The sequence below is a fragment of the Lycium ferocissimum genome, chromosome 7 (assembly GCF_029784015.1).
Source record: "Lycium ferocissimum isolate CSIRO_LF1 chromosome 7, AGI_CSIRO_Lferr_CH_V1, whole genome shotgun sequence".
Lineage (NCBI taxonomy): Eukaryota > Viridiplantae > Streptophyta > Magnoliopsida > Solanales > Solanaceae > Lycium > Lycium ferocissimum.
This window is the reverse complement of record NC_081348.1, coordinates 31,060,053-31,173,658: the sequence shown is the minus strand read 5'-3', so window position 1 is coordinate 31,173,658 and position 113,606 is coordinate 31,060,053. Positions and strand designations below refer to the sequence as shown.

Genomic DNA, 113,606 nt, shown 5'->3' with positions numbered 1-113,606 from the left:
AATTCAGTTTTCCAAAAAAGTGATGTTTTTAAATGACTCAAAAATGACTCACTGACATAAAGAGTATCTTTCATAGAAAGACTCGGATTGCTTCGATATGTTCGTATGTGATTCCATAATATGTAAGGTCCGTAACTTTCGAGAAGGGCCCGAATTGAATCAATATATGACTATGATCCTCTCTGATATTTTAATATGCTCATGATATGTTTTCAGTAATATCAGAAAGTTATTTGCTATAATATTTGTGCCTGATTTTCAAGATGCCTTAATATGCTTACGTTATATGATATATATATATTAAGGAATATGATTAATCGGTTAATGTCTTCCTACATTGAGTCTGGAATGGTTTATGCATGGTTTCTCAGCTATGCTTTCCGCTGCGTGTAGCCGTAGCCACTTTCTCTGCATTGTTCACGCGTCCGGCCGGGGGCACGGCATGTATTCTCGTCGCACGTTATTTGATATGATGATATGGGGGAGGTGGCATTGTTCACCGCGTCCCCATGGAAGGCGGGGGCACGTATATTTACCGCGTCCCCTCGCTAGGGCCGGGAGCCTGATATGTGTATATGTTTATGTATACGATGATTTCACGTTATTTGATATGATGATTTTATGGAAATGACACGCATGTGTTTTTTTTTTTTTAAAAGCCGGGATGGTATAATCCAGCTTATATATTTCATGCTTTATATATACCACTCTTTGACCGCGTCCCTCCATGTGGGGATGTTACGCGGGATTGGCACGTTATATGTACATGCGTATTATGATATGATTTTACTACCGCGTCCCTCGGTACAGAGGGGTCATGTAAATGGCTATATGGCTATATGTGTGTATATGTTTATGTATACGATGATTTCATTTTTGTTGTTGTACCGCGTCCCTCGCGAAGAGGGCGGGGGCCGTTATATAAAGTCATGATGATTTTATGGAAATGACACGCATATATATGTTTTTTTTTAAGACAGCAAGTTTTTATGGTCTTTCGTACTCTTTATCTCGGTATAATCCCGCTTATTATATTTCATGCTTTACATACTAAATTGACACTATTAAAAAGGGAAGGTAAACAAGAAAGTGAATGCTTGAGTTGAGCCTTCGATATGTTTTATTATTTTATGCGTCTCGTTACGCCGCGTGATATGACCCCATTTTCGAATATAATTGATGAGAATGAGATATTAGTAGGGAGATGTTTTTCGCGGGATGGGGCGAGCTCCGGTTGCTCTTTTTGCTTATATTAAAGAATGGTCTTATAGCACGAGTGCTTGTCCAAGTATTATGATATCATGGACTCACGTTAAATTATGTTTGAGAGACTTTACGATAGTTCCATGATGGGGGTTTGGTAAAGGGGGGTTGGGGGAGGGGGGGGGGGGGGTGGGTATTAGATGTTGGTATGAACATATTATTGTAAATGGCTATGTAATTGATGTTCATTTTTATGTTTCCTTGATATTATTATGCGTTGCGTTATAAGTTTCCTATGTTGTAAGATTTTGTTTGATTTGAGAGAAAAGCTAACGCATACTATTCTTCGATAAATTTTTGTTGTTGTATATGTTCGCGTCATGATTTGAAAGTCGGCGAGGTTATGAGTATTTGATGGATCATAATCAAATGGTTTCAGCTTCGGCACATGCAAATTAGGGTCGGATTTATTACCCATCACACCTTTCTATAACGGTTGAAATTAAAATTGGTGTGACAAAATGTTTGATCAAAATCTCTAGACCTATTATTTAAAAAAAAGGTAATCTTTTAGATTATATATATATATATATATATATATATATATATATATATATATTCCAAAATAGAAGATAGAGGTTATAAAGGGTGATTTTTTTACAAAGGATGGTTAATTCTTTTATAAAAATAGAAGATAGAGGTTATAAAGGGTGATTTTACGAAATCGTATAGATAAAGAAACGGTTATAAAAAAAAAATATTACATCAAAAATCGGTCTAAAGAAATATTTGACTGTTATAGTGAAATTATATAAGAATGTTGTCACAGAGAGAGTATTAATTTTGCTCAATAAATAATATAGTGTTCTACTTCCTCTGTTTCATTCTACGTGAGAATAGTTTCTCTTAATCTGTGGAAATACGAGGATAAATTTTTAGTTTAAAAAATAATTTTGTACAAATTTCTGTATAAATTAGTGATATTATTTTTTTATAAGTATAAAATATCATACGGAGTATTATCTTTGTTATGTTCAAGATTTTCAAATTACAGTACCTTCATATCCAATTGTTTTTTCTTTTTCTTTCCTTCACACCCGCAGGCTGGAGCCCATTTTTAATTTCAACTGAAAAGTTTAGGGCAATATTTATTGGTAAATGTTAGGGGCGAAGGTCCAAATCCCTTTGATAAATTTCTTCGTTTCTTCTTGCAAAATCTTCCAACACCATCGATTCATTTCCATGGCAAGCCAAAGTTACTTTGATTCTCCCACAGCGTTAACCACAGATTACCCAATTCCATTATCTCCACCATTGCCCGACTTATCTAAGGACATAGAACCGAATAGAGCATTAACTGCTTCTTCTAAATCCTCTCTTTTTACTCTTTCCAGAACCCATGTTATCTTCGAAGATGAATGGCTCATTGCTGTTAATAAACCTCAAGGAATTTACTGTGAGAATGTTTTGTCTGCACTACCTGATTTACTCAATGACACTGGTGAGATTTCTTTCAACTTTTTTACACTGTGAGTGACAATAGTTGGAAGTAACTGACTTATAACTTGTGGATTTTAACAAAAAATTATACTTTAGTGATTCATATCTTTGTATATCTGCTGTGAGGCTTTGCAATTGATGTCCATACTCATCGCAGTGATTCAACCATACACTGACATTTTTTACACTATTAATGCTGTTTAATCGGTTGTAGCGAGTTATTTAGTTTTAGGTAACAAACTTATGCTACTATTGATAGTTTATGTAGTAAATATTTACATCTTGAATGCATAAAAGCTAAATAAAAATAAAATGTTAGATGCCTCCACCAAAAATCTTTCATCTTTTGTACGCTGTGAGTAATATTTGTAGTTGGAAGTGGAGAAAAATTACTCATAGATAACATTTGGTTGAACAAAAGAATTTGCAGTTTAGTGATTAATGTCTAGGCTTTTGTCATGGATATTCCTGCTCATCCCATAGATAAACTCTTTTCTTTGTTGCTTAAAGGTCATACAAACAACAACATACCCTGTGAAATCCCACAAAGTGGGGTTTGGGGATGGTAGAGTGTACACCGACCTTACCCCTACATTGGGAGGTACTTAAAGGTCATAGTATAAATTAATATATATTTGTGGATGGATTTACCCTTGCTTGATAGGTCCAACTCTTCTTTGTTTGTTAACAATGTATAATCTGGTAGAGGTTTTTACGTGCCTAATGATGGAGTTCGAGAAGAAGAGGAATGAAGCTCATGGTCCATCTAGGACTTAATGGATGTCTGGAAGTTGTTCTGTGAACACGCATTTTAATCATCTCATGTTTTTTCTATTGTTAAGACATTTTAATCATCTTATGTTTAAGCTGAGAAATACATTAAGACAAATAAAAAAAAAAAATATCACTTGGATACTTGTGAGGTTTCCTTATATGTTCACCTCCACTTGCAATATCTTCAGGGGCTAATGTTTCCGAGCTTCATTTAGCTAATAGACTTGATCGTGATACAAGTGGTGTGATGTTGATTACTAAGTTACACAAAGTAGCAGCTAAGTTTGTAAAAGCATTTACAGACCATAAGGTACGGAAAACATACCTGGCTTTCTGTGTTGGGCTTGCTCAAAATGGAAAAAATAACTGTAAAATCGGGTCATGGACGGTCAAAATGGAGCTTGGCGTGTTTATGCTGCATCAGATGCGGGCAGAAAACTGCCAGGTGGATCAGTCGTTAGAGACATGGAGACCTCTTTTGAAGTATTATCAGTGAATGGTCTTGGGTGTTCTAAGGTGGTTTCTGACTTGCAAAAAGATGAAGCTGTGGTCATAGTTCAAGAGAAATCAGTCATTGGTTGTGACTTGAAGAAAGATGAGATTTTGGTCAGGGCGAGCCCTCGGAGCGGAAGAACACACCAAATTCGCTTGCATTGCCAGTATCTTGGAATTCCTATACGAGGAGATGTAAGATATGAAGGTGTCTATGAGTGGAAGGGCAGCATATATGATGGTCATGAACTTCATGCGGAAAGTCTATCTTTTGAGCATCCTATTACTGGGGAACCAATACTACTTCAGGCACCTCTACCTTCCTGGGCTATTCAACCTTTAAGGTCTCAGATCGAGTAATGATTGAGCTTGCAGTTTGATAGCATTTTGAGCTCTCTCAAGCAAACAGTAAGATCCTGGCCTTTGTTAACTTTGAAAGTAGTTCTTTTGCCTCTTCATTTTTGCTTCTTAAATTGTTATTGACAATGCTTAAAGTTCGATAAGTTATTTGTTGTTTTATACACCTAGATAGAGTTGGAGCAAGAGAGAGGAGAAATTATCATTGGATGACTCCTTGTTAAAAGGGACTAGAGGAAAAAGAGTTAGCGATGAATAGAGAGAAGTCAATGCACAACCTCTTAAAGGAGAATTTGTTGTGGGAATTTTCCTTCAAGATAACCGTTCTTTTCCTTTGTCAACAGTGGGTCTGTGGCTGTTCCCGTTTGAGTGGCAGTGCTGCTTTGTTGTCAAATATAAATGCACTCTTGTTCCCTAATTTATTGCTTGCAAGTGTTATTTATGGATTCATTAGCTGCGGAGAAGGAGCTGCAGCACCGAAAAGGATTTCCTATCAGATGTTATTGGCATCTCAATCATTGCCCCCCTTTATGCTAATCGTCATGTAGGATGTTGCAGTCCACGTCAATAACAGTTGCATCCTGTGTTTTATGGTGCATTTCAAATGGGAGTTTCTTGTGATATGTACGATGTCTCAGCTACTGGGAAACGGGTCTATGTGCATAAGATGGTTATGGTCCGAAGCTTTCCTTGTTCTTCTCTCGATGGCCATTGTAGTTTGTGATGCAAAGAGATGAGAGTATTGTTATATGATGATTCCAGTGTTTTTTTTTTTTTTTTTTCTTCTGTTGTATAAGACACATTAAAGCAGTGTTACTTATCAAAGAAGAAGAAGAAACATTAAAAAAGAGTATTTCTCAATCTATTTGCTAGCAAAAGATCACGGTAAGTAACAAATGCATGAGAAAATTAGTTTCTTCCTTGTTTCTTTGAACATTTCATGCTGCCTTTGATTCTGATATTCTAGGATTACTTTATAAAACGACGACTAAAATTTACGCGGCTCTTTTTTCTCGAGGGGCAGGGGTGGTTGTTATCTTGTGTTGGTGTTTAAATGGCGAGGGAAATAATGATATTTGCACAGGTTGTTTGTATCAATTGAGCATTTAACCTTAAAATGAGGATATAAATCGTTTAATCACGGGTAAGTAAGTAAAAGTTTGTATAAATTAGGCATACGTTGCATTCATTGATTTTGTGCAACTGCGGACGTAAGTTTTTCAGGACGTTTAATGAAGGTATTTGACTTTTATTTTCTATCTTGTGATGTAACATACAGCTGCAATATTTTTTTTTTCTGTTCTGGTATCGGGCTTGGTAGAACAAAGAAAGACCACTTTGTGCGTATAGTACGTTATCCCTCACGGCTCATGCGATATTTTAAAATGTTCTTTTGTTTTTTTTAGCAAAAGGAGGTCGAAATTTCGAGAAACACACCATTAACGGCCCTCGAATTACAGAGAGAAAATCAGAGAGAAGAATCAAAGGAGTAGACAGAAAAGAATCAAGGGAATAGACAGAATTGTACTCACAATATTTATCAATAAAATCTCTGTTTCTTCATAAAAAAAACAAAAAAAACTAGTTAACTGAAGAAAAAAGGAAAAAAATGAAAGTAATTGATGCATCATGCATGGCGTTCGTCTAGGCTAAATAATTTTTTATTAATTTGTGAAAATTCCTAGGGGAAAGTCAGATCTTTGATTAGGAGAAGAATAGTTCAAAGAGATATTAGTTAGAACTTGATTATTCATACTTTTCCTCCCTTGAAATCTTAATTGCTAAGTAATTTCCTCGAAGACTATTCAAATACCTGTTCTGCTCATAGCTTCAAGTTGACGGCTGGTTTAGCCTTACTTATTTAACAAGAATGTCTCTGACTTCAATCAACTCGCAAGAAATTACAGGGACAAACTATACTTTTTGTTTTTTCCCCCCCTTTAATGGCTGGATTAAGGAAAATTCGAGTTTGAATCCTTCTAGAAATGTTAGTGGTCTCTATGTTTATATGAGTAATTTCGAAAGAAAGATAGAAATCGACCCTAAGACGTTAATCTTTTGTTTTTATTAAAAAAAAAAAAAACTCTTTAAAGGTTGATATAACAGAATTACTATAAGTTATTCACAACAGGATACGCCATATGATGTTAATAATATAGTTGTAACCAATTATGTTAATCACTTAGTTAAACTCTACAAGTACCTTATTAGTAAAGTAATTTGGGCTCAACAAATGAAATTTTTAAAGAATAATATTTGGGGTATTTGGTTGACTCCTGACTAGTTTAAACCATCTAATTCTCATTTCTCAAAAGTTAGGAAACGTGACATTTTTATGATTGAGCAATGGTTAGTCCAAATTTGTAACTTAAAAAATACAGAATTTGATGTGCACAAGTTCTCCTGTAGATCTTGATTTTGATTTACCTTTCAATTGCTCTTTAATTTACATGAGGTATTTCCTAGGCAGGTCTTTGGGAGTAAATTTTCTAATTCAAACAAAACGATACATTAAACCAACCAACTTAAAAGCCTAATTTTGCACCAGCTTCCTTGCATGCAAAGCTACCAAATAGTAGCAATTTCCCGTTCCATGTTACATTTTCTTTGTCAAGTTGTCAACACCAGTTGCAGATTTTGGCACGTATCATTGAACTCCAATTTTGGTTTTTGAACTCCAATTTTGGTTTTGACTCTATATACATTGACAGAGTAAAAAAATTTAATATATCAGTCTATTTTAACATGCTGTTGCAAATCACCTATCTTACTTTTTCAGGTTACTGATCTCATTTGTTATGAACTATTACCTATAACTACATACCAGGTGATATGATAGTGTAATTTTTTTTTTTTTACACCAATGGATAAAAGTTAAACTCCCTTTAGAAAGCCTGAAAACCTGAGCACTGTTATGGAATCAAAGAAAGAGGAGAGAATGAACAAAAATTCATTGTATTAATTCATTATTTCTTGTATTGAAAATAAAAGACTACGTCACTATTTATAGAGAACTAAAGGAAATAAAATAAAGTAAGTATGTTATTTTCTTTCTAGATAAAAATAGCAGCCGGTGCACTAAAAGAAAACTAAATATTCTGTAATGTAAAAGAAACTATATATTCTACAATATATCTAGACTAAAAAGAGTAAATATTATAAGTAAATTTTAATAGGCACACCCTTTTTGTTGTAGCCAGTGTGTGCTTACATATAGCCGCAGAAAGTGAAGAATTCAAGAAATTTAAGTTATCTGGATTTTGCATTAATTGTTGTTGAAAATTTTGGGATGGGGTTGATAAGTGAAGCTTTAACACAGATTGTGATACCTGTAGCTGCTCTTATTGGCATATGTTTTGCTCTGCTTCAGTGGTATTTGGTCTCAAAGGTCAGAGTCTCTAGTGGGTTAGAATTGGAAAATGACAAGTTGATTGGAGAAGATGAACAAGAAGAAGGTATTGAGTCTGATGCAGTTGTTGCCAAGTGTGCTGAGATTCAGAAAGCCATTTCTGAAGGTAGGCTCTTTTTATTCTCTCTCTGAATATGACTGTTTGCCATTTTTTGTTTAGAGACATGCATTTCTGTGCTTAAACATGGTTAACAAGAAAAAACATGAACCTTTTCCTTCCTTTTTAATGGTGGTGTCTTTGTCAGCTGGCGTGCACTTCAATTATTCGACCAATACATGCTACTTTCCGTCTATATAGTTATCAGATAACTATGCTCACCAAAGCTTAGGTAGATAAGAAGAAATCACTTAGCCTTTTTTTTTTTCTTCTCTTTATTCGGATTTGAACTTTGATCTCCTATGGTTTCGCCCACTTCATAGACCCATAAGCAACCCCTGAGTGCAAAGCATGAGCCTTTTCTCATTTCACCTTTTGCTGTAATTGTTTCAATTTACGTTTATAGTTATTTTAATATCGATGGACTTCTCCTTCTGTACAAGTGTCATTTAATGTGGATGTTCTCAAGGCTGACCTACTTCATCAAGAAGATTGTTTGAATTGTTGTGTCCGAATCCATACACTGCATGCATAACAGAACTGTGTTCCATATATCCTCCAATAGTTGTTGTCTTGTTTTTTTTTTTCCCCTTCAAATTTAATGCTTTTCATATTGATCGACAGCTGACAAACAAAACTATTATCCTAACGCCGAGGTATCTTCTTTGTGATTCAAGGATGCAAAGATATACTCGCAATCTTTAACATACTAACAGGTTTCCAGTTAACACTAGAAGTTTCTCATTACTTTGTTTCATGTCCAGAAAAACTCTGCTAAGTCATCAATATATACCAAGTGGGAACATATGTACTTTTTGAGGCATGGGAGTCATATATAATAGCCAGAGATTTACCCGCTTGTTTTTCTCTATTTAGCTGGTTAGTTAACACATGAGGGTGGAAAAAGTAAAGGGAAAAGAGAGATTTCTTGAAAGAAACATACTGATGAAGAATATGATACAAATAGAGCTTGCTTACAATAATTCAATCAGAATTCTAGTAGAAACTCTTACGCCTGCCAACTCCGTAGAGCTCCTAGTAACCTAAGTTAGGAATCTAGTTTGTCCTATATAGTCAACTAGAGAAACTAAATATGTAGAATGGCATAATTTAATCAACTTGTTGATTCCTTCTTACTGCATGATCAATGGTGACACAACGAAGGGATAGGATTGTCCTGTGACTTATATATTAACTATGTCGAACATTGTCAGGGGCAACATCCTTCCTGTTCACTGAATACAAATATCTAGGCATATTCATGGTGGTATTTGGAGCAATCATTTTTCTCTTCCTTGGATCAGTAAAGAGTTTCAGCACAGAAAGTGAACCTTGCACTTTCAACAAAGAAAATCTTTGCAAACCAGCTTTAGCCAATGCTATCTTCACCACCATTGCCTTCTTTCTGGGGGCTCTAACTTCAGCCCTCTCTGGTTTCCTTGCAATGAAAATTGCAACATATGCCAATGCAAGAACGACACTTGAAGCAAGGAAAAGCATTGGGAAGGTGTTCGTTATAGCTTTTCGCTCGGGTGCAGTTATGGGATTCCTTCTTGCTGCCAATGGCCTTTTAGTTCTATATGTCTCAATCAACTTATTTAAGCTGTACTATGGAGACGACTGGGAGGGTCTGTATGAATCAATTACTGGTTATGGTCTTGGAGGATCTTCAATGGCTCTATTTGGAAGAGTTGGTGGAGGTATATATAGAAAAGCAGCAGATGTTGGTGCTGATCTAGTCGGTAAAGTTGAACATAATATTCCTGAAGATGATCCTCGCAATCCAGCTGTAATCTCTCCTCTTTTAATGTCACTTTTGCTCTTGCTATATTCTTCTAATGTTAAAGCCTTATAAATTTTGCGTTACAGGTTATTGCAGACAATGTAGGTGATAATGTAGGGGATATTGCTGGAATGGGCTCGGATTTATTCGGTTCCTATGCTGAGTCATGTGCAGCACTGTTTGTTGCATCTATTTCATCATTTGGTAGCAGCCACGACTACTCTGCTATGTCTTACCCTTTGAATATCAGCTCAATGGGACTTGTTGTTTGCCTCATAACTACTCTTTTTGCAACCAATATGTCTTAGATAAAGAATGTGACTGAGATAGAACCATCTTTCAAAAGGCAACTTCTCACCTCAACTATTCTGATGACTATTGGAATTGCTTTTGTCAGCTTCTTCACTTTGCCATCAGAATTCACTATCTTCGATTTTGGATTGAAGAAAGTGGTGAAAAACTGGTATTATTCTTCTTGTTTCACATTTTCTGCATAGTTCTACCTCTTCCCTATGTCTCTAATTTTAGTATGATATGATATAGGCACCTATTTTTCTGTGTTTCAATTGGTTTATGGGCTGCATTGGTCATTGGTTATACTACTGAATATTACACTAGCAATGCTTACAGGTTGGTGATTTCAGTTGTTAAATTGTGCAAGGATAACTTTAATATTATGCTAGGTAGAGGCGGAGCTACAGTTCTGCCTACGAGTTCGACAGAACCCAATAGTTTTGAAGTAGACTCTATGTTTTTGTTTAAAAAATACACTTACTATATATATAAACATGATTTTTTCCAGAATTCAGCAAGCTGCCTTTTTTGGAATCTAGAACCCATAAACTCAAAATTGTAGCTCCGTCTCTGAATTGCTAGGTTTAACATCAGTATAATTAACTATGGTATATGTTCTTAAGGTCTTCTGTTTCAAAATTTTGCAGTCCAGTATGGGATGTGGCAGATGCTTGCAGGACTGGTGCTGCGACAAATGTTATATTTGGATTAGCTCTTGGATATAAATCTGTTATCATTCCCATATTTTCCATTGCAGCTTCTACATATGTGAGCTTCAGTTTGGCTGCTATGTATGGCGTTGCAGTCGCTGCTCTGGGAATGCTTAGCACTATAGCCACAAGGCTAGCAATAAATGCTTATGGCCCTATCAGCGACAATGCTGGTGGTATTGCAGAGATGGCTGGAATGAGCCATAGCATCCGTGAAAGGACTGACGCTCTCGATGCTGCTGGTAATAAAACAGCTGCCATTGGCAAGGTTAGATAAGTCTCTTTCTAATCCATAGAATAAACCTCTCAATATTTTTCCAATCAAACTACAATACGATCTAAAGTCACAAATGCTTATCAGTGGTAAATTGAGTGTTTCCTGAATGTCCATAGCAAATTTTTTCCACTTATATAAGTCATTTAAACTTCTAACTAGAAATTTCAGTAACTCTAATTAATCAGAGGTTAGGTCACTGGTGAGTTGTGTGAAGTAGATTGCTTCAAAGTGACTCAAAAATATGTTCTTGCTATTGCTGCCTTTGGTACTATGTTATGTGTAAATGAATAGCTACGGAACAATTCGGAGGCGGATCTAGGGTGGGGTCCTGCTGGTTCAACTGAATACACTGCTTTCAGTTTAAACGTATATATAAATATATAATAAGATGACACTCATTCTGAACCCATTGACTCTAGATCTTGGATTCGCATCTTCTGGACATCACAGTCGGTGGCGGATGCAACATGCTGGCACCGGGTTCATTTGAACCCAGTACTTTTAACGCATATCATAATTTTATGTATAAAATTTCACTAATTTGCAGCAAATAGTAGGTCTGAACCCATAGTTTTAACGATACAATGAGTTCAAAGTACGTTCCCACATTATCAGGGTTTTGCAATTGGATCAGCAGCAGTTGTTTCTCTTGCTTTGTTTGGTGCTTACGTGAGCAAAGCTGGTATCAAGACTGTCGATGTCTTGGCACCAAAGTTATTCATTGGATTGCTAGTAGGGGCTATGCTTCCGTATTGGTTCTCAGCCATGACAATGAAAAGTGTATGAAGTGCCGCTCTGAAAATGGTTGAAGAAGTTCGCAGGCAATTCAATACTATCCCGGGACTAATGGAAGGAACAGACCAGTGGCGGAGCCACTCATGGCCAAGGATGGTCACCTGCACACCCTTGGCCGGAGAATGGTACTAGTGTATGGATTAGATATTATAGTTAATTGGATATAAATTAAATTTTGAACACTCTTAAAATAATTGAGATAGATAGCCTAGAGGTAAAGGGTGTTCAATTTTATTTATAAGTCACGATTTAAAGCTTGCGTCAAACGCCGATCATCTTCTTTCTTTAAAGAAAACATACAAACAATGTCTGAAGCTACTTGGTTGATTTGTATTTGAACTTATTTTCTTCCATGTTCCGACTAAACTTATTTGTATTTGAGTTATGATTTGCATTTGGTTTATTCCTATGTTGGTTTGGACTTACGTTGGACTCATTTGTTGAAGCTCCTTTAGTCTTTCTTCTTTCCTTCCTATTTCCTAGAAAAGAAGAAGACGTATTGTTAAAAAGAAGACAACGATATCTAATAGCAAATTAGCAACCACTTATTTTGTTCTCTTTTCTTTTTTAATTGCTTCTGTGAACATTTTAATTATCTAACTTTGTTCTCTTTCTTTCTTTTTTTTTTCTTCAAAGAAAATCAATTAGTTGTTATCTCTCGCTTTGTAACATTCTCGGAATGCCCCTTGTTGTTCTCCACTTGTGGGATTACGTACACTGGGTATCTTGTTGTTTGTTGTTGCTGTCATTTGATATTGTAATCACCATAAGAGTTTTCTAGCAATGAAATTTATCAAGAATAACTTGCGAAATCAAATGGACCATAAATTTTTAGGCGGGTGTGCAGTGATGATGTTAAAAAAAATTTGTCGCACTCATTCATCGAAAAAAATTACATGCTCGTTGACATTTGAACAATCTTACCAAAATTTCTGGCTCCGCCACTAAACCAGACTATGCAACTTGTGTCAAAATCTCAACTGATGCTTCTCTCAAAGAGATTATCCCACCAGGTGCTTTGGTCATGTTAACACCTCTTATTGCTGGTACATTTTTTGGAGTGGAAACACTAGCTGGTGCGCTCGCTGGTTCTCTCGTTTCTGGTGTTCAAGTATGTAACTTTAGTGCCTCACCAATGACCTATCCATTCAATTTCTACTTCATATTCAATCTGCAACATCGCCGTCTCTTAAAATTCGCGATCTTATATAGTAACTTTTTCATTTTTTTGGATGACTCTAGGTTGCTATTTCAGCTTCAAACACAGGCGGGGCATGGGATAATGCCAAGAAATACATACAGGTAACTGACGAATAAGGCCTCAACGTCAACATGTATATTAAGCCGATGTGTTTGGTGTGACAGAAGACATTTTCCATAATGTTTTTTGCCTGAAATATGTTTTATTTTTGCAGGCTTGTGCAACAGAACATGCTAGAGCATTAGGACCAAAAGGATCAGATGCTCACAAGGCTGCAGTAATTGGAGATACAGTGGGTGATCCACTAAAGGACACTTCAGGTCCATCATTGAATATACTCATCAAGCTCATGGCTGTTGAATCTTTGGTGTTTGCTCCTTTCTTTGCTACTCATGGGGGACTCCTCTTCAAGTTCCTGTAGAATGAACCTCTTCTACAAGCATATTTCTCCAAATAATATTGAGTTCTGCCTTTAAATTTTTTTTACATGTCATTCTTTAGAAGTGCGTATTATTTCCACAGAAATTAGCTTCTACATATTAAGGTTCTGTTTTGTTTTTATATTAACATATATTTGAGTGGATCATCATGGCAAACCCAAGGTACAAACATAAGCACATGGGTACAACAACTAGAACACACATATTACTCCGTTAAGGACGAAAATCTACTCCACTTTGTAATTAAACAGAATGTCATTGAAGGTATAGTATTATTACCGAAAAGTCATCAAACTAATTTTTTTAATTATAATATCACTCAACTTTCACCAATTTTAAACCGGGTTTTCAAATTTAGCCCGTCAACATATAACCCTTATCGAGAGGCAATCGGATACCATTGTTGCAAAAGTTAGGCAGAAAAAGCTTCCCATTTGACTGTAATTTCAGTTTTCTAAAGCCTTAATGATCTGAAATTTACATCAGCAATTTACAATGTCAACAAATAGGGAAAATTTTCTTGTATAGGGAATTAGTTTACAAAACAAATTTTGGGGCTAAGCTCTTCAAAAGTTCTTGAACTGACGTACTTAATTTCAATAAAAATTCATTGAGTATTCACATGTTCGCATTGGCTTACCATAGATTTATTTTTCCGTCATTCCTCATTTTTACCACCTCATTCAAATATACAGTCTTTCTTGTTTTTTTTTTTAAAAAAAGTTCATTCTCAGGTTACCATTTAGAAATATAAAAAAATAAAAATAAAGGAGTAGGTGAGTAGGTTGAGCTCATTACGGTATATTCCTTTACCTATGCCATTATCACCCCCCCCCGGGTCTCGGGGGTGGGGGGCAATAAGGTAACAAAGAAATAAAACAAAAGGAAAAACTATTAAATGGATTAATGAAAATGTCAAAAGGAACAAAAAAGAGGAAAAACCAACGAGAATTGAATAATAATTTCCTGATCAAACGATTAAAGATGCAAAGTTTAACATTTTAAGATCATGTATTATTACTACTACGGTACTACCGATGGGTCTAATCTTCGTAATGAACAAAAATTAGGTGCATTATGTAACGTGTGCTTCATGTGCAAAAAAAAAAATCCCGATTTGAATTGGTAAACACTAAATTATTATTATTATTGTAATCATAACAAATCTAGCTAAAAGGTGTGGCTGAAATTGATGTCTTCCAAATCAAGCATCCATTCATTAAAAAATCTGCAACAACAAATAAGTGCCGGCCCACTTGTCCTTTCAAAATGTATTCATTTTGGATAATAAAAATAAATTCGACTATAAAGGGTGGGAAATTGGTAAGCTGGATCTCACTTGAACTAATTGCAAAAATAGATTAAATACTAAAACGAAGTTGTACGTTCACTCAACCCTTCTTTCTTTAAAAAATATATTGGACAAGAAATTGGATCTTGATTAAGGAAAACTTGTTTAATAATACGACTCACAAGTTGGTTGCTTTCAACAAAAGGTTACATATATTATAAGGTATACTATGAAAATTCAGCAGGCATGCTTTATTAATTATTATCCGTCAGAAACCAACCACATGGGTTGGTTTATGGTTTTAGCGTGAGAACTTTCTAGAGTTTTATTTGTGATTTTTATTTTTACTTCCACTAAAAAATTTGTGAATATCACTCATTTTCTTGTAATGATGGACTGCAAATATGTTGATTAGTTTCGAAGGTACCTTGCTAAATTTCACTAAATTTTGAAATCTCAATCAGAGTAAACAAGAAAAATAGATTATTTCTTCTCATTTAAATAGACTTTTGTTAAATAAGAAGTGCACAAATTTACTTGAATACTATTTTATTATAAAAAATACAGTCATAATGTTCTCGTTAGCATCTCGCATGTCACACTTGACACTTCGTTGCGTGGTTGGATGACTTGGACCCGATTTACATTAGGATTTTTTATAATATCTTCAATTGTGGAATCCTTTTCCATAATATTATCATACTAGTGGCATTTGGTCCGGGCCTAAACTACTTTAAAATTTATATTTGCAGCTTTTTTATGTGTTTTTTTTGCTACTCTAGTTTTTGTAACATTTTATCATTTGTAAAGGTAGTTCAATAATTTCTCGATGTTGCTAGAATATTAAATCATATAAAAAAATTGTAAGTTAAAAAACAACATTTTCCTTAGAGTATATTTAGACCTCCTTTTTATTTTTAAACAAATGCATGCACCAAACTCTTCTCCTTTTTATTTTGCTGAATTTGCTTTAGATTAAAGTCTTTAACGATTCAAATTGAGTTTTACCTTATGTCAGATTAACTTAATTTCTTATTTCTCAATTAAACTAATATTGGTTAACCCATTTTTGAAAGAAACAAATAATTACGGTATTCAAGTAATATAAAAAATACTTATTGTTACAAATTGTTGTATGATAACGTCAATGTTGTTAATTTATAAATAAAGATAGCATTTAAATTGAAACAACAAAATACTTTTTTAGATGTTCCTTCAAATTAAATCATACAAAAGAAATTGGAAAGTAAATGAAATTATTTGTTTTTCTTACTTTAGTCTTTCATCGTCCTTAAGAAATGATGTATTTTCTAATTGTTCTTAATTTAATTTAACTTTTTAAGAAATCTATATTGTGATTTCTTAAACGATGTAGTTTTAGTGTATGTTTAACTAACCATTTGTCCTAAATTATATAAAATGTTGATTATCTCCTTTTTTGTAAAACATTCCAATATCCAAAAATGCGGAAAAAATCACTCTCATTTGAAATTATTAGTATTATTATTATTATTATTATTATTATTATTATTATTATTATTATTATTATTATTATTATTATTATTATTATTCAGAGAGCCTAACTATATTTTGAAATTACTTTGTTGAAATATTTTTAGTTATATATGAAAATAATTTAATTAAATAATTAAGCATGTACTAACGTAGAAAGGGAATGTCACGATAGCTTTTTTACTTGTCTATAATAAATTTCATAGGAAAACATAATTTGAAACAAATTTAATAATTATCTCCACATAAAAGAAAGACAATAGTTTTTTGATCAATTTAAAATTTGGTTGAATAAATAGATCTTTGTGGAGTCAATATCACTTTTCCACATCATCACTTCTTGTAGCATAAGAACTCATATAGTTATTCAAATTTACCTAAATGGATAAGAACTTGCAAGGTAATTAAAACATCAACTAAGGGTAAAATGGACCAAAAAATTCATGTGAGGACTACAAAACTTTGAGATCCTCTCTTATATATAGTAGTATATCTCCACATAAAAGAAAGACAACAATTTTTTGATCAATTTTAAATTTGGTTGAATAAATAGATCTTTTGTGGAGTCAATATCACTTTACCATATCATCACTCCTTTTAGCATAAGAACCCATATAGTTATTCAAATTTACCTAAATGGATAAGAACTTGCAAGGTAATTAAAACATCAACTAAGGGTAAAATGGATCAAAAAATTCATGCGAGGACTACAAAACTTTGAGATCCTCTCTTACATATAGTAGTAATATTCATGATAATGTTCTACATGATTTACATTTTATGTACTACTTTCTCAAAATTCACCAACTAGCTCTAAGTAGGGCTGCTTATCAGGCAGATCGGATGGATGGTTATCCTTAACGATTCGGTTTATCGGGTATCGGCTTATAAATTTACTTATCAGCTAGCCAACCGATAAGATATCGGTTGGTTCGGTATCGGATTAGCAATTATCGGACGATTATCGGATGGTGTATCGGTTAAATCTAAGAGAAAATGAAAGTTAAAATCACGGTGATTTTGAGTTCAAATTCCGTTATGAAACCAAAAAAGGAGCCACTGAGAGCTGCTAATTTAAGGCATTGGGTCGTTATTAAGTACGACACCATATTTCAATATTCTCTTCTCCAAAACAAAGCAAAATAGTTGTAATCAAAAGTTTTACTTTGTAGTCATTGGGAAGAATCTTGCTTTTTCAAAATGAAATCACTCACTATCAGACTTGTCACTGGGTTATGTTTGCTATGAACTATCACCAGAGTTAAAATAAAGTGCAAACCAGATATAATTACCAATGAACAGTACTAAGGGAATGGGGCTGAGGCTTTAAAATTTTTAACGGGTTAACGGTTTACCTAATAAGAAAATTGAGTAATTCGCTCCCACACCGATAAGCCGTTAGCTATAAAATATTAATCCATTCACCAACCGTTAATTCGATAATCCAATACTAATCAGTGGCGGAGCTAAAAATTTTATTAAGGTTGTTCTAATTTATATAATAAATATAATCTCTACGCGAATAGATTAAGGGAGTTGAGGGCTAACTCACTTGGCGAGTCCCCAATTTTCTCAATTGAATTGGAGAATTCAAACTCTATCAGCAGCGTAACATTCCTTTCTCCCTCCTCATCCCCCGATATGTAATAAAGTATATTACAAAAAAAAAAAAAAAAGCAATTAGATTGACTTTAATGGTTGAATTATCTTCTTTTATATTATATGAGAAATATTTTCAGACGTAACGTTTTTATTTGTTGACCAACTTTTGCAGTTAATGTACAATAAGTTGCTGTTGACAAAGAGAACTTACTATCCGAAGTTCAGTTTTGGAACTTAGAAGTATAAAGATAAAACTTTTCTTTGATTTGCCACCTTAGCTCATCCACTTTCAAAGTTTTACAAATTCCAAAAGAAACAATGTGAAAAGTATTGAACTTTGGGGTTCTAATAAGCCTAATTGACTTTTAAAAAATTCACTTCTTTTTTACTTGGCCTCAAAAGGTCAATTAAAAAAAAAAAAGAATCATTATAAGAGTAGGTTTGGATAGAGATGTGTAATTGCTAAAATAGTACTCTAGTAGTAATTATCACTGTTATTTCAACGTCATTTTAATTGTATAAGTAGTAATCATACAATTAAGTATTTTAATTTTAACCCATATAAAAAATTACAAAAACAATAAATTCTAAGGTTAACATCATTAATACAATGTTATCTGCACGCCATTTTGTGTGAAATGGCTAAATTCGTTATTTTGAAAAAAACCCATCGTACAAGTGCCAAATTAATTGTGGTCATTCTCAACTCGTGTAGGTTCCCAATAAGCATCAGCCACGTCAACTTAATGACACTCTGATCACACATGTCACTTTTCTACTCGTCCACATCATTCCACTATTCCACGTCAGATCAAACCGAAACGCAGCCCTACGTATCTACCGAAAATAACTCTCGACAGTATAAAAGAGCACTGGTCAGAGATCTCAAAGTATTTGCATCTCACACACAATAGTGGCCATGGCTACTCAACGAAGAAAAAACCCTAGCTCTCTCTTTCTCGTTGCTGTATTCTCTCTATTTGTAGCTTCCGTTGTAGCTGAAGTTTTCTTCGAGGAAAGTTTCAATGGTAATTTTCTTCATTTCTCTGTATATTCGTCGGTTTAATTTTGAATTAGATTACGTTAATTGATTGCTGTCATTTGGATCCATTTTTTTTTTTTTGAATTTGGAGTGAATTTGTTGAACGTGATGAGGAATGTGAAAGATCCGGGTTTAATTGGTTATTTTCCTCGTTTTCACTCTCGTAATCAGTTCAATTTTGAATTAGTTTTTCGTTAATTGATTGTTGTCATTTGGATCAATTTCTGTTGAAGTGTGGTAATTTTCGTCATTTTCTATCTCTATTAGTCAGTTTAATTATGAATTAGTTTATGTTAATTGATTGATGTGATTTTGGATTAATGTTTGTGATCTGTTTGATTTTAGAGACAATTTGTGGAATGTGATGAGGAATGTGAAAGATCCGAGTTTAATTGGTGTTTTTTTGTGTGATCTGGTGGAATATTAAAGTTTTAGAGTAGATCTGTAAATTTAAAGATGATAGGAGTAGATCTGAATGTTGTTTTGACATTTTAATTTTTTGCATTCTATGTTTGGGATTATGACTTGTATTTAATTGAATGTTGATTCATGTACTTAGACTAATTGATTGTTAGATATTATCCGGTTTGATGTATTATTATAAAAATCATGTATTTAACAATTTGCCTATATAATATTGGATCTATATATCATCTGATATACAGAATAAAGTTTGGAAAGAACATGATTATTAGTATTACATGGCTAAAATTATTTCTTGCCATTTCCTAGTATAATTAGAGCATTGTTTTCTTGTATAATTAATTGTTTTCATTTGCCATGTTTGTTGACCAGTTTATCGCAAATGATGTTGACTGGAAATCAAAATAGTTAGCATCCATTAACTACGGAGTATATGTTTTGGCTGAATTAGCAATTAATACTTAGTGTTTGATCCCGAATACATTAATGTTACCTTAAGTTACTGAACTAGTGTGTTCTGGTGCATTGGAATTGTCAAAGTTTAAATGGGTCGAATCATTCTCCTTTATTGTGCACTGGATGGCTTATAAGTTTTGCTTCTTGTACTTTTAGATGGTTGGGAAAGCAGGTGGGTGAAATCTGAATGGAAGAAAGATGAAAACATGGCTGGAGAGTGGAATCACACCTCTGGCAAGTGGAATGGAGACGCTAATGACAAAGGTCTGCTATAAGCGTTTTGATGTCTTACTCTAGTTATCAGGAGCTGAATTATGTTATGTGTAATTAACTTTTATTTACTTGTGCTCTACTGCCAGGTATCCAGACCAGTGAAGACTACAGGTTCTATGCCATTTCGGCTGAGTTCCCTGAATTTAGTAACAAGGGAAAGAACTTAGTGTTCCAGTTCTCTGTCAAGCATGAGCAGAAGCTTGACTGTGGCGGTGGGTACATGAAGTTGCTTAGTGGAGATGTTGACCAAAAGAAATTCGGTGGTGACACTCCCTACAGGTCACACATTTTATCTTCTTGCTACTTTAAGTAACTTTTCTTTTGATAAATGTGTTGTCATTCATGAATGAAGTTTTTGATATATGTTTCTTTCCGTACAGTATCATGTTTGGACCAGACATCTGTGGCTACAGCACCAAGAAGGTCCATGCTATTCTCACTTATAATGACACAAACCACTTGATCAAGAAGGAAGTCCCATGTGAGACTGATCAACTGACCCATGTCTACACTTTCATCCTCCGTCCTGATGCCACATACAGCATCCTCATTGACAATGTGGAGAAGCAGTCTGGTAGCTTGTACTCTGACTGGGACCTTCTCCCACCAAAGAAGATCAAGGATCCAAGTGCCAAGAAAGTAATTCACAGTGCATTACATTTTCATGGTCAATTGATTTTATCTTTTTGGTGGTGTTAATGATCAAGTTACATGTTTATTGCAGCCTGAAGATTGGGATGACAAGGAATTCATTGATGATCCCGAGGATAAGAAGCCAGAGGTATCCTTCTTATTTTTTTTTACTAGTTTGTCTGTTCCATAAGTTGAAAATGCAGGAAGATGACATTAACAAACTCAATTTCTAATAACTGCAGGGTTATGATGACATTCCAGAAGAGATAACTGATCCTGAGGCCAAGAAGGTAACCAGTTGAGATTTGCTTATAGAAGTCTTATGTTTAATACCTGGAATATAGAGTAAATTTTTTGATGTCTGAGGGCTTTTTGTATTTGCAGCCAGAGGACTGGGATGATGAGGAAGATGGTGAATGGACAGCACCAACCATTCCCAATCCCGAGTACAAGGGCCCATGGACGGCAAAGGTTTGTGGGTCTGAATATTTAAGTTGAATGACTTGTTTCTGAGTATGACGCCTAATGCTTATTCTTTCATGTTTTCAGAAAATTAAGAACCCGAACTACAAGGGCAAGTGGAAGGCTCCTATGATTGACAACCCAGGTCCTTTTAGTTGTCAATGCCATTTGTATAATTTTGTCAGCTGACTTTTAATATCACAATTATTGATATATATGCTGTTTTTATCTTTAGACTTCAAGGATGACCCAGATCTCTATGTTTTCCCAAAATTGAAGTATGTGGGAGTTGAACTGTGGCAAGTAAGAAATTTTCCTTTTCCCGTGTGATTTGTCTATAATATCAGTAACAGTTTTGATTTACTACATATGCACTTAATTGACTAAAGCATAATGTATTTCGCAGGTGAAATCTGGAACCTTGTTTGACAATATTGTCATATGCGATGATCCAGAGTATGCCAAGTCAATTGCTGAGAATACATGGGGAAAGCAGAAGGATGTATGTGATTCCCTTCCTTACTTACAGGAATCAAAATAGAATAATTGAGTCATAGTAGTTAACATTAACTTGATTATGCAGGCGGAAAAGACTGCTTTTGAGGAAGCAGAAAAGAAGAAAGAGGAGGAGGTAAATCTTCTTCCTGATTTATTTTTTATTCCACAACAAGCTATCTCTCCTTTTTTCCCACTAAGGTATTCCATAATAAGTTCTCTTATGTGTCAATGTCAAACTGATATACAAATTAAGCAGTTCTTAGCTAACGGTTGGTGGAAGTATGCCCAACTTTTCCTTTTCCCCTCCTGTAATTCAGAAACCTCCGTTTATGCTAGTTTTGTATCTGCGATAACTTCGACTCTGTTATTTTTCCTATGTGTCTCTTGTCTTCTGACAACATTTAATTCTCTATTCAGGAATCAAAGGATGCTCCAGCTGATTCTGATGTAAGCTTCTAAATTTTCTTTGAATTTTCCTCTACCAGTTCTCCTACCCATCAGGAAGCTGCATTCCTCTTTGTCTTGCTCTTATGGTGCAAATATGTGTTTTTCCAGGCCGAGGAAGATGACGAGGCCGATGAGGCTGATTCGGATGATGCTGATGACAAGTCTGACTCCAAGGATGATGAATCTCATGTAAGAATTGCGTATTGTTTGTTTTAAGTTTCTAAACTAGTTGGCCATGTGCCCCTTTTTGTGGCAGCATACTTTCTTCTAGTTCTCAATCTGACAGCATGTACCCCTCTTTTTTTGCAGGATGAACTGTAAGCGCAGGCACTTTGATTCAAGCTGACAAAGAAGCTACTTGGCAGTTCCGGAAAGATTCCCTCCCCCCTGCCCCCTTCTTTTTTCCTATCTATTTAGTGAATTAGCCCCTTTCCATTTTTAGTGAAAAGACGCCAGATTGAGGGTGCATGAAGTCATATGACTGATTGCTTTGATGTCATTGGGACTCGGCCAATAGGAATACATGTTTGGTTTTGACTAGAATTTTACTAAACGGTGTTGAAATTACACTAGTGAATTTCTCCCTCATTTTCTATTCGACTGGCTTCTTGGCACTATTATTGACCTCTAAGCTGCTGTGTTTTATTGCCTGAAGCACCTAAGACGCTTAAATCTGTTAATCACGCGGAACATAATTTTGGTTGAAAACTTCATTGTGCTACTCCAATTTGACTAGTAATTTAATTGATTGCTTCCATTGCAATCTCGCCTGCTGTCGTTGCGATTTAATTAGTCTATGAGTACATCCTATCTAGAAATAATGACTCGGATTTATAGCATAGTAAACGTCACTTCATAAATAGTTTGTAGATTTGAGTTAAATTTTTTCTTGCAGACTCTCTCCCATGAAAAACCTTAAGCAATGAACTAAAGTCTCTTTATGTTCGGAAACTACTAATAAGTACAATTTTCACTATCATCTCAACATGTCACGAAAATAGAAGATAGCTGGCTTACATTTTTTTGGATCATATTAATTCATATGGTTATTGGATTAGTTGACATGCATTTATTGCTTGCTCGCTATTAGGTTGGACAAGGCAATGAAATCTTCCTTGTTCTCCTTTTCTTTTCCGTTCCTCTAAATCACGTATCAACATCATTTTGTCTTCAGTTAGAGTTGCATCCCGTTTGTCTCAATATTCGATACCATTTGATGGTTGAAAGTTGTTTAAATTAATAAAGAACTTTAATCTACATAAGACTGACTATATTATAAACAAAGGGATCTGCAACATTTGGAAAAAATATTGAGTTTACTCATTTATCGTCCTCTTCTACGCTAACATACAATGAATGGTTTATCTTACCTATTTTTTTTTTTTAAATAACAGATTAAAGGAAGAACAAAAAATAAGAAGCAATCTAATATTAGGAATCAGTCAATGTGCAAAATTCATCTCAATTAAATACTTGAAAATGGTTTATCTTACCTAATTTTTTTTTTTTAAATAACAGATTAAAGGAAGAACAAAAAATAAGAAACAATCTAATATTAGGAATCAGTCAATGTGCTAAATTCATCTCAATTAAATACTTGAAACTAACAAAAGAAAATCAAAAGGAAAAACGAGCACAAGAAGAGGAAACTGCAAATCTTGGATTTCTTTTGCGTATCCTGTTGTTATCACTTATCTAGATTTATATTTTTTCAGTAGACTTCATGTAACTGTTCAAATGGATGACAAATTAGACACAGGATGGCTATGAGTAAAAGTTGCAAGAATGTGTGTGCAAACTTGCTTAAAATCATCAAACTTGTTCTATGTACTACAATTGAAATTATCTAATAGTTGAAACAAATCTCAACCATCAAAATCAAAATTTGATACTTAGCAACCATCTATCATTAACCCAAGCAAGAGCGACGCCATTGTCCAAGTTTCCTTTTCTTTTTTTTTCTGAACTAAAGGCTATAGTAAATCAGATAACAAATTCATCAACACATCCTTGTTTAGAGGTTTAGTCAAGTGAAAATCCATTCCAGCTTCCTTAATATGCAAGCTCATCTCATCATCCAGAGTGTGGGCAGTCAGTGCAATTATGGGAATGGGAATACCATGCCTTTTCTCCTCTTCCATTCGTATTAGCCTTGTTGCTTCATACCCATTCATAACTGGCATCTGCTTTCATAAATATCACAAACTATTTATGTAGAAACAAATTTAAACAAGAACTAAAATTTACGACGTTTATGTCCAAAAATTAGTTATGTGGAAAAGAGGTAGGCTGCAGAAATGTTACCTCGCAATCCATCATTATAAAATCATAGCTTTTGTCAACTTCACCTTCCAGCGTGTCATTCAAAGATCTGCACACTTTATAAAAGGCCTCTTGTCCATTCTCGCAAACATCAACATCTGCTCCTTCTTTTTGAAGAACCCTGGAGGCGTACCTGCGCAAAATGGGCTGATCATCAACGACCAAAACCTTCTTTCCTTTTAAGTCCTTGCTAGTATTATTTTTGTTACCATCAGGTATCACAATCTCCTTGAGTTCTTGGCATTCGATTTCCTGACTCGTCTTATTCCTATCATGTTGGATTGGACTGTTTGGATTTTCAGATAGAAGTCTAAGCACTTCATGTAAACGTTTGCCATGTAATGGTTTCGGGAAAGCATAATCAAACGGAGGATGCCTGTTTTCTTGTGGCCTAACATGATCTTGCAACAACACAACCTTGCAAGTAACATTCTGCAAATCTTTCTTGAAGTTCACCACGGTTGAACTCAATTCTAAGAGATGTCCAGCCTGAGAATCAATGATTATAAGGATGACGTTTGATGAGCCATAGGATATAGACCTTTTCAAATGAGGGATGACATGATCATGTGTGTCTTTGGTGTCTGACGCCACAGCATTTGTATCATCGGTGGTTAGGTTCAGATTTAACGCATATTTCTCAAGGGAACAGGAGGAAAGGTCTAAATTTCTCTTTATTCTATCAAGCAACCGAGCAAGTTCGTTGATTCTCCTCACCTCTGAAACTTTTATATTCATGTTGCCAATCACCCTGCTTAAAACTTTTCTCCTTTTTTCTCCAGTTAGGAATAGGACAACATGATATCCCTCCGATCTAGGTGGAGACGACCGAAATTGCATTCCCAAGTGATGGGAAAGATAATTTCGAAGACCATGATTTTGCGCACTGTTTTCTTGTTCCTCAGCTTCAACACAGGTAGTCAGAAATATGTTGAATTGGAAGCGAGTGCCTCTTTCTCCATCGTCTTTGTCAACAATCTTGATCTCTCCCCCCATCAGATGTACCTGTCATATGACAAGCTCATATTATGCACACCAAAGAAATGCGTATTCAGACTTCTTTAAGAATCTCATTCAAGTTCTAAAAAATTCAATACTTGGCTATACATACTTTTAAGTATTAAAGTCTCTCAATCTAGTCAAGTTCAAAAAAAGTTTTAATTGATAACAACCAATTATCTACACCAAATTAACTGATAAACATAATCTTATCTAGACATTTACTTGGTCTCCTTTTGATGATGTGTTGTTCAATTACATACCCTGCAACATAGCTGCTTGGATCTATTTACTCAATGAATGTACTTTTCCAAGCATGGGTATTTCTTCCATATTAAAATTGTTGAATGAAACAAAAACAGAAATGCTAGTTAAGTTACTCACCATAGATTGAACAATGCCTAGTCCCAAGCCATAACCTTCTACTCCAGAAGTTGTTTCTTCTTTCACCTGAACAAAGTTCTCAAAGACATACTTTTGTTTATCTTTAGGAATCCCCACGCCCGTGTCATCCACCTCAAATGTGAATTGCATGCAATTGGGATTCTGTTGAATGGCTGGAAATTCGTTTGAAGTATTGCAGCAACAATTTTGCTTGGTGCACAACCATGTCCAGCAGTTAAATGGACTATGCCGATTGCAACCAATAAGGGCATTGTCTTTACTTGGTTTGCTTACAGAAGCTTTGACAGAGATGTGGCCTTCTGGGGTAAACTTGATAGCATTTGTAATCAAATTATTTAGTATCTGCATAATTTTCACTTTGTCACCCTTCACCAACCGAAACTTTGCAAGAGAGTCATCACCAGGGTCTAGTATCAAATCCACTCCCTTCTCTATGGCTCTATGATAATGCAAATCAATTGTATTCTCTACGAGTTCTGCTAGATCAAACTCTTCCACCTTGAGTGGCATTTTACCAGCTTCAATCTTGCTCGCGTCTAGAACAGAATGTAATATGTCTGCAACATTTTCAGCAAAACAGAATTCTATAAATATACTAGTTGCGACCATATATTAACTTAGGCCAAGTAAAAAGCTAACAGTACAATTGCTAATTACTACTTTGAGTGTCCACACATATTCACTGGATTTCACTTGCAATGAGGGTAACAAATGATAGTATTTACGAGTATTGTTACTTGTTTTTTCGTGAAATGTAGATTCGTTATAGAGAAATTACTGTTCACTGTTTTGAAGGTCAAATTATATATAATCCGTCACTCTCCCTCATTACCAGCCAATATTTGTGCCCGTAGATTGACAACTCTTACGAAAATTTGGTTTTGTCAATTATAGCACATTATACCTATTCTACAGTTCTTTTTGTGTATAAAATTTAATACTTAGTAGTACAAGTCTTCATTGATATAAACAGGCTCAACCGCATCTTGAAAATGACCATCATTAAGTTTGGTGAGGTATAAGTCATGGTTTTCATTTTTACCCATAAAAAAATATTCATGTGAGGGTAAAAAACAAAAAATATATAACTTTATCATATACTGTAAGACATACCTGAAAGGCCGTTGATTTCTTCATTGATGAGCTTCAGGTTTTTTGCAAGCTCTGGGGAGGCATCCTCAAGACAATTGTCTATCCTACAAGTTATATTTCCAAAACCATTACGAATGTCATGACTTGCAGCTGCAAATGCTAGACTCTTGGTTATACTTTTCTTCTCTGCTTGATTAGTTAATTCCATCTGCTTGATCAGAGCAGCACACAGAAACATCTTTCTCCTTGCATCTTTAAAGACTATGATAATGAAAGCACATAGCGAGACTACTAGTATAACAAACAAGAGCACAAGCCAAAAATATGCTTGTTTGTTATGTTTGTGGACATTACTTCCCATTCCTTGAGCATTGAATGCCACAGTGTACACCTAAAACCAAAATAAAAGCTAATTAGTCATTTGAAGGTTCATTTTTTCACTGTTGTAGGCTACTTCAATAGTAATTCATTCACTATCCAACCTATACTTTTTATTAATTTAGGCATTGTTTCATTTAATCTTCAGTCTCTCCAGTATTCTTCCGTTCTACAGTCAACGTTTCAGTAATGAATCAATGATAATACTTAACAACCTAGTTTTAAGGCCCGACCCTTATAGAGAAAATATGATAGTTTAGACAAATCTCAATACATACCTTGAACAAAACACATGGTTTAAAACCAAAACACAAGATGCAACATAGTAGCTGCGAATTTGTCAAGACATACCGATTCAAGTCCAGCTATTTCAATGATAGAGCAGTAGAACATGTGCGTCTGCTCCTTGATTTTCACTTCAAATTGTCCCCTTTCACCATTTCCCAGCTTGCAAGATTGGTTGCCACTCAAATCTTGATGAGTACCATTCAAGTTCTTGAATTGAACAGAAATGGTACCATTATAGGCATTTATGCGGGTATGAGGAATCTTTGTCTCCACTATGACTTGACCATTACTACTCGCCAGGTAAAAATCCGCGCCATAGAGATTTAAGGCGGAAAATCGGTCATCCACATATTGTACTGGAAATCCCACCGATACCTTGCCCCTTCCATCCATTGTGGCCGTATTGAAAAATAATTCCCTTTTGGCCTTGTTCAACCCAATACCAATAGAGGACTGAGATGCATAACCCATTGTTAGTTTTGAGGATTGTTTAGACCAGCCTAGAGACTCGAGGCCAACCATGTTTGCATCAACAACAACTGGTTGTCCATAAAGCATCCCAGTGTCGCGATTCACTGGCTGACTATAACACATTGCAGATGAAGAGTTTGTAAACACTGCGAAAGTTTGCGCATCATCATGGCCTTCTTCAGTGTAATAAGAATACATCAACCTATCTTGTCCCACATATGAGATTTGTGATACAAATGGGATTGTTGAAAGTGCCATAAACAAATGGGGTGCTACCTACATCACCAACAAGCCAACAATACATGAGTTTTCTTTTCAGGTTATACTTATTTGTACTAATAATTAGCATTCAAATGTTACGATATAGCTGTTAAACTATTTTTCTCATAGCCTGTTCTTTCTTTATTTGGACTTGGGACCGGTAATTTTATACGAACTCAGATAGGTGGAGCTGCTCTAACCAGAGGCAGATGAAGCCTGGGGTGGTAACTGAACCCATTATTTTCGACATGGAGATCATATATATATATATATATATATATATATATATATATATATATATATATGTGTGTGTGTGTGTGTGTGTGTGTGAAAATTACTAATATTTCAACAAATATTGAATTCGAATCCACAACTCCAAAAGCGCGATGAATTCAACGGCAAGAACTTAAAGGTTGAAACGATCATGTTTAAATTATGAATCTGCAACCCTAAAGTCTCTCGTAATACACGTAAAATTTGTGGCCACCAAATTTATTCAACAACATGTAGCCAGTGGCGGAGCCAGAATTTTCACTAAGGGAATTCAAAATATGAAAAAGTAAACACACGAATAAGCCAAAGAGGGTTCAACGTGTCCTATATACACATAAAAAATAATTTTAACCATGTATAAATAGTGTAATTTTCCACCCAAGGGGGTAGCTACCTGATATTCTCCCTACCTGACTAATGAAACCTACTTGAACTAAAGATTTTATACTTTACAAGGAATAAGTTCTTCTCGCTACCTGATCAAATAATCAAAGTCCAGATAATATAAAAAGCACAAAAAAGAAAAAAAAAATAGTGGAAATTTTGTAAATTTGTGTACCTTAGTTTGGATTGTGGCGAAGGGTAACTGTGTTCCATTGATAGATGAACTTAGACCTCTAGCCAAGCTTGATGCTGAGTAATTTAGGGGAAGAAACATATTGGCTGTGTGTTCAATCTGTGCAAATGTTTTATTTCTCAATTGCTCTGATAACATGCTAACATGATGCTCACTATGATTTCTCATCTCTGACAACTTCATAAAAATGTAAATTGCCAATCCCTGCAAAACAAAAATAATATTAATACACATTATATTGTATTGCCAAATTTTCAAAGATTTCAACAACATTATTGAGATTAAGGAACGTACAAGGAGAATGAGGAAGGCAACATGGCGTAGTATATTGAAGGAGCAAAGCTTCATCCGTTGCATAGTGTACTTTCGTTCTCTACAGTATGCATGAAAACAATGCATAACGTACTCCAAACATAAACAAATTTCTTGTTGAACTTATAAATTCTTATAGAAAAAGGCGAATTCAAGATTTAAAGTTCATACAACACATTCACGCTCAAATATTTTTAGATATTTAGTGAAGTTCTTAATATATATAGGGTGTGGGTAAAAACCTATTGAGTTCCTGTGAAGGCATATGTTGTACTCTAAATCTACCTCTGCTTATAGATATATATCCTTCCAGGAAAAGATTTAAAGTTCAATTTATGTTAGTTCTTTTTAAGAAAAAACTCTTGTTAATTAATAATGACGATGATGAATGATTATGAAGCACTTTTTTTTTTTTTTCTTTTCAAAAACTAATAAATAAACAGGTCATTACGAAAGACAGGGTTTACTAAGGAGATTTTGAAGAGATAAAGGAAAAACTACAACAAGAAGTTGAGCATTGGCTCCTTTTTCATTTTCTCTTTTATATTTTTATTTTTATTTTTTATATGAGTTGGGGAAGATGACACCAAATAGAATTCTAGTTGACTGAGATACCTTGCAAAGTACAACGTATAAACGTCTCACTGATAAACATTTGCTCTTGGGTTTATCCCAATTTGTGATAAAAAAAAGAAAAGTTTTGGTGAATAATGGACTTTTTAGACTTAGTCGTAACATTTTTGAAGGTCTGTTACGAAAATAGAATTATTATCATTACTATGTAATAAGTAATATTTTACCGTTAGCTCACAAGAAGCTGTTTATGTATGGAGTACATAATTTGCAAAGGCCAATTAGTATAGACATTGATATTACTCCTTAATATTCTAAAACCAATAATCCCACCAACAAAAGTGATGTTTTTAGCATTATTTTAACTATCATGAGGCACTAAACCCTAGCACCAACTTTACTCTATCATTAAAAAAAGTCAAAGTTTAATTTCTTTTCAACTTGAGTTCTTATTTGAGAAAAAAACTATTCAGCTTGTCGAGATAATGAATTGATTTTAATTTTTTTTAAAGAAGTTTGATAGGCTCACGTCCCTTTTTTGTCGACTCAAACTAATTTTAAGGAGTGCTTTGTAGTAACATTTTTTTGCACCTGATGTTTAAATTTTAATCTAAACTTAATAATTAGAAGTTAAAGTGAAAAAATAAATATTCGTATAAAAGACTCATATCATGCATTTATTGATTTGGTGTAAGCATTAAATGCGGATAAACTTTTACCATATTAGTGCTAGTGGTATTATTTTTTGCTTAGATGTTGGTCACTTTGAACTTAGTTGTAATTAAGTAAGCATCATGAACTCTTGCTACTATCCCATAACTGTAAATTTTGTAGTTGCACAAAAGCAGACACTTGACATAAATTTATGGTGGATCCATATATGTACTAGTTTAAACAAACGTGTTTTGTCTGTAAGTGTAAAGCAGATCATTACTAATCAGTTCTTTATATGTCAACAATGCTTCAAAGTAAAGAGTTCGTTTATTCACTTCTCTGTATAAATATTATATTTGACATGCAAAACGAGACTAAATAAGTTTCAGAAAACACGCAAAAAGTTAAAGCAGAAATAATTAAGCAAATGAAGATAAACTCTTTACGCATCGTAACCGTTAACATAGGCGGATTCAAGATTTGAAGTTTGCAGGTTTGTACATCGACTTCAAATTAATATATGCAATAATAACTGAGTTCATAGTCAATATTTATAGATATGTAAGAAATTTCCAAATATATATATACAGAGTTTGAACAAAAATTATTGAATTCACGTGAATCCATAATTGAAATTGTGTATCCGCCCTATCAATTTAACACGCTCTAAAATTAACAGAAAAGGAGAAGAAAGCAGAAAGACTTGCCTTTGTTAGGACGGAGACCGCTGTGAAGACATAACGGGGCTTCCCATATTTTTTGTTTCTGTTTTAAGATCAAATATACGTGTAACTCTTTAAAAGACATATTTGGGCTTTCTAACACTAAAACAGGGTGATTTGTACAAATAGAATCTTTTAATGTTGCTATTGTTTAAGTTTTGACCTTGTTTAAAAGATTTCTATAAAATATAATATAGCGTAAGTTTTATGTAAAATCATTCATCTCGTGCGACCAGAATTTTATAGATCCTAGTAATAATTAAGGAAGAGGCATAATAGTTGAGCCTAAAACAAATCCGAATGTAATAGCAAACTATTTGAAGAATTCAGTTTAAAGTATTCAACTTGTAAAATTTCCCAATTTTTAGCCATAAGAAGAAAAAGAAAGATAACTCGTTTGACCCCATTGTAGCGAAAATAAGGTTTAAAAAGCGGCATAAGTAAGACTAATTTAGTAACTACCTGATACCCAATTTGACGCATCCAACTAATTGGAACAAGTGGTCGTGCCAGGTCCTGAACTCTGTTTTTTAAATAAACGTGGTGTCGAGCCAGCTTGCATGCACCTCAATTAATTCAATTAATTCCATGAATACCTGACACCTCTCACCCACAACAAGTACCAGATAATTCTATCCCAACAAAAGGACATGGACTATGTTTTTACTGACCTGATCTTTCCATTGTTTACCATGGAATAAGAATTCTTTTGTTATCATTCATCACATAAAGTCATGAACTACTCATGGAATACAGAAACCGCAAACCAAGTATCTGAAGCAAACCGAAGTATTCACAGTTTTTCCTTGCCCAAATTAGTCGTGCAAATAGGTTGCTCTAACAAAGGCAAATAACTTTGAAAAGCAATCATACAAATATAACCATTCAGCAAGTTCAATTCAGAATTACATAAATAAAGGCAAACAAGAAAAATGAAAAAATACAACAAAATCACAGAACCCAGCGTATTTACATTACTCAAACAAATTTCCATAACGCACGAATCTAATTGCTGCTGCCATTAGTTTTTGGCTTTTTCACTATGAGAACTGGACACTTGACATTCTGCGCACAATGGTTGCTCACACTCCCAAGAAATGCCCTGTATTCAAATCAACAATATAATTAATAACCTAGACACCATTATATAAGCATTTAAAAAAGCATAATATATTACTCCTATGATATGAGACAACCTTCTTTCAACCCTTTCTTTGATTTACTTTGTGATAATTGGTTGTTAGTTTCTCTCCATGTGAGTATAAATAATTCAGATAGTATCATTGTTCACTTGGTAAATTCTAGTAACATTTTCAGCATGCCATACATATTTACCCATAGTAAATTGAGGAAAATTTGTCCATTTAGCCCCTCAAATATTGACAAATATGATATTAGGCCAAGTATATATAACCTTCAATTAATTAAAACATTCATGTTTAATCTTTATTTTAGTTGGTATACAACAATATTTCATTTATTGATTTGATATAAACAACCTGAAATAAAAGCCTACCTCTTGATGACACCATAGCCATGGCTTCCCACGACGAGCATGTCGACGTGTAACTTCTCCGCCACCTGACAAATCACGTCCCTTGCATCACCATGCTCTACTATCGTCTCCACCTTAACCTGTATACGACGCACCAACACACAAACATTACCCCTCTATGTCCAAATTATTACTACAATGACCAATTTAACCTTCATTCATCAGTAAATCTACTACAGTAAAAAAGAACTAACCCCATCCAAGTCCTTGCAAGCTCGTTTCGCCTTCGCCATAATACATTGTGCTACGTCATTGCTGTACCTCTCCATGGTCGCTACTATATCAGATGAAAACAAATACCCTGAAATTTCACCAAAATTACAAAACCCACCATTCAATTAATCAGACAATAGTACACATTCAATTACCTAATACTCCCTTAGCGTTAGAAAATACTATCACCGAGACAAAAATAAGTCTTTTTGACTAAACTAAACTTCGTTAAATACTAACTAATTAGTTTAGTTTCTTGATACATAAAACCACAGTGAATTTAAAAGAAAATAATTTATTCCTTCTTGATCAAGTTGTTACTTATTTTGAACCAAAATAAAAATGGTTAGTGGACATTTAGTACGAATTGGAGGGAGTAATCAAAGACTACTAGTTAAAGTTTACCTTGAGGGTGGTCTTTCTCACCTGATCCATCCATAGAAGTGTAAACAGTTCGAGGTGGTACTGAGTAGAGAAGGATAAGGGTATCATTGGAATTTCCAGGGATTATGTTCTCTATACACCATGAAAGAGCATAACTACTCTCCTCACTCTCATCTACTGCGACCAAGATCTTGCGCTCCTTTGCTGCCACGTCTGCCATCCTTTGTTTGATCGACGGTCTATAATAATCCAATTCGGGACCTCACAACAATGAATGATTTTTTCAAGATAAGAAATACAGTCTCTTTGGATTTTTATCTGATTCAGGAGAGGGAAAGAATTGATATTTATAATGTTGTCAGCTGAGGGCGGCAGCCGGTTGATTGAAAAAACTGTTGGCGGTTTGTGGGTTTTGCTCGCTGGGAATTTTTTGATTGATTTGGAGAGTGGTATGTTGGATGGGTCTTTGAATGAGCTGGACCAATTTGACCAATTGATTACGACTTTTGTCCTTCTGTCCTCATTTTCTTGCTTTTCTTTTCTTTTCCCATACTATTATGTTCATTGTTTGTGCACCGGATTAAGGCAAAAGGATCACAAAGTAAGGAGTGGGCGTGACATAGATAGACGTTACTCTGTCGTGTTCATAATAAGTGTCTAACCTTTTTATTTTAGTCATATAAAAGTATTCACTTACATAGTTAAGAATAAATTAATTTTATTTTTTCATAGTTGTCTTTAGTATAAGTGCTAAGTGATCAGATCTCAATATATCAAGTTTATATTAATATGTATGTTTTAATTAAGGGTTGTTTTGTAAACATACCTATTTCTTTTATAGAAGCTAGTAATTTCTTACGAGATGCTTAAAAACTAAGTGCACACTTATTTTAAATTGGAGGGAGTACTTAATTTATTTATTAAGTGGAATAGAGGAAAACTTGAAGCAAATTGTGTAGAAATCGAAAACAGGAGCTTATGATTACTACCGATCGCTAAGATTTTGAAGGTTTAAGGCTTGTTTTGGCATTGAAGTTGTAAGTTCAATATGATGTTTAATTGTCTATGTTTCTATTGAATTGACAACTTTTGGTTTTTACTTTTGTTTGATCTATTTGTACGTTTTTTCGTAGATGTAGGGTTTTGCATTTTGTGTTGGAAGCAGCAGTTTTCGAACTGCCACAAATTTTAATTGTTAGAATTTTTGAAAATTTTAAAGTTCACAGTTACATTTCTTTTGTACCTTACTGAACTTTAGTATTCTTTGTATCCATCAAAATATTCATATAAGGCAGACTATCACATATATCATGTCATAAAACATTTGATACATAATATGCTTCAATCAACATTATAGCAATTGGGATAATTCAGCCTATGTATTCCTAGTTTCCCTTAATTCCAGCTCTCCCGTAGAGCAGAGGAACTATTTAACCAATTCGGAGGATCAAGTTTAAATCAGTTACAGTTGTTCAGCTTTTGTATTTTACATTAGGAGACTGGTCTCCATTCTTTCCGTGCCGTTAAGTGTAGCTTAAGTACTGCTGTTTCTCTTTTATTGTGGAAGACTGACCCTTTGGGCAATCTGCAAACTGGTATAGCTGTTTCTGCAGAGCTCATCAAGCTTAGCACATTACATTGTCTGAACAATTCACACATGAGTAAACTTAGGTTCCATGTTTTTTCTTTTTCTTTTTTGTAAGTTTTTTCCTATGTGTCGCTGTCTTGTAAGAATATGATGATAACAGTGATTCTTTCTATCATTACTTCACTGTGTTAAACATGGAGAGCTGTCTTTACTATTCACATGAAAGTTCACTAATTTAAGGAAAATAAATAATGTTAAGATGAAGATCTGCTAACGGCATACCATGATAAAAGAAGCCTATCATAATGAACAACATCCCATTTCAAGATATCAGGTAAAACTGGCTTTCTTTCACAACCTACATATACTGATCCTACTACTTGATTTTAGCAAACAAGAGTGAACGCTCTCAAACTAAAAAGAGTAGACTAATGCGAACAATGATGACATCCAAGATGAGCTCCGAATCAAAGAGTTACCAACAACAGGAATGTGAAAGAGGCAAGTCTTTAAATGTAGCAAGATGCACTAATAAAGAACTGGGGCACAAAAAGAGTCTATTTGTCCACTTCTTTATTACTTGCTCATCTGTTTTGGAGAATATACCTTAATCGGCCAAGACAAAATTTCAGATATTCATCTTCTGTTATAAGCAATAAAGTTAAAAAGAAGACTTCCATAACTTGGTATCTCCTTAAAAACAAATTCTTTTAAAACCCAAGTCAGAAAGAAGACAGAAAAAAAAGAAGTCAACTTTCCAAAAATTTCAACCTCGGATCACTAAATTTATTACCTTAAACCCAAAAATGTGTTGTGCTTCAATGAGAGCGGATATGTTGGTTTGGAACAGGGATATGTGCTAAGTCCATTTCTTTCTAGTTCTTAGTGTAATTTAAAAGATTAGTATACAAAGACCCACCACGTCATAGCCATTTTATACAGATATATCAGGGCAAATCAAGAGTTTACGGAACATAGCTCAAAAATCACCACCAAGTACCCCAGCTCCAGCGACTACATCAAAAAAAAAAAAAAAAAAAAAAAAAAATCTTTATCAAAATTCTCCCAACTCCACCAATTACTAAAGAAGAGTTCCTCTATGAAGAACAATTAGCACATCTAAGTATTACTCACACTTTTTAGTTTTCAGTTGGAAATATCAGGGCAAGAAATGTCTCATTCGGAGTGGGGCTGGATTCTTTTGGATTGTTCACTGTAATAGACAACATATGAGTTTGTCTAAAGAAACCAGATGCAAACTGTGTTATATATCAAGATAAGTGAAATTTTCAGGAAAAGAATAAATGGCTACAAAATATACAAGCCCATAAAAGTGTGATTAAACAATCAGGAACTCTATAACACAATTCTGCTGTCCTGAATTCAGAGTAAATCCTCTTTTTCCTATTAAGAGCAAATCCGTCCAAGAAACATGATGTCTGATAGGTCCAATAGTAGGTAGTGAGACGATCAATCAACAGTTGTCTGACTATCCAATATTCTCTGATAACCTATGACTTTAGTCATGAAGCAGCAATTGGTCATGATCGTTATTAAGTCTTAGATTAAACAGCATAATACAACACAAAAGAAAATCTAATAAGAAGTATATGCCTTGACAGGAGACTTACAGTTTCCTTTGCCATTCAGTAATGTAAAATCTAATACTGTTCCATTAACTTGACTAATATGTCTAACAATATTCCACACCTGCATTCCAGTGGACCAAGTAAACAGAAATTTGTTTCCTTCGATCATCTGAAACTTTCCTCCGCATTAATGTTCTCATGCAACAAAAGCATCGAGCAACCAAGAATGAAATATTATACTGAATTCATTTAAAACTAAAACAAAATATTCTAAAACGTTTACTCTGGTTTCAAAGAATAATTCAACTAGAACTAGCATATGGTTGCACCTAGAGGTTTGTGGACACAACAAGAGAAAGTAAACTATGGTAGCATGCATAACAGATAAAAACAACTGAACATAAATATATAACCATGTGAAATAAAAGAAATTTACTTTCCTCTAAAGAGATTAATGTTAATATACAAATAAATTGCTAGATACCTGTACTATCACATCTTAGTTTCTCACAAGCAGAAAAACCAATCAACTGCATTCCCTGTAGCTCTAACTAACATAACATCTTCCCAGAAAGATCAGGTGCTTTACAACTACAGGATAATTGCTAGGAAACACAAAATTCATAAATTCGCCAGTGTCTATCAATATAACAATTTATAAATAATACTACTAATTGCTAGAAAGTATTAGATAAGAAGAAATTAGTTCAGATATTCACCTTAGCTTTCAGACAGCAACATATATTATACTAGCTTCCGCAATTGTATCAACCTACCACGACGACCAACTCTCTTTTTCCTAGAGTTAGAAACTGGGAGAAGCATTGGCTGCTTTGCAAGCGACTGCTCTATCTTTCTAAGGATCCGTTCCTTAAGACATGTTCCAAATTCTCCACTCGGATCACCTCTCGACAAGTCCACACGGGCAGCTAACACTGTTTTGACTGCTAGCAGTCTACATGCTTGCATCCTAAGAGAAGGAGGTGTACTCTGAGATATCTCTGTTTGATCAAATATAGCCTTTCTATAAATTCTCCTTTTCGGCACCAAGAAGCCGAACATTACAAGTATGCATTTTTGCCAATGATGAGAGACAACCAGCAGCATGGATAAGTTTTGCAGCAACTTCACTTCCAACAATAGCACAAAGATTGGGAGCAATATACTCTTCCTCTTCAACTTTCTGCAATTTTTGCAACTGGGAAACATGATCTAGCGTGTGTCCACCATCTTCCTGCATATGTTCATCAGCAGCATTCAAGGACAATTCAGCCAAATCTGCCACGAATGAATCAATATTAATTGCCATTGTCCACGCAAAAACTATGGTGCAGTCGATACTACACTTGCACTTAGATTATATTAGCCTTTCTAATGAGGAGTCGCCTTATATAGGTTTATAAATAGAGAAAAAAACCTAGTTCTAATGTAAACAAAAAGGAAAAATAATCGACTCCTAATCTAAATTGGAAAAGGTTTCCGGCTTGTGGTTGGCTTTGGTAATGTACACATTTGGTTATTTATTAGGTTGTGTACAATCGTTTTTGCTATGAATACATGTATGCTACTTCTATCAAGAAAATTGGAATTTAATTAATTTCCTAACACTATTTTATAGAGTAATATTACGCTACGGTTTGCTAAATATCCTGGGTTATGTCAATCGGTGATTCTAAAACCTACATAGCATATAAAAAAATAGAGATTATTTTTATCTTATTTACACAATATAGCCTTCAAAGAAGGAGATTTAATTGAACCTCTTCATTATGCATAGTTCCGCCACTGATTGTGATAAATGTTGATTACATAAAATTTGACCTCTAGTAACTTGATATATTTTCAAAACTCTCAATATTGGATTGACCAACTCTTTTAATATAAGTTGTTAGATGTTGAACAATAACATTTGTGTTTTAATACAAACATTTGAAGACAATATATTCTACTTGTATATCAATTTAGTAAATGTACGAAACTTGTTCAAACATAAATTCATCCTCTAATGTCAGTACATAAAATGTACAAATATCTTGCTAGAAACTACTAATACGACAATTCAATGTTGGGTCTAATTTAGTATAGTATACGGGCATATTTATGTTTTTTAATCTTTGTTTCCTTGGTCATCACTTGTAATTTTACTGGATGTTCTTTTAGAAGGTGTGTGAAGTTGTATGTGAGTTTCATTAATTTGGGTTCTGACATTATAATCTGTTTCCATAAAATATAAGTATCTTGTAGTTGTTTGATTTGTGATTAAGTCAAGTTAGAATATTGCTATTTTATAGCAAAAAAACGTATGAGTCCAAAAGTCAATACAAATTCAACGTTTTTAAAACCTTAACACTTTTCTGTTATGAAAATGTGGCTACTGTGTCCTTTTTCTTTCTATTTAACTTTTGGCCTGTCCAGCAAAAAGTTGCAAATGCAGCTACGTGATTCTTTACCTACAAATAGAATTTTTGCTGATCATATTTGCTTGTTTTTCATAGCCAGACAAAAAAAAAAATAGTACTACTACACTTTTCAGTGGCATGTGTCCCATTTTTGTCCAGACTAAAAAGAAAAATATTTGTAGTGTGAATCAATACAAAGAGAAAATTAGGTGCACAACTATCTTTTCTTATTTGGGTTATTTTCTCTACTACATTCTTGAAACCCTGATGTAAAAAGGGATAACCAAAGAAAGAAAGAAAGAAAAATTCAAAAACTTGATACTGATCAACAATGGTGGATACTTCAGAAAATGCAATCATGGAAGAAAGAGAGGAGCTTATGGTTTCACCTGTTGATGATGAAGAAGTAAAACCCATTGTTCGAGTTGCTCATTTTCTAAAACCAACTATATGTTCTGCTGAAAAACTCCCTTTTCTCCCTTCAAGACCCGAAATTTCTTGTTCTTCACTAAATGTTCGGTTTAGGGGTGGTTGTTCATACTTGAAGGGATGGTCTAAATGGGTCAATCAGTTAAAGCCTCTATACCAAGAAATATGGAAAAAAGTTGGAATCTTTGAAGCTATTATAGGTTCCACATTCAAGGTTTATAGGCACAATGATTTGATTCTTGCTCTAGCAGAGAAATGGTGTTTGGAGACTAATACATTCATTTTACCATGGGGAGAAGCAACTATTACTTTGGAGGATATGGTAGTTTTGGGTGGTTTCTCTGTATTAGGCCACTCTGTGTTGAAACCTGTTAAGACCAAAGATTATGTTAAAGTTGAAAAAACTCTTTGTGAGGCCCTCAAAGTTATTAGAGCGCGTAAAATGAATGTTACTCACCATGCCTGGATGGAATACTTTGCAGGAAAAGGTGACCATTTAGAGCATGTTGCATTTTTGAGCCTTTGGTTGTCAAGGTATGCGCTTCCTACTAGAAGTTATCAGACTGTGGACAGAGCTCTTTTTCCTATTGCAATACATCTTTCTCAAGGAATTCCAGTAGCACTTGCCCCTGCTGTTCTTGCTAGTATTTATAGAGATTTAAACTTGCTTAAACAGTTGATTATATCTTCAGCTGAACAGAGTAGTAATTCTAGATGTATGGAAGATGAGTCGGATCTTATGCTTCGCGCGCCGCTTCATTTTGTTCAGCTATGGGCATGGGAGAGATTTCCCTATTTGCAGCCCAAGCCTAGTGTTATTTACTGTGGGGAGCCAAGAGTGGCTAGATGGCATAAGGTGAAAAAACTAAATTGTGTGGATCCTAGGAGTGAAATAGATTCTGCAGCGGAATGTTTTCTGTGGCGTCCTTACTCTATTGATACTGTGAAGAATTGGGATGTCAGCAAATTTTACAAGGAAAGGGAGGAATATGTGGTGGTTGGACCAAAAATGGGAAGTGAAATCATGATTTTTGCTCGACTTGTCCGAGCTTCTAAACTAGTTGGGATGGATAGTGTAGAGTTGTATAACCCTCATAGAGTATCAATGCAATTTGGATTCGATCAAGATGTGCCCGGCTGTGTGAATCATGCTTGGAGCGATTATGACAGATCAATTAAAGATGCAAAGCTCTATATACCTTCTAGGCTCTTCGAGTCAGATGTCAGCAAACGATACTTGGAGTGGTGGAAGAACCAAAACGTTGCACCTGGACAGCAGTCCAAAACTAGTGAAAGGATGCCAAGAATGTGGTGGGGACACCACGAAAAGATGAATGCCTCTGTATGTTGTGAATTTTTGCAGAAATTTGATGAGGTTAGAAAAGATGGTAATTTTCAGGATTGTGAAATGAGAGCTGTAGAATCATCAGATGATGATGACAATAAACCAATTTCTCAATCTTTATGCTGGAGGAAGCTTATGAAGAAAGAAATTACTCTACCTGGTAATCAAGAACCCCTAATTAGCATCAAATGCCGATCTTCTCCAGCTTCAAATGATGGAACTGGTAGAGAAAAGGAGACCATACTGGAATCAAAACCGTTAAGCGAAAAGCTTGAGATTTCAAATGGAAAATCAGAGGAATTAGATGGACATGAGTCATACGTAGTTAAAGAAATGGTGCCACTAGAGAGCACGGACAACAATGACAAAGGTGGCTGTATGCTCAACTTGCCTGATAGTATCGAACTTGCAAGTGACCGTCCAAATGCAAACAGGGAAGATAGTAAACATGCAAAATTTTCGGGTACTAGTGTGGAAGCACCTAAGGTAACTGCAAAGGGTACAAACGTAACTGGAGGAAATATGGAGATAGGAAACATTAACAACCATGAGAAAGCGAGCAGTAGCTATGAAATGACTGATATTCTGAAACTTGAAATGAGGATTAAAAACATTGAAAACATCAATGCTGGAAAGGTTCCAAGATTCAGGAAAAGGTGAAAACAAGATAAAGATAAACTACAGTGCTGATTCTTTTTTTTACCAAGTCTTTTGTTTTGTTCATAAAAGTTACTATGCATTCTTCTCGATTGCCTAGTAATCGAAGATACTGAGATACTAGCTCATTCTTCTATTTAGGTCCTCCCGTAACTGTCTCAGCTTTATAAAAAATTTACACCTTTTTTCTCGCGGCAAGGGTTATTCCTGTTGATGCATTTACTCGGGGATTGGGTGCAGGGTGGATGATTTTAAAGCGGACTCCCCATTCATTAGATAGAGAAGACCACCAAGATTCCACGATCTGCTGCCGAATTTATTCCACTCCCAAGAGCTCGGATCGAATCGACTTCACTCGTTTGTAGTCCAGGTTGCTAACTGTTTTGTATATTAACAACCATGCAAAACCTTTTTTTTTCCCGGTGTTTGTGGCTGCTATGAATGCAAAGTCAATACTACAGATAACATCGTCTGCGCTAATTTTTTTGCCCTTAAGCTCATCTAGTTAGTTCCCCATTTGCATTACTGCTTCCAATTCTACAATCCTGAAGCTCAAATATTTTACTTGTTCGCTAGCAACTGTCCCATGAACAACTTAGTCGAATATGATTACGACTTGAGTGAAAATCTGCATCTTCTCTTATATTGAAATAACCAATGCTGCGATTCACTTATCGACTCTAATCCTTTCATTGTGTTAAACATGGTTTAAAGCAACATGATTGCTTTTGTTCCGGTATATCAAGTTACTGTGAACTCTGAGATCTCATTTAATTCCTTTTTGCTTCTCTTTGCAAAACAAAGCTAGTCGAGTTGATTAGAATCTCCTTGATGGTGTGGAGAGTAATTAAAAGGAAAATTCCCAGTGGATGAGATAATATTGAACTTTGGTCATATTCTTGTTTGAAAGTGTACCTATTGCAGACAGACTCAAGAACAAAAACTGCTGAAATTATTTCAAGGATCATTCATGAAATTATTTTCCTCTTGAACATATTCTTGAAGAGGAGATAAGGTGGTTTTGGAATAAAACATACAGATCTACTGCTTCCTATCTCATAGTTGTTCATGTTCCCCACATCTTCTCACAAGCTGAACAACCTTCCACAACTGCATAAATGAGAGTACTAAATTGCTTGAAAAGATTTAAGTAGTATACTGTATTTGATAAGAAGAAACAAAAGTAACAATTACTGCTAGTACTTACCTTATCCCGCCCAAGGTCAACCTATCAAACAATATCTAATTAATCTTAGAAATTGTTCCAGACTCAGAGAAATTAGGTGCTTTGGGTTTTTCAGGTACTCCAAAGATCATATTATTTACTAGCTTCATCAAATCATAGTAGTGTGTTTTTTTCCTCTTTCTCTGAGGAGGAACACGGCCAGGTCTCTTTCTCTTACAAGGCTCAGAATCATCAGTAGGAACCGGAACCGGACGAGGCTTTTGCCATATCTCTATCCTTGTAAGGATCTCTTCAATAAGAGATCTTCCGTATTCTCCAGTCGGGTCGCCTCTAGTCGAGTCCATATGCGCCGCTAATATACATTTGCCCGCTACCAATTGATAGGTTTGGATCCTAAAGTTAGGAGGTGCACTTTTGAATAATATAACCTGCTCCCAATGGACGAACATTATAAATATGGGAGGGGAAGCCTGGTAATTCCTTCCTTTCGGCGCCAAGAAGCTCAACATCAGAACGAGGCATATTTGCCAACGACAAAAGACCACCAGCAGCACCGATAAGTTTTCTAGCAATCGCGCTCCCAACAAGAACAGAAAGATTGGGAGCAATGTATCTCATTCGATTATCGACAAAATGGACAACCTTTTTCTTTTCAGAATCAAGAACAATGGCTCTATTACATGCTTACAGTGTCTTGTGTAAAACATCTTTTGGTAATGGCTTGCCAATTGTAGTTGATGCCGAAACAGAGACAGTGCTGATGATTTCTGAGGGTAACAGTCCTTCCAAGTCCACAAGAGTTAAATCCTTTTGGTTGCCAATTTTTCTAACAACACGGGCGTAATCAATAGGGTGAGGTACAAGTGATTCTAACTCAGGAAATTTCAATCGATACTTTTCGCGTATGAAATTATGGATTATAACGATTTCATTCTCAATGTCAACTGATAAAGTAGTACAGGCTACTATCAGTAGATATTCTGCATCATCATCAGCAACACCTTTACCTTTACTGGTTGTGACATTCTCTTCAACTTTCTGCATTATGTCGATGTAGTGAGGCGATTTTTGCAACTTGGAAACATTATCTAGATCATCATCATCATCATAATTAAGCACTTGTGCATCTTCCTCCATCTGTTCAGAAATATCCAGGTCAACGACATTATCGGACAAGTCCTCCACATCTGCCACGAATGGATCGGCAAGAATCGACATTGTCCTTTGCGGCGCTGGGGCTGGAAATTAACAAGGAACCGTAATCGTAACAAGTACAGTGCTTTATATACGAAACTTTTATCCTGATATGTATGGAAATCTAGAAAATCGCAATACGTGCTGTAAACGTTGTCTTTGGAAAAGGGAAAAGAAAAATTATTTACCTAAATAAAAATATAAAATTGTTTTTGAAGAAGGAATTGTTTGTAAATTATAAATACATTACTATTCCTAAGATTATAAAATAAAAAGGCAAACGTTTCCAGCACGCAATAGAACACTATATAACTTTGATTTTCAACTATCATAAAAGTAGTTTCATAAATTTATAAAAGAGGTCTTTGCAAAAATGGAATCCTTTGACAGTTTTAACTTTCTAAATAACGACTAGAACATAGCTCCTAGTTCAGAGTGCGCAAAACCGGTTTAACCGATAAAGCAAATGAAAAAAAATGCTATTGATTTATGGGTATGGAGTTATTGGATTAACGGTTTTGTAAAAAAAATTATTGGACTATTGGTTCGGTTTTAAGATTTTAATTAAGGGTTAAATCGGTAACCCAACAAGATAATTTTTATTTTATTTTTAATTATATAATAATGACTTTAAATTCTAAATACAAACCCTGTGGCTTGGTGCTACTGTTTTCTTTACGAAGCTGCTGACTTGTTTTTATTTTCCCTTTTGGAGCAAATTATTTCGGTAATAATGTACTTCATGATCTAAGAAATAACTGCCAAGCTAAATTGAAATGGTATGTGACGAGTGAGAGGTCCTCTGACGATAGTTTGAAATGTATTAACCAAAAACAAGAGAAAGGAAAAAGAATTTAGGGGAACATTTTCTTATCGGTTAAATTAAATCATTAAAGACCGCAAGCCAATTAACCTAAAATTGATAACAAATATCTTAGTGATTTGGTAATTGGTTTAGCATTTTTACAAATCAATAACCGATAAATTGAATTGGGAGTGTACAAAACCGAATTGACCGATAAGCACCCAAGTTCAGACATATATATATATATATATATATATATATATAGTAGTTTGTAAAAATGAATTCAATAGTGTATGATTTGGGTCCATCTTTTATGAAATAAAAAAATCCTAACACATAATAATAATTTCCAAATTAATATATAGGAGGAATGAGTAGTTGGTTCATCCAACCAACAAAAAGAACACACAACACAGAGTATACAAGAAAAACACACGCTACCCAAGAGAAGTCTCCTCACTTAGTTAACTCCGCCACCTCCAACGGAGCTCTCAAAGCTCAACACACACACACACACACACACACACTATATATCTCCCTCCTTCTTCCCCCTGCTCCCACATTTCTTCACAAAAACCCTAATAATCACACACAATGCATTCTTCAATTGCTCTCTCACTGTCTTCTCCATCCACGATCTGCAGATCGGATTCCTCCAATGCGAATGCGTCCAATTCGCTGACTCCACGATCACTTCGATTCTGTGGTCTTAGAAGAGAGGCTTTTGGATTCAAGTCGTCTCTTTCTACGCATCGTCTCGAGTCATCTAATTCTATGAGGCGTGGTTTTTCCAACAGAATCGAGGCTTCTTTGGCTGGGAATGGAGCTCCTTCTTCTAAGGCCTTTGATTATGATCTCGTTATTATTGGTGCTGGTGTTGGTGGCCATGGTGCTGCTCTTCATGCCGTTGACAAGGTACACTACTTTTGTGTTGGTACTACCATACTCATGTTAGCGTTATGCTCTGTTAAGATTTACGCTCAGCTGATTCTGATATTTATCATTTTGTATTTGAAGCCGCCTTGCTCTGTTTTTGATTGATGTTAGTTTGTTTAGCTGGCTTTCTTTAGTAGTACTACTAGATATGCTTTTCTTTTTATAGAACTAATAATATTTTCTACTTAGCAATAGAACGAATATTAGCTGGAATAGGTGCTTTATTTGTCTGTATCACTAAATGTAGTTCATGAATGAAGAACCGTGAGTCAAAAATTGGATCTTTAAGTGTGGCCTTTAGTGAAGAAAAGTGCCGAGGGAGAAAAAAAAAATAGAAATGTAATGCTGCGAGAAAATGCAAATATGACAACAAAGAATAATAATTTTGACAAAAAAATGGGAAAAGAACTATCATTAAGCTCTAACTGATGTTGTGCCTAAACCCCTCTGTGGAGGTACACATGTCTTAACAGATTGATGCCTACACTAAAGTGCCAACTAAGCGAGGAAAAGCCCACAAGCTGGACTTCACCGAGCTTCAGGGCTTAAGCGCATTTTAAGTGAGCCTTTAACAACACTGGAAATACTTATTGTAGAGTGAACTCCTATGAAACGTCAATTTCTTTTCTGTAATTCTATGAAATTTAATTGTGAGATCATTGAAGCCTGGATGGAATGATTACTTGGGTTGAACAAGATGGTTCTGTTTATTTCTCCAGCAAATAGTTTGCTTAATTACTTAAAATTCTTTTCAGGGCTTGAAAACGGCTATCATTGAAGGGGACGTAGTTGGAGGAACATGTGTAAATAGGGGTTGTGTTCCTTCCAAAGCCCTTCTAGCTGTCAGTGGTCGCATGCGGGAGCTTCAGGATGAACACCATATGAAGTCTTTTGGTCTACAGGTATTTCTTGTTCTTGCTCCTAGAAGCCTAATGAACGCCATTTTTTTTTTTTGATAGGTAACTGAAAGAATTTTATTGAAGTAAAGAGAGGGGGGGGGGGGGGGGGGGGGGGGGGGGCAACTTTAAGAAAAAGCTGGATAGAATTACATCTAAAAGATAAACTTTACAGTGTGTGTAAAGAACTAAGAAACTCAGCCAGCGCCTCCGGCTCTAAAACATTTGCCGAGGTTATGTTGCACCAAAAATAAACCTTTGTGTTTTAGATTAACTACATTGTCCTTTTTGTTATCAAAAACTCTAGCATTTCTCTCTTTCCATATGACCCACCAAACTACTGCTGGGATCGACTTCCAGATGTAACCCGACGCTTTATGCAAATCCTGTTTGTGCCATGAGAGGAGAAAATCAACCGTGCTCCTAGGCATGCACCATTTGATACAAACATGACACATAATAAAATGCCAAATCTGACTGGTGAAGCTGCAATGCAGAAATAATTGGTTCGCATCTTCCCAATCCCTTCCACATAGAGAGCAACAATTACAAAGTATTTTGCCTAATGAACGCCATATGAAGTCTTTTGATCTACAGGTGTTTCTTGTTCTGCTCCTAGAAACCTAATATGTTTAGGTTTACATGGGGTACTGATATAGCATATGTCGGTTAACATAATTGTGTGATCATTTGGGTATGTTGTTGCATAATCACAACACTTAGGATTTATGAGGTAATGCAACATGGAATAGTTTAGGAGCAAAACTGTGAAACACATTACTAACTTCCACACTTCATATTGGCACAGGGTACGATATGCCCCATATCTTATTGCTATTATTATTTCGGGAATATCTCTACTTTGGAGATGATACCCTGAAATTGTGTGCATTGGGATGGGGTCAACCTGGATATTTTCAGCCAAAAGGCAATTTTAAACAAAAATGTGGTTTTGTTGACTAAGTCCGGAGATGCACCTCTTGTTTCTAATGTGTTTGATGCTTCCATATAATATCTAATGATTTTTAATAAGGATGTTGGATGACTTCAATTCATAGCTTATACTATTTAAATTCATACAAATGATAGAATGTGTGTTCTTACTTTTCACTTCTGTTACCGACAGTTATTAGTTTTCTTGTAATATCTTTATTTTGAACATATAATGAAAAATGTGAAAAAGACTACTATATCTTAGTACGACAGTTCGTATCTGATCCCCGTATCTCAAAAACATTTTTGTAATTTCATGTCATAATCGTACTGGGTACTATACGCGTATCTAGCCTGTATTACGCAGAGCCAAGGCAAAATTGGGAAGTCTGATGTTTGTATTTACCCTAATATTTGAGAAATACCGAGCCTGAATAATGGTTGTTTTGTACCTCTCTTTTTTTGGGGGTGTATATAGGGCAACAATGATTACTGAACTCCCATAGCAGTGACATTCATAAATCATTTAAAATCAGGAAAATAGGATGAAATAATTCATGCATTAACTACAACAATCGACTTGTGTTTCTGGTACCTACTTATTGTGTTTAAATGAACTTAAGACTATACATTGTTTGTTAATTAAGTTGCATCTAGAAAGGAAGCTCAGCCCCCCCCCCCCCCCCAATGTAACTTTTAACTCAGGTCTTTCCCACTCGTTTTTTAAGTCTTTGCTTATCTTTCATGTAAGGTTGCCGCTGCTGGATATGACAGACAGGGTGTTGCTGATCATGCAAATAATTTGGCCTCCAAGATTCGTAGTAATTTGACCAATTCAATGAAAGCCCTAGGTGTGGATATATTGACAGGTTTTGGGACAATTTTGGTACGTTTATCTTTTACAGATTACTACTCTTTTGTCCATAACTAATTGGATTTTGATGATGAAAGCTTTTGTTGTGCTTTTTCAGGGTCCACAAAAAGTCAAATATGGAGATACTGTAATAACAGCAAAAGATATTATAATTGCTACTGGTTCTGTCCCCATGGTGCCCAAAGGCATCGAGGTTGATGGTAAGTGCTTTCCTCTTAATTATTATTGCCTGTTGACAACGCAGTAAAGAACTGAATTATCGAGCTGCAAGTATTTTTTATGTATGATATTTAAGTGGAGAAGGGTAGAGGGTCAGGCATCCACCGAGTTTCACACCGTGCACCTTTAGCCCTCGGGGATCTCTTGTTATAAAAAAAATTCTGTGTCTACATTTATGTTGAACTTGCATCATTTAATGATACCGATGCTTGCTTTTGCAGGTAAGACAGTGATAACAAGTGATCATGCACTCAAATTGGAATTTGTACCCCAATGGATTGCTATTGTCGGAAGTGGTTACATTGGACTAGAATTCAGTGATGTGTACACAGCACTTGGAAGTGAGGTGAAGGCTATTTTACTTTCTGCGAGACTGTATCCGTAGCAACAGAACAACAATCTGTCTTTCTATGCTGACCACTGGATAACTGCGCAGGTTACCTTTGTTGAGGCATTAGATCAACTCATGCCCGGCTTTGATCCTGAGATTGGGAAATTGGCACAACGAGTCCTCATAAATCCTCGAAAGATTGATTATCACACAGGTGTATTTGCAAGCAAGGTAATATATGCAAATATCAGCTTGAATTCCGATGTGCCAAACAGTTTTCTGAGTTTTGTTGCACCTTCTTCAGATAACTCCAGCAAAGGATGGAAAACCAGTGACTATTGAGCTTATTGATGCAAAGACTAAGGAACTGAAGGATACATTGGAAGTAAGTTGTAGCTTTTTGTTCAGAGGAGTTTAACATTGTTATTTTCTATTCATGCTTTTGGATGGAAGCTTTATCCTTTTGGTCTCAGATCATGGTTATTGGTTAAGATCATAAATCTTAAATCATAGCCAACAATAAACAAATTAATAAATCTTAAGTCTTTGGTTGTAAAAGTACCTTCATTGAGTATTTTTGCAACATCATAGGCCTCATTCATCATTTAAGTTTTATCATTGTTGGACATACCTATTTATTGGGAAAAAAACCACTGTTGTATTGATCTGTCGTATAGGTACTTCATTGCAGGACTATATACTTGATAAGCACATTGTGATTGTTGTATGAGTACATTAAGTTCACATCTTAAGTCGCTGGTATAAGATAATTAAATTACTGGATAAGCTTTATCAGTTTAAGCAACATTCTTGCAACATATTATTTTAAGACTATACAGAAAGACCTACCCGCATCGATTTTTTTTTTTAAAATAAGATAAAAAAGACTATGCAGAGGTCTTTCTGAGTAGTGGCAATGAACATCAAAAGAAGGAGAACCAACTTTGCTTTCACTGTTGCCTGCAATCAGATTTAAGATCTTGTTCTCCACTTCTTCTATACTCTGCAGTATACCTGTTTCCTGTCTAGCATCTTATATGTTCCCAAATTGTTCAATTCTGCTGCAGGTAGATGCTGCTCTAATTGCAACTGGAAGGGCTCCATTCACGAAGGGACTTGGCCTGGAAAATGTTGGTTGCATAAATGTTTATTGAGACTGACTTTATAAATATTATGACATCTCATAATATTGTTTTATAAACAGATAAATGTTCAAACACAACGTGGATTTGTTCCTGTTGATGGCCGCATGCGTGTCATTGATGCCAGCGGAGAGTTGGTAGGCATGATTAAATTTTTTTATTTTTTTTTTAAATTTCTCTATAACAATTTTCCTTCAACTCATTAGGTTTCATGGTTGCTAGGTTCCTCACTTGTATTGCATTGGTGACGCAAATGGAAAAATGATGCTTGCACATGCTGCAAGTGCACAAGGAATCTCTGGTAACGATCTCACGTGACACCAACTGCTATGTTTATCATCAAGCAAGTTTTCCTGTAATTGTTTAACGTTTGGCCTTTCTTCACATAGTTGTTGAGCAAGTTACTGGAAAGGACCATGTCCTGAATCATTTAAGTATTCCAGCTGCATGCTTTACCCATCCTGAAATCAGTATGGTGGGATTAACGGAGGTACAATAACTTTTTTGGATATCCTTTACTGGTTGCATCTGGACTATTTGCTCTTTAAATATCTTCTCATTTCATGAGTTAGCACTAGAAGGAAAATTTACTGTTTCACAATATTTTGAATTTGTAGGATGTTCAGCAGATATTAGAGAAATAGTTAGGTTACTCAGTCTGCTTGTACGTTTGTCTGATACTGACAGTTGGAACTTACACAAGCCTGCCTATTTTATTAACCTACATACACTTGATGTGTTTGCAAACTCGCTGAAGCATCTATTCTTGTTAAAATTCAGTCTGTCATACTGAGTTAATCTTTTTAGTTGCCAGTTGCATTTTTGTAAAGGTTTTATTTTTCTTGCAATCTTGCAGCCTCAAGCCAGAGAAAAAGCCGAAAAGGAGGGTTTTGAGATTGCTATAGCCAAGACTAGTTTCAAGGCTAACACAAAAGCCCTTGCTGAAAATGAAGGGGAGGGAATTGCAAAGGTGGTCATGATGAACTTTTCTAATTGATTTTTCATGGATTTTTTTATTATTGCCGGCTACTTCTTGCAGTTTGTATTTAGTTTCTGATGGCTTTAGTCTGTTTCTTCCCAAGATTAGTTGGATTGCTTTTGTTCATTGAATTGTTTGTCCAATGCAGTTGATATATAGACCCGACAATGGGGAGATCCTAGGAGTTCACATTTTTGGAATGCATGCTGCGGACCTCATTCATGAAGCATCCAATGCCATAGCTATGGGAACACGTATACAGGTAGACATTATCTTCCACTGCAGTTTCCCCCTCATAAGATAAACACGTATGTAGACATTGCAGTTGCATTTTCCCCTCATTAGATAAAACAGTTTTGTGGAAAGATTTTCAACTGAATTGGTTAGAGGATTTTTGGTATCGGATAAGATTTTTTATCCATTTTTTTTTTCTTTGAGGGAGGGATGATGGAGTAGACATGTTTTCTTTCAATAATGAAATTCTATTTCTTGGCTTGCAACCTTTGCGATCTTCGGCTGGATTCCAGAATCATGATTTTCATGTAAAAGATATAATGTACCAGTCGCATTTTTGGCAACATTATCCTATTTCGCTTTGTCATTTTAATCGCATCTTGCAGGACATAAAGTATGCTGTTCATGCACATCCAACCTTGTCTGAAGTGATTGATGAACTCTTTAAGGCAGCAAAGGTAATCTCTCGGTTCACTGTTATTGCGGGTAAATCTATAGTTTTCTAGAGGATAACATAATTCATTTCCTCGTGAATTAAATACCGTTAATTATCCACACACAATTAAAAAAAAAAAAAAAAAAAAAAAGGAATACAGTCATCTCCTTGTCAAGATGCTCCGGAGGGATATCCTGTTCTCCAAAATGCCATTGAAGCTTGGCTTATTCTTTAATCCCTAAATTTAGTGTATTTAGATCTTCTTGTCCTCTATTTTGAAGACATAAGGTGACTACCAGGAATTTGCAGAAGCGTCCCTCACACATGTGCATGTAAAAATTGCAGGTAGGGAGGAAATCCTCCTTAGGTTGTGAACTGAGATTCTCAATCATTTTTAACTGGTATATTAGATCATCTATTCTCACAAAATATCATGCACAAAGACATGCTGGATAGTTTATGCAACCCCTCTCCCCGTTGTCTTTTATGGGTCAGATACAATTGAAAAGGATTATTCAGCTTTTGCAATAATATGTACATTTGGATGGCAGGTTAAAGCTAACTATTCTAGCCCAGTTGCTGAGCCAGTTGCAGCTTAAGTTTGAAGGAGCTGCTGTGATGGCTTCATAATTTATAGGATTTTGCACAAGTTTCTGATTGGTGCTTGTTGGCTCGATTTTCTCATGTTGTGCAATAGTCTAGAAAGAAGTTTCTTGTTCAACCTTTCTACAAGCGTGAACATACGTTAGTTGCCTAAATGAGTTTGGCGGAGATTCAATTTTGTTTTCTAGTCTGTTAGCGTTTTAAGCTTGTGGTATATATAGGCTGCACTTGGAAAACAAGCAACAATATATGGAAAGTGATCTTTTGTCTGGACATTGACATTGTATAACCTATAAGTTTCAATTGTTCACTCATGCATTGAGCACAAAAATGGAAGGTGATATTTGTCTTGATATTGACATTGACCCTATAAGTTACTGTAATCTATTATGCGCTGCGCAAATATGCTTCATATAATGATGGCTATGTGAGAAGCTTTCAAGTGAGCCTTGCGCACTATCAAGTTCATTGTCTCAAATTTGGTAGGCATATATTCTTACCCCCTCAAGGCAAGCAAGGTATCATATAAGCAACGGACAGTGCGTACGTGTCCTTTGATACTGGTGATTACTACAAGGTGTGGTATTCAGAATTCAATAATTTTATATTGAAATTTCAGTGATAGACATGCATGGATATGTGTTCCATGTCTTATGTCTAAAAGACTAAAATTTCATGCTACATAAGCCTATGTGCCAAAACAAAACAAAATTTATCATACACTCGCTTGTTATCAAAGGGCGAGTTCCTTTATTTACATTGGAGAAAGACTCATGCCGCAAGGTTTTACATATAAACTATAGAGTCAGCTGCAGTTTGATTTTCCTGAAAAATGTATATAAAAATCTATAGTGAGAGCAGCTTAGAAAGATAAACGATCGCAAACATGGATTGTTTGAAAATAAACAAATAAGTTAACCAGTACTTATTTTCTGCTTACTTCGTCGTCGGACATATTATTGATGTGTCCAAAATAAAAAAATCTTTTACAGCGATTATATCAAATATTTAAAATTTTGTAAATAAATAATAATTCTAATAGACTACTACAAGCAGGGGCGGATCCACCCTTTAGGGTGGGGTGGCATGGCACCCCCTCAATTAATAAATTTTTTAATTTGCTTAAATTAGGTTAAATATTTGATCCCGCCACCCCCCGTAAATTGCACAAAGGTGTACTTGACACAAGTTTGAATCTATCTTGAACATTTTCCGACTCCCGCTTTTTTTTAACCAAATTCCCTTTTCGGCCCTCCCAATTTTCTATTTATCTTTTTATTATTTATATCGTTTTCCTCTTTTCTATTATTTTATCTCGCGATCTCTAAATAAACACACAAATAAACTAAAATTCCTTAAATTAAGATTTTAATCCCAAAACTCGATTATTTAAATCGAAAAACTTGTTTAATGGGAATTTTGGATTGAGATCAAAATTCATTTTTTTTTATTTATAATTTCTTGTGTTTATTTCTCCCTCTGTCCATGTTTCTTGTTCAACCTTTCTACAAGCGTGAACATACGTTAGTTGCCTAAATGAGTTTGGCGGAGATTCAATTTTGTTTTCTAGTGTGTTAGCGTTTTAAGCTTGTGGTATATATAGGCTGCACTTGGAAAACAAGCAACAATATATGAAAAGTGATCTTTTGTCTGGACATTGACATTGTATAACCTATAAGTTTCAATTGTTCACTCATGCATTGAGCACCGAAATGGAATGTGATATTTGTGACATTGACCCTACAAGTTACTGTAATCTATTATGCGCTGCGCAAATATGCTTCATATAATGATGGCTATGTGAGAAGCTTTCAAGTGAGCCTTGCGCGCTATCAAGTTCATAGTCTCAAATTCGGTAGGCATATATTCTTACCCCCTCAAGGCAAGCAAGGTATCATATAAGCAACGGACAGTGCGTACGTGTCCTTTGATACTGGTGATTACTACAAGGTGTGGTATTCAGAATTCAATAATTTTATTTTGAAATTTAAGTGATAGACATGCATGGATATGTGTTCCATGTCTTATGTCTAAAAGACTAAAACGTTTAGTTGAACCCAATGATTTCATGCTACATAAGCCTATGTGCCAAAACAAAACAAAATTTATCATACCCTCGCTTGTTATCAAAGGGCGAGTTCCTTTATTTACATTGGAGGAAGACTCATGCCGCAAGGTTTTACATATAGACTATAGAGTCAGCTGCAGTTTGATTTTCCTGAAAAATGTATATAAAACTCTATAGTGAGAGCAGCTTAGAAAGATAAACGATCGCAAACATGGATTGTTTGAAAATAAACAAATAAGTTAACCAGTACTTATTTTCTGCTTACTTCGTCGTTGGACATATTATTGTTGTGTCCAAAATAAAAAAATCTTTTACAGCGATTATATCAAATATTTAAAATTTTGTAAATAAATAATAATTCTAATAGACTACTACAAGCAGGGGCGGATCCACCCCTTAGGGTGGGGTGGCATGGCACCCCCTCAATTAATAAATTTTTTATATACTTATGTTGTAACTTGCTTAAATTAGATTAAATATTTGATCCTGCCACCCCCAAATAAATTTAAATTAGATAAAGGTACATCAAATTAGACTAGACACAAGTTTGAATCTATCTTGAACATTTTTCGACTCTGTTTTTCTTTTATGCTTTTACTTCCTTTGTAAGAATTCGCTTTTCGGCCCTCCCAATTTTCTATTTATCTTTTTATTATTTATATTGCCTTTCCTCTTTTCTATTATTTTATCTGTGATCTCTAGCAAGAACACACAAATAGAAACTTCAAAATTCCTTAAATTAAGCATTTCTCTTAATCTCAAAACTCTGAGTATTTAAATCTAAAAACTTGGGTCTTAATGGGAATTTTGGATTGAGATCAAAATTCATTTTTTTTTATTTATAATTTCTTGGGTTTATTTCTCCCTCCGTCCATGTTTACTTGTCTATATTTGATTTGGGACACTCTTAATAAGCAATAAATAAAATGAGAAATGAATTGGAGTACTTAATAATAAGGGTAAAATGGTAAATTATGTATTGGTTTTTCAAACTATATAACTTATAAGTAAAGAAAGACATATATTTTTAATATAATGAACAAATAAAAATGGACGGAGGGAGTGTATTATAAAAATTTATGCTATTTTATAATTGTTAAATTCAATTTAAATCACTTTACTACTTAAATTGTGATGGAAATTTCGTAAGCACTGCTTAGAAAAAACATGAAATTTATGATTTATTTTTGAGAACTTATAGTTTATCTAATTCTACATTTACTTATGGAGTGTATTTACCTATTAAAGAGTTTTTCTATTATTTTTCTTATTTTGATTGGTGTACTTCTCTTATCAAGATGTTATTTTACTTGTGCAAAAATTCATTTTTTAATATACATAAGAGATTCAAGTCATTTGGTGAAAATATTGATTTTATCATTGTTAATGGGTGTTAATGAGTGTGATTCCTTGTTTAAGATGCTAATTATGTTCGTTTCTTGATTTTTGAGATGTAATTTTCATATTTGCAAATAAAAAAAAAGCCTATTAAGTTGACCCGAATGAACTAAAAAGAAATAGATCTGACCCAAAATACACGTTCCTAATAAGATATATATTAAAGAAAATTATGACACCCGTCACCTTCAAATCCTAGATCCACCTCTAACTACAAGTCTATTAATTTTCTTAAATTTAAAAAAAATCAGTAATCCTATTTACGCCAAAAATTAGATATGTTGATTCTTAGTTGGTATCCTACCACTCTTTTATCACGGAAGAATTATTTCTTGGGGAAATCGCAAGGTAAAAACATAATCATCATTTATATTCGGGGGTATTTGTATTTTTTTATAAATAAGTACTCGAATACAGCACAGGTGAGGAGGCGTTTGGTTTGACTAGGGCTGGGCACCTATATATGAAGACAAAAAAAAGGAGCATACCATCAATCAGTATTTCTCTCTCTACGCCAGCCAGGTGTTAGCGTTTGGAGGAGGAGAAACACGTGAAAAGCAGGCTTCTCCTTGAAATACTGATTTGTTTCTTGTTAGATCAGAATTGATCGGATCGGAGGAAAAGTGAATTAGAAGGATGTTCTTGGTAGATTGGTTCTATGGAATTCTGGCAACCCTAGGGTTATGGCAGAAAGAGGCTAAGATCTTGTTTTTGGGCCTCGATAATGCCGGCAAAACCACCTTGCTCCATATGTTGAAAGATGAGGTCTCTCACTTTTTTCCTTTTTTCTTTAATTTCCCCTAATATATATGTTTGTTGTTTAGTTTCAATTTACATATCTACATGTAATCATATATGTCGGAATAGTTCTTCTTTAATATGTTTGACAACGTGTGTAATTAGTTAATTTTTTCCTGAATTGATCTTCATATGATTTTCATCTGAATTTGAATTCTCTGATGTGGCTTTTCCTGGGTCTTGTTTTTACAAGGAAAGAATTTACATTTCGATTAGTTTGAGAAGACTTGTTTTGGGTTATTGGTTATTTGTAATGTTGAATCTGAAATTGAGGATTATCAAATTGTGGCCGGGTTATTGCCCCTTTTTTGTTTCATTTCCACCATCAAATATGTTTACCATACAATTTTTGCGGTATTTATTTGAACTTGCATATTTATGATTATATGTATCAGAATCACTCTATGTTGGTGAACCGTAAAGAAATCAAGAACATATGTAGTTAGTTGATTTTTTTTTTTTCTTTCTGAATTGAGCTTGTTCTGATTTTCTGAAATTTCCTATTTGACTTGAAATTGAATTCCCTGATTGCTTTCTGGGTCTTATTCTTACAAGGAAAGAAATTATCATGTTGATTAGTTTGAGAAGACTTGTTTTTCGGTTATTGGTTATTTGTAATTTGAATCTGAAAATTTGGGGTTATGAATTTGTTGCAGAGATTGGTTCAACATCAGCCAACACAATACCCAACATCGGAGGAGCTGAGTATTGGAAAGATCAAGTTCAAAGCATTTGATTTGGGTGGTCATCAGATTGCTCGCCGTGTTTGGAAAGATTATTATGCTAAGGTATCTTGCTTTTTGTTTCTCTTCTTGTTTTAATTTAGATCTTTGGCTTGTAAATGGTGTATTTCTTGTTTCTTAGGGTTGTTGTTATTGGTTGATACTTGAGTGGGTTCTGTTAAGCAGTGGTGCTCTTTGGTTCTATACTTGCAAAGCTATCATTTTCACAGGAATATGCCATTAGTGTTTGCATGTTCAGATTTATGTAGTGATGCCATTTTAACATGGTCTTAAAAATTGACAAATCTATTGTGATTTCATCTTCTTGTCCCATTAATGTTGTAAGCTGGTTCAGTGTTAAACAAATGTTGATGACAGAATACTATCAAGTGCCTTGCAGGTTGCTATTGCTAATTTCATTTCTGCGCACCCATCAACTGCTCTTTATTTCCAGGGAGAGAGCGCTAGTCTCGCTGCCCCATCTTCATTCATGATTTCTTGTTTTTAGGGATTTTTAAACTTTTGAGATGCTTTTACAAGAAAAGTTCTGGTATCAGTATAGATATCCTCAACACGCTTTAAGAAATTCTGTAATATTCCTGTCCAAAAAAAATCTATGATATCAACTTTAAATTCAGGTTTCTGTATTATTACTAGTATAATGCGTAAGGCAACTTAACTTCTAGGCAACTTAACTTCTAGGCAACTTAACTTCCTAGTCTTTTCTCTAGACAGGAATTTCAGTGCCTTCATAATCCCAAGTAGACCTCTCTCTGTTTATTTGATTCATGGGAGGCATATATTGATATTTGGAGTTCTCTGATAGCACCTTTCTTTTTTCCGGGGGTGTTTCAATAGTACCCTCTCCATAGACATAAATTTATATTGGTTGATGCAGAACTTCATTTGGGAAATTCTTTTTGAATCTTCATACGGAAAACATAGTTATAATAGATCTCTTGGTTTTTAAGTTTTAGCTACCCAAGAAGCAGCTTTTGACTGGCTAAAGCCATTTCTCCCGCAATGAGGAGTGTGGACATCACTTGTGTAAAGAAGTTCTGGTGTCAAATAAGACGTGAATAATTACTCTCTTCCCGATTGCTTTCTCTTCTGCTTTCTTATAATTCTCGAGTATCCTTTGACTAACTTAAGATCTTTTATCCATGTCCAAGCAAAGTTAGCTCTATTTGTTGTTAAATTTCTTCTAATAAAATTTTCACCAGTTGTGTCCATTGTCATTGTTATTGGTACAATTCTCAGAATTGACATTTCCTGATGTCATATTAATATTGATTTTATGAAATTGAATTTTCTATAGATTACCTTTATATGGTGAATATTAATACAAAAGAGGTAATTGCGGATTAGCAGTCTGATATAGGACCAGTTTTTATGTGATATAGCCAAGTATTTACTATTTCACTTTTCTTGCAATCGTGTACATTTGAAGCTTGTCCAATGGGCATCTCTAATTATGATATTCAATTGAAACAGCAGAGAGGGGACACAGATGGGAAGTCCTTTGTAAATGAACACTGTTTATATTTTTTTTCCCGAAACTAGATTTTATCAGACCTGATCTAAGTTATTATTTCGACTTCTGAAACATGGCACATGTGACTCTTACCTAGTAATGTTTACTAGTCTGAAAACAATTGCCTGCAAAATCTAGATTTAGAAAATGGAATTTTGTTCATTTATCTTCTCTATGAAGTACCAAGTGCTATTTGACTAATTTCTGGTGTTGTGCTTATTATAAGATTTCCTTTTTTCTGAAGGTGGATGCTGTTGTATACTTGGTGGACTCCTATGACAAAGAAAGGTTTGCAGAGTCTAAGAAAGAGCTGGATGCTCTCCTCTCTGATGAGTCCTTGGCCACTGTTCCCTTTCTCATATTGGGTAACAAGATAGATATCCCTTATGCTGCCTCAGAAGATGAACTGCGTTATCATTTGGGGCTAACAGGCGTCACCACTGGCAAGGGGAAGGTAAACTTGGCAGACTCCAATGTCCGTCCACTTGAGGTGTTCATGTGCAGCATAGTCCGCAAAATGGGATATGGAGAAGGCTTCAGGTGGCTGTCTCAGTACATCAAGTAATCGGTCTAGGAAGTGACATTTGTTATTCTGTTATCAAGTGTTATTTTTGTACTGGATAAGTTCAAGATGTCTGTTTATCACTATGGGCTATATAGTTTCTGTTTTTTCCCAGGTTTTCAGTGAAACGGTATAAAACAGTGTTCTATTACATATATGTCTAGTCTACATTTTGCTACACTTTCCTTTTCATTCATAGTTCTTGTTTCCTCTTTTCCGTTTTTAGCTCCTTGAAGTGTTCTTATTCGTCCCAATTATTGGATGTTCCATAGAGAAAAAGTAAATTAGGGGTGGGTGGTTCACTAGCAAATACCAATAGCAATCAAAATACTCATCTCCTACTCATTTGCAGATCCAGATGAGCAGGAAAAAATCCAGCCGTTGATTTAACTTTGTTACGGCAAGACTGCTATGTATATTACCATCAGGAGCTTTCTGACTATATATACAAAAGTTTAACAAAGTTTATTGTCTATATAGGGTTTGGGGAATTATAATTAATTAAACCTATATCCTGTTCTCATCACAAGGTGTTCGTTGTGGATCTTCAACGTTCCAGTTAACGCCTTTACCCTGCGGAAAAGTCTGTCAGTCCATTGAGATAATGTTTACAAGCTAGATATGCATACCGGGTTTTTTCTCGACCAAAAAGCTGCGTATACCGCGTCTTCAAAGTACCTAAATATTCAGGTACACAAGAATTGTTTAAAAGCAGCGATTTTCAAAGTACCTAAGAATATTCAGGTACAAGAATTGTTTAAAAGAGGTCTCACTAATCTGCAAGACTGAGATTTGTGTTGACATGTGAACCGGTAACCTTAATATTGTTAAAAACAAGCCAACAATGCAAAACAAACAAACACATAATACACGGGCATGTAGCTCAGATGGTAGAGCGCTCGCTTAGCATGCGAGAGGTACGGGGATCGATACCCCGCATCTCCACTTTTTTTTCATGCTGCTTTTTTTTCCTCAAATTCGAACTGTGAAAATTCAACAAAAAGGAAAACGAGAGAAAATACCCATTGGCCATTTCTTCGCTTATAAAAAGAAGAAAAAAGACCCAATTTGATCTTTTAACTAGGAGTATCTTTTTTACTCTTTGTTAGTACATCAATTGAAGAGAAATACAACAAAACAGGAAACAGGAGATGGAGCCTAGAAGTGGTGACTTGCACATCTAGCAAGTTTCTTTCCATTCTCCTCTTCTACCCCATGTCTAAACTATAACATTACTGCCATAACTCACAAAATACTATCAGCAACTCAACCCCTCTTGCTTTCAATTTCCCAATCAAAAAAAAAAAGTGAGACAAAACAGTTAAATCATACGGGAATAAAAGCCAGGAAAAATGGCTCAACCAAATTCCAGTTTCAGAGCTAAGGCCATATGGAGCTCTCTTTTTTTACTTTAGACTTGCATCATACTGTCTAAACTGCAAAGCGGGGTTCTTCAAGTTCAATTCACTTTCATGCATTCAAAGTTCAAAGAAAGTCAAAATCCCTTCAATATGTTTCTCTCCTTGGGGATTATTGCCATTCATTGATTTAGTTGAGGAAAAGATCTGTTCATAGAAGCAAGGGGCCATATCTTGATGCAATGAGCAAACACCCAATAGTCTAGGGTGCAGCTAAAGACTAGCCACATGATGAATAAAGTCAACAAACGATCAAACAACTGTGCTCTGTCCTGGTGATTTCTTAATGCTATTTCCCCTCATCAACACTCTCACCTTTTCAACTTCTTCCCATTTTCCTCTATCAGCATAAATATTGGATAACAATACATAGTTACCGGAATTCCAAGGTTCAAGTTTAATAAGTTCCTTGAGTGCACATTCGGCGAGCTCCATTTCACCATGAGTACGACAAGCACTAACCAATGCACCCCATATAGCAGCATTCGGTTTCATTGCCATGGTTTTCACCAGTTTATGAGCCTCTTTTAGACAACCACCACGACCTAGAAGATCAACCATGCATCCATAGTGCTCAATTGTTGGCTCTATACCATGATTAGCAATCATAGAATCAAACAAATCTCCCCCTCTTTGAATCAAACCTGCATGGGCACAACATGCTAAAACACCCACAAGAGTCGAATCATTAGGTCTCACACCTTCATCTAACATCTCGTCAAACAATTGGACTCCCAATTCACCCTTCCCGTTAAAAGCACAGTTTGATAGCGCCGCATTCCAAGAAACTACATTTTTCCTAGGCATGTCCTTGAATATCGTAAAAGCAGTCTCCAAATCACCAGATTTTCCAAAGAAATCAACCAATGCATTGCCAACGGATACGAGTTTGGGATAAAGGCCTTTAGACTTAACATAAGAATGAATCCACATTCCCAAATCAAGCTCTCCTAATTGACCACAAACAGGTAACACAGTAACTACAGTAGCTTCATCAGGCTCAAACTCACTATTCCTCATTTCATGAAAAAGTTCCAAAGCGTCCTTTTCCCTCCCATTTTGTGCTAACGACGAAATCATCAAATTCCAAGAAACAACAGTCCTCTCACCCATTTCCCTAAACAACAAAAATCCCATATCCACATTTCCAGTTTGAGAATAACCCTTAATCATCAAATTCCAAAGAATCACATCTCTTTGAGGCATTTCATCGAACATCTTCTTCGCATCATTTATCCTCCCACATCCAGAGTACAACTCAACAACCCCAACCCTTATCGACCCAAATCTCTCAAACCCAAGTGAGAGCACATGCTTATGTACACCTTGACCCAATCTCAAATCCTCAAGATTAACACAAGCTTTAAGTAAAGGAGCAAGAGTGAACTCATCAGGCCAAATGCCACGTCGTTTCATAGAGGAAAAAATGACGGCAGAATTTTGATAAGGGCCATTTAAGGAGTAACCTTTGATGACGGAGTTGAAAAGGAAGATATTGGGATTTTGAAAGTGTTGAAATATGAGGGAAGCGTAAAGCATTCTGTTAAGAGAGGCGCATATGGAAATGAAGTGAGAGATGAGCTGATTAGAGTGGTGAAGGTTGTGGCGAAGGATGTGGCCATGGATTTGAGTGAGTTGAGTTCGAGATTTTTGGCCGTGGAGTAGATGGAGTATACTCCGCTCAACTTCTCGGCTACCTCTCTTCATATGAACAACAACAACAAGAAGCAAAGAGACAGATAATTGAGATAGTGCAGTAGGACTTAACCTTTGGCGGGAAGTGCTTCTATTTAGTTTGAAGAAAGACCATTTCATCGCAATTCATTTGCCTATGGAAATCGGGTTATTCAAAATTCATCTTCCAGGAAATTGCTCGTGCATCTTCCATTTTTTTCTCTTTGGGCACTTCGACTACAAAGACAGGCTACCTACTGAGCCGGATGGAGCTTTCAGGTATCTGGTTCATCTAAAATCCGTAACTTTAAGAAAATAATTTCTAGGCTAAAAATCTTAAAAGCTTCAATCCTGAATTCACCTCCACTTTGCAACAAGTATCATTAACTCTATTCTCAAAAGTTAAGCAGAAGAAAAGAAATCACTAGCCTTTTTTTTTTTTTGTCTGTCTATGCTAAGATGTTGAACACTAGTCATTCATGATTTCTGCCTACTTCATTGATTGTTAGGTTACCCCTCGTGTGCCTGTGATTTCTTATGTTCATATTCAACTTTTTTTCAATCCAAAACAATACAAAGAATTTGTTAACTTTCCATTTCAAAAGGCTTTGTTATCTGACAATCGACGCAAAATATTTATACAAGAGTATCTGGAATGTGCGGAACCTCGAAAATGAAATAGTTATGATTGTTTATCCTTTCAGAGTTTCAGTTCCCTCGTGTATACGCCTCGCCATTCATTGCTCCGTAAATATACATAATAAAGGTTACAGGAAAAAAATCACAGTTTACGTTCTTGTCGAGAATTTTTCATACATTCCTGCATACTCCTCATCAGCTGGATTTTGACCAAAAAGAAAATTACTCTTTAACCATGTGAGATAATCTACAATATGGATAACAATGATGCAGAAAGATTGGAAACTTCAATCCGCAATGAACAATTAGAGATGACATTTATACTCTGAAGTCCCAACCATGGGAACAATCACTAGTCGAGAAAATTCTGGAGGCTAGCTTAACAAACATGATATTGACAAAACTCTGCCTGGCAACTACCTATAATGGGATTCTCTATCTCACGTCTTAGACCATTTCAAAATAAAATGCCAGCCTCTGGCAGATTACTCCAGACTAAGCTATTCTTGCGAGAGATTGATGGCCAACGGCAATCACTTTTTTGAAGTTCCGAAACCTCCAAATCCCATCATAGCTGCAACATCAGGGTCCATTTCAGGTTCCTCCTCTAAAACCTTCTCTTTCTGGATAACAATACAAATCACCAAAGTTACCATAAAAGGAAGTTTGTTAGAGAAAGAACTGCCAGAGGGAGGGAGAGGGGAAGGGATAGACAGACAAGTATATGACCAAAATCTGCCTCATGGTATCATTACCATAGTCTACCAAATCTAATATCCAAAAGTAAGCTTCACAGAACTACAAACCTTCTTTTCTTTCTTCTTTTCTCGGCGCAGACGTTTCCTTTCTTCCTCTTCCTGCTGCTGTTTCAACATTCGCTCATCAAAATCTACAAATGAAATGAATGATGGTCAATAGCAGTTCAATATGTGCATCCTGGTCCTTTTACCCACTAAAAGAAAGCAGACATTTTTTTTATCAGTCACAGACTGAAAATCTTTGCTATTACTACATATAAGGTACTCAACCTATAAAAGAAGTAAGATCCCTACCTTGCACAGTAAAGCTTCCTGGATCTTTACGCTTCTTAAGCGATTCAAATCGTTGTTGGACCTGAGAATCATGAAATTTAAAATTATTGAAGCAAAATAATTGGAGTTGAAAATGAAATTCAGCCAGATATGTTTATCATCTAGAGTCTAAAACATTGAGCAAGGATAGTCTGAATCTTCCACCGTGCTCACTTATAGCGCACACAATATGCAACTATTTCTTGAAATTACTAGTAGGCTTTTCTTTTGGATTAAGTACTTCAGGAATTAGCTGGATTCAGTATAGAATTAACTTACCACATAAGATTCCTTAGTGTATTGACATCTTCCAAACAAATTTCAACTTTACTCGCATCCTTCATACTTTCCACACACTCTATTTATGCATTGAGATGTTCATACTTTACCCTCCATGGGCACTTACGCCTTGGATTGCGCCCCAATGCCCGCGTCATTTTATTTTAAAATTGTTACTTTATCATTAAGAATTTGGTGGCTAGATTATTATTATTATTATTGTAAACATATATTATGATACCTAAGTGTGTTAAATCAGTTTCTGAAGAAAGTTTCTTTTGGGTTCCATACAATTTTAAATTACTTTTACATTCTTTCACATTTTATCTATTTTTAGATGTTACTTTTGTTCTTAAAAATTTGAAAATTTGTAAGGTCTACAGCCCACTTCATATAGATAAGATGCTGCGCCTGCGTCTTTGCCTTTTAGAACATTGGTTGGCATGCCATTCTAGCCTTCTCTCTCATTTTTTCTGTCCAAGTTTATAATGTGATCTGAAGTTCAACCAAAATTTTAATTTATCAGATTATATTCCTAGTTTAAGTTGTTACTTGTCAATATAGAATAGAACCTATACTTCGTTGCCAACACATTATATTCAGCCCACCTGTTCCAGGGAGGACCTTTCTACCCTCATGGACATTCCCAAAGCTCGTTGATCTGAAAAAAACAAAACACATCAATTGAGTATAAAACCATTGAAGCAGCTTTTAGTAAGGGCCACAGGGGCGATATACAGCAACAAGTGAGAAGGTTATACGACGTACGCTTCTTCCCATTGATATGATCTAAGTAGTTCGCAGAATCCTTCACTACACATTCACATACTCGGCAATAGTATCCAGCCTGCAAATTTTATATGTAAGAAGAGATAGTATCATACCATACCAAAGAAACATAAATATAAGTGAACACTAAGCAGGCCACTGTAAGGTGTTTGAAGTCATGACATGCACAAGAAGTTGTAACACAATTTTCTTTTTCTTTTTTTTCCTTTTTTTCTTTTTTTCAAAACACAAGTTTCTTATCTATGAGAACATTATTTATCAAAAACCTCTAGGGACCAAATATGTCCCTACTCTTCAACTGATTGTTAACATATGATCTTTGAATGATCTAATGTTCACAAGATATCATAAAATTTCAATTATGCAGCAGGATCATGCAAACACAAGATTTTATCATGAGGCAATGAACAAACAAAAATATATCCTGATTACATTCTATGGCGAACAGCCACCCGTCATTCAGTTCTTAATTGAAAAAATTCTTCAACAAACAAAACCATATCAAGTATTGCCTTTCATTTAACTCTAAGAAAAAAGATCGCTAGAGTACTGCTTAAAAGGGTTGAGAAGTAGCCCGGAAACTGCATTCCATACAGGTCAGCAACTCCAAAGAAAGCAGTCTAGCACCCAAATAAGAAGTGGATTTTCCCAATTTACAAGATAATTTCAAGGAATTTGCACGTTTATTTGGTGCAATACTTGTTACTCCAATACATGGACCATGTCCTTGTTGTTTGCCAACAACAAAGTGAAATAACAAATACAGAAGAAAGAGAATTGCATCGGTGCAATTAGGTATTAGCATGTAAATAACAAAAGCATTGGAAAATACCTGCTGACTTAATGGTGCAATCGGAGTAACCACCTGCCAGAAATGGATAACAAACAAATGAGAAATCGATGAAAAATTGAAGTACATGAGCAACACGTGCTGACATTAAATTATTTCTACAAGTTGAATTTAGATACTACAACAAAAAGCATATCTGCAAGCAATGGCATTCAAGACCCAGAGGGAGAAAAGAAGCAACAGAGAGGAGCTCGAAAGCATGAAATGAATATATCCTCTTTTGCCCTTCTAATCTGGAGAATAGGGATGGATCTCACGAAGATTGTTTTGAGATGGATCTTCTACATATTTAGCCTTTAAATGTTTGGGCTTCTTGGCCTCACTTGTGGGATTACACTGGGTATGTTGTTTGTTAAATGTTCAGGCTTCTTAGAGATAATCATGTGCAGAGTTATGACGCACTTTGTTTTCTCTGATAATATGATTAGAACTTGACCTAGCGAAAGAGAACCTATAAAGGCAACCCAAGACTAAAGTAATTACGCAAAAACATACCCCGGTAGTAGATCCTAAGAAGGAAAGCCAATCCCCATACATCTCATTCTAGATTGATGCACAAGGATGCTCTATGTTATATTATCAACAAACCAAACTCTAACTTGTGTCTCACACCAGATATCCAAGTCCATATATTCAGCATCACGAAAAGGGATGCAGATGAAGGTACATACAAGACTTGATTAAGACATAAAGGCTGTGAATGCCAATCTCCAAAATTTCTAGAATCTTCAATTTGTATGACCCGCATGTTGAGATTATTTTGTGTGCCACTTCCAATGAGGTATGCATTGGGGGACAAGTATATGTTAGTTCCATAGATTAAGGCTTTCAAAGACTAATGAGTTGGTGACTTATCACCGTGGAAAACTCATCTTTCTGGAAAATTGTTCCCACTGGTTTGTGAAAGCAATGGGAGACTGCTCTGCATAACCCTAACCCCTACCCCTCATAAGATCCTTCTTTATTAAGGCTTACCTGCAATGCTAGTGAATGTGTTAAGGCTTACCTGCAATGCTAGTGAATGTGTTGCTACACTACTGACACAAAAATAAAAAAATAATTTTCCGTATAAATTAAGCGCAACTAGATTTACGCCCCAAAAGAAGCTTGATCATGGGCTCGGTACAAGATTACATTTCTCATTCCCAAGTTTTATTGGCTTTGTTCGACTTGTCCTCAGCCCCTAAATCAATCGACCATTCAATTAACTATGTCTCATTCTCAAACTAGGGCATGCTTATAGTTTTTCTTGACAAGGTAAGGTAATTTTATTAAAGCTAGTACCAAGAAGGAACTGCAAGAAGTACAAAGGAAGATATTACAATGACTGCTACATCCTTACCCTCGTAGGGTCCAAAAATTCAACTAACAGAAGAATAAGCCATCTACGCATCTATACAAAAGATGAGTGTTATTTCTTATCCTCACAACATCTCTTTCTAGCTAGAGCATGCTTATAGTGAGAAGCATTTGATCCTCAATTACCAAAGAAGTGTAGACTATCTTTCCGCAGCTACTATCAGAGCTACTATCAGACAGTAGGAAACAAACCTTTTTCTATGATGACTAAAGATATTCCACTCCTAGAAGGAGAATAAAGTACAAATAGTTATATAGAAAGCAACCACTTCAAAGAATGGAACATATTGATTTAGGACACTTCTTATTGTGAACTTTCAAGTAGGTGAGCTCTTCCATGGAGTCATGTATGTAAAGATTTGCTTTATGGTGCTACCTCAATAACAGTTCTATTAATAAAAGAGGAATCCTTTCAGGTTATCAGCCGTTTACCCCCTTCCTCTCCACATTTAATCAAATGGTCAATTCATTTAAACCAGCACCAAAAGAGTGCTGGATGTACTTCCCATTAAATTACAAAGGGAACTGACAGAATTCACCATCTCATATATATCATGTACAAAATTAATGTTGCACCAAAAGGACAAACGCCGCAACACATGTAACCTTTCGTTTAGCAAGGTCTTTATCATGAGACTAGACATTACAGCTTGTAGTCCACTACAAACATGAACGAATTGAGGTTTGGCTGATGGTTTGCAAATAAATAAAGACTTAACATCACACACTCAAGAGGCTAAAGATCTTCAAATGAAATTAAGATGACACAAAGCAACTAAAAAATCTCAATGTTTGAACAGAAAGTCACGGTCAATGCAAATAAACAGCTCAAAACTCACATAAGCTTCTCTTAATCTCGTAGATATTCCTCTCTCACACAATTCAGAAAAGAAAGAACCTTCAATTTGCACTGATATTAAAAACATCATAATAACAACAGAGAATAGTGACGACTTAATTAAAGAAAAGAATTAGTGGCAAACCTGAGTCTTTCCCAAACGAGATTCGAGGTCCACTTGATAATCTCTTGGTTTCAAGGGCTTCCTCTGCACTGGAGGTCCTTTTGCTGCACCAAAAAGGTTTCAACTTTCATGCTCTAATGATATAACAGTCAATCAATCAATCCCACCTACATCCCAAACTAGTTGGGTCGGCTGTATCAATCTTCTATATCCTACACTAATTACACTCCATCCTAAACTAGTTCGGATCAGCTATATCAATCTTCTATATTCATCCTTGATCCTACATCATTCTAGCACTTTTCACTCCTCCAGTAGATAATTTTATATTTCACCACAAATTGCAGATTGTTCAAGTATCAAATGTATCTATACACTAACATACAGGTCTTAGCCAAACTAAAAAAAATAAAAAATAAAAATAAAAAAAGGAAGAGAGACTACTAAACAAAATCACCCAAGGCAAAGAAATCCGAAATGACAAGTAATAATTATATCGTCTTACACTTGGATTTCCGACCCTCCACCTCCTGCATCAAATTGCAAATCAACCATATCAATTAACAAGTAAATAACTAAAACATGAAAAAAAAAAAAAAAAAAAATAGAAAATAATTTATGAGATTAAAAGACCTGCTCTTCACGTTCACGAGCACGCTGCAAATACTCTTCTCTGTCGAACTTTTTTCGAAAAGTATTATCAACTCCAACAACCTGCATTTCGCCATTAAAGGTAGCAAGCACTTAAATCAATATAGATTAGAGCAGTAAAACAGAAGAAAAGCCCTAAAACAACAACAAATAAAGATTACCTGATTGCTGGATTGATCCATTGCTCTGGAAATTGGACCTGTTGTTGGACTCGCTAAGTTCAGAACAAGTTGTGGAATCGACAGAGAATTAACAAGACCTGAGCAGAAAGAATGAATATCAAATTATACAAAGACTTCAATTGACGATTTTGGAATTGGAAGATGAGCTTGTAAACCCTAAGTCCGATTTTGTGTACAATACAGGAGATGAATCAATTTTCAATAAGGAATTGCAGAAAGAGGAGAGTTTTTGTTCGAGTAGAAATAAGATAGATCAGAAGACGAAAAATCGAATGGGTGTTTGGTCTAGTGGTATGATTCCGCTTCGGGTGCGAGAGGTCGTGAGTTCGATTCTCGCAACACCCCTTTCTCTTTTTCTATTTTCTTGATTGCATTTTTTTACTTTTGGTTTTCTGTTTATTACTTTATTTTTTCCATAGTAGAGGGGTAAAATTAACCCTTTTTCTGATACTCACTGTTTTATATTTAGTTCTCAGGTCGATGCAATGTATTTCACCAATTGACTGAAGACTTGATTATCAGTATATTGATTGGTCCAACATGGATTGAAATAGAAGTTGATTCAACAAAAACTTTTGGAGGCAACGCATCTAGATAAATAAGGAACAAGATGAATACAGAGGTTAAATGAGCATCCCACAGTCAAAATGTGCCTCACATAGGTTTTTTCCTATTTCGCAAGAGCGAAGAATAAGGGAATGTTCTGTTTATAGGAACAAAAAATTGTTTACAGTCGTAACAATATAAACTATAATACTCATCCGAGCTGCATGAACATTTACATACGGAATACGAGAATCTCCGCCTTATTGAAGATCTAGTGGTGCATCCCACAGTCAAAATGTGCCTCACATAGGCTTTTTCCTATTTCGCTAGAGCGAAGAGTAAGGGAATGTTCGTTTATAGGAACAAAAAACTATTTATAGTCATAACAATATAAACTATAATACTCGTCCGAGCTGCATGAACATTAACATACGGAATACGAGAATCTCCGCCTTATTGAAGATCTAGTGGTGCTACCTCTTATCCTTCTCATGTTTTTCTCCGTGCCGAGTTTGTTGGAGTGTCATTACCAAGGTCTAGTGTAATACTTTTTCCCCGATAGCAAGTCCAAGCAAAAGTCGTTCTGTGCATGTAGTATGTTTAGAGGCAGATAGCCTATAAGAGCCACACAAGTCATAAGGAATATGCATTGTATTGGCTGCGAATTCCAAAGTCTGGGCTTTTGTTTGATTGACTTTCTTGAGTCAATGTCGCTTGCTTAGTTGGATCTTCTGGCCTAAAGCAATGAACTAGAAGGTAAAATTCAATCCTAGCTAGCATTTCTCAGTAAGAGTATGAGCTTCTTTCCTTATGGTCTGGCTTGACCTCCACGAACAACTTTCTTTCAGCTACCAACTTCACAGCTTGATCCCATCTCTCTTCTTTTCTTTTGAAAGTTTAGTATTATCATTGTTGGCACCAGAAGAGTCCATCTTAAATTTTAGTACAACGATTGGATGTCATCTCTATTACACCCCATATTTTATACGTTGAGTTTTGCCATAAGATAGCCGACGTGGAGTTAGAAAGTGAAGTTGTTGTCAAGATCATAAGAGATTCTACATGATTATTCCACATATATGGGAGTTTAAGTTATGTTCAACAAGTATCGGGAAGATTGGTTGAATGAACCAAAAGAAACTGAGTGTGACACCTGGGCAACGCGACTGTTGCAAGTTGACGGACAGTCGATTCGCACCGTCGAACAACCTTCTGAGAATCAGAGGCTGTCGCTATTCGAGGGTTGCGAATCGATAGACCGTCGAATGGTCGACGAACCGTCGACCTTGCCGTTGAATTACAGGCGGTGGAAATTTTCCTTCCTTTATAAATTAAAATGAGACACGACTTGGGTCATTATTTCCACACAAAAATCAGACTTTTCTAGACTCTTCAAGCTCTCTCTACCATTTTCACTTATCCATACACCTCTTAAGCTAAATCAAGTGAAAATCAAGCTTTAAAACCCTAAGCTAGTTTATGAAAGATGATGGTCCTTGCTTTTAGCTGAAGCTGTGGTGGATTTGGTTTAAAAACAAGATTGTGTGAGTGAAGTTCTTCAAGTATAAGGTATGCTCTTCCTTTTATTACTTATAGGCCAAAGTCATAGATGGACCCCTGAACTTATCCTGATTTTTCATTTAGACCCCTTAACTGAAACGTTGACCATCTGGATCCTCGAACATAAGATAAAATGAGCCATTTGAACCCCTCGTGCCAGTGGGCACACGCGCACAGTGCACTGCTTTAAACAGAGCGTGAGTTACCAAATTTTTTCTTTTTTTAAAATTTTTAATCATTAAAAATTAATTTTAACAAAAACTCTATTTGAAAATCTATTTAAATAATTAAAAAATATTGAAAAACTCAAACCATCCTCTCCGATAGCGCACATCTCATGTGCCGTTGCCGCCTCGCCGCTACTCCACTTTCAAAATCTATTTAAATAAATCTCCGACAAAAAAAAGCGGCACCATTTTTTTAATTATTTAAATAGATTTTTGAAGTTTGCTTTACAGTGATAAGGGGCGACGTTAGGCTGAAACAGCAACGAGGCGCTATGATGTGGGCTATCGGAGAGGATGGGTTGGGTTTTTCAAATTTTTTAAAATTATTTAAATAGATTTTAAAATTAATTTTTCTTAAATTAATTTTTTTTGTTGACATGGCTTATTTTTATTGGTCTATTTTTCCATGTCACTGGTCTATTTTTCCATGTCACTGCAAGTGGATCGTACATCACGTGTACCAAATTTCACGAGGGGTTCAAATGGCACAATTTATCTTATGTTCGAAGGTCCAAATGGTCAACGTTTCAGTTAAGGGGTCTAAATGAAAAATCAGGACAAGTTCAGGGGTCCATCTATGACTTTGGCCTTACTTATATTAAGTTGATTTGGAGGTTAATAAGTCATAAAATTGAAGGAAATTATGGTAGGGAAAGTTATAAGGTATTGTGTTGTAGTTGTTGATTTATGAATGGAAATTTGGAAGGAAGTCTTAGATTGATTTAAGTTTAAATTGTATATAATTTCTTAATTACTGAGTTGTTGACATTATTGTTGATATTTGGGTGTTGTTTGGAGGATTGGTGGAAGTAAAAGGTATAAAGAAATGTTGTCCGATTTTCATTAGCTCAAGTATTAGTTTAGTTGACCTTATGAGAGTCTCAATGGCTTGACCTTAGTATGAATCCCCTTGAATGTAGATTTGCAAACTCGAGAAGATAGGTGTTGATTGGTAAGGAGACGACGAGGTATGTAAGGTATCCTTTTCTTTCTTTTGGCATGATCCTTGTGAACCGAACGTACACGTAACGTTAATCCATAATAGTTATACTCTTAGAGTTAGGAATGATCCATTTGATTCATGATCCATAGTGTTATCTTCAGAAAATATTGCTTAGATCCAGTTTGGTCTTTAGAGTCACTTGTACTTCTATCATGTTTTATGCATTGCATTGCACTTATATATACACACATATGCATATACAAACCCGATACCCCTCAGGCGCTATATGCGCGTATATTATGTATTATATATATATATATATATATGTTTGGGGTATGGAGAAGGCAACGGCGTTATATACGCACTACCGCCTGATTAGCTGGTCATATGATGATACGATGATAATAAAGATGATGATGATGATGCTGGCCGATACGACATGATGGAATGCCCAAATAGGCTTGACAGGCGTTATATACGCATATATGTATATGTATGACCTCATGCATGCATGCACAGTATCTATGCATATTATCAGTCCTCAGAAGCAGTTCAGATGTATAGAAATTACATACGTGATTTACTCTCAGGGATAGTTCAGACATACAGGTTGCTTTCACTCACATTATAGTTTTCTTACGTCTTTCTGATGTTACTCTTATGCCTTACATACTCAGTACTTTGTCCGCACTGACGTCCTTTTGTTTGTGGACACTGCGTTCATACCTGCAGGTAGACAGGGAGATGACACAGATTCTTAGGCTACCCCTTCAGCGTTGGTCCAAGAGCACTCCATTGTTCTGGAGTTGCAGCTCAGAGTGGTATAATTCTTTTGTGTATATATGGGCATGGCGGGGTCCTGTCCCGTCCTTACTACGTTAGGTATTCTACGTAGAGGCTCGTAGACAGATGTGTACAACTAGATGTTTTAGGACCTCATCGGTCTATGTTTTTGATATATCTTTGTCAGTCATGTCGACTTATACATATGGGCACAGTTTGATGATGTACATTCACATGTGTATATATATATATATCTTTTGAGTGTGTGCCCCTTCCAGATATGATATTTATGAGTTAGCTTTACGGCCCACTCAGATATGACTATGAGATGTACGTGTTGAGGTACTCGGTAGGCTAGCTCTAGGTGCCCGTCATGGCCATCTAGTTGGGTCGTGACATTCTCACTTGTTTTAATGACATAAGCCCATTCGGTTAAGAGAAGAGACTTGAGTTGAGCCACTAAGTGAAGTACCAAGGGGGGGACGATTATCACTCTTCATATAATCCTGTGATGTACGAAAGTAGTGCACAACATAATAAACCATTACATCCTTAGTGACTTGATTTATTTTATCATAAAAGAAAATTGATTTTGTTGTGTACATTGATTAGTACACCTCTGATGCTGGTAAAGTCGGGACAAGACGACCATTAATTGATTGGCGCATGAATGAAGCTGTAACAGAGCATGTACGTGACGATTAAACACGACTTTTTCAACTGCTTGTGATAGAAAGGTACTTGAATCGAGAACGTCGCAAAGAATAGGTGGACAAGAGTCACAACCCGGTCAAAAGACCCTGATTTTTCGACCAAGACAATCAAAGATAGCCAGTGGGGGTGCAACTTATGTTCGTGGTTGTATGCCCGACCATGCTGAGGTGAAGGAAGGACGCTTTCAGAAGTGAGGGAACACATTCATAAACACGACTTTGTCAACTGCTTTTGATAGGAAGGTACTTGCATTGAGAACAATTTCATACTTCAAAAAAGAACGATTTCATATTCCAAAACTAACTAACGATTTTTCTCTCATAATCACTCCCTCCATCACATTTTAATGCCATAAAAATAATAAATATAAAGTATTAGTTATTAAGTTATCCCTATTTAATAAAAGTATGTTGATTATTTTCTCTTAAAACTAGATGATGAAAGCCCGTGCTAACACAAAAAATAGTACCATACTTTTTTTTTTAGTCTGTCTAAAAAAGAATGATATATTTTTATGTTTTGAAATCATTTAACTTGAAACTTCCCTTTTTACCTTTAATGAAATGATTTAAATCCGCACAAATACCTATGACTTGTTTTAGACCACAAGTTTCAAAGATCTTTCATTTCATAACCAACTACTTTTTTACGCCACGTGGACATATGTCATAGTACTGAATATTTATTTCTTCTCATGTATAGACGTATGCACTTCAATTTTAATTCTCCGACACATTTATTTCCTCCGTGTACTTATACTTGTTAATTTTTGACTTTTCAAGTTCTTTAAGAATTAATAAATGAAGTACTCCTCTCGTCCCATATTACTTGGCCACATTACTAAACTATTTTTTTATCCCAGGTGGATATATATCATAGTACTGAATATTTATTCTCTCCTCATGTATACACTTATGCACTTCAATTTTAATTCTTCGACGCCATATTTATTTCCTCTGTGCACTTTTACTTGTTACTTTTGACTTTTCACTATGTCACATAAATTAGAACAGAGAGAGTACCTTTTAGTAATATAATTATGGAATTTTTTTATTATAGAAAGTATTATAATTCAATTAATTGAAAATATCAATAAACTATTTTACTTAGTCTGCTTCTCCATATATGACTTTCCTCCCTTGGTTCTCCAATTGAAAGATTTGAAATACACCTTCTCTTACCGAATTTCATTGTGTGAGATGTTTGTGTCTAAAATTAGTGCATTTTTATCCTTACCCAAAGGTATAAGTTTTAAATCTTTTGGTTTTATGACTTCTTAGCGATTTTTGTGTTCAATTTAAATCGTTATTTCTTTTTTTTCCTGAATTTCTCTTCTTTAAATTTTCTCTAAGCGTACCTTTACCATTTTCTGAACTTATTATCATTCTTTAAATGTCCTATTTTTTTTCCAATTGTCTCCTATCTTTTAAACTATTAGGGAATTTGTCTATTACAAATTAAAAACTTTATCCTAATAAAATATTTGGATCCTATCATTGTAAAAATATTGAAGCACACTACTAATCATTTCAATTTTTCATATTACTATTATGGGCCAAATTCATTATATTTTTCACAAATTGTTGAAAGAAAAAATTCCATCTTTCAAAATAAATATGTTGTACCGTTTATAAGATATTAGGTTTGTAAGATATTTTGTTTTTAATGAAACATTTATTAAGTCATATAAAGGTAAATTGATTCCTCATTTGCTCTAGAAGTTGATCAAATTGACATAAAAAATTAACCTTAAAATAAAATTTGATAAGCAAATATTTGAAATTGGTAAATTAGTGAGGTGATTCTTGTCATTAACATGATTGAGATGTTGGATAGGGTGTAAGACAATTTTCTTCATTATAGCTCGCTATTTAATTTAGTTTTAAAAAAGGGAATTTGTCTATTACAAATTAAAAACTTAAAAAATGGAAGAAATTGCACGAATTGTCCTTCAAATGGGCTGGTATTTAATTTTTGCCTTTAGCAATTAATTTTAGGAATAATTTCAATAATATAAAATCCAACATAAAATATTATATCCACATAATTATCTTTTTAATTTACATATGTATAGCTAACTTTTTTTACAATAGTGTTTATACACACGATATATAACATTATACACTTACTGAAAATAATGCGTCGATCTTATATAAAAGTGTATAATAATGTATAAAAGGGTCATTTTGGGTAATATTAAAAATATGAGTCATTTCGAGTAAATATTTTTTCCAAATAGACATAGACTGTTATTTGTCCTAAATTTTATGGCTAGTGGCCATAAGTTTTTAATAGTACAGAACATAATTTGTGAGATATTATGATGCAGAAATATAAATTTATACCCCATAATTTTTTTTTGAGGGGGCAAAAATTAAACAGCAACACAAAATAAGGGCCTAAGTGATAATGAGCCTAAAAAATGTGAGGGATTTTTAGAGGGAGGCAGTTTTGGTAGGACCGCAGCATACATGTGGATCAAATTGTAAGCTTAAAAGACAAAGTTAATAATTTAAAAACAATCGGTGGATCACAATTTCATATCACATTATTCTAGAGTTGTGTCTGTGCATGGAGCAATGGGTTGAACACTTAAAAAGGTAAAACATGTGGGTCCCCTTTTCTATTGCTTTCCTATGTATGTGTGTACTATACTCGTCAGATGTGTATGAATTTTTTTTTTTTTTGTTTGTGGTTGACAAGGATACCACTTATGCTTCTATAATAGGTAAAATATCATGATTTTTTAAATATTAGGAATATACTTGATAATAATTTTCAATATTAATCTTGAATTCCTACCCTCTGTTCCGGATGGTTGTTTCCCGTGGTTCATTAATATACAGTATGGTGTTGTATTTTATTGTACTGTATTAATGAACACAATATTTGAATAGATTGTATCGTTTATTGTGGTTTAATAACATTTATATTATTTGGTTTTACTGTATAGTACTGTATAATAACTTGTAAGTTTACTAAAACACCCTTAACTCTTAATTAGAAACTAGTTTATATATATTAATAAAACTGAGGTAAAGAATAAATAGGAGCTTTAAAAAATAAGTAGGTATTAAGTGGGGGTGGTAGAGGGGTAGGTGGTGTGAGGTGGGTGGTTGTGGGATGAGGGTGGGGGTAGTGAGTGGTAAGGTGGGGGTGAGTTGTTGTGAGGTGGGATTGTGCGATGGTGAGGGGTAGTGGGGGTGGATGGTAGGGCAGGGGTAGGGTGAGGGGTGAGTGGCGGGGAGTAGTGGGTAGTGGTTGGGGTGGTGGGGGTGGGGTGGGGGTGAGTGGTAGGGTTGGGGGTAGGGGTGGGGTGGATGGTAGAGGGTGGGTATAATGGAGAAATGAAATACGTAACCACTTAAAAAATCACTAGATCCGTATTACAAAATTGAGACTTTTCATGGTTATATAACTATCGATGAACCACGTGTTTACAACACCATACCACATAATTTTAAGAATCAATAGAAATAAATATGGTTTCATAAAACCATACATTAATGAATGGCCACTTAAAAACCACCATCCAAACAAAAATAGGTGTGCTTAATTTCCGTGATATATAAGCTGGAATATCCCAGCACTAATTTTGGTAGTGCTAGGATATCCCAGCTTATACCATGTACTAAATGACCCCTTTAAAGTATTATTTTGAGCTAACGTGATTACTATTAATTTGACGAGTGCGTAGTTGGTGCATTGCAATGTTATTTTAACACGTGTTGGAGTACTTATAATATAGACGTTCGGCAGTTTGGCATATTAAACCAAGGCCATCATCAACGTGTCGTCGCCTTATTTGTTAGAACATGTCATAGATAAAGCAGAGTCATTCGTCAAAACTCAAAATGTAATCTCCTTGTTTTCTTGTCTATTCAGATTTTAATTGTCATTTGTCAATTCTCACATACTCCTATTTTCCGCTTTGCTTCGTGAGCTCAATTTCATAATTGATAAAATTAAATCTCTAAAAATGAGTATTTAAACGTTGTTACCAGTGTCCCACTCAATTATCATATTTTAAAGACATCGATTTATACAAATAATATTCGTACGAGGTCTAATTTTTTTTTTTTTTTTAACAAAGAAATTAACTAACACATAAGATTTGCCTTAGTTATTACTATTTGGCAACATTTTTACATCATACTTCTACATCTTTACATTTCAACCAAAAAAAAAAAAAAAGAAGCATCTTTACATCATAATGTTTATGATTTTCTCAACAAAAGAAAAAAACTGATAGCTAAAATTTGCTTGTAGATTACGAAATACAGGAAAAGCTCATTTTAAGCGAAAGCAAAGGCAAAAGATATATATACAGTAGGAGTATATACTATTGAAAATAGAAAAACACGTACCAAAACGTTTTCTATATATAAATACTAAAAGGAGCCATTAGTCACTCTATTGTTTCTTCCCCTGCTTTTGAAAAAAAAAAACTCACAAAGTAAGAAGAAAAGAACTTGCAAGCTAGTAAAAAAATGGCGAGATCACGGATCTGTAGCGCATTAGCAATTTTAGCTCTGTTTTTGTTCTCTTCAGTTTTGGCAGATGACGTCGTCGTTTTGACCGAAGAAAACTTCGAGAAGGAGATCGGTCAAGATCGCGCTGCTCTCGTTGAGTTCTACGCTCCTTGGTTCGTAACAGTCTCTCTGATTTTTTACTTTAATCAATTGTGCAGATATATTATCTTCTTTTCATTTAGAATTTGCAATTATTTTGTGAATGCTTAATCTGTTGAGAAAGTGTTGATTGTGTGTTTCAGTAATTAGATCTGAGATAGCTTGATCTGGATTTATTTTGAAATAGCTGAACTTTAGTTATTGCTTTCTAATATAATCAATATTTGATTAATCTGATAGTTTCATAGAGCTGTTTAAGTTCCTTTGATATTATGCGTTAATATTCTCGTTTCCTGAGGCTTTTAGATGTTCGATTTATTGATGATTGGATATAAGGATGTGTTATTTGCTACTGTAACTACAAATACTAGTATTGCAAAATACTGAGCCTAAACTAATATCTTTTGAGTGTATATGAGATTGATTTTTTTGTTTTCAACACAGAGTGTATTTTTTATTGAAAAAGAAAAGAAACAAAAGTGTGTATAAATTCAATACATGGTACAGTTTCGAACGAAGAAGTTCTACTAGAATCAGAGAGCAATATAATAGATTGTTCTGAGTATAGTATCATATGTGTGCAAATCTTGCTTTTGTATATGGAGTTTTTTTTTTTAAGTGACTGAGATGTGTGAGTGATAAAAACGTAAGGATGTTGTGAGATTGAATATTTCTAGGATGTGACGTGGACTAATTGGGTTCATATATGGGCCATGGGCAGGTGTGGACACTGTAAAAAGCTTGCTCCCGAGTATGAAAAGCTCGGTGCAAGTTTCAAGAAGGCGAAATCTGTTGTGATCGCAAAGGTTAGTTCTTTTAAATATGATATGTCCTCTTAGCTTTTCATTGTGCTAGAATTATATGTAATGGAGTTCTTTTGGCGGCTGAGGCTGTAAAAGTATTTCCTCTGGTTGTGTTTTTTGCCTCAATGTATCATACTTCTATTTCCTTGAAGGACTTGATAAATCCCTCCTATGTTTCCCGCTCCTGCATTTTGTTTTGCGGAGAACTTTGAGCAACTTAACCAAGTAGATAATTGTGATTCGTGCCTGATCCCAGTTGATTATTTGATTTTATCTGATGGGAATGTAGTGAAGCAAAGAGAAAATGTCCCATACCTGTTTCACCAAAAAGAAAGGCTATGCTGATTGGTTTCACATGGTGATGTAGTTTAGGAAAGTTCTTTCGGATAGTGATTATTTGGTGAAGGAAACACTTTATTTGACAAATTTAAACTTGAATGTTGTTATTCAGGTTTAGTTGGACAGAACATTGGGCTCATTTATTTATTTACCTGTATTAGCATAGGGAATTTTTATTTGTAAGTCAATATTCTGAAGAGTTTGTTTCACCTAATTTAATGGTGCTTTTCTTCTCTTTTATTATAAGTTGGTATACGGATAAAATAATAGGCTGCATGACATAATCTGATGGTTCAATGTAGCTACTGTAAGTCTGTAACTAGGCAACAATAGTGTAAATCATCCATCATTTTATTTTATTGTTTGCAACATACACTGATAATACCCGGTAACTATTGGGTTCCTTCTATAAAATATCTTCAGCCTATTTGCCAGAATTTTCATTTATCTGAAAAGCCAATCATGATGAAAACGATATTTTGACCAAATCATAACATACAGTTTTTGTCATTTCCTTTTTTGTTTAGCTTGGACAAATACTTAGTTGCTTTTCAGTTAATTTTTCTTCCTTTTCTATTTTCGTTTTTGTAAGTTTTATGTAAGACTGATAGTTCTTAGAAACAATTCTCTGTAGGTTGATTGTGATGAACATAAGAGTGTTTGCAGCAAATATGGGGTTCAAGGGTACCCCACTATCCAATGGTTTCCAAAGGGATCACTGGAGCCAAAAAAGTATGTTCATTTATTCTTTTGTTCTTGCCTAATCAACTTTTGATGATTCTGGTTGCGTTGTTCTTTGTGATTTTTTTCCTCCTCCTTACAATTTTCCATATTGCAGATACGAAGGTGCTCGATCTGCTGAAGCCCTTGCCGAGTTTGTGAACAGTGAAGGAGGTATTAAACTCGCCTTTGCAACTTGAGTTTATACCAGTAATTAGAGGATTGTGTATGCAAGTATGTGGCGACTTTTATTGTATTTAGTGTCTCTCAGTGTTTTTTCCCCCTCCCTATTTAGACTCAAATTCAGGATAAGATATTCCATTACTTATGTTGACATTCTGTCATGGATCTATCTCAGTTTTATTTTTAGGTTCCAATTCTCTTTTATTTCCTTGATTTCTGTGCTGCTAAGGACCCTTATTGATGAATGGCAGGGCAAGTTAAAGAAATAAATTGACACCTTTATATTTGTAGTCTTAATCTCTCCCCGTCTCTCTGAATGTAGTGAAGCTCCTTTCTTCCAGGTCAACTTTCCTTATAGCCATATCCGATTATTTACTTTTAGAGTATATATGCTATTGATCCAAGAGCATTGGTTACTTGGGAAATTCATATTTTGTAACGAAAATCTGTCCATCACCTCCCTCAGTTCAGAAAAGGAGAGGGGAAGTGGGGTTTACTGGTGAGTTTGCGAATTGTTCTTAGAATGTGACAGACGCTTTGCAGTGTGCTCCAGATGGTCAATGTCAATTAACCTAGAAGATGGTCTAAGGGATTCACGTAATTTGTTTGAGACTCTTTTCTGAATTGTTTGTGTTTCCTTTATTTAATTAATTAATGGGTTTTAATGTGCAACTTTGAAATAAACTACGGTTTCTATTGTTAGAGCTTGAAACAAGAATAGGTTTTCAAGTCTAGTGTTATACTTCAGAACTGTGTCTTACTGCTTGTAACTTAAGTTTCATTGGTGATACGCACACAATGGAGCTCTGAGTTATTATAGAAGGGAAGCATGCATGGTACTATATTTACTTAAAATGTCAATTTTTTCTATGATGAACTTCCGGGGAAATTTTTTTATGCTCATTTTACAATCCTAGAGGATTGCTTTATTTTTAATGGATTTTACTTGATGATGAGGAGGAATGATGGTAGACATGAAGTATTTTGATGATATGGTTATGTTTTAATTTTGAGAAAAAATGTTTAAGGCAAATGTTTCCAGACCTTCAGATGGATTATATCAAATATGCAATTCTGACACTTTTGTTATCATATTTTAGGGACTAATGTGAAGATTGCCTCAATCCCATCAAGCGTTGTGGTGCTATCTTCAGATAACTTTGATGAAATTGTGCTGGATGAGACCAAGGATGTATTGGTTGAATTTTATGCACCATGGTAAAATTTTATGATTATCTGCTTGAGAATTAAGTAAACCTTTAATAGACTAGAGGTGCTAGGAGTTCCATATAGCTGGCTCTGAGATCAGTATGCCAAGGATCTTTTTTCTATCGGCGTCTCTGATTTATGCTTTACTTTGTGTAGGTGTGGTCATTGCAAAAGCCTTGCTCCTGTAAGTGCATTACTGTCTTATGTTGAAACTTCTTAGGGCTAAGTTAGTATGTGAACAAATCTGAATTCCGATCTGTTTATGAATGCAGATTTATGAAAAGGTAGCTGCAGCTTTCAGACAAGAGGAAGATGTTGTTATTGCAAATCTTGACGCCGATAATCACAAGGATCTTGCAGAGAAGTAAGCTCTACTTGCTAACTACTGTCACAGGAGTGCTATTTGCGCTCCTTAAATTTTCACCAGCTCCAGCTTATTGAAATGTCAAACTTTGTGTGTATGAACTTAAAGAATAACTTCATCGATCTACCATCCACTGCGAATTCTTCAAAATACTCCAACTACCTGGTCCCTCATTATATTTTCATTAGTACAACAATTTGTGCCTAATATTAGAATATAATCATACCTAACCTACTTCCAGTTCAAAAAACTCGTAGCCAACCTACTTATCCCAAAAGGAGTATATTGAAGATGCAACAGTTTGGATTTATTTTTGGGTGTGATTTAGATGATGGACAAAATATATCAGGAAATATGAGTTGGTAGTTACCCTGGCAGCATCTGGCCAGGGAAAGAAAATATGGCCGCCCAATAGCATACACCAAGCATTTCTCAAGCCATATTAAGTCTTGTAGTAGAAGTTAACTTCCAAAAGCTAATAACTAAGGAATAGAAAGAGAGACAGAGGTGACAAGACAAATCATTGCATATTTTCAAAGTCTTGTGTTTTTCTTTTTTTCCTTAGGAACGGTAGTTTGGTCCATTCCTCGTTTGTGAGTTTCGAAAGTATGTTAGCTGTGGAAGTAGTTTGTCCCCAATTTTACATTCCCTCAGTACCAGGAAATATGTTTCTCTCTTTCGAATGCACCCTTTTCTGTTAATGTTTTGGTGCCTCTATCCAGCTAAACAAAGTCTTCCTTTCCGTTTGTTCTTGATCTCTCTTGAACACGGGCACGTCCTTGCATGCACATGAACACCAGAGTAATGTAAAATTGTGCTATCCAGGTATGGTGTAAGTGGCTATCCTACGCTGAAATTCTTCCCAAAGGGGAACAAAGCTGGTGAAGATTATGAAGGTGGCCGAGACTTAGATGACTTTGTCAACTTTATCAATGAGAAGTGTGGCACCAGCCGTGATTCAAAAGGACAATTTACTTCAAAGGTTAGTAACAGCTGAATAAAGAGGTGAATTACAACATTATTTTGTCCTTGCCTTTTGACTTTCCTTTGTACCCTGTGGAAATAGGCGGGTATTGTTGAATCCCTGGATACATTGGTAAAGGAGTTTGTGAGTGCCACAAACGAGGAGAAAAAAACTGTATTTAGCAAGATAGAAGAGGAAGCTGGAAAGCTGAAGGGTTCTGCTGCAAGGTAGGATTATATTGAAATGTATATTTGTCATGGGTTTATCTTATATTTTGGAAGTATTGCATGGCTCTTGTTATATTGTTATGTTACTTGAGTAGCAAACAGGAAGAACTGAGTTCTGCACCTGGGCCTAGTTGCCTTTGGAAAACATTTTTGTTTGTGCCTTATTCGCATTTCCTTTGTAAATCATCTTTCTAGATATGGCAAGATTTACCTAAAGGCTGCCAAGAGTTCAATGGAAAAAGGAGCTGATTATGCCAACAATGAGATTCAGCGGTTAGAGCGCATGCTTGCCAAGGTATAACTGAACTTCCCTCTTCTGCATGTTCTTTATCCATGATAAATATGTGTAGCAGCTAGCTCTATCCTCCCAAATGTGACCTCATAATGTCAACTTCTCAAACATCCCCTCTCTGCTCTCTCAAACATCCCCTCTCTGCTCTATCTCCGTTTTCCTGTGTTCCACACAATTTGATCACTTGGCATGAGTTGGGTGTTGCGCCTATCTCCTGTCAATAATCCACCTGATGCAAAGCTTAGAACTGTTTTATTTGATAAATTTCCAGTACTTACCTACTTGCATGGAGGAAATTTTGAAGTTCCTGCTTTTAGCTGTTTAACAGAAGCTGATTTCTCTTTGGTGCGTTTTACCTCTACAGTCAATCAGCCCAGCTAAGGCTGATGAGTTCACCCTCAAGAAGAACATCTTGGCGACATTTGCATGAAGTCCTTGCTAGTGTTGCAGCTTGTGATACCTCCTGGCTAGGTATCACCCGAGTTTTGCCCAAGGTCGAGAATTGCATTATCTGGTTAATCTTCTGTTGAACTCTCTTGTACTGGGAAGTATTGGACACCACAGATCTATTTAGGCATTTTGTTTAGAGCAGCAGCTATATCAACTTTTAGACATTTTGTCAGTTATGATTATCAGCTTGTTTTGACAAATAATTAGTAAAGCATTATCATCACGACACGTTTATCTTCTAACTTCTGCTTTACTGATTAGTCACTCCACTGTCTGCATTATTGTTATTGGATCTAGAGGGGCTTAAATGAAGTGACATGGCCAGTGAGAATACATACGGTCGATCCAAACTTAGGCCCGGTTTGGACATACAATTTGGATATGTAAAGTTGTATTTTCTAGACATAAAAATCTCACAAATTGTGAAAACTATCAAAATATTCTCAATTCTTATACAATCTTACCAAATGAGCAAATCATAGTTTATAACAAAATTAGTACACTACTAGAAGGTTTTTCTAAAAAATGCAACATCAATTAATCAAATTTTACTTTAATAAAATAGAAAATTTAACATGAATAGTAATGTAACTACTATTTAATATAATCTTTCCACATAAATTAAAGGTTGGTAGACATAAATAAAGGTTGGTGGAAGTTAATGAGATTGGTAAATGATTGATCGGGGTAATTGTTAAAAATATTTATCAACTTATGGGTCTTTTTTTACAAAATATTAACTTACGGGTTAAATTTTGTGTTTATCAAATCCCAAACCATGCTTTTTGGATAATTTGGGTTCAAACCATGGTTTCAAATCAAGTTTCAAACCATGGTCGAAATTGATGATAAACGCCTTTTGAAATACATTTTGAAAATTGATGGCCAAACGCCTACTTAGCTTGTGATTGAGGCATAGTAGTTGTAATAACCATTACAGGGTTATAACCTTTTCTTGTTTCTGCACTATGATATGCAGAAAACTCAGATTATCATTATGATTCTAGTCTGGGGAGGGTTCTGATAAAAAGCATATACAATATGCAGTAAAGATAGTGTAATTTTTCAGAGAAGTATTTTCTTGAATAATAATATTAGAAAACAGTAATTTGCGAATTTATATAAATACTTTATCAAGGCATTTGGAATAATTATTGACCAAGTCAAAGTCTGGCTATGGTATAAACGTTAAAGAGCACATGATTAACTTCATTAAATTAAACTTTGAATGGTAAAAGATTTAGAATAAAAACTAGAAACACTCTTTAACAACTGAACACACCCAATTTTTAAACGCACCATAGATCCAAGTGGAGCTAGCAGACAGACAACCTCCACCAAGATCAGAATGAAGAATGTGATTTCTTGGATCCTTTGGTGTGTCGACTGAGAACTGTTCTGGGTGATGCTGCTACTTGAACGGAAAAATATTATTCACACACTATGTTTACAATAACTCAATGAGTATATACATGTTTTAGTATACAAAATATTATCACTTAACCGTAATAAACTGATATTTTCATTTAATTTACTAGTTAATCATAGTAAATTAATGTGCTTTAGTGTGATATCAAGTTTGAGCCAATAAGTCTTTTCTGCTTGTCTCTTAGCTTGGTGGGTCACAAAAAATACGAGGACAAAAACACAAAATTCATCAACAGATCTATTAGTACTAGCCGACAGCTTTCACTAATTGGCTCCAGATTTCTTTTCGAACTTTTCAGTTTCATGTGAGTTCTCACTCACTCTCCACCATAGACGCTGCAACCAGACAAAAAATATATGGTTTCACCGTTCTCGTTTCGTTTTATTAATCTTCTAAGGATAAGATAAGAAAATGATGTAAGAATTCACAGTTTATTTCTATCATTATGCAGTGCATATTCTAAACATATTCTTCTTATGTATATATGGGAGTTTTATTTATTTATAAGTAGAATAAAATTTAAATAACAAAATGATGCACACCTTTATTTTGGCCTCTTATATAAAGCTGTTCAATTTAGAACTACAAGTCTACAAGTTACGTGTTATTGGATTTGGAGTACCCATAACAAGTCAAACTGCCTAATTGCTAGAGTTTTCTGTTTGGTATTGCAGCAAAGCTTTAAAGTTTGTCTACATTTCTTTTCCTTTTTTGTGTATCGAAGAAATTTCTAATGAGCTGCTCATCCGACTCGAATTGATGCACAATTTTGAAACTCCAGAGAGTGAGGCATACTTCTACCCTTCTCCCAACTTAAATACTAGGCTTTATTTATAGCAGAGTTTAAAATCGTAACGCGTGTGCACCTAACTCACACATACGCATGAGGTAGATTTATATAATTAAGATTTAAAACCATAACGAACAGTGTAAATTGAGAAGAGAACAAAAATTAAACAGGACAATTCAATCACACAATCAAGCTGTAGGCCCTTTATGCCAGATTTTTCCAGCTAATTTCTGGTCAGTTACTCAGGCAAAGAAATCAAAAGATCAGTTGGAAACCTAAGTAAAACTGGCACTTTTATCTGATACATGAATCTATCAGATAATCAGAAGGCAGTTCCAAATTTATATACCTAGTTTTCTTCAAGAAACAAGCACCCCTTTTTATTTAAAAAATAATAATACATACATCATCAAAGGACTTGCATTTACACTAAAACATAGAAAGAGTATATCAGGTGATTTATAGATGGTGGTTCGTCTTCTAATGGTCCCCAAAACAGTTCTGTACTAATCCATACAAAGGATACTATGTAAAATCATGATTAGTATTACATCCAGGGACCATATGTAATATAATATGACAAGTACTATGCTCCATCAACTATATATCATCTCTATTCACCGACATATAGATAACTCAAGGATAAGATTTTGAGTAGATATTCTAATATACTTCATCTGATATTATCTCTTAGTTTTTGTTTTTGAACTATAAAGGACTCATTGATGGGTTTATGATCAACTGACACCTTACAACAAATTCAAATGTAAATTTGGGTCTAGGTAAAAGAAAAGAACCATGGCTATTTAAACAAACAAATCCAAAAGAACCCTCCCGAGAGAGCGGAGTCGGGGATTCGAAAGGCTGTGGGTTCGGGGTTACAGTGTAAAAGTTTCTTGGGTTTTAAATTAATAGTAATTTATACATATTCGATAAAAATTTAATATAAATATATGATTGGACGAAAAAATCTGCTATTCTGCCCGTTTTCGAAGAAATTCATCATTATTCTAGCTTGAGCATTGAGCCGTAGAACTAACACGTCTATTTGGAAGTGGAATCAACAAATTTTACACAAACACTCTATGAGAATGTGCACCTATTGCAAAGTAAAATCGCAGTAGATCAACTGGATAGAAATCGACACATGCGCTGCTGGCAAGAGTGGGGGTAGAAATCACACAAGAAGAAAACTTCATGTCAATCCAAAATTTTTAGAAAGGAAATTAGATCTAATCTTGTCAAGTAAACTTATTCTATTTCTAAAGTAAGATTGAAGATTGAGAAATCCGATCAATCAGCCTTTAGCTAATGACTTCACCAAGCCTGTCCCAAATGCCGCACTTGGCAAGATACCGCTATTTTTTAAATTTTTTTTTTTTTTAATAATTATTATTATTATTATTATTATATATGAGGACCGAGTAAGCAAAAAGAAGACAATTAAATCCACACATCTTATGTGATAGACTCTCGCACATATCACTAGACTATAAGTTTCGATGTTGTAAGATAACGCTTTCTTGTGGGGGTAGCTTTTATATATTTTTTCTCTTGAGGAGTGGGCAGGAGAGAAAAAGTTACAAAAATTGTTAATGTAGTTGGATCATAATATTAAATGTTAAGTGGACGACATATCTGGTCAATAAATGCGAAAATGAACTATTATATGCTACGTTGACAGCATATATATCATTAGCCAAAGGCCATGTTAGTATGTTGCTTAATCTGAAACTATTATACGTCAACATCAAGGAACAAAGAGACCCTATGATAATATGAATTAACCAATGTTCACAATTTCTTTTAAAATTTCATCCAGATCTACTTTGTCCATATTTCAAGACTATAAATAAACTAAAATACTCCAATAAGATGAGACAAAAAGCTGCTTCTTCAATTCCCCCAAAGACCTTTTAAACGTCACTTTAGATTCAAAGAGGAAAATAAGCCCCAACTTAGGCCATTATACATCACACATCGTAACAGCCTTATTTTTCTGTTTCACTTTCGAATGTTTTTTTTATCGTTCCTTTTTATAAAAAGAAAAGTGGGAGCCGGCTTATGAGGTAGACCAATTCCATCTATACTTCTTTTTAACCATTATATTTAGACCAATTTGCGCGCACTTGATTGATTCTACGGGTCACTTGCTACCTTTCACTACACATGTACCACTTCTATTCATCAAAGGCAACAAATGAAAAATACTTACCTGGTATTTTTGCTTCAATAAATTTGAACCCGAAACTTCATAGTTTTCAACCCACTGTTTACTGGAACACGTGCTTAAGTGACTATTCCACTCTATATTTGTTATTCCCTATGTTTTGTTCCCCTTGATACTTACTACTCCATACGTTCCAATTATTGTTAACCTACTTTCTTTTAATCAATTTTAAAAGGATGGGTATCCTTTCTGAACTTTGGAATCAATTTAATATTTCATTCTAAAACAAGTATCGGGTAACTTTGAGACCAGTCATCTTAATCACTAGAGTGCATATGCTAAACAAGGCTGGCCCTCAGAAGATACAGCCAAGAACAGCTCAGGCTTCTGATTATATGGTTGACAAAAGGCAACAGTGTCCCTTTTTTGCAATTGTGGCCTTGTGGGTCTGGGTTTGGTGTGGTGTATAGGGGCCTTCTCTACTATACCTGCCAAAGGGCTCTGTTCCATGACCATGTGCGTCAAATCATCAAAGGTTTTTAAGAAAATATCGAATATAAGCACTGTGTTTTTACCATGTAAAATAATGCAAATTCCTTCATGGGTATATCTAATGTCCAATCATTTCCTATAGACATTACACTTACCCAAAAAGATTATTGTAGCCTGCGTTCCAATAAGATCTCATTATTAACACAACAACGAAAATAAAAGTAAATCAAGTACGGGATTACATTCTGTTCATTAAAACTGCCATTTAATCTCATACCCCATAAATTCCTTTTTTGCACTTCCTCCCTTTTTGAGAGGCTAGGCTGAATCTCTTCTTTCTACGGTAAAAAGTTATTTACCCCAACCGAATAAATACATGGTACCTATCTTCACATACATTAATTATCAGAAAATTATATTCTAATCTATCGTTTAATTAACAAATATTCTCATTTTAATTTATTGTTTAAACAGGATAAATTTGTACTTCTTTCGTTTAATTTATGCGAACCTATTTCCTTATTACTCCATGCCAAAAAAAATATGACTCATTTTTATATTTAAAAACAATTCACTTCTACACAGTGATTTATAACTACACAAAATATATGACTCATTTAATACCACAAGTTTAAAAATCTTCATTTATTTCTTAAACTTGTGCTTTTAAATAAAACGAGTTTACATAAATTAAAATAGAGAGAATATGATTTAGTGTAAATATCGAAGACACATATGCCTTAACCGTGACACACCTCTTGTTAGGTTATTCATCAATGAGATTATAGTTTATAGTGTTAGTATGATTCAATGTAAACACAGATTATTTCATATTTTTATGAGAAAAGATAAATCTTCCTTCTTTTTTTTTTTTTTTTTTTTTTTTGTGTAAACACGAAGTCTAAAAGCATTACTCTCATCTCTCCTAAATAATAATATTCCATCTATCCCAATTTATGTAACACCATTTCATTTTTTATTTATCCCAAAAAAATATCACATTTCTTTATTTAGAAATAATTTAATTTTATGGGATGATTTACAGCCACACAAGACTTGTTTTGAATCACATATTTTAAAAGTCTTTCCTTTCTTTCTTAAACTCCGTGTCAAGTCAAATGATGCCACATAAATTGAGACGGCAGAGTTATATAATACAATATAATATAATAATAACATGGAAGAGAACAGAAAATTTGGGACAATATAAGCAAAATAAATACTTTGCAAAAGATCAAAAAATTAATTAAAACTAATCAGTATTCTTCGGATCTAATAAAGTGTAAAAGACAAACCTAGTCGAATAACAGGAAGGAGGATTCATGAAGAATATTTAATACCCAGTCCCCACTGCTTACCTAAGCAATTTGTATTCTACTGCTGCAACTTTCCATAACCAAAGATCAAATCAAGGAGAGTTCTAAAAGGTGTCTCTCTCTTCTTTGAGCGGAAAAAAGAAATGATCTCATGAAAGATCTAACAAGAGTTTCCATGAATGGCTAAACAAAATCCCATCATTAAGCATTTAGAGTGGATTTGCCATCAAATTAGTACATACACAAAGAAATAACAGAATAACATTAAAAAAAGAAAAGAAAAAACATTACCATAACAAGAAAAATCTATACAATCACTTAAAAATATCTCATCTCTGATGGATGATAGACAATAATAATAATAATAATGATTAGATATACAGATTTTTTTACCTTGAAGAAACAGGGTTCAAAGCTCTAGCAAAACCATTCATTGCTCCATAACTCTTTGAACTGAACCCTAAACATCCAAGTAAACCTTGCCTGTAGGGTAAAAATGTCTTTTTCCTCATTTCTTCAGATTGAGCTCTGTTTGTTGTGTAATGCAACTCATGTGGTGATGGTGGTACTCTTCTCTTCCCTATCCCACTTCCATTAACAAACTTCTTCTTCCCTTCTTTTGTATTATTATTATTCCCATTTTGTTTCCCTTTTGGGGTTGCAATTTTCTCAAGTTTTTTCTCTTTCACAGGTGAAAATGATATCCCACTCCAAAACTTGTGAGTATTGTTTCTTCCTTCACTTTTACTTCTATATAAAAACTCCTTTAAAAATACCCATCTTTTTGAACTTCTTCCTACTGAAGATGACCTTGATGAAGATCCAGATGGACACGGTGTCGTTTCATTCGATGCTTCATTTTCAACTTCATCATCTTGCTTTATAATTATCTCTTCATTTTTCTCCTTAACAACTACTTGCAATTCCTCTTCTTCTTCATATTCTTCTTGCCACTCATACGACGTAGTTCTAAGTGGTGACATGGATCTAGTCCTTCTTCTTAAAGATCTATCCCTTAACTTCAAATTATCTCTTCCTCGAAAACCTAATTTCTCATCTTCATCCTCATTTTCATCCAAATCAAGTAATGGTGCTAATACTTGTGGACGTTTAAGATGAGTTGACAACTTCATCGGACGGATCTTACCGTTTAAAAACAACTCATCAGCTGAGCTCATTGATCCATCTCCGTCACCACCGTCACCGTCACCAGTAAGTCTAGCAGAAAAATCGAAATCTTCAGAAGGAGATGAAATAATAGAAGTGGTGTTAGCAGCATTTTTTACACTAACAGTTGTTAAAACGAAGTGCATAGGACTAGCTGGAGCACTGTAATAGAACCCACTGTGTGGTTGATTACGACCTGGACTTGAAGGAGCACTAACGTATGGAGTTGAACATGAACTGTCAATATCGTCGGAAAACATGCCGGATTCCGCCGTGGAAACGGGTTCGGGTTCGGGTGTGGTGGTCGAGGAGTGATTTTTTTCGAGAGGTTTCATGATTTTTTTTGTGATGGGAATGAGGGGAGTGATGTGTGTGCATTAAAAATAAGAGAGAAGTCAAGGGGTATTTTCGGGAAGTGAGTAATGTTAGAGAATGACCTTAAATATTGAGATATATAACGACTATGCCACTATCAGTAGTGAGTCAGAAACTAGAGTACTGCTACGGTGTTATTTTTACATAATAATTGATTGATGGGATGTATTTTGGGAACATTTCACAATTTATCAACCATTGAGATCTAGAAAGTCAAACAGTTTAATTTTAAATGTAAGTTCGATGTAAATTTATTAAGTTTTTTAAATTAAATATATGCATATTAGAAAATTATGTAGTACTATAAGTTATACTCTCTCCATCTCATAATAAATGTTAGTTTAATAAAAAACACGCATATTAAGAAATTAATGATGAAGTGTAAAGTTTATCAAATTACTCTTATGTAAAAAAAAAAATATTCTCTCCGTCCTACAATAAATATCATCTTAGCCAAATTTTTTTGTCCCATAATAAGTATCACCTTAGGAAATCAATGCATATATTGACAAGTATTTTCCTACTTTGCCCTTAGACAAAAACTAACAAATTTATGTATTCAAGACAAAAAGCACATAAAAACTTGGTATTATTGAATTTCCAATGTTAAAAGGCTTACTTTTCATGCATGCTCTAATAAAAAAGAAAAAATAATTTATTTTTATTATATAGGGGTAGTTTAGTAAACTTTACATTGCATTATTGGTTTCTTAATATGCGTATTTTTTGCTAAGGTGACAATTATTATGGGACGGAGGGAGTATTTTTTTCTCTTGATGATTAAGATTAAAGCATGCACAAGTAATTCATCTTTTGACATTGAGAATCCAACCATCATCGTTTAGAGTATTACTCCTTCTTTTACCTCTTACTAATCCTACTTTTCATAGGCCAAAACTTTTATTTTCATGTGAAACCCAAAATTTAATATTGTGAATCCAACTTTCAATCTTGAATAAAGAAACTTGTCATTTTTTGTCCAAGGGTAAAGATGGAATAAACTAGTCAATATATGCATTGATATCCTAAATTAACACTTATTATGGGATAAAAAAATTTGATTAAGATATTATGGGACAGAGGGAGTAATAATTAACTTGTCTGAATCTCAAAATTGAAAAGGTGTGTAAATTGGGACGGAAGGAGTATAAATTTACATGGGGCATGAGCATTAATTGAGTGCTCTGCACGGATGTTTCTGCATTTATGTTTGCTTTTTGAAAAAAACTTGTTCAAAACGCAAACCAACAGGCAATAGCATTTGAATTAGAAAGAAATAGAGTTTCGTTTTTTAAAAATAAATTCAAACTTAAATACAAGTTTTTACTGAAATTAACAAAAAATGGTGCCTAAAAATATTCTCTAAAAAGCCAGTACAAAGGCAAAACATCTTAATCATGTTCTAAAAACTATAATAATTCAAAAAAGTATCTCTTATACATCAGCAAACCAATTTCTAAATCCTGGTATTTACTAGAATGAGTAATAATCACTTTGGACAGTAGGATCTCACTGGAATTTGCATCTACTAATAACTAGTAGCACTATTTCAGTGTAAACATAATTCTGTTATTTGAATGACTAAAACTCTGATAATTTTCCTTTAAAAGAAAGTTTTAAACATTCCATGCTAGAAAGACGATGCTGGTACAATAAATTGTCGTGCAAATAAATGATTCAACCACCGCCCAGAAGAGTTACCAGGTAAATTAATCTAAGATTAAATGTCTTAATGACAAGTGTAAATTATTGATTTGGAACATTTGGTGAATAGTATAAACAGCAGTAACATGTTGCATTTTTTGTCGAGAGAGAAACCAATATTCTCGCGGTTATGGGAACAAGCACTGGCTTTAAGCCTATCCTTTAACCCCGCCCCCCGCGCCCCACCCCCACAACCCCCCCCCCCCCCAAAAAAAAAAAAAAAAAAAAGGAACACGCACACATACAAAAATATGAATATATATCCCTAAATATATTAGCAATAGAAGTAACAACTAACAAAAACTATACGTCTATACCCCAGAATCGAAATTAAATTTATTAGTTTGACTTTCCACAGCTATCAGAGAGAGTTAAAATTATGAATTCGTTACATATAATAGGCAAAACGTAAGTGTCCGTGTATTTCTTTCAGTTATTGCAAGATGGAATCAAAAGAAAAGTTGGTGGTGAAAAATTAATAAATGTGATTTCCTTTTCTGATGAAGCATGAGCATACTTGAAATGTTTGCTTTCTAATAGAAGTTGTTAACATGAATTCCGAAAAAAAAAAAAGGGTTATTTGAAATGTATTAAATTTCAAACAACTCATACTTTGATCTATTTACTAGCTAGTATTAATTTTTGTACCAAAACGTCTGGATAAGAAACCATTTATGACAATTAAAGAAAAGAAAAAAGATTAAAAACTCATAAGTTTTCAGTCTAGTCTCAGGAAGGTTATTACTCGTATTAGTAACACTAGCAAAGCATAATACTCATTTTGGAAAGACTAGCAAGTTTCAATAGTAATATTCTTTTTTCAAATACAACTTTTAAGTATTTATTTTTAGCATAATAACGACAATTGGTTTCTTGTGTTCAAAGTAAGCAACACTTGATGAAAGATAATATTATTGCACAAACTTTCAGAAGCTCGTTTTTGCAATATCTCAAAGCAATGCATGAATCATGATGAATCTTGTGTAGTTCTTGTGCTTTTAAGTCAATGGAATTGGATTTGGGAATCATCATTAGTATATAGTCAAGGGGACTAGAACTCTTTTTGACCAATTAGAATGTCTATACAAGAATCATTTTTTTGCATGATGAAGAAGTAGCATTGTAGATATTATGTATGCATGAAATTTTGGTATGAATTATTATGCGGTAAGACAAAAGCAAATGATGGCAAGAATTTAGAAATATACAAGTCTAGATCCATAAAATGTTGATTTTGCTTTCCAAAAGTGGGGAAAAGGTTACTCCATTTCTTGTGCCATACTATTGCAAGTACTCTTGCCATGCCATGTCCCAACATATGCAAAAGGCCTAAATTATTGCTCCTCCCCAAAAATATACATAATATAATTGTCCTCCCTTTTGTCTCTTCTACTCCTCTTTTATTACTCTTTGCATTTGGGATAGCAATTGGCTTTTTCTTCAATTATTTTTATTTTTTATTTCCAGAAACTTGATTTAAGAAATTAAAATTTCAACTACACTCATTCGTTTACGTGGTATTGTAGATTATTAAAACACTCTTAATCTCTCATAAAGGGGTTTATCTTAAAAAAATCTTAATAATGTAATTTAAGTAATCTCAAATATTATTCGTGGTAAGAGAGAGGGATTAAAAAAGGAATATGAAGTTTGCTATTACATGTTTGCAATATACTCTATATATTAGACTAAATTAGATAAGATTTAGAACTCAAGACAAGTTGATCATTAACTTGGTCACTTTCTTATTCCTTTTTGGTTTATCTTAGCCAAATATAGGGCTTGTGACATTGGACAAACTCCTTTTAAGAGCAATTTAAGAGAAAAAAATAAAGGGATGCAAAGTTATCAAGTGGATAACATCATTAATCAAGACAAATTGGTCTATTAAATATTCACTGCAAATATTCTTAATCTAGGTAAAACATAGGGGAAACAAAATCCAAGTAGCATCAATTTTCCAAGTTCAATAGGGATGATTTTGACTTTTGGATATTTATTTAACTACTACTCCAATAGTCCTAGCCATGAGCTTGTCTTGGTTGATTTTAGAACCCTAGTTTCCCTAGCCTCTAGGGGTAATTGGGAATAGCATAAATATTTTGGTTATGACTTTGAGGATGACGGTTTATGGTGAGGGATAGGGTTAAGTATGGTAAATACACTAAAATGTCTAGAAGACTAGAGCTACAAAGTGGGCAAATTGGCATGAAAAGACTAAAAAAAAGGATTAAAAGAGCATAGGGAGAAGAGTTTAGGGGGTTAAAATAGAATAGAATAACGTTAAGACTTGGGGAATTGCGAAAAAAGGACAATGGACCGCACAAATATTAGCCTGCAAATAGCAGAGTCGGCACGTTCCTCTGTTGCCTAAAGTTTCAAGGTTTTTTGTTCCTCTGTTGTGCAGCCTCACTATACTTTTCCTGCTTCCTAACTTGTCCTCCATATGATCGTATCAATCTCGTGCATGCACGTTTTCTGTTAAAGAACTGTTTGGAGTATTACAATTTATTCTATCTACATTAATACTTTCTTTTACTTAGAAATATTTACTTTAGAATTAGTAGTTTATTCAGAAACACGAAGATGCTGCAACAAATACCAAGACATCTGGAGAGGGTCTCTTTTGTTACGAATTACTTCTAGTTTCTATTCAATTTTATTTTCTGTAGAATATGCAATTTCTGCACCATTTTAAGAAGATAACCTATGATATCAATATTCGACTAAATGAAGTACAAAAATATCGTGAGCCTCTCTATCTTTTCAAGGTAGATGTAAAGTCCAGACATACTACCCTTCCCAAACTTCACTTATGGGATTATACTGAATATGTTGTTATTGTTGAAATACAAAAATAAAATATCGAGACACAAATTTTGTTCATGATTAACTCCAAGTAATTAGAATCACTTCACGTTGTTTTCATTGTCTATTAAAATTCGTAAAAAAAGACACCGATCAATTTTTAACTAAACTACTGAGCAAAAAGCTTGAGAGTGGTAAAATATGATTTGAATAAATTGTTGGGAGGATTTTCACCTCTCCTTATAATTTTTATTTTCAATTGATTATGCAAACAAGCCCTTGAATAAGGGAATAGACATACACTCGAGAAGGAGGTGAACAATGGCCTTGCATAGGATTCTGACTATAGGGCAGCCAATACGAGGCTATAAGTTTAGTGTAATTAATAATTAATCATTGATAAACAATATTCTATAAACTGTCAACAGTAATTCTATTATTAAATCTGTTAATTAATCTGAACACGTTACAGAATATACAGAACCCCTTCTCAGCTTTCCTATCACAGCTTGGTGAAGAGGATGGTCACAGCCAATCACTTCTTGACAAAATTTAGTTATAATATTTTTTAATATATTCTTTTGTAAATAATATCTTCATATTTTTCTTGATATGTTCCAAAATTAGCAAACACTTACAATTTAATAGCATCGATATGAATCTTCCATATAATAAATATGGATTCAATTTTCATATTCTTATACTCCATAATCTGCTATTTTAATAGAAAAGTGTGACCTGAAAATAATTGGTATGTTTAACTCATTCTCTAACACCTTCATTCACCATACTCTCACACCTGCCGGACTGGTGCATTGTAGCTCGATGCACTTGCAGGGCATGATAAAAATCATCTCAAGCCAACGTCTCTCATTATCTTCATCAATGTCTGCTACTTGCACCTTCGGGCGAATATGGTCATTCTTTTTTTAATATGTTTTTGCAAGACCGCCATACATCTTAGTATTTTACATCTCTACAACACTTATCTTGTGATTATATTGGACTTTAGTGGCTCAGCATTCATTATCATATATAACAACAGTACTGATCTTGCTCTATAAAACTTAGATACCTTTGGGAAGCATCCTTCTATCACATTACAACCCGATAATACTTATCAATATCTATTCATATATTTATTATTTGTAAATATCACACTAATTTTTATTTTTTTTGTATGGCAAAGAACAAGTTAATGTTGTAATTTGTAAATAATAAAGTTGTAACTCTGCGTCAAGAGTCAAGACTCGTCTTGGTATCGGGCAGGCTCAAAATCAATTCTAAATAAGTCCCATGGGCTACGGCTGTATAGTTAAGATAGTCGCCTTGTGCATGTTTCACGCATTGAGTTATTCGCTTTGTAGTTCGTATGCCATAACATAGCCATATATGCACTTAATGTCCACCTTCCAAAATATTTTTTTCTCAATTAATTTGTTCAAGTATTTAGTTAAATCTAGCAAATTATTTTTATAGTACATTTTTCTTTTGAATATTTATAGAAAAAAAAACTCTTAAATTTCTTTATTTTCCTGCAGATGATGATAATGTCCACTCCTGGTTTGATACGATTTATTCTACTTTTTGATTATTTTTTTTGAAAAAATATCGAGGCTTGCACTTCGTGTACCTCTAAGTTAAAAGGCCGGTCCGATTTATAGTTGAAATGCCTTATCATGCTTTGCCTTTTCCAAAAAATACTCCTTCGGAAATTGGGTTGAACGTAACGGATATTGGACGGTAGTCAAATAAACCGAAAAGAATTGGACCAAGAAAAAAAAAAAAAGAGTAGAAGCATGAAAGATGGAGCATGTGGTATTAATTAAGCGTGTGAAAATTGATTTAAGTAATATAGTTCCCATAAGCAAATGAACAATAAAAAGGCACATGAGGTGTTTGGCAAAGTATGGAGAGCGTCTTAACTATCAACAATATCATGCTTCTCCTTCTCCACTTGTTCTTTAAACTAATTAATGAGAGATCTATTTGCATGTGCTGCAAGTGTTCTTCATGTCACATTTTGTACTACTCCAACAAACCCTTCACACGTTATTGTTGAGACTTGCACACAATATATGTTACATTAATTTGTGGTGGTATACATGCTTTGATCTTTTTAGCATCTACAAAATCATTTTGTATTAATCCAAGATTTAAATTTGAGAAGTTTGACTTTCAAAGCTTTTAGTATAAAATTCATTCTTTTTTAAGTTACGGATTTCAGATCTACTACTTAAAATTTTGTAAATTTTCACATATATATTTATATATTGCGTTGAAAATAATACTATTAGATTTGAACGAACTTATTGTGTAAGAGCTGCGTCCGCCTCTATGACGTGCTACACTAAATTACAACTTGATGCTATTAATCTTGATATTGATAAACAACCATCCCATCAAATGAAGTTGTTTTAATATATTTTACTTCCAGGTCTACATACATAACATGTTGGTCTATAGCTGATTCGGGTTCTAAAATCTAGCTAGTCAGTGCGGTTATAAATTGCCAAAATACTAGCTGTTGCTTGATTAGAAAGAAGAAGCCTGCCATTTGCCAATGCGTCAATGCAATTCGACAAAAACCAAAAGAAATCTTCAATATAGAAGGATCCAAAGTAGGTTTGTCAATGCTTGAATTGATTGACTTAAGTGAGCTTCGACGTTGGTCTTCTAGGTTCAACTTACTTTAAAATGCCCATTAATAATTCGTTAATTGAGGAATTATTATAAGGTATTTCCGATATAAAAATCACCATCTCTAGAGAATAATTATAAAATAAATCTCCTCTACAATTGTTATTTATCTCGTGATTACACGATAAAAAATGGGTAATTTGTAGAGGCGAAAGTTCTGAAGCGGAGGTTTTACTTTAGCCTTAGCTGTCTTCAGAGGAGGCCAAACCTCCATGCGAATGCAACTTTCACCCTCCGCAAATTACTCATTTTTTAGTAGTATCACCAAATTCTTCGCATCCCCTTTATATATCCGGGGGTCTCCACACTCCATTTTTCTTTAATTATCAAGTACACGTTAGAGAAAAAATTACAGAGAATTATATAAATCCATTAAGATGTATGATAGGATGGATGAAATCTCTCAATCAAAATGTTCGAATTTAAATGCTGAAAATGAAGGAAAAAAACCTCTGTTAGAAAGCGTTTTTTCCTTAATGAATTCTACACAATACAAAATCTAGAATAATTGTACAATCGCGTTTTGAATACAAAATGGTCATAATAAATAAATAAATAAATAAAAAGAGAAGAAATGCATGACATGTTGAGATAATGAAATGGCATTAAGAGAGGAGTTCCTTGGACTTGGGCGGTGGGGGTGGTTAAACAGTATGTTGTGTCAATATATACTTCATCTACTTGGTGGATTTATGCTAAGTGGACAAGAGATAAATGACTCATCCCTAATTAGTCACTATCAATCAAGAATACATCGCATTCTGTATTTGATTAGGACAAGATAGAATTTCATCGCATTCAAATAGGAAATACTTGGTCCAAATAATTTTTGAGAATCTTAATTCTAAATGTATGTACATTTCACCCGGCCAGGCATAATATATGGACAATAATTACAAATCATTACAATTAGACGAGTGATTTTCTTTTAGCTAACTGGCACATTGGTAGACTTAATAAGGGGTTAAAGCCATGTTTACCAAAAATGTTTCTATTTCTACAGCTCAAAGCCTCAAACTTGAACTCTTAAGAATAAAAGGATCTCAATTATCCGACCACGTCCTTGTGAGATATGAGAAGGTTGGCTCAATCACAGCCGGCGGGCGGGGGGGGGGGGGGGAATAAAAAAATAAAAAAAAAAAGCATGCCCTATAATAAAAGAAGATGAAGGAAAAGGAGATGTAGAATTGTACTCCTTCCCCTCAAATTATCGGTCGCTTTTTTATTTTACATATCCCTCAAAAAATATTAATTAGAAAGAGATATTTAATTTACTTTATCCTTATTTATGTCTAAATTATAATTTTTTTCTATTAAATGTTTTACATTATGTCATCTCTATTAATCTATTAAGGGGTAAAATTAAAAAAGAATAATTTAGTGTGATTTAAACTTCTAAAATAATAAATAATTTAAGATAAATATTTTTAAAAACGACTAGGGAGGGGGTAAAATGTAAATGGAGGCTTTTCAACAAAAGTCATTGTCTGCTTCTCTTTTCAGAAGATTCAGTGAAATAGCAGATTAGATTTGGGGTGGGTGCACGTTACTTTGTCAGACATTCGCCGCCGAGCGAAGTGGACGGCTGTTCCCAGTAGGACCACCTGTCTGGCTTTTCTTCATGTCACCATTCTTTAGCCCATTGGCATTATGACATTAAGAGACTTTAAATAGGATTTTACGCTTAAAATAAGTCAAAAATTAATCGAATTTGACTTAAATATCTATAAAAAAAAAAATTGCTAGATTACCCTAACTTATTTTTTTTTACTTATAAGCTGCTTTTTTTAAGTCCATCCAAACAGGCTCTAAATAGGATTTATAGCACATGAATCAACATATCTACCATTGTGATCATGTATTTGCCATAAATAGGTAACATAAACAGTATCATAATCATGTATTTGCAATAAACACTTGAAAGACTTGTAGCGAAAGAAAATTGGTAACTCTCTATATATAATGTAGTAATAATATATAGGGAAAAAAGGTCAAAAATACCCCTCTACTTTGGAAAAAGAGCTAAAAATATCCTCCGAACTTATTTTGAGTCAAAAATATCCCTCCCGTCCTTAAAGTTTTTAAATATATTCCTGTCTCGAAGGAAATTATCCCCTAAAATAACCCAAAATCATTTTTAAAACCGCTTCATCATTTAAACCCGACCCAACTAAATAATAACCTATAAGATCCCCTTATTCCCCCAATTCCCTCAAACTTCATACCTACATATTGGGGGAATACGAGTTATTATTTAGTTGAATGAAATGAATAAATGGAGCGGGTTTAAAAAAAATTTCGAGTTATTTGGATAATTTCCAAGACAAGGGATATTTGAAAACTTCAAGGATGAGAAGGGTATTTTTGACCCAAAATAAATTCAGAAGATATTTTTAGCTCTTTTTCCAAAGTAGAGGGGTATTTTTGACCCTTTTCCTTAATATATACCGTAAAATAAGAATGTAAACCTAGAGGTGTCGGTTCAGATCATCCATTGATCTAGAAATGCGTCTTTTTTTCCCAATAGAAATGGTTCTGTTCCAAAAAATTTACCTCTTAACAGTAGGGCTTCGGCAGAGGAAAAGAGAGGCAATTAGAGCTGAGTTTGAGCTCAAACCCACAACATGCTACTACTACTGACATCACCTATCAATATCAAACTCAAAATCAGTGAAAAAATAGGCAGAATGGCCTCTTATCATGCATTCACTTTAAGGATAATGCACCCTCCTATCATGGAAACATTGATCCTATCTCAAGAACATAAATATGAAACAACACTTGAGCCACTGATCTCTTCATTAAATTAAGATTTCCATCTTTCGTGCGGAAAAACAAAAAAGAACAATGCACAATGAAGCTGTAAAGTAGCAAAGCTACAGTATAAAATTTCACATTGATTAAAGCCCTCAGAAGAGGACACATTCATATTAGGTCATGGATCAGTTCATCCATCAAAGATGAAAGGATCCCCTTCTCAATGTCCACGCCCTCTTCGAAGGCTTCAAAGCTAAAATCGGTCCACTTCCCGTGTTGTGTGCTCATGTCCTTGTCAACAACCTCGTCCACCATCAACTCTTCCATGCTTGTCCAGCCAGCAATCTCTCTGTACACTTCTTCTGCCAACCACTCCTTCCTTTGTACCAATGTTGTCCACTTTGCCCAAGCTTCAAAGCTTCCACCACAACTCTGTTTACATCTGAATTCCAGGCATTCAACCACCGAATCAAACAATACTCTTCTCCTAATCTTCAACTGCTCATCTACATTTTTATTAGTTCGAGTCTTCTGATTCTCCAAATGGTCAAAGAGATCAAGAGCAATAATACTCTGAGCCTCACCCAGCATAAAATCTTCCAGCACCAAGTCCGAACTTCTAATTATATCCCTAATATATCTAAACTCCCAGTAAGGTGATTCATCGAAATTTGTGGAAATCGATGCAGTAGTTGAATCCTTTCCACCTGCGTCAACAAGAGAAACTGAAGAGGCTGAGTCCAATAACTCTGCATCACCATCCACCAAATTGATCCTCATGCAGGTTTTCCAATTCGTCATTTCCTGAGATCCATCAGAAGGATGATACTTGCTCCCTGAATCATAAAGTTTCATCAGTCATGATTTAATTGATTTTTTCCGGTTGGTTCTTGGGGGGTGGGTGGGGTGGGGGGGGATGGAAATATACTACATTCAGTTCTTGCTTCAATGTGATGAACTGACAACATCTTTGAAGTCCATAGGCAATTACTGTACTGATCTTGCATGAAAGAGCAGAAATACGTTTTGCAGTCAAGGTGCACCCCTTGCACTCTTATAATTTTCTATTAAAGCTTATGAAATGCCTTACCGCCCTATCTAGTAAGAGCCTCTAGGGCTATGTTTGGCGTAATCAATATAATAGTTGGTTCTCTTCTTCAACATTTCTATAAGACAAACTACCTTCTTCCTATAATAAATTTGTCGAAGAAAACACTATGTAACCAAATTAGAGAATCATGACTAATGTTTATTTACAAAATTACTGATCAAACAAATATCTACATTATTTAGTCATTTTGATCTGAAGAGCTCCACTCTTACAATGAAGTAGTTGATATAGGTGTAGAAATCTAACATTAGAGCGTACACCAAACAGAATTAGAAGGTCTGCATACAGAGGAAGGGAATAAGGTAGAGCCAGAAGAACAAGGAAAAAACTTAGTATTCTAGGAAATTGCTGAATAAAATGCTAATTCTTGAGTCAGGAAACTTTTTCCACAACTAAATCTGCCTCTTTGAAATACAGAAGAAAGCTGTATTTTTACGATTAGGAAATATCCAAACACAAGTTAAAAGTGAGAGCTAGAAGCATTGAACCCCGTAAGTACTAGGTAACCCAAGGTAAATCCGAAATCCAACATCTAAGACCTTTTGTGTTTTTCATGATTTCAATGTATTCAGATTCCACTTTCACATTCAGATGAAGGAGAAATCATTATCTCATTTGTCTTGGTTCTAATTTTTTGAGTCTAAAACTGCAGAACATACTTGTTTAATGCAGGGATCGCAATATGAGCTTCACAACACAGAGTAGAGACAAAACAGTTGAACATATATGCTAGTGGTGTAAATTGTGTATTCATCCAGCTCATCTTTTTATCTATTATCTTTATTACTAAAAGAAGCCTCGGGTTCTTTTCCATTTAATTAGGCGGTGTTCATTACCACTGAAAGGTTTCAGCCAAAAGTATATTAGAAATAGTACAAGTAATCTGAGCAGGAAGAGAATTTTTATCTGTGGAATTGAGAAAAGAGAACTTTTACAACATTTGCCCAATCACGTGATTATCAAACACATGATGGGATGAATGAAAATCTTATCCCACATCATCGCGCTAATAAATGTAACTAAGGTTATCCTACAGTTATTTCCCAAATTATTTTTCCTCTTCTCCATTTTTATCCATCTAACAAGCTTGGGGCAATTAACTTAAGTGGCAAAGTTTCTAATATTTTTGATAAGAATATAATACGAAATGCCTTTGTAACAGAAAGTCAAAACACAACACAGAAAGATCTACCAGTCTTATCTTGGTAAGGCATATTATGGTTTAGAAGTTAAAACAAAGTGCCCATTCTGTGCACATGTACGTTTTATATGAAGAAACCATTCCTAAATTCAGCAAAATTATCAATTCGGGCATTTTTTTCTTTTGATCGGTAATTGGGCTCTTTATTTTCACTCTGCGCATATATATATTGAGGTGAAATAATCTGTAGACAAGAATGAGTAGTAAATGCCACCAAAAGTTTTACAGGACAAAAATAGTAAATGCTTTAAGCTAAGTCAAAAATAAACATGACTACCACTTCAACTGCATGCAATCAAACCCTTGAAGAGATGAATCATAACAATCTTAAATAGGAGGAAACTAAAGATCAGTATAATTACCATCAGTAGTTAAACTTCTGTAGCTATCCAAGGAGTTGCAACTGCCTCCTGAGATAGAAGGTTCCAAACTTGAGGCCGGGCTAGAGCATGGAAGACCAAATTCTCTTTCACACGTAAAGCTGCTGGCAGTTCTAGGCTTTTCTACCTTTTTTGGGCCCTGAAATTGATGCAGATAAGATTAGCCTGGTAAATCATACTGTTTCTTTTTGTTTTTAAGAAAAGGCGGTACAGTAATAATACAGAAATAGGAATTCAAAAAGTGCACCAACTAATTGAGTTTGCATACAAATTCTCAATATCGATTTTATTCCATCTTGGCCCATTTCATTCCAATACTTATGGATTTGTATCATGGGACAAATAAGGGATGCTAAAACTAGTAACTTTCTAAACCTCACACTTACCCCTACATGATATATAATCTCCATAACAAAGCTGAGAGGCACTTTGTCAGATAAAGGACCTAATGCAAGTGTACTATCAATTACTAAACCTTAAATCCAACTAGTGGGTATATCGTGTACATATGGATATTTTGCTTCCACTGTCTTGTTCTTCGCTAAGTTCACATGGATTCCAAGAGATGGTTAAAAAAAGTGATAACTTACTAGTTTTAGCATCCCTTATTTGTACAAGACAGCAATGCTTTTTTATACGCTTAAGTGTGATTAAGGCTAGACTACAAACTAACGGGAAAAAAATGTTTTGATTTTGAGTGTCAATTGAGAAGTAGCCAGTGTTCGGTACGCAATACTTCTCCACCCAAATTGTCAACTTGTTTAGTAACAACTATTTCCAACTCATCAGTTCGTTAACATTTCATTCCATATATTGACGAGGTTGAAAGATGACAGCTTTTCTGGGATAGTCTTATCAAGTGAAACTTTTCTTTTGCTTCTGCATCTTCTTAAACATCTCATCCGCCTATGCTTCCCTATTAGCTAGTATTGTCAACAAATTCTGATGATTGTTATTGCAATGAAATGTATATTACTGATCTCCATTCTCCACCTCAGTTCCAATTATGAGATTATGGAATACCAGCTATAGTATCAATCTTGCAAGGGACTAAGAGCGAGTTTGCACAAAACTGGTTCTGTAAGCAAAAATTTGCACCACAGGGGTAAGAATTTATCTATTTAAGGTACACTTTCTAGAATATGCAATCGCAAGGTATAAATCACCTCCTGAAGCAATCATTTACTATAACAAGGATTGATGGCCTGATATCTTGGACAAAGACTTGCTTGTTCAAGTTAACAACTGGATAGCAATCAGTCAACTACACCACAATCTCAAACTAGTAGGAATCAAATATAAGAATCCTTATTCTCAAAAAAAAATATAAGAATCTTTCTGCCCCCAGTTCAGAGGATTTATCATGGTCAAACTAATTTTACATTGGCCATTGAGCTACCACAATGTTCCTCTTTGCCTGGGTTTAGGACCAACATGCTGTCACATCGGCGGAATTCAGTGTAACTGGACTAATGAGGAAAACTGAAAGTTGCAGAAACAACAAAGAGGAAAAATAAAAGCAAGTAGGGAAGTGGGAAATGACATCAATGCTTATATGAATGGGCATGTCATTGTCGTAATATGAGAGGGCGGGGGGGGGGGGGGTGTGGAGATGTTGGCATCTTCAGTTAAGAGGAAATCCCAAAGAATTTCCCTGGGGGTTCTTTCATTTCTAAGCCATCCTGTATCATTCTAATTATGTCTCTTAGAAAATCTAAATCTGGCATTCAGACCGATTCAGTGGTTTGACCTAAACAAAAGGAAAAAAGGAAAAGCGTCCCTAGACTAAAGACCTCTTTGGCTTATAGCACACAAAGACTTTGATATGGCTACGCCTACTCTTTTTGTCATCTATTGGATTGAGTAATCAAAGGTAAAAAAATGATGACTTCGACAATCATTTCAGAACAACCCTCATTAAATTTTATTGTCAAAAGAAATAAAAACACCGTAGTTGTATTACTTAGCTCTCCACTGGATAAGCAAGCTGGACGTTCAACTTTGGAGAGTTCCTGACCCTAGTTGTTATTCATGCAAAGTGGTGGCGACACGTTTTTTACATTTGGCTACCTGTTAGCTATACACACATTTATTCAGTTGATGTCCCTCTACCTCAGCACATGATCTCACAAAAAATTCATAAGTAATCTCCTAAATTGTACAGGACTTTGAATCTTCTATTTCTTTTCACCCAGGAACAAATATATGCACCAAATTCATACACTGACAAAAATGTGGTATGCTATAGCAGTACTTTCAAGGAAAAAAACTTCGTTGAGGCTCAAAACCAATTAACAGCTCTGACCACATCAAAAAGTTTCATATGCATATGATCATTATCTACATTCCATTTTCTCATTGCTGTTCCTGTTCCTCTTTTTTTTCTACAGGATTTTGTTTGGGGGTGGATTGGTGTGTTAGGCATAAAAAAGGCATTTTGAAGCTACGGAATTTCAGAAATACCTGCCACATCTGGGTTGCAGTAGGCTGGAGGTCATCAACAGAAGAGTGACCATAGTCATCTGCATTTTCATGAAGCAAATCAACTTGAAGCCTCTTCCCATGTGTTACTATCGACAAACTATCTTCAAAAGTATTGGCAGAACTAGAGGCAGTCCCTGTCTTGGTGAGATCTTCACAAGATGGTCCAACCTTAGAAGTTAATTCTTTAAGCTTTTGTTCTAAGAGCATACCTAAATCATCACCACCAACGGCATTCGAGCCTAAAGAAGATATCGTTGATGTTCTTGAATCAGACTGATCATCATAAGAACCTGGAAATAGAGAAAAGGCATTATTCTTTTCCAAAATATGATTTGATGAAGTGGGGCCATGCGTTGATTTTTTGATGGGTGAGGTGAAAGTAAATGACACCACATCACTCCCTTTTTTCCTGTCGGCTGTATCCCAATTGGAGCATCCTTCAATAGTTAAATTACATTTTATGGACTTCTCATCTTTACTCTTCATCATATTATCAGCAGCACATCTATCAGGGCCAACATCTCCATTGACTGGCTGTTTCTTTCCAGTAGAGGACCTCAGTCTGGAGTCCCTGGATGATGAAAGGTCCTTTCCAACACCATTTCCTACAATACTTGCAGTTCCGGTAGCAGTTGTGGTATTTACAACAATTTTATTTACAGTTTTGCTTGGTCTAGACGTGTTACCAGTGGATGATACTTTTTTCTCTTTGTGGCAGGGAGCTGAAGTTTTTGAACTCTCCCCGTCTTTATTAGATGCAGAGTTCTGCTTCTGGTTGTTCTGCCTGAGCACATCAGAGGGCCTGTTGAGCGAATTTCTCCTTTCCCCAACTTTTACAAGACGCTTCCTACCAGACTTAGACTCATTCTGTTCTTTCTGGCTCAATGGGTTCTTACTAGCAGTAGCTTTCCCCTCTCTTTTCTGAACATTGGTCTTTGCCTGAACTGCTAGTGAAACCGACTTCTCCTTCCCCTTATTTTGGGAGACATCTCTTCTTGATACCTCAGAAGCCCTGAATTGACGCATGTTATCTGATTGAACCTGACCTCTTTCGCTGGGTTGTCTTCTGACATTTTTAACAGAATTTTGTTCTTTTGGCCTGTGTGATGCTTCATAAATCCTGGACTGTCTCTGAGCAGCCTCCATTCTATCTCTCAGGTCCCGTATTCTCAAAGGGACAGAGGAAGACCCAGAAGATCGCACCTTCTCTCTGGTCGCGGGTCGAGGACTCTGCTCATATATTTTGGCAGCTGCCTCTATTATGTAAGCTGCATTCTTAGGAGGGATGAACCCAGGACTCTTGATAGGAGATAACAATCTGTGGTGAGTAACTGAAACAGGTTTAGCTGATTTTGGAGGCAACACCTCACTTTGAAACCTTTCGATGGGAAGGCTCTGCACCTTCTGCAGCCTCATTTCAACAGGGTTTTTCTTAAATCCATCCAATTTATTTCGCATGTTACCATCGACTATAACATGATGCTCATTCTGGAAATCAGCTACAAAGCTTAGATATGGAGAATCTCTGAACGAGCGACAATCAAAGGATGAGTTAAAATAGGGATCAGACTCTTTTGAAGTTGGCAAAGAATCCAATCCCATAAGACGTGCAACAACAGAAGGTGCTTTTTGACCATAACTTCCATCCTCGGCTACTGATGAAACACTATAGAAATCAGAGTTCTGTGTGGAGTTGGAACCAGGGACCATACTCATGAGCCTTCAATCACATAGACAGATTATCAGAATGGCAAACCAAAAGATATGATCCACAGTCATAAAGATAATGTCTTGAATTATTTGAGAGGAAATAGCAGAGCAAAGTAAAAAAAAAAAATTACCTGCTGAAGTCTTAAATTTGCTGATCCATTGGCATTTTCTTTTCCTTGCTTAGAGTTTTCTACAGCCACAATAACAGGAACACGGGCATAGCAAAATATTCATCAATAAGCATCAGTCACAAGAAAAGTGGCCTTCAATTGCCAATAGGCAAGGAGAAAAGGAGTTACCAGGCAGTTCAGACTTGTTAGAGAAGAGCTTCTTCCGAGATTTGATATTCCAATCAAATAGCTGAAGAAAGCCTCCTTTTGAACTTCTCTTTTCAACCTCCATTTCCTCATTTAATAACCAAATACTCCCATGTGGATGTATCAGCAAACAAAACACATCTGTTGTCAAGAATTGCAATGTTTAAGGCATCAGGTCCTAGATGTTTTACCAAGAATGAAATAAACAAGTAATCAGAGGTTATCGAAAAAAGTAATCAGAGGAAATAAGAACTTCGCAACCAACTTCGGACAACTTCCATTTAAGAGTGTGATTAGAATGGAGAAGAATGTTTTCCATAGAAATTTTTCTGTGATATCTGGCTGGGCATAAAAGTAGATGGCTTATATAAATTGTACAAGGTGAAAAAAAATGGTAGCTTATTACTTCTTGCATTTTTTAGTACTAAAGTTGACATCCATATCTAAATGTTGATTATTGTTGTAGTTATATGATATAAGGTGTCGTTTCGTCTACGGTTTAGTTACACATGAATTATAACGTATGTTTGTTTACGCAGTGAATAATAATGTCGGAATTGTTACCAGGGCTTTAATCTAGTGGTAATAGTTCAAAACATAATGTCTTACTGCACACAAGTGGAGAAGGGTAGAGGAGCGGGCCCCAATTATCTACCAAGATTCGAATTGTTCGCCACTGGCCCTCGGAAATTTCTCACTTATCAAAAGAAAACACTAATAATGCAAGGATTGTTATGCGATTAATTACAATATATGGATAATAAAGAAGTGATTTTTATGGAGGAATTGTCTACTTTAAGGGCATTTTTATCTTTAGATACTCATATCCACATATTACTAATAACATGTATCATTATTCCACATAATATCCCGTATAATTAACACATAAATTAGGGTATAATTTATTATTTAAACCAGGATCAGAACATCCTTGTCCCATCCAACCAAACAACCCCTAAGAGTTTGATATTCGAAAAGGAAGATGATTTTCTCAATAGCAATGGAAGTCATTTCCTCTTTTTCTGGCGGAAAATATTTCTCCACAACTCAAGGTACCAAAACACTGAATTATCAATTATGATTTCACAGAGGAAATTATATTTCAGGAGAGCATTTTCCAGTCATACCAAACACTACAAGATGCAATTTTTACAAAGCTGAAAGCCAAGTCTTTCTAAGCAGCATTACTTCATTTTTGAGCATATGCAAGATCCCATAACTCAATTAATAGTAAACATGTAACAAACCAAAAGCATTTAGTTTAAGCAGCCGAATCTTGAGCTAGACACAAGCAAAATTAATCAAATAAAACTACACCACAAACATTTACAAGGGTAATTATGACAATGAGCAACAAAAACAACAACTCGGAACAATGTTGAAACAAACTCACCAGTAAATCTTCAATAATTAGTCAAATCTCACATTCTTTCCACCATCAAAAGTAAGATCTGAACTAGGGATGAAGCAAAAAAAAACAAGCCTAGGGTTTTTTTTTAAAAAAAAAATTGATGGATGCAATGCTCACAGTAGTAACAAAATAAGAGGAAAATGGAAAGTGCAACTGTGAGAGAGGAGAGAGGGGAGTGGATTTGAAATTAAAAGGGGAAACGGAGAGTGGCGTGTAAACTATAAAGTGAAAAGACTTAAACAAAGACTAAATTGATAATAAGATACGGAAGAGACAACGTCCTCACCGTTACATATTTGTACGGAATCATATTTAATTACAAAATTCTCTTTTTTGACTCCTCTAATTCAATTATTTTGGCTCCTTCTTCTGGTAATTGTCATAAATTGAATTACTAGATGGTAGTAAGTAAATAAAAGTAATTCTTTTTTAATAATGAAGAGGCAAAATATATAAATAGACACTTTAAGTTGTCATTAATTTAACGGTCAGATAGTTAAGATATTTATTTGACCGTTGAGAATTTCTTTTTCAGCACTTTAGCTCTCATATTAATGATAAAAATAAATTCAATTGTGTTTTAGTGAAGTGACCTTATATTTTTTAATTAAGGAAAGCAGTCGATTGAAAAGATATAGGATTAGTGGAATTAGAAGTTTAATTCACTGACATGTATATAGCTTTTAAAATCTTGTGAATTGAATTTGAGATGAGTCAAATAGAAGAAAAAAAAACAACAACATCGAATCAAAAAATGCAATATAAAAGAGTTTTCTTCTTATCTTTTTCTTACCCTTTATACTTCATTTTCCTAGTGGGATTGTTTTAGTTTCCTTTCTTTTTATTGGAGAAAGAGGAAAAGGGAGTATTTGTTACTAAAATTGTTTTTCTTGTTCCTAGAGCCAACAAGGTGGAACAAAAGGTGAGCATTGGGAATATCCTTTTTCTGTTTTTGAGACGATACAATATATATCAAAGAATAGAACTTCAATAATTCCAAGGAATTTGCTTTGCTTCAGTTTGACTTTTCTAACCTAAGTGCCATGGATTTTATGCTCGACTTGTAGTACTAGTAACTAGTAATGTACTAAAATAGTGTATTAGTGAGGTAAATGGGGAGTTGCTTTCAAATAATCCTTCAAGTCCTTTAGATCACTTTCGTAAGAAATCCAACCTTCACTGATTTGCTGAGAGACATTTTTTGCATCATTTTCTGGTCCAATTATTAGTCACAACTCACATGTGAGTTTCTTCTCAATATTTAACGGTTTAGAAATAGAAATTGTTAAAGTATTATTTTTGGATGAAAGGTCCAAATTTATCATGCACTATCCAAAATTCTTCAATTTGATCCTTCGCATGATGCTTTTGATCCATTTATATCCGTGTTGTCAACAAACCATCCCAGATTTGTCCAATTCATGTATCAGAACTCCAAGGTGAAATTGGTGGACTCCACGTGTCTAAATTCTTCAAGAAAAATGTCCAAACTTACTCACTTCCGACTTTTAACCATGGTTTACAAGTACCATCATGTTATTTCTATGTTAAGGGTAAAGGGAAAAACGAGCTCAGTTCCAGATAATGCAGGGGCTAATTTAACTCGTTTAATAACGAGCTCAATTTCATATAACATAAAGGCAAATTTGATTCGCTTCCTATATTTTCTTCTTCAAAGTTACCCTTAATGTTCCAATCAGTGAAGTTTTAATTAACACATTAATTAAGGAGACCTAAGTTGAGACAAATACTCTTAATTAAGAATAATACTTTTCTTAAGTAATGTGCAATATACTTATCAAACTAACCCAAAATTTGGTAACTGCGGGAATTCTTTTCTCACAATTATTAAATTGTCGTGTGACAGGATGCATCATTGATAGGTCCCAAAATTAAAGGTGTCTTTAATATTGCAGTGCAAAATTTTCAAAGTGTCCAACATGAGTTTGTCACATTCAAAACCAGCAAATGAGGTTTAGGGGGACCATAATATCGCAGCTGTGTCGAAATACAACAGTGTAATTAACTCTCTCAGAAGAAAATTACTTTTTTTCTTATTCAGTTTTCCTACTCTCTCTCTCTTTTTATTTTTTATTTTTAAATGTTGTGAAAATACCAGTATAATTTTCTTATGATGTGAAAAATAGAAAGTGTGAAACTTTGAGAACTTCTTAGTTGGGCGTATTTTACTACTCTCAATCGGACTATTTGTTAGGAATCTAAATTAATTAAAGCCAATAGATACTAAATGTCTAAAGAAACAAAAAAGAGTAAAAGTACATAACTGGGGTAGAGAAGATAATGAGTGATCTTCACTTTAAGTAAGAAATGCAGTCTCTTTATATTTTCAAGCTCGTATAAAATTTGAATTCTCGACTTTAGAAATATTTTAACTTTAATATACCTTTTGTTCCTCTCACAAAATGTTGATTGTAATAACTTGAAATTTCTCATTTTGTGCAAAACTTTGTAGAGGGGGTGCGGTGAGGGGGGAAAAGCAAGAAATTGATAAATCACAAGATAAGCATGGCTTGAATTTTAGGCAGATGTCCTTCATTAACATGACGAGCCCCCTTTTACGACTACATATATGAAAAGGATTTATGAAACTATGCATGTGAATTAGGTCAAAAGATTCTGGAAATCTAAATGCTATTGGCTATATGTTAAGATCTTAGATCCGACTACAATCATAATTCTATCTTATCTTCTCTCTACTACCCTTCAACCCCTTGACTTGGTTATAATTTCTTTTAATTAAAAACAAAAAAACAAACAGTGTCAAGTAATTCATAAGTAAAAGGTCTTGAAATATTAGAGTACTTATTATGATATTGATGATTTGTATCGCGACCCCAACTAGTTTAAGATTGAGGTATAGTAGTAATAATCGCTGTTGATTTTTTTTTACAACTTCTGACGTTAAAAAGACACGATTCGAATTAAATGCTTTGAGGTTTGAATTTAAAATTCTATCGCCGTTCACTTAATTTATTGGGTTCGAAATGTATTCCTTATACTTATCGAATTTTTAACTTTTATACAAAATTTAATCAAAGCTATTATACAGTAGCTCCGCCCCTACCACCGTTCTTTGTTCCACCAAAAGCAACATCAAAAGCTGTTGAGGTTCATTACGTTATGTTTTT

The 113,606-nt window shown here is 34.8% G+C and overlaps 12 protein-coding genes, 2 non-coding genes and 3 pseudogenes across 15 annotated transcripts; 9 read left to right on the top strand and 8 right to left on the bottom strand.

Annotated features, from left to right (window-relative positions):
* Positions 1 to 2,271: 2,271 nt before the first annotated feature.
* LOC132064354 (RNA pseudouridine synthase 1-like) lies at positions 2,272 to 5,179 on the top strand (annotated as a pseudogene).
* A 2,356-nt stretch (positions 5,180 to 7,535) lies between these two features.
* Positions 7,536 to 13,455, top strand: LOC132064353 (pyrophosphate-energized vacuolar membrane proton pump 1-like; annotated as a pseudogene).
* Positions 13,456 to 18,615: 5,160 nt separating this feature from the next.
* LOC132064352 (calreticulin) lies at positions 18,616 to 22,602 on the top strand. Its single transcript, XM_059457304.1, has 14 exons — positions 18,616 to 18,765; positions 19,815 to 19,922; positions 20,018 to 20,210; positions 20,312 to 20,570; positions 20,656 to 20,712; positions 20,807 to 20,854; positions 20,949 to 21,035; positions 21,114 to 21,171; positions 21,262 to 21,329; positions 21,433 to 21,528; positions 21,610 to 21,657; positions 21,942 to 21,971; positions 22,080 to 22,160; positions 22,281 to 22,602. Exons 1-14 carry the CDS (start codon positions 18,657 to 18,659, stop codon positions 22,290 to 22,292), a joined length of 1,254 nt encoding a protein of 417 aa, XP_059313287.1. The 5' UTR covers positions 18,616 to 18,656; the 3' UTR covers positions 22,293 to 22,602.
* Positions 22,603 to 22,888: 286 nt separating this feature from the next.
* LOC132064351 (histidine kinase CKI1-like) lies at positions 22,889 to 27,160 on the bottom strand. The gene is made up of 4 exons (XM_059457303.1): positions 26,811 to 27,160; positions 25,677 to 26,254; positions 24,276 to 25,298; positions 22,889 to 24,154 (listed from the first exon to the last, which is right to left on the bottom strand). Exons 1-4 carry the CDS (start codon positions 27,148 to 27,150, stop codon positions 23,945 to 23,947), a joined length of 2,151 nt encoding a protein of 716 aa, XP_059313286.1. The 5' UTR covers positions 27,151 to 27,160; the 3' UTR covers positions 22,889 to 23,944.
* Positions 27,161 to 27,464: 304 nt separating this feature from the next.
* On the bottom strand, positions 27,465 to 29,394 carry LOC132062126 (histidine kinase CKI1-like). Its single transcript, XM_059454765.1, has 3 exons — positions 29,332 to 29,394; positions 29,020 to 29,241; positions 27,465 to 28,202 (listed from the first exon to the last, which is right to left on the bottom strand). Exons 1-3 carry the CDS (start codon positions 29,392 to 29,394, stop codon positions 27,465 to 27,467), a joined length of 1,023 nt encoding a protein of 340 aa, XP_059310748.1.
* A 2,755-nt stretch (positions 29,395 to 32,149) lies between these two features.
* On the bottom strand, positions 32,150 to 33,850 carry LOC132064350 (universal stress protein A-like protein). Of its 2 annotated transcripts, none has more exons than XM_059457301.1 (4): positions 33,472 to 33,850; positions 33,048 to 33,154; positions 32,815 to 32,933; positions 32,150 to 32,400 (listed from the first exon to the last, which is right to left on the bottom strand). In XM_059457301.1, exons 1-4 carry the CDS (start codon positions 33,668 to 33,670, stop codon positions 32,304 to 32,306), a joined length of 522 nt encoding a protein of 173 aa, XP_059313284.1. In that variant the 5' UTR covers positions 33,671 to 33,850; the 3' UTR covers positions 32,150 to 32,303. The 2 variants fall into 2 exon arrangements, with proteins under 2 accessions (XP_059313284.1, XP_059313285.1); XM_059457302.1 differs by having other exon boundaries at positions 33,493 to 33,838.
* A 5,507-nt stretch (positions 33,851 to 39,357) lies between these two features.
* LOC132062125 (uncharacterized) lies at positions 39,358 to 41,460 on the top strand. The gene has a single exon (XM_059454764.1). It carries the CDS (start codon positions 39,358 to 39,360, stop codon positions 41,458 to 41,460), a length of 2,103 nt encoding a protein of 700 aa, XP_059310747.1.
* A 30-nt stretch (positions 41,461 to 41,490) lies between these two features.
* On the bottom strand, positions 41,491 to 44,108 carry LOC132064349 (U4/U6 small nuclear ribonucleoprotein Prp31 homolog; annotated as a pseudogene).
* A 930-nt stretch (positions 44,109 to 45,038) lies between these two features.
* On the top strand, positions 45,039 to 52,573 carry LOC132064348 (dihydrolipoyl dehydrogenase 2, chloroplastic-like). The gene is made up of 15 exons (XM_059457300.1): positions 45,039 to 45,557; positions 46,334 to 46,480; positions 48,159 to 48,293; positions 48,379 to 48,481; positions 48,722 to 48,846; positions 48,937 to 49,062; positions 49,136 to 49,216; positions 49,899 to 49,961; positions 50,036 to 50,110; positions 50,196 to 50,274; positions 50,363 to 50,463; positions 50,830 to 50,943; positions 51,101 to 51,214; positions 51,573 to 51,644; positions 52,174 to 52,573. The coding sequence occupies exons 1-15, from the start codon at positions 45,237 to 45,239 to the stop codon at positions 52,219 to 52,221; spliced, it is 1,704 nt and encodes a 567-aa protein (XP_059313283.1). The 5' UTR covers positions 45,039 to 45,236; the 3' UTR covers positions 52,222 to 52,573.
* A 3,640-nt stretch (positions 52,574 to 56,213) lies between these two features.
* On the top strand, positions 56,214 to 59,487 carry LOC132064347 (GTP-binding protein SAR1A-like). The gene is made up of 3 exons (XM_059457299.1): positions 56,214 to 56,456; positions 57,146 to 57,277; positions 58,990 to 59,487. The coding sequence occupies exons 1-3, from the start codon at positions 56,328 to 56,330 to the stop codon at positions 59,308 to 59,310; spliced, it is 582 nt and encodes a 193-aa protein (XP_059313282.1). The 5' UTR covers positions 56,214 to 56,327; the 3' UTR covers positions 59,311 to 59,487.
* LOC132065881 (small nucleolar RNA snoR83) lies at positions 57,966 to 58,087 on the top strand. The gene has a single exon (XR_009416844.1). It is a non-coding gene; the product is annotated as a small nucleolar RNA snoR83 (small nucleolar RNA).
* Positions 59,488 to 60,179: 692 nt separating the features above from the next.
* On the top strand, positions 60,180 to 60,252 carry TRNAA-AGC (transfer RNA alanine (anticodon AGC)). The gene has a single exon. It is a non-coding gene; the product is annotated as a tRNA-Ala (tRNA).
* A 74-nt stretch (positions 60,253 to 60,326) lies between these two features.
* Positions 60,327 to 63,191, bottom strand: LOC132064345 (pentatricopeptide repeat-containing protein At1g09190). Its single transcript, XM_059457297.1, has one exon. The coding sequence runs from the start codon at positions 62,538 to 62,540 to the stop codon at positions 60,978 to 60,980; it is 1,563 nt and encodes a 520-aa protein (XP_059313280.1). The 5' UTR covers positions 62,541 to 63,191; the 3' UTR covers positions 60,327 to 60,977.
* Positions 63,192 to 63,336: 145 nt separating this feature from the next.
* LOC132064346 (uncharacterized) lies at positions 63,337 to 69,470 on the bottom strand. The gene is made up of 10 exons (XM_059457298.1): positions 69,160 to 69,470; positions 68,981 to 69,061; positions 68,853 to 68,877; positions 68,369 to 68,451; positions 66,009 to 66,041; positions 65,156 to 65,234; positions 64,996 to 65,048; positions 64,091 to 64,151; positions 63,845 to 63,927; positions 63,337 to 63,661 (listed from the first exon to the last, which is right to left on the bottom strand). Exons 1-10 carry the CDS (start codon positions 69,178 to 69,180, stop codon positions 63,572 to 63,574), a joined length of 609 nt encoding a protein of 202 aa, XP_059313281.1. The 5' UTR covers positions 69,181 to 69,470; the 3' UTR covers positions 63,337 to 63,571.
* Positions 69,471 to 78,358: 8,888 nt separating this feature from the next.
* Positions 78,359 to 84,377, top strand: LOC132064343 (probable protein disulfide-isomerase A6). Its single transcript, XM_059457296.1, has 11 exons — positions 78,359 to 78,598; positions 79,306 to 79,390; positions 80,361 to 80,458; positions 80,565 to 80,620; positions 81,730 to 81,847; positions 81,995 to 82,022; positions 82,111 to 82,202; positions 83,028 to 83,184; positions 83,269 to 83,393; positions 83,589 to 83,688; positions 84,050 to 84,377. Exons 1-11 carry the CDS (start codon positions 78,444 to 78,446, stop codon positions 84,113 to 84,115), a joined length of 1,080 nt encoding a protein of 359 aa, XP_059313279.1. The 5' UTR covers positions 78,359 to 78,443; the 3' UTR covers positions 84,116 to 84,377.
* A 6,131-nt stretch (positions 84,378 to 90,508) lies between these two features.
* On the bottom strand, positions 90,509 to 91,871 carry LOC132064342 (uncharacterized). Its single transcript, XM_059457295.1, has one exon. It carries the CDS (start codon positions 91,832 to 91,834, stop codon positions 90,722 to 90,724), a length of 1,113 nt encoding a protein of 370 aa, XP_059313278.1. The 5' UTR covers positions 91,835 to 91,871; the 3' UTR covers positions 90,509 to 90,721.
* A 9,996-nt stretch (positions 91,872 to 101,867) lies between these two features.
* LOC132062124 (uncharacterized) lies at positions 101,868 to 110,676 on the bottom strand. The gene is made up of 6 exons (XM_059454763.1): positions 110,440 to 110,676; positions 109,029 to 109,187; positions 108,865 to 108,919; positions 106,999 to 108,739; positions 104,518 to 104,674; positions 101,868 to 102,679 (listed from the first exon to the last, which is right to left on the bottom strand). The coding sequence occupies exons 2-6, from the start codon at positions 109,129 to 109,131 to the stop codon at positions 102,012 to 102,014; spliced, it is 2,724 nt and encodes a 907-aa protein (XP_059310746.1). The 5' UTR covers positions 109,132 to 109,187; positions 110,440 to 110,676; the 3' UTR covers positions 101,868 to 102,011.
* Positions 110,677 to 113,606: the final 2,930 nt, after the last annotated feature.

Coding starts and splice junctions, on each gene's coding strand:
- LOC132064351 (XM_059457303.1), bottom strand. CDS start 27,150: ATGGGAAGTAATGTCCACAAACATAACAAACAAGCATATTTTTGGCTT. Junction 26,255..26,810: donor AGAAATCAACGGCCTTTCAG/GTATGTCTTACA, acceptor AAAATGTTGCAG/ACATATTACATTCTGTTCTA. Junction 24,155..24,275: donor TTATAATGATGGATTGCGAG/GTAACATTTCTG, acceptor TTATGAAAGCAG/ATGCCAGTTATGAATGGGTA.
- LOC132062124 (XM_059454763.1), bottom strand. CDS start 109,131: ATGGAGGTTGAAAAGAGAAGTTCAAAAGGAGGCTTTCTTCAGCTATTT. Junction 108,740..108,864: donor TCAGCAAATTTAAGACTTCA/GCAGGTAATTTT, acceptor ATGTGATTGAAG/GCTCATGAGTATGGTCCCTG. Junction 104,675..106,998: donor CTGCAACCCAGATGTGGCAG/GTATTTCTGAAA, acceptor CATCAATTTCAG/GGCCCAAAAAAGGTAGAAAA.
- LOC132064348 (XM_059457300.1), top strand. CDS start 45,237: ATGCATTCTTCAATTGCTCTCTCACTGTCTTCTCCATCCACGATCTGC. Junction 48,294..48,378: donor CAGGTTTTGGGACAATTTTG/GTACGTTTATCT, acceptor GTGCTTTTTCAG/GGTCCACAAAAAGTCAAATA. Junction 48,847..48,936: donor ACACAGCACTTGGAAGTGAG/GTGAAGGCTATT, acceptor ATAACTGCGCAG/GTTACCTTTGTTGAGGCATT.
- LOC132064343 (XM_059457296.1), top strand. CDS start 78,444: ATGGCGAGATCACGGATCTGTAGCGCATTAGCAATTTTAGCTCTGTTT. Junction 80,621..81,729: donor GTTTGTGAACAGTGAAGGAG/GTATTAAACTCG, acceptor ATCATATTTTAG/GGACTAATGTGAAGATTGCC. Junction 83,689..84,049: donor TAGAGCGCATGCTTGCCAAG/GTATAACTGAAC, acceptor TTACCTCTACAG/TCAATCAGCCCAGCTAAGGC.
- LOC132064346 (XM_059457298.1), bottom strand. CDS start 69,180: ATGGATCAATCCAGCAATCAG. Junction 63,928..64,090: donor AGGAAGCTTTACTGTGCAAG/GTAGGGATCTTA, acceptor TTTCATTTGTAG/ATTTTGATGAGCGAATGTTG. Junction 63,662..63,844: donor AAAAGAAGAAAGAAAAGAAG/GTTTGTAGTTCT, acceptor ATTGTTATCCAG/AAAGAGAAGGTTTTAGAGGA.
- LOC132062125 (XM_059454764.1), top strand. CDS start 39,358: ATGGTGGATACTTCAGAAAATGCAATCATGGAAGAAAGAGAGGAGCTT.
- LOC132064350 (XM_059457301.1), bottom strand. CDS start 33,670: ATGGCAGACGTGGCAGCAAAGGAGCGCAAGATCTTGGTCGCAGTAGAT. Junction 33,155..33,471: donor TGAGAAAGACCACCCTCAAG/GTAAACTTTAAC, acceptor GTGAAATTTCAG/GGTATTTGTTTTCATCTGAT. Junction 32,934..33,047: donor CTTGCAAGGACTTGGATGGG/GTTAGTTCTTTT, acceptor CGTCGTATACAG/GTTAAGGTGGAGACGATAGT.
- LOC132064342 (XM_059457295.1), bottom strand. CDS start 91,834: ATGAAACCTCTCGAAAAAAATCACTCCTCGACCACCACACCCGAACCC.
- LOC132064352 (XM_059457304.1), top strand. CDS start 18,657: ATGGCTACTCAACGAAGAAAAAACCCTAGCTCTCTCTTTCTCGTTGCT. Junction 20,211..20,311: donor GGTGGTGACACTCCCTACAG/GTCACACATTTT, acceptor CTTTCCGTACAG/TATCATGTTTGGACCAGACA. Junction 21,172..21,261: donor TCCTATGATTGACAACCCAG/GTCCTTTTAGTT, acceptor TTTTATCTTTAG/ACTTCAAGGATGACCCAGAT.
- LOC132064347 (XM_059457299.1), top strand. CDS start 56,328: ATGTTCTTGGTAGATTGGTTCTATGGAATTCTGGCAACCCTAGGGTTA. Junction 56,457..57,145: donor TCCATATGTTGAAAGATGAG/GTCTCTCACTTT, acceptor AATTTGTTGCAG/AGATTGGTTCAACATCAGCC. Junction 57,278..58,989: donor GGAAAGATTATTATGCTAAG/GTATCTTGCTTT, acceptor TTTTTTCTGAAG/GTGGATGCTGTTGTATACTT.
- LOC132064345 (XM_059457297.1), bottom strand. CDS start 62,540: ATGAAATGGTCTTTCTTCAAACTAAATAGAAGCACTTCCCGCCAAAGG.
- LOC132062126 (XM_059454765.1), bottom strand. CDS start 29,394: ATGCAACGGATGAAGCTTTGCTCCTTCAATATACTACGCCATGTTGCC. Junction 29,242..29,331: donor TTGCCTTCCTCATTCTCCTT/GTACGTTCCTTA, acceptor TTTGTTTTGCAG/GGATTGGCAATTTACATTTT. Junction 28,203..29,019: donor TCGCCACAATCCAAACTAAG/GTACACAAATTT, acceptor TTGGTGATGTAG/GTAGCACCCCATTTGTTTAT.